Below are 144,179 nucleotides of genomic sequence, written 5' to 3'. Positions count from 1 at the left end.
ATATAGGGTCATCATTACCATCTTTTGAAATTCCATATATATGCATTAGTAAACTGTATTGGTGTTTTTCTTTCTGACTTACTTCACTCTGTATAATAGGCTCCAGTTTCATCCACCTCATTTGAACTGATCCAAATGCATTCTTTTTAATGGCTGAGTAATATTCCATTGTGTATATGTACCACAGCTTTCTTATCCATTCGTCTACTGATGGACATCTAGGTTGCTTCCATGTCCTGGCTATTGTAAACAGTGCTGTGATGAACATTGGGGTACGTGTGTCTCTTTCAATTCTAGTTTCCTCAGTGTGTATGCCCAGCAGTTGGATTGCTGGGTCATATGGCAGTTCTATTTCCAGTTTTTTGAGGAATCTCCACTCTGTTCTCCATAGTGGCTGTACTAGTTTGCATTCCCACCAACAGTGTAAGAGGTTTTTACACTGTGTAAGAAAAGTTTTACACTTTTCTCCACACCCTCTCCAGCATTTATTGTTTGTAGCCTTTTGGTAGCAGCAATTCTGACTGGTGTGAGATGGTACTCCATTGTGGTTTTGATTTGCACTTCTCTGATAATAAGTCATGTTGAGCATCTTTTCATGTGTTTGTTAGCCATATGTATGTCTTCTTTGGTGAAATGTCTGTTTAGTTCTTCGGCCCATTTTTTGATTGGGTCATTTATTTTTCTGGAATTGAGCTTCAGGAGCTGCTTGTATATTTTTGAGATTAATTCTTTATCAGTTGATTCATTTGCTGTTATTTTCTCCCATTCTGAAGGCTGTCTTTTCACCTTGCTTATAGTTTCCTTCGTTGTGCAAAAGCTTTTAAGTTTAATTAGGTCCCATTTGTTTATTTTTGCTTTTATTTCCATTACTCTGGGAGGTGGGTCAGACAGGATCCTGCTGTGATTTAGGTCAGAGAGTGTTTTGCCTATGTTTTCCTCTAGGAGTTTTATAATTTCTGTTCTTATGTTTAGATCTTTAATCCATTTTGAGTTTATTTTTGTGTATGGTGTTAGAAAGTGTTCTAGTTTCATTCTTTTACAAGTGGTTGACCAGTTTTTCCAGCACCATTTATTGAAGAGGCTGTCTTTGCCCTATTGTATATTCTTCCCTCCTCTGTTAAAAATAAGGTATCCATAGGTGCATGGGTTTATTTTTGGGCTTTCTATCTTGTTCCATTGATCTATATTTCTGTTTTTGTGCCAGTACCATACTGTCTTGAACTGTAGCTTTGTAGTATACTCTGAAGTCAGGAAGGTTGATTCCTCCAGTTCATTCTTGTTTCTCAAGATTGCTTTGGCTATTCGAGGTTTTTTTGTATTTCCATACAAATTGTGAAATTATTTGTTCTAGTTCTGCAAATTGTGTTTTATCTGCAAAATGTGTTCACTATCATTAAGGGGAGAATGGCAGGGTTTCAGTGAGATAATGGATGAGAATGTACAGACTGGAATGTTCTCCAATCATGTGAGCCCCATTCTTTTGTCTCTTCTCTCCCAGATCCTGCACCCCTTCCCCAGATCCTGGTCAAATCTGCATCTGTCACACCAGGCTGCTGCGATGCCACCCTGGAGTGCACAGCCTCAGGGGACACAGAAGACCTGAAGGTGACCTGGGAGATCATGGGCCTTCCCAGGGAGCTGGAGCAGAGGGTGACATCAGAACTACCCACCAACTCCTGGAACCTGACTCTGAGCCTGCCCCTGAGCCAGCCCAGTGCCAGCTTGACCTGTATGGTCAGCAACCAGGTGGACCAGAAAACTTCCACCTTAGACCTTGGGAAAGTCTGTGTTTCTGGTGAGTGCACCTGCCAGAGGGGAGGGGCACTGTCAGAGCTCAGGGGTGAGGGTCATTGGCTTTTCTCCCTACCATGTTATTAGCCCCACCTTTTAATGGTCACCCCATAAAGGAGTCTGATAGGTACAGCCACAGTATGTCTGCTTTTAACTGTCTCTCATGACCTTGCCTGCCAGTACAACTCCATCCCCATATTTCCCTCAAGAAACAGGGATTTGTTTTTAATGAAAATCTTCTCCACCCAGCTCAAGATGATCTATTCCCTGTCCTAGCTGGCCCTGGAGGCAGAGCAGGGGTGGTGAAGAGAACTAGGGCTGCAGCAGCAAAAGCATTCACTAGAGATATATTTCTCTGCAGGCTCACCCCTCTCCTGACCCATGCTCCCTGCTGCCTGCACCTGCCTGCCTGTTGCCCTCTCAGGAGCTCCTTCCCTCCCAGCTGCTGCAGGGCAGTGTCAGAGCTGGTCCAGGGCACTAGCTTTCCAGCACTTCTCCTACCTTATACATTATCCATAGTGTGTCATCCACTGTAGTCTTTTGAAAAGCAACTGGATTTTGTGATTGGTCTGTATCATCTATAGGAGTCTAACCCAGGGACTCCCTGCAGGATTCAGGGCTCTGAATCTCCTCTGCCCATGTTCCTTACCTCACACACTTAACAGTGAATTGTTTGCTTGGCTTCCCTGAATGTGTCCTGCAATTGCAAGTTTCTGAGCATCTGGAAATGCTGTTTCCTCTACCATCAAACCTCCCAAGTCAAGAGTTTTTTACTTCCTTACTTATTCCTATTGAAGGATTTTCCTCAGGTCACGGGCATGTAACCAATGTCCCGCACTTGGTTATAGTAGCATTATGAATCAAGTTTGAACAAAGGGTGCCCCAATCTCATGTTGCACAAGGCACTGCAGCTGCTGTAACTGTCCTGCTTCAGGCATCACCCCCTTTAAGGAGCAGTCCATGGCCACCCCACACTGAATAGCAATGCTATTGACAGGTTTGTCTTCTCCATAGCCTGGAACACCTTGAGGGCAGAGGACTTGTCCTGTTCTCTTTTTAATTCTTATACCAAACAAAGCTTCTAGCACTGCTCAGTTAATATTTTACTGAATGAATGACCTGGTATCTTGTGTGCAGTCTAGCACCTCTAACCATCTCCCATGAGCTGCTGGTGGGAGCTGATATGTCAGCATCACTTAAAATCTCATACATTTCCCTTGGTCCCATTCTGGAATCTCAGATAAAGTTCAACATTCAGCATGACTCACAAGACCCTCTGGAAAGAGCCTCTTCCTCCCTCTGATCCTCCTTTCCCAGCTTGCCCTTGCCCTACCCTCTCCTGCCTGCTGATCTAGGGTGATTGCACCCCTAGGGCTGGAGATTTGTTATGGAACAAACAAATGGAAGTGGAAACAGCCATTTCCACTCCTTCCTGGAAAGCTGTGCCCAGTCTGAATGTCTGGCAAACTCCTATTCCTCCCTCAAGGCTCAGTTTTTGCATCAAATGGAAGTGGAAACAGCCATTTCCACTCCTTCATGGAAAGCTGTGCCCAGTCTGAATGTCTGGCAAACTCCTATTCCTCCCTCAAGGCTCAGTTTTTGCATCACCTCCTCTGGGAGGCCCTCCTTGAAGACCAGTGTACAAGGTATAAACTTCTATGGCACTGCCATCTCTCTGGCTGGAAGACTTTGGTATTTTCAGTCTTTCCCCTGTGTGACTCCAGCTTGCTCCTCTCAGCATCCCTGGCATCAAGCAGGAGCTCAGGACCTGGGTGAATGAAAGATACTGCCTCACTCCTTCCTTTTTCACTCAGACTTCACCATCTCTTCTTTCCATATCTCCCCTTGGCAATGGGTATTACAAGTTCTGTCTTTCCTTAACTTTCTTCATTCCCTCTGTGTGAGGAAAACAGATTCACATGGACAGGTCAGTGCTGACTCCCTGCCATGCATCATAAAGGCTGTTGTGGTTATGCTGTTGATCCCTGCATTTGGACTGTTCCTTTGGAAGACACGTGGGAAGAAGAGGAAGATAGAGACTGGAAGAGGCATGTTTCAATTCTCCTTCCTGCCCCACATCCCACCCCTGCCCCACTGAACCCTTGGCTGCCTTCCTCCTGCATTTTGCTGCTCAAGGATTATCTCTGGGGAAGGGGAAGGTGGGTGTGGGCTTGGCCTTGGGGTTCATTGCCATGGGGGAAGGTATATGTTTTCAAGGCCAAGGTTCAAGCTTCACTCTGTGTATGACTCAGGTATAGAATTCCAGGAGAATGAGAGGGATAATGATGGTGGAGACCAATATGCAGAGCTGAGCCAGCAGGCATCTGGAGAGGCCACATACAAGGTGAGAATTGGGAGCTGTGCCCAGCCTGGCCTCTCAAAGGTCTTTCTCCTAGGTCTGTCAACCCAGTCATTTGCTGTTCTTGGCCCTGCTGTCTCTCAGCATGTGGTCAGAGGTATTTACAAAGAAAATTTAAAACTTGGGGCCAATGTAGAGCTGGTCACTTTGGGGAAATTCACATGCAGTTCATATCAGCAGCATTGGTTCCATGTGGACCACTCTGGGGCCTCTCTCAGCTTTTTTGAAACCCTCTGTCTTTCATTCATAGGTAATTGGTGAACATATTTAAAGAAAAGGAGCCTCTTAGAGTGTGCAGTGAGGTCCACAAGCCAGAAAGTGAGCCCATGAAGATAATTTAATTGGAGGAAGCAGGAGACTCGGCACTCCTAGGACACCTCCACTCAGAGCCTGATTCCTGCAGACACCTGCCTCTCCCAGCTCTGGTTCAGCTCCAGCTGCCCCTGGTCTGTGTTACTCTGACTTTCCTGCTGCCAACTCTCTGAATACACAGAGAATGTCCTTCTGACATCCTCTGACACCTCCCCAAGCTGCCCTCCCGCTCAGGATCCTCACCCTACCGGATGAATCCTCTTCTTCCGTCATTGACTCAGTGCCTAGCCCCTCTTGTCCTGAAGCTTTCCAAAGAGGACCTTCCTACACATAACAATCCCCACAGCGTCTCCTGTGTGGTGGTGTATATCTTTCTGAGGACATAAGCACAGGCATGGGGACTATATGGAAGATATTTACCAGACCACAGAGGAAGAGGTTAGGATCTTGTTGCTGGGTGCTGATTTGGGAGTCTATGGAAGCCACATGGGTAGGTGGGAGTCCATAAAGGACTGTCCTGAGTTTTGCTTTGCACCCTGTGTAGGGCAAAAGTTGTGTGTTGGGCATTGTGTGTGTGTGTCTGTATGTACATTGGGGGAATATCCAGTGTACATTATTCCCTGTGCCCCATCCCTTGTTCCTGATCACTAGCACTAACCTCAGCTTCAGTTCATGGACCTCCAATCTGCCTCCTGTGGAGTGGGAAGAGGAATCTGTACTGTTTCTAGCCTTTCCAAACTTTCTGTGTCTCAGAGAAGGACCCAGGCTGGATTTATATTCTTAGGAAAGCAGCTTCAGACCTTTCCTGTCTAGGGTGGGGGTCATTAGAATGGAAGTGCAGGGTGTTCCCTCCGACACACACACTCTGATGAAGCTGCTGTAAGGAGTCAAGTTTAAGGAAGATCTGAACCAGCCCTCTCCTGCCTCTTCTGACCCTCAGCCCCCACAACCCGCTGGCCTCAGATCCTAGTCAGCCTCCTCTTTGCTCACTCACATCCTTCTGCCTGAAACGGTGATGCCTGCCCTGTCCCTTCCTCTCATCCCTGTTTGAATTCTACCATCCAACCCAAAGCCCCCTTCCACGTCACATGTTCTATATGTTCCTTAAAATTTGGAAATGGTCTCTTCCACATGTGACGTTTTCAGACACATTGAACAAAACCAAGTCCCCTACCATAATTTGCCTTGGGTTGTTCATCACTCTTCTCTGCTAACCTCACCTGTAGCTCCCTCAGAAGGGTGCTGTGTCTTTAGGAGGCCAGTGCCAAGAGATAAGCACCTCTCTCTGTGAAGGGTGTAAGCAACCCTCCACCAGCTCCCACAGGGACTCAGCAGACTGAGACCCAGAGCACAGTCTATAGAATTCTTTTCATAATAAGTCTGCAAGGAACCAAGATTAACCTGATGACCTTCAACCACTCTGCCTGGTTTCCCTACCCACCTCCAGCCTCCTGATGACCTGAGGCAGCCTGCACTGAATTGTGTGGGAGCTTATCCTCTTCCTGAGGGTCCTCACCTCATTAAAGCCTTTGCTTCCTGCCTTGAGTTCCACCTCTTAAGTCAGAGATAGACTCACTGTAGTTCTACGATTTGTGCTCCCTTGTCTGCTGATCTAGATGTCTGGGTCTCTTGATTCCAATTCCACCTCAGCAAGCTTAGCTTCTTCCTTTCTGACCACAGAAAGCAAGACTCTGACTTAAAAGCTTGAGCATTATGAAGCAATGCTAGTATCCTGCTGGGTGGTACATGGATAATGAAAAAATAGAATTTCCATAATAAGGCTGTTTTTAGCCTGTTTAGCTCAGACTGAACAGAAGACTAAGAGAGAAGATGACCTCTCTCACTAGCATCCCAGGTGATCAGTCATGGCTGGGATCAGTGCCATCAGTCCAGAAGCAGTGTGAGATGTGATGACCCATTGATCCCCTCCCACCCGCCTCGCTTCTCAAAGCATAAGACAAAAAAGAAAAAGAAAAGGGACTCAGAAGCGATGGAAGATGGCTGAGGAAAAGGACAGGGAGACCACTCTCTCCCCCACAAATTTATTGAAAGAACATCTGAACGCTGAACAAACTTTACAAAACAACTTCTAAACGCTGGCAGAGGACATCTGCTGCTAAGTCGCTTCAGTTGTGTCCGACTCTGTGTGACCCCATAGACGGCGGCCCACCAGGCTCCCCGGTCCCTGAGATTCTCCAGGCAAGAACACTGGAGTGGGTTGCCATTTCCTTCTCCAGTGCATGAAAGGGAAAAGTCAAAGTGAAGTCACTCAGTCGTGTCCGACTCTTCGCAACCCCATGGACTGCAGCCTACCAGGCTCCTCTGTCCATGGAATTTTCCAGGCAAGAGTACTGGAGTGGGCTGCCTTTGCCTTCTCCCGGCAGAGGACATCAGGCATCCAGAAAAACAACCCATTGTCTTTGAAAGGAAGTAGGACAAAATATAAAAGATAAAAAGTGAGACAAAAGAGTTAGGGACGGAGACCAGTCCTGGGGTGGGAGCTGAAAAAGAGGAGAAATTTCCAAACACCAGGAAACCCTCTCACCAGTGGGTTTGGGAGAAGTTTTCGAATCTCGGAGGGCAACACAACCATGAGGAAAAATAAATAAATAAAACCCACAGATTACGTGATTAAAGGCAACTCCCAGCAAAGTCCCCCAGACGCTCGCATCCGCCACCAGCAAGTGAGGGCTGAACGGAAAAGAGCGGGTGGCACTGCTTAGGGTAAGGATCAGGCCCAAATGCCCTGAGGGCAATCTGAGGGAGCTAACCTGAGACAGCAACCTAAACTGTGGGATAGCCAAAGAGAGAGAAAGAAAACTATCATGTGAAAAGCCCAAATCTAAGGCACTGCCAGCCCGCTCACAGGATAAAGGACTGAGCAATATCACAGGAGAGCTAGCCGGCTGTGGACCGCCCCGTCCCCCCCCCCTCCCCGGACGCAGTGGGCAGGCGGGGCCAGCCAGAGACGGAAAGGGGCAAACTCGGCCCCAGAGAGGGCATCCCCTACCAAACTGCAAACAGGCTTCCAGTTTCTAAGCAAAGACTGCCTGAGATCCCGGAGGGTTGACATCCGCCGGGAGGGTTGCAGCCAGAGACCAGCTCCCCAGAACTGACACAAGGCACACCGGAGCCGGGGGCACCCAGAAACCGAGGTGGGGACCAGGGAGGTGATAAGCTGCACAGCCCCAACAGGGGAGAGTGCGCTCGCCAAAAACCTGGCTGCCTGAGCTGCTCCGACCGGGATCGGTACAAACCAAGGGCCCAACCGAGTCTGCGTCTTTGTGGAGGACCCGAGAACCTGAACCTGAGCGGCGTAGACGTGGAAGTGCACGCATTTCAGGGCCCACTCCCCGGCAGAGTAACCTGAAGCCTGAGCAGGGCAGACGGGGAAAGCACACGTGCCGTGAGCGGGGGCAAACCCAGTGTGGCCGAGACACTGCAAGCTCTCCACACACATGCCAGTGATATTGGTTTGCAGTGTTCCTCCCTCCCCACAGCACGACTGAACAAGGGAACCTAAAGAGACCACCTCCTCCCCCTTGTGTCAGGGCGGAAATTAGACACTGAAGAGACCTTCAAACAGAGCCAAATAAACAGAGGGAACGGCTTTGGAAGTGACAGGTCAACAGATTAAAATTCCTGTAGTTAACACCAACTACATTGAAAGGGGCCTATAGATCTTGAAAAGTATAAGCAGGAACAAGGATCTATCTCAAACTGAACTGACCCCACGCTGCTCGCAACAGCTTCAGAGAGAGTCCTGGATATATTTTTACTATTATCATTTTTTTTTTAAATTTTTAAACTTTTTTTCTTTTTTCTTTAAGTCCTCTATTACACTTTTAACTTTCATTTTTGTAACCCACTATTACCTTGCAAAAAAAAAAAAAAAGACCCTATTTTTAAAGCAAACTGCATACATATATCTTACACATTTTGTGATTTTTATTTAATATTGTATTTTTTTAAAGAGTCTAACCTCTACTCTAGATTTTTAATCTTTGTTTTATATATTTGATATCAATTTTGTACATTTAAGAACCCAATGTTTTGTACCCATTTTTACTCAGGAGTGTGATTACTGGCTTGATTACTCTCTCCCTCTACTGACGCTCTTTCTTCTCCCCCAGGGAACCTCTATCTCCCCTCATCCTCCTCTTCTCAACTCAATTCTGTGAATGTCTGTGGGTGTTCTGGACACTGGAAAACACTTCGGGAACAGAATACTGCCAAGATCTCTCTCTCTCCTCTTGAGTCCACCCTTTTTACTCATGCCCACCTCTATCTCCTTCCTCCCTCCTTTCTATGTATCTCTGTGAACCTCTCTGAGGGTTCCAGACTGTGGAGAGCACACAGGGAAGTGCTTACTGGCTAGACTGCTCTCTCCACATTTGAGTCCCCCTCTTCTCCTCCTGGTCACCACTATTTCCCTCCTCCCTCTTCACCTCTCCATGTAACTTGGTGAACCTCTCTGGGTATCCCTCACTGTGGAGAATCTTTTCACCATTAACCTAGAAGTTCTATTATCAGTGCTGTATGGATGGAGAAGTCTTGAGGCTACTGCAAGAATAAGACTGAAAACTAGAGGCAGGAGGGTTAAGCCCAAAACCTGAGAACACCAGAGAACTCCTGACTCCAGGAAACATTAATTAATAAGAGATCATCCAAAAGCCTCCACACATACACTGAAACCAAGCTCCACCCAAGAGCCAATAAATACCAGAGCAAGACATACCACGCAAATTCTCCAGCAACATAGGAACGTAGCCCTGAGCATCAATATACAGGCTGCCCAGAGTCACACCAAACTCATAGACATCTCAAAACTCAATACTGGACATTCCATTGCATTCCAGAGAGAAGAAATCCAGGTCCACCAACCAGAACACCGACACAAGCTCCCCCAACCAGGAAACCTTGACAAGCCACACGTCCAACCCCACCCACAGTGAGGAAACTTCACAATAAAGAAGAACTTCAAACTACCAGAATACAGAAAGGCCACCCCAAACACAGCAATCTAAACAAGATGAAAAGGCAGAGAAATACTCAGCAAGTAAAGGAAAATGAGAAATGCCCACCAAACCAAACAAAAGAGGAGGAGATAGGGAATCTATCTGAAAGAGAATTTAGAATAATGACAATAAAAATGATCCAAAATCTTGAAAACAAAATGGAGTTACAGATAAATAGCCTGGAGACGAGGATTGAGAAGATGCAAGAAATGTTTATCAAGGACCTAGAAGAAATAAAAAAGAGTCAATATATACTGAATAATGAAATGAAGGAGATAAAAGACACTCTGGAGGGAACCAACAGTAGAATAACGGAGGCAGAAGATAGAATAAGTGAGGTAGAAGATAGAATGGTGGAAATAAATGAAGCAGAGAGGAAAAAAGAAAAAAGAATCAAAAGAAATGAGGAAAACCTCAGGGACCTCTGGGACAATATGAAACGCCCCAACATTCGAATCATAGGAGTCCCAGAAGAAGAAGATAAAAGGAAAGGCCATGAAAAAAATACTCGAGAAGATAATAGTTGAAAATTTCCCTAAAATGGGGAAGGAAATAGTCACCCAACTCCAAGAAACCCAAAGAGTCCCAAACAGGATAAACCCAAGGCGAAACACCCCAAGACACATAATAATCACATTAACAAAGATCAAACACAAAGAACAAATATTAAAAGCAGCAAGGGAAAAACAACAAATAACACACAAGGGGATCCCCATAAGGATAACAGCTGATCTTTCAATAGAAACTCTTCAGGCTAGAAGGGAATGGCAGGACATACTTAAAGTAATGAAAGAGAATAATCTACAACCCAGATTACTGTACCCAGCAAGGATCTCATTCAGATATGAAGGGGAATTCAAAAGCTTTACAGACAAGCAAGAGCTGAGTGAATTGAGCACCACCAAACCAGCTCTCCAACAAATGCTAAAGGATCTTCTCTAGACAGGAAACACAGAAAGGATGTTTAAACACGATCTCAAAACAACAAAGTAAATGGCAACGGGACCATACTTATCAATAATTACCTTAAATGTAAATGGGTTGAATGCCCCAACCAAAAGACAAAGACTGGCTGAATGGATACAAACACAAGACCCCTATATATGCTGTCTACAAGAGACCCACCTCAAAACAAGGGACACATACAGACTGAAAGTGAATGGCTGGAAAAAGATATTTCATGCAAACGGAGTCCAAAAGAAAGCAAGAGTCACAATACCCATTTCAGATAAAATTGACTTTAAAATAAAGGCTGAGAAAAATGACAAAGAAGAACACTACATAATGATCAAAGGATCTATCCAAGAAGAAGATATAACAATTATAAATATATATGCACCCAACATAGGAGCACCAGAATATGTAAGGCAAATGCTTACAAACATGAAAGGGAAAATTAACAAAAACACAATAATAGTGGGAGACTTTAATACCCCACTCACATCTATGGACAGATCAACTAAACAGAAAATTAACAAGGAAACACAAACTTTAAATGATACAATAGACAAGTTAGATTTAATTTATACTTACAGGACATTTCACCCAAAAACAATGAATTTCACCTTTTTCTCAAGCGCACACGGAACCTTCTCCAGAATAGATCACATCCTGAGCCATAAATCTAGTCTTGGTAAATTGAAAAAAATTGAAATCATTCCAAGCATCTTTTCTGACCACAGTTCAGTAAGATTAGATGTCAATACAGGAGAAAAACAATTAAAAACTCCAACATATGGAGGCTGAACAACACACTGCTGAATGACCAACAAATCACAGAAGAAATCAAAAAAGAAATCAAAATATGCATAGAAACCAATGAAAATGAAAACACAACAACCCAAAACCTATGAGACACGGTAAAAGCAGTGCTAAGGGAAAGATTCATAGCAATACAGGCTCACCTCAAGAAACAAGAAAAAAGCCAAATAAATAACCTAACTCTACACCTAAAGCAACTTGAAAAGGAAGAAATGAAGAACCCCAGGGTTAGTAGAAGGAAAGAAATCTTAAAAATTAGGGCAGAAATAAATGTAAAAGAAACCAAAGTGACCATAGCAAAAATCAACAAAGCCAAAAGCTGGTTCTTTGAGAAGATAAATAAAATTGACAAGCCATTAGCCTGACTCATCAAGAAACAAAGGGAGAAGAAACAAATCAACAAAATTAGAAATGAAAACGGAGAGATCACAACAGACAACACAGAAATACAAAGGATCATAAGTGACTATTACCAGCAACTATATACAAATAAAATGGACAACTTGGAACAAATGGATAAATTCTTAGAAAAGTACGACTTCCCAAAACTGAACCAGGAAGAAATAGAAAATCTCAACAGACCCATCACAAGCATGGGAATTGAAACTGTAATCAGAAATCTTCCAGCAAACAAAAGCCTGGGACCAGACGGCTTCACAGCTGAACTCTACCAAAAATTTAGAGAAGAGCTATCACCTATCCTACTCAAACTCTTCCAGAAAATTGCAGAGGAAGGTAAACTTCCAAACTCATTCTATGAGGTCACCATCACCCTAATTCCAAAACCTGACAAAGATGCTACAAAAAAAGAAAACTAGAGGCCAATATCACTGATGAACATAGATGCAAAAATCCTTAACAAAATCCTAGCAAACAGAATCCAACATCATATTAAAAAGATCATACATCATGGCCAAGTGGGCTTTATCCCAGGGATGCAAACATTCTTCAATATCTGCAAATCAATCAATGTAATACACCACATAAACAAATTGAAAGATAAAAACCATATGATTATTTCAACAGATGCAGAGAAAGCCTTTGACAAAATTGAACATTCATTTATGATAAAAACCCTCCAAAAAACAGAAATAGAAGGAACATACCTCAGCATAATAAAAGCTATATATATGACAAACCCACAGCAAACATTATCCTAAATGGGGAAAAACTGAAAGCATTTCCCCTAAAATCAGGAACAAGACAAGGGTGCCCCCTCTCACCACTACTATTCAACATAGTTTTGGAAGTTTTGGCCACAGAAATCAGAGCAGAAAAAGAAATAAAAGGAATCCAGATTAGAAAAGAAGAAGTAAATCTCTCACTGTTTGCAGATGACATGATCCTCTACATAGAAAACTTTAAAGACTCCACCAGAAAATTGCTAGAGCTAATCAACAAATCTAGTAAAATTGCAGGATATAAAATTAACACACAGAAATCCCTTGCATTCCTATACACTGAGAAAACAGAAAGAGAAATTAAGGAAACAATTCCATTCACTATCGCAATGAAAAGAATAAATACTTAGGAATATATCTACCTAAGAAACAAAAGACCTATATATAGAAAACTATAAAACACTGGGGAAAGAAATCAAAGAGGACACAAATAGATGGAGAAATATACCGTGTTCATGGATCAGAAGAATCAATATACGGAAAGTGAGTATACTACCCAAAGCAATCTATAGATTCAATGCAATCCCTATCAAGCTTCCAACGGTGTTCTTCAGAGAACTAGAACAAATAATTTCACGATTTGTATGGAGATACAAAAAACCTCGAATAGCCAAAGCAATCTTGAGAAAGAAGAATGGAACTGGGGGAATCAACCTGCCTGATCTCAGGCTCTACTACAAAGCCACAGTCATCAAGACAATATGGTACTGGCACAAGGACAGAAATATAGATCAATGGAACAAAATAGAAAGCCCAGAGATAAATCCACACACCTATGGACACCTTAACTTCGACAAAGGAGGGAAGAATATACAATGGAGAAAAGACAATCTCTTTAACAAGTGGTGCTGGGAAAACTGGTCAACCACTTGTAAAAGAATGAAACCAGAACACTTTCTCACACCATACACAAAAATGAACTCAAAATGGATTAAAGATCTAAACATAAGACCAGAAACTATAAAACTCCTAGAGGAAAACATAGGCAAAACACTCTCTGACATAAACCACAGCAGGATCCTCTATGACAAACCTCCCAGAATATTGGAAATAAAAGCAAAAATAAACAAATGGGACCTAATTAAAATTAAAAGCTTTTGCACAACAAAGGAAACTATAAGCAAGGTGAAAAGACAGCCCTCAGAATGTGAGAAAATAATAGCAAATGAAGCAACGGACAAACAGTTAATCTCAAAAATATACAAGCAACTCCTGCAGCTGAATTCCAGAAAAATAAATGACTCAATCAAAAGTGGACCAAAGAACTAAACAGACACTTCTCCAAAGAAGACATACAGATGGCTAACAAACACGTGAAAAGATGCTCAACATCACTCATTATCAGAGAAACGCAAATCAAAACCACAAGGAGGTACCATTTCACGCCCGTCAGAATGGCTGCTATCCAAAAGACTACAAGCAATAAATGCTGGAGAGGGTGTGGAGAAAAGGGAACCCTCTTACACTGTTGGTGGGAATGCAAACTAGTACAGCCACTTTGGAGAACAGTGTGGAGATTCCTCAAAAAACTGGAAATAGAACTGCCATATGACCCAGCAATCCCACTGCTGGGCATACACACTGAGGAAACAAGAATTGAAAGAGACACGTGTACCCCAATGTTCATTGCAGCACTGTTTATAATAGCCAGGACATGGAAGCAGCCTAGATGCCCATCAGCAGATGAATGGATAAGGAAGCTGTGGTACATATGCACAATGGAATATTACTCAGCCATTAAAAAGAATACATTCAAATCAGTTCTAATGAGGTGGATGAAACTGGAGCCTATTATACAGAGTGAGGTAAGCCAGAAAAAAAAACACCAATACCGTATACTAACACATATATATGGTATTTAGTCAATTGATAAAGATAACCCTGTATGCGAGACATCAAAAAAGACATAGATAAATAGAACAGTGTTATAGACTCTATGGGAGAGGGCGAGGGCAGGATGATATGGGAGAATGGCATTGAAGCATGTAAATTATCATATGTGAAACGAATCACCAGTCCAGGTTCAATGCATGATACAGGGTGCTCGGGGCTGGTGTACCAGGATGACCTGGAGGGATGGGATGGGGAGGGAGGTGGAAGGGGGGTTCTGGAAGGGGAACACATGTACACCCATGGTGGATTCATGTCAGTGTATGGCAAAACAAATATAATATTGTAAAGTTAAAAAATAGAAAATAAACTGTTTAAAATAAAAAAAAAGAAGAAGATCCAACCAGTCAATCTTAAAGGAAATCAGTCCTGAATATTCATTGGAAGGACTGATGCTGAAACTAAAGCTCCAGTACTTTGACTACCTGATGCGAAGAACTAACTCATTGGAAAAGACCCTGATGCTGAGAAAGATTGAAGGCAGGAGGAGAATGGGGAGACAGAAGATAAGATGGTTGGATGGCATCACTGACTTGATAGACATGAGACTGAGCAATCTCTGGGAGTTCGTGATGGACATGGAAGCCTGGCATGCTGCCGTCCATGGGGTCGCAAAGAGTCAGACACGACTGAGAGACTGAACTGAATTGATAGAGGTATAGACTCAAGGGTTGGGTTTCTTCAGGGCAGGAGTGCAACCCCACCCATCATCAGATAATTGAATTAAAGTTTTACTCAGCAAGGTGCTGCCCACCAGACCAGTCCCTCCCATCAGGAACTTTACACAAGCCTCTTAACCTCATCCATCAGAGGGCAGACAGAAAAAGCAAGAAGAACCACAATCCCACTGTGACTAAAACAAAACCACATTACAGAAAGTTAATCAGTATGGAAAAGCAGAAAGTTAAGTCCCAAATGAAGGGACAAGATAAATCCCCAGAAAAACAACTAAATGAAGCAGAGATAGGCAGCTTCCCAGAAAAAGAATTCAGGACAATGATAGTGAATACAATTCAGGATCTTGGATAAAGAATGGAGGCAAAGATTGAGAAGATACAAGAAATGTTTACCAAATACCCAGAAGAACTAAAGAATAAGTAAACAGAGATGAATAATACGCTAGAAGGAATCCATAGCAGAATAATGAGGCAGAAGTATAAATAAATGACCTGGACAGAATGGTGGAGATCACTGCCATAGAACAGAATACAGAAAAAAGAAATGAAGAGACTCTAAGAGGCCTAAGGGACAACATTAAATGCATGAACATTTGCGTTATAGGGGTTCCAGAAGGAAAAGAGAGAGAGAAAGGATCTAAGAAAATATTTGAAGAGATAATAGCTGAAAACTTCCCTAACATGGAAAAGGAAATAGTCAACCAAGTCCTGGAAGCATAGAGAGTCCCAGGCAGGGTAAGACCAAGCAGGAACACAGTGAGACACATAGTAATCAGAATGACAAAAAATAAAGACAGATAAAATATTAAAAGCAACTTGGGAAAAACAGCAAATAACATACAAAGAAACTGCAATCAGGCTATCAGCTGATGTCTCAATAGAAACTAGAAGCCAAAAGGGAATGGCATGACATATTTAAGGATGAAGGGAAAGAACTTACAATCATGGATACTCTTCTCAGCATGACTCTTATTCATATTTGTTGGTGAAACCAAAAGCTATCCAGAGAAGCAATAGTTAAGAGAATTTAGCACCACCAAACAAGCTTTACAACAAATGCTAAAGGAATTTCTCTAGGCAAGAAGAAAGAGAAGGAAAAGACATACCTACAGAAAATAAACCCAAAACAATCAAGAAAATGGTAATAGGATCATACATCTCAATTATTACCTTCAGTGTAAATTGATTAAATGCACCAACCAAAAGACATAGACTGGCAGAGCAGATGAAAATATGTACATGTATGCACTTACCACATCACTCTGTTTGATCCCCCAAATTGTATGTAATTATTTTATATTGTTAGGTTAATTATGTTTCCATGACGGCTTGCAACTGTAATTGTCTGTTATTTTTTGTCTGGCTATCGATTGTTAAAACTGATAAACATCTTTTACTATTGTGATTATGTAACTATTACTTAATACCATTGTATCATGATGGGTAAACAGAAAAATAATAGAATTCTATATCATCAAAGGGCTTCCCTGTTAGCTCAGCTGGTAAAGAACCTGCTTGCAATGCAGGAGACCCAAATTTGATTCCTGGAACTGGAAGTTCCCCTGGAGAAGGGATAGGCTATCTGCTCCAGTATTCTTGGGCTTCCCTGGTGGCTCAGACAATAAAGAATCCACCTGCAATGTGGGAGACATGGGTTTGATCCCTGGGTTGAGAAGATTGCTTGGAGGAGGGCAAAGCAACCCACTTCAGTATTCTTGCCTGAAGAATCCCCATGGACAAAGGAACCTGGTGGGTTACACTCCATGGGCTCACAGAGTCAGATGCAACTAAGTGACTAAATACAGCACAGCACATATCATCAAAACTACCAATTAATAGAAAAACCTGTTATCACTTTTTAAAATGCAGATGCATATCAGATTATCTTGGAATTTTTTTGAAAAATACAAATGCCTGGTATTCCTTTTTTTTTTTTTTGCCAAAGCTTCAGATATGTTTCCAATGAACAGACATGTTTAAAAACAACTGGACTATATGAGAATCTTTTACTTTTATCTAGTTTGTTTCATTTTTCCTAGTCCATATTCAGTACTCTCATTTCATTTAGTTTATGTCTTCCAGTTTTTCCATCTCTCGTTTTTTAAAAAATGTTCTTTCTCAAGATTTTATCAAGCATAGTAGAAAGGTTTTTGTATGCATATATATATATATATAAATAATATATATTATATATTTAGAAAACATGAATTTTTGCATAACAAAAAAATTTATGACATTTTGATCCCATATGTTTGATTCAGTATGAATAGAACACTAGATTTCTAAATTAAAAATAATATATGAAACAAGCAACAGAGGTTTACTGTATAGCACAGAGAATTGTAGTCAATATCTTATAATAACCTATAATGGAAAATAATTTGCAAAATAATATATGTGTATATGTATAACTGAATCACACACACACAAAAAGAATTCTACTTTTTGAAATTTAGTAATGTTTATCTTGTTGCCAGCTTTTCTAAATGCCCTATGGATATTTAATAGCAATCTATGAAATACAAAATTTTAAATATATTGTATAGGATAAGATTAATATAAATTAATTGAATGTAAATCTATTATATTAAAAAAGAAAACCGCTTGTGTGGTGTTACCTAAACTTACTGTTGTAATCATTTCACAATATATATGTGTATCAAATCACACTAAACACCTTAAACTTTCAATATGTTTCATGTCAACTGTATCTCAATAAAGCTGAAATTTTAATATAAAAAAAGCAACAAGTAATATGCAAGGGAAACCCCATACAATTAATAGCTGATCTTTCAGCAGAAACTATGCAGATCAGTAGGATATATTTAAAGTACTGCAAAGGAAAAATCTACAACCAAGGTTACACTACCTGGCAAGAATCTCATTCAAAATTAACGGAGAAACCAAAACTTTACAGATAAGGAAAAGTTAAGAGTATTTAGCACCACCAAACTAGTTTTATCAGGGCTTCTCTGATAGCTCAGTTGGTAAAAAATCCAGCTTCAATCCAGGAGACCTTGGTTCGATTCCTGGGTCGGGAAGATCTCCTGGGGAAGGAAACGGCTACCTTCCCAGTATTCTGGCCTGGAGAATTCCGTGGACTGCGAGAAGTCCACGGGGTGGCAAAGAATCGGACAACTGAGTGACTTCCACTTTAAACTAGCTTTACAACAAATATTAAAGGGGCTTCTATAGACAGGAAGCACAAGTGAAGCAAAAGACCTATCAAAACAAACAAAACAAGAAAATTCCAGTAGGAACATGTATATAGATAATTACTTTAAATGTAAATGGACTTAACACTCCAACCAAAAGACACAGACTGGCTGAATGGATACAAAAAACAAGACCCATGTATATGCTGTCTACAAGAGACCCTCTTCAGACTGAGAGACACATACAGGCTGAAAGTGAGAGGATGGAAAAAGATGTTCCATTCAAATGGAAATCAAAACAAAGCCAGACTAGCAATTCTCATATCAGACAAAATATACCTTAAAATAATGAACATTGGAAGAGATAACGAAGGACATTACATAATGATCAAAGAATCAATCCAAGAAGACGCTATAACAGTTGTAAATATTTATGCACCCAGCATAGGAGTATCTCAACACACACGCAAACACTAACAGACATAAAATGAGAAACTGACAGAAACACAATATTAGTAAAGAACTTTAACTCCCCACTTACACCAATGGACAGATCATCAAAACAGAAAATTAATAAGGAAACACAGCCTTAAGTGACACATTAGACCAGATGACCTGCCTCTTGAGAAACCTGTATGCAGGTCAGGAAGCAACAGTTAGAACTGGATGTGGAACAACAGACTGGTTCTAAATAGGAAAAGGAATACATCAAGACTGTATATTGTCACCCTGCCTATTTAACTTATATGCAGAGTACATCATGAGAAACGCTGGGCTGGAAGAAGAACAAACTGGAATCAAGATTGCCAGGAGAAATATCAATAACCTCAGATATGCAGATGACACCACCCTTATGGCAGAAAGTGAAGAAGAACTAAAGAGTCTCTTGATGAAAGTGAAAGAGGAGAGTGAAAAAGTTGGCTTAAAGCTCAACATTCAGAAAACTAAGATCATGGCATCCAGTCCCATCACTTCATGGGAAATAGATGGGCAAACAGTGGAAACAGTGGCAGACTTTATTTTTTTGGGCTCCAAAATCACTGCAGATGGTGACTGCAGCCATGAAATTAAAAGATGCTTACTCCTTGGAAGGAAAGTTATGACCAACCTAGATAGCATATTAAAAAGCAGAGGCATTACTTTGTCAACAAAGGTTTGTCTAGTCAAGGCTATGATTTTTCCAGTAGTCACGTATGGATGTGAGAGTTGGACTGTAAAGAACGCTGAGCACTGAAGAATTGATGCTTTTGAACTGTGGTGTTGGGAAAGACTCTTGAGAGTCCCTTGGACTGCAAGGAGATCCAACCAGTCCATCCTAAAGGAGATCAGTCCTGGGTGTTCATCGGAAGGACTGATGTTGAAGCTGAAACTCAACTACTTTGGCCACCTGATACAAACAGCTGACTCGTTTGAAAATGAGTTATTCCTGATGCTGGGAAAGATTGAGGGCAGGAGGAGAAGGAGACGACAGAGGATGAGATAGTTGGATGGCATCACCGACTCAATGGACATGAGTTTGGGTAAGCTCCAGGAGTTGGTGATGGACAGGGAGGCCTGGCGTGCTGCGGTTCATGGGGTCGCAAAGAGTCGGACACGACTGAGTGACTGAACTGGAACTGAACTGGAATAAACCGATGGGTTCACAATATTCCCAACAATTTCACAAGATGTATCTTTGATGATACAGTTGCACATTGTCCTAATTTAATAGAATTATCTAAAAAGGAGAGGAGAAAAATAATAAAAAGGAAAGGAGAATCATTTTTTATAGACTTATCACATATTTGATAGTATTCCATTGATTCAAAGTTGTGGAACAGAAGCAGAGCACTTGGTCCACATTTAATTAAGGGTGTGTGTGTGTGTGTGTGTGTGTGTGCATAAAAGCAAATACTTAACTTCAAGTGCATTTTATATTGTATGTCACCCTTGAGCATCCTGCACCCTACAACTGAAAGAAGGCATTGAAGAAACCTTGGAAAAGTTATGTCTCAGGACTCACAATTAATCTATTAGTACTTAGAACCTTAAATGGGTTGAAAAGCGTTTCCCAAAGTTTTGGCATAGATTTTCTCCCTTGCTCTTTAGGCATTTGAAAACATACTATGCAGTTAAGAGATTATTTTCATGTAAAGACACACCTATTTTAAAACTTTAATTTTGAACTCTAAATACATAAATTTACCTATGGAAAATTACTTTCTAGCGATTTAACTTTCATCATTTTGGATGCATAAGGTCTCCAAAGGGAGACCTCTGTCATGTATCTCAGAGCTCTTACCTGCATATTTGACTATTTCTGACAACACTGAAGACATCTATCAGAGAGAGAACAGCACACTGCAGCCAGCATCTGCCCCTGGATAAGTCAAAATTCTGACTGTCCATAGACGGTTCTGTCCATAGACAGTTCTGTCCATAGCATGTTCAAACTCATTGTGTACAAAAGCAGGGAATGACTGTACAGAAGTAGCAAGCTGCTATGCATTCTGTGCACAATCCTTTTGTTCTGGAGAAACCTAAATTATTTGCCTTACATTATAAGAAAAAAATGACATAATGCTACAGAAGAGAAACCAGGACATAAAATAAAGGAGAAACCAGAAGAGAGTTAAAGCCAATTTTTTCCTCTTCATTGAAGTTTTGTTGAATTACAACATTAGGTGAGTTTCAAAAGTACAACATGATGATTTGATATGTTTATAGATTACACTCCAAGATTATTAGAAATACTGACTGTATTTGCTGTGCTGTACATCTCATCCTTGTAGCTTATAAAATAATATGCCTAGTAGTTTGTGCCTTTAATCCTCTTCCCCATTTCGTTCTTATCTTACCCCCTTCCCTCTCATAATCACTAGTCTGTTCTCTATATCTGTGAGTCAGCTTCTCTTCTGTCATATTTGATTTAAGACTGAGCAGATGGCATTGCAGATAGCCACACTTTTCCATATGAATCAATTTCCTTGAAAATCTAACCAATATTTGTTCATATGCTGTGTTGGTAGGAAGACACACTGAAATGGCCGAAACCCAAAGGCTAATATTATTTTGGCCAGAATAATGGAACAATTATTGTCCTAGCTATCAATGAAGCAAACAGAGCCATCTGTCAGGCAAAGCAAACACACACCTAAATTACAGAAAGTGCAGTTGTCATGACAGGATTTGGACTGAACTACTAACTAGGACGGTGAAATATGGTTTGATCTTGTATATAACGGATGCTTCTGAGGCATTCCCTAATTAGCATTAATCTTCTTAAACTATATACTCACATTTCTTCTTCAGTAGCTCATTAAACTATATTCTGCACAAACCAGATGAATGTGGGCACTGGGGAAGAACAGTGTTTTTTCCAGTTTGATACAGTATTGACATGGTGATACATCAGTTTCAAAAATGGATATTCTTGATACTAGGTCCCAAACATCTCAATACTAACCTTAAACTCTATTAAGGGCTATTATAAAATGAGACATTTCAACAAAATACAAGAATACTAATATTGAGCTGACAATAGCCTAGTTTCTATCAGTTGATTTGCTAAAGTGCCCATGAAATAGAATTACTCTATATACTACGGATAAAAGCTTCCATGTTCTTCAAAGAGGAGTTAGTGGACGCTTATTTGGATTCACTAGAGTAAATTGTCATATTGGTCAATGTTTCTTCTCCTCCTGCAACCTTCCCAAATGCAAAATATTTATTATTTACCAACTTTTTTCTTTATTTAACTATTAGCCAGCAAATTCGCTAACAGCCAAAAGATTCAAACTGCTCTAGATAAACCTTTCAGTTCAGTTCAGTCACTCAGTTGTGTCTGACTCTTTGTGACCCCATGGACTACAGCATGCCAGGCTTCCCTGTTCATCACCAACTCCCAGAGCTTGCTTAAACTCATGTCCATCGTGTCAGTGATGCCTTCCAACCATCTCATCCTTTGTCATCCCCTTCTCCTCCTACCCTCAATCTTTCCAAGCATCAGGGTCTTTTCCAATGAGTCAGTTCTTCACATCAGGTGGCCAAAGTGTTGGAGTTTCAGCTTCAGCATCAGTCCTTCCAATGAATATTCGGGACTGATTTCCTTTAGGATAGACTGTTTGGATCTCCTTGCTGTCCAAGGGACTCTCAAGAGTCTTCTCCAACACCACTGTTCAAAAGCATCAATTCTTCGGCTTTTGAAGACTTCAGCTTTCTGAAGTCTTTTTGAAGTCAAAACTCAGCTTTCTTTACAGTCCAACTCTCACATCCATTCATGACTACTAAAGAAACCATAGCTTTGACTAGACGGACCTTTGTTGGCAAAGTAATGTTTCTGCTTTTAATATGCTGTCTAGATTGGGCATAGCTTTTCTTCCAAGGAAAAATCATCTTTTAATTTCATGGCTGCAGTCACCATCTGCAGTGATCTTGAGCCCCCAAAACTAAAGTCTCTCATTGTTTCCATTGTTTCCCCATCTATTTGCCATGAAGTGATGGATTGGATGCCATGATCTTAGTTTTTTGAAGGTTGAGTTTTAAGCCAGCTGTTTCACTCTCCTCTTACACTTTCATCAGGAGACTCTTTAGTTCTTCTCCAATTTCTGCCAGTGAGGGTGGTGTCATCTGCATATCTGAGGTTATTGATATTTCTCCCAGCAATCTTGATTCCAGCTTGTGGTTCATCCAGCCCAGCATTTCACATGATGTACTCCGCATATAAGTTAAATAAGCAGGGTGACAATATACAGCCTTGACGTACTCCTTTCTCAATTTGGAACCAGTCTGTTGTTCCATGTCCAGTTCTAATTGTTGCTTCTTGACCTGAACACAGATTTCTCAGGAGGCAGGTCAGGTGGTCTGGTATTGTGATCTCTTTAAGAATTTTCCACCGATTGTTGTGATCCACACAGTCGAAAGCTTTGGCGTAGTCAATATAGCAGAAGTAGATGTTTTTCTGGAACTCTCTTGCCTTTTTGATGATCCAGCAGATATTGGCAATTTGACCTCTGGTTCCTCTGCCTTTTCTAAATCCAGCTTGAACATCGGAAGTTCACAGCTCACGTACTGTTGAAGCCTGACTTGGAGTATTTTGAGCATTACTTTGCTAGTGTGTGAGATGTGTGCAATTGTGCAGTAGTTTGAACATTCTTTGGCATTGCCTTTCTTTGGGATTGGAATGAAAACTGACTGTTTCCAGTCCTGTGGCCATTGCTGAGTTTTCCAAATTTGCTGGCATATTGAGTGCAGCACTTTCACAGCAACATCTTTTCGGATTTGAAATAGCTCAACTGGAGTTCCATCACCTCCACTAGCTTGTTTGTAGTGATGTTTCCTAAGGCCCACTTGACTTTGCATTCCAGGATGTCTGGCTCTGTGTGAGTGATCACACCATCGTGGTTATCTGGGTCGTGAAGATCTTTTTTGTACAGTTCTTCTGTGTATTCTTGCCACCTCTTCTTACTATCTTCTGCTTCTGTTAGGTACATATCATTTCTCTCTTTTATTGTGCCTATTTTTGCATGAAATGTACCCTTGGTATGTCTAATTTTCTTGAGACGATCTCTAGTCTTTCCCATTCTATTGTTTTCCTCTATTTCTTTTGTACTGATCACTGAGGAATGCTTTCTTTTCTCTCCTTGCTATTCTTTGGAACTCTGCATTCAAAAGGGTATATCTTTCCTTTTCTCCTTTGCCTTTCATTTCTCTTCCTTTCTCAGCTATTTGTAAGGCCTCCTCAGGCAACCATTTTGCCCTTTTGCATTTCTTTTTCTTGAGGATTGTCTTGATCACTGCCTCCTGTACAATGTCACCAACCTCCGTCCATAGCTCTTCAGGCACTCTGTCTATCGAATCTAATGAGCCTGTTGTGCTAACTGTGTGAGAGTGGTGGTAGAGAAGCCTACTGGTAGGTTCTATGTGACCATCAGTCTAGTGGCAGTGGCCCTCAATAGCAGTAGAGAGGCACAGAGGGCACCTTGCTGACATTTCTCTGAAATGATGATGTTACTTCAAGGCTGAGGTCAGAGGCAGGTGCTGGGTAAGTCACAGGTTAACCATACCTTTGTAAATAGAGTTGCATTGTCAGGGATTAAGAAGAGTGGGTGGTAGAATATATTATATACTACATACATATTTTATGTATATGTTTTATATGTATCCTTACATATTTTATATGTATATATAAAACATATATGTGTATATATATGTATAAAATGCATATATTTTTACACACACACACATATATATATATATAGATGTCCACACTTTTCTGTTTTCACTTACTGTTATATTCTACAAATCTTTTCAATGCGTATCTATAGTGCTTCCTGATATCTTCCTGATATTCTCATAGGAGTGCAGTATCCAACCATGGGAACATTCCATAGTACAATTAAGGTGTCTCTACTGACAAATCTTTAGATCATGTTCTATCATTTGATCTCATAAACAATTCAACAAAATAATCTTGCATGAATGCCAACCACAGAAAACCATTTTTTTAAAAAAAATTTTATAATTTTTTTATTTTTACTTTACAATATTGTATTCATTTTGCCATACATTGTCATGAATCAGCCATATGTGTACATGTGTTCTCCATCCTGAACCCCCCTCCCACCTCCCTCCCCATCCCACCCCACCGGGTCATCTCAGTGCACCAGGCCCGAGCACCCTGTATCATGCATTGAACCTGGACTGGCGATACGTTTCACATATGATAATATACATGTTTCAATGCCATTCTCCTAAATCATCCCACCCTCGCCCTCTCCCACAGAGTCCAAAAGACTGTTCTATACATCTGTGTCTCTTTTGCTGTCTCACATACAGGGTTATCGTTACCATCTTTCTAAATTCCATATATATGCGTTAGTATACTGTATTGGTGTTTTTCTTTCTGGCTTACTTCACTCTGTATAATGGGCTCCAGTTTCATCCACCACATTAAAGCTGATTCAAATGTATTGTTTTTACCATTTTAGAGATAGGATTGCAGAGCAGATGTAGCCAGAGTTTTGACTCTTTGGTTGTTGCCAAATTGTGTCCTGTATGGGTTCTACCATTTGCATCTCTACTAGCAATGTATGAGTGCCTGTCTTTCTACACCTTATTTATTTTTTTTAACTTTTGGAAATTTGAACTTTTGGAATTTCAAGTCAAATGGTCTGAGTCCAGAAGCCACACTTTTTTTTTTTTCAGAAGCCACACTTTTAACCATTAGGCTATTCCACCTCTGAAGAATATTTACAAGATGTCTATTATTTTTCTCAGTGCTAGGGATACAGAAGAGAGTAAGACGAATAAATTCCTGGCCCTCAAGAATTCCCATCCTAAGGGAGATAGTGGTAATCAACAAATGACAAAATAGATATGCAGGGTCAGGTGATGGCAAGTGTATGAAGACAGAGCAAGCAGAGGAAGGCAGAAGGGCTTCTATTTTAGATGGGGCTCTAAGGGAAGACCTCTTTGGGGAAACGGGATTTTGACAGAGCACTGAGTGTGTGTGAGAGCCATTTCAGTAGGTGGTAGGACAATCTTGGCAGAGAATATGACATGTGCCAATGTCCTGAGCTGGGAGTCTGCCCAAAGCACTGGAGGAAAGTTCACAAGGCTTGTGATGCTGGAGAGGAATGACTGATGGACCCTAAAGAACTGAGGTGGGAAAGGTGGCCTAGGGAACAATGGCATGGAGCCTAGAAAGACAAGATCAGGGCTTGAGTTTCTTTCTAAGTGGAATGAGTAACAACAGAGTGTTTGGAGCAGCAGCAGGACAGGATATGACAATGGTTTAAAGGTCCACTTTGGCTGTACATGTGGTACAGCAAGGGTAGGGTCTGGGCATGAGTTGGGAGGCACCAGCAGGCGTCCAGCTTACAGTGGAAGAGGAGGAAGTGATGAGAAGGGGTTGGAGTCATGAAATATTATGGAGAGGTAGCAGGATTTGCTGATGGGTCAGACGTGGAATCTGAGTGAAAACCAGGAATTTGGCATGAGCACTATGGTGATTGACAGTGCCATTTCCTGAGATAATGACCACCAGGAAAGAAGCAGTCTGGGAACTCAGGCATGCAATTGGAGTTTGTGATGTATAGGACCTTCACATTGAGTTTTCAAGTTGGCAATTGTACACATGGGTCTGGAGTTCAGGCAAAAGATTTGTATAGACAGGGAAGTGGTCCAGGGAACAAGTTTTGGACCTCAGAAGGTCAAAGTCAGAGAGGGGAGGCTGAGAAGGAGTGGCCAATGAGGCAGAGTGAAAATCAGGAGACTCTGGTGTCCAGAAAGCCACGTAAAGAAGGTTTCTTGAGAAAAGGAGTGATGAACTGTGCCAAAAGTCAGTAAAGTGAAGACAAGGATTGGCTCAATGGAATTGACCTTCATGGAGCTCATGGCCACCAGAATCTATAGGCCTCAGCTTAGTCATCCTTCCTCAGAGGGGTCTCCCTGTCCCTTCAGTGCCTTCCTGCCCTCACAGCATCTTGTACTTTCTCTTCTCTGTAGCTGCCATGATAGCTAGATAAGGCATTTCCTTGTTTAATATCTGTTCCTCCACTGTACTGTGGCCTTTGTCCAGACAAGGAATTGGGAAGCAGTGTTTACTGTGCATTATAAGCATCTAGCACATGACAGATATCCAGGAAGGGCTCAATAAACATCTACTGAATAAATGTTGTATAAGCATCTGTGAGCCAGGCCTGGGAACAGAAACTAAATGGGGTTTTTAATTCTGCTTTTATGGGGTCAGCAGTGGGAACAGGGCTTATTCGAAAACTAATCCTGTATATATAGAGGAAGAGAGTCACACATAGATCTTGCTGGCGTTTGTGGAAATGGTGAGGAACATGCCTTTCTTGAGCAGTTGTAACCAGAAAGGATATGAGCTCAGGAAGATAGCAGTCTTTGTTTTAGTAAAATTTATTTTTTAGAAATTTGTTAGATTAACAGAAAAATTTGGGATATTGTACTGAGAGTTCCCATATACCCTATATACAGTTTCCCCTATTATTGTTAGATGAAACACTGAAACTGCCAGCCCTGACCATGCACCACAGTAACCATTTGCATGAGTTACTTTATGACAGGAGATAAGGAACATGGAACTAACAAGCCACCACCAACTTGAAGAATTTGGGAAAGATCAAAAGGAGAGAGGATACATTAGCTCATTTGTCCTACCAACCTCCCAGAGTCCTCCTCATTGGAATCCATAGTGACTGAGTGATGTAGATGCCCCCAGGATGGGCCCAGAGTCAGAATGATTAGCCAGAAACAACCTAGAAACTAATCTTGTCACCATAAAACTGCAAGCAATGTGGCAGAGAAGTTCTCTGGGTTCCCTTACCCTGCTGTTCTCCACTCAGGTGCCCCTTCCCAAATAAAGTCTCTTGCTTTGTCAGCATATGTCTCATTGGACAATTCTTTTCCGAGTGTTAGATGAGAGCCACTTCAGACTCTGGGATCCCCCTTCCTGCAACATTATCAGCACCTTATACTCCTAACATTTGTTTCTATTAATAAACTAATATTGATATGTTTTAAAGAAAAGTTCATACTTTACTCAGATGTTCTTCATTTTTATCCAATGTCCTCTTTTGTTTCAGGATCTCAGTTAGGACACCATCTTGTATTTAGTCACCGTGTCTCCTTGGGCTCCTCTGGGCTGTGACTGTTTCTCAGCTGTTCCTTTTTCTCATGACAGTTTTGAGGAGCCCTGATTGGGTGTTTGGTGGAGTATCCCTCAATTAGGAAGTTTCCAATGTTTCTCTTATAATTAGACTAGGGGGGTTGGGATTTGGGGAGGAGGACCACAGAAGAAAGTGCTATTTTCATTGCATCATATCAAGGGTACATACAATCCCCGTGATATACCAGAGTGTATACTGACCTTCATCATCTGGCTGAATTCAGGGACTGTTCTTCAGGCTTATCCACTGTGAAACTACTCTTTCCTTTTTTCCACACTGTTCTCATTAAAAGGATTGGGGTCACAGCAATCTGCCCACAGAAAAGTGTTTTTAGTTGGATCAGGAAGTTTCAAAATGAGGGAGAAAGTACCCCCTACCATGAACATTGTGGGATCTGTGCCCAGCAAACCTCCTTATTGCTGGGGAGAGAGCCTGTTCATGGGAAGGGAACTTGGCCCCAGATTTTTATTACAATAACTTGGCATTCCACTTTATAGATCACCATTGTCTTAATTTTGTCAACATGAGTGTGTCTCCAAGAGTTTGATGGTTCTTGTAAGAATTTAGTTTTCATACTTGAATTTCTGAGGATAGCACTGTGAAATTACAGATTATCCTCATGAGGAGTGGATGTTCTTGGGATGAATTTTTAGCACCGCTAGAACAGCTCTGTGAAAATATGACCATGGAGGAGCTCGCCTTCATTTTTCTCACAGAACACAGCACCCAGAGTCCTCGGGGGCCAAGTGTCTGTCAGAAGGAAGGTGCTAGGTGAGGTCACGCTGCCTGTAAAGCCATCTCAGGGCCCAGGGACCACAGCAGATGGTGACTTGGACAGAAAGAGGACTGTGGCAGTGCTGAGAGACACAGGTGTGCTTAGTAAATATTTGCTTACTAGAAACCTGTCACAGGTGCCATGGGAGGATTAGCTGAAAGCTGTCTGTCTTGTTCAAGAGCATATATGACCCCCAGGGTCCTCATAGGAGGGCTGGGATCAGGGTGAGTCAATAGGGCACCTGCTCTCATGTGCTGATTCATCCTTTGCACCAGACTGAGAGTAGGATCTCCTTGCTGCCTCTATTCACAGGAACTGCATTCTGTATCACAAGGAGAAGGCAACAACAAGTGTTGTCTGGTTATATCACAAGTACCAATGTCCTGCTGAACTGCTGTGGGAGCCCAGAGGCAAGAGGACCTAATTTCATCTGGGGCAGGATGGGGAGACTCCCAGGACACCATCCAAGCTGCATCTGGAGTGATCAGGAGACATTTGCTAGTAAGTGGGAGGGAAGGGTCTTACTCCATGGAGTGGGAGTGGGTGTGCAGGCTGGAGGCTGATGAGTTCTTACTTATGCCTGTAAAGGATGAGGTTTGACCCCTAATGGGGAGATTTTTCCCAGTTATCTGCACCTGCTGGAACTCTCCCTCCCTCTGTGGGTCTCAAAATCCTGTGGGCATGTTCTCAGGGACTCTGAGTGGGGATCTGAGGAGCCCACCCCTTCCCTGTGGGTTAGATTAATGTGGTCTGAATGCCTGTTGTGGGAAGATGGTTGTGCTGAGTGCCGTGGTCTGTCCTCTCCTACTGGACACAAGAGAGATGCTGGCAACCAGTCCAGCCAAGAATCGCTAGGGAATCTTAGAGGTAAGGGAAGCCCAGCAGAAAGAAGCTGAATGTTGTGGCTGGGGTGAGAGTCATGGACACACAGGTTGGATGGCAGCCCTCCCAGGAGCTGGGCACAAGCGCAGGGTGAAAGCAACCTCTCCACCGGGTGGGTGGGTGGGGCTTCTTCAGGTTTAAAACGTACTGTACTTGGTGTGACTGATAGAAAGGGTGTTGAGACTGTCTCTCTGTATCTCACTGTTCGCTGAACCCAGGGTAGGCAAGGCACAAGTGGGGAAGTTGGAAGAAAACTCAGAGTCATAGTAACTGCAGACACATTTATTCTCTCCTGACTGGCATAGCAGCCATAGCAGCAGACATGCTATATTCTTTCCTCTCGTGGTTGACCCGGTGGACATAGCATAAACTTATGGATCAAAAGTGGCCTGTAGCCAAGTGGGTACATCATGATGGGCATGCACAGTGCTGTAAGTGATCTCAACTGTTACATAACCATGTATTTACAAAATGTGGGGCAAGAGGCTGTGTGGCAAGAGAGCCTGACCTCTGCCATATTGGCTAATTTCTCTACAAAGGTGAAAACACCTTGTGAAATCTGGACCATGAGGCAACCTAGGAGGACAGGGTTCACTGCCCTGGGAAGTAGGGCAGGTTCCACTAGCCTGCAGGTCACAGACAATGAGGGTCAGATCTGGGAGACTGACCAACTGCGGTTTCTCAGACCACCAGCCTTTGCAGGTTTGGCTTGGGCTGTTTGTGACACATTGAGGGCAAGCGGAGGTAACAGTGATTGGTCAAGGGCTGCCTTGATCTCAGAGGCTGCTGAGATGCAGCCATTCGTCTTAGTTTTTCTGCCTGAAATGATGCAAGGAAGGTGAGGGTCTGCCCTGGGCCAGGCTAGGCTTCCCTCCCCTTCATGTGACTTCTCAAGGGCTGAAACCATCTTGCGTATGAGATTCATTGCACTGAGAGGCACTTGAGTCTCTAAACACCAGTGGACTGAAAGTGCAGGGACCTAGTCCCAGGCCACGCTGTACTACGTGTTGACATTCCAACCTTGGGTTTATTCATTAAATTTGTTGGATCCTGTTTCCACATGTGTCAAATGGGAGGATAATTGTAATGATACCCGTCTTTCATAAATCTATAAATTTGGAATTTGTAATAAGACCTAAACAAGTTGGATGTGTTGATAAAGATTTAGCTTTCCAGCTGCGCAGGATAGCTGACATGTTGAATTGACCTTAGATATTTGGATTTCCAAAAAGTCCCTGGTGTTCTGCCAGCATGGAATGTTGAAATATTTGTTGTTTGGCTCTCTCCCAGTGACTCCGGCCTGTAGCTGCATTGCTGTTTCTCCAGGCTCCTCCTCCTTCCCCAACTCTGGAGCAGACCCACACAGTCCTCACAGTACTTCCAAGAGTAGAGGAAAAATATGGGACTTGCTCTCCTTATCACCCCGAAGGTGACCAGAGGGAGAGTTGCCTGGATTTTGACTCCTTATAGAAGTTTCTGACCAAAGGATTCATTCCCCCCTAACTAGATGGGGTTGGAGGGAATAAAGCAGTATTGGATATTCTCTCGTCTGAGATGCAGCAGAGCAGGTTCCAGAAGCACAGAGTGGACTCAGGTGACTTGCTTGAGGCCACACAGTGGAATGGGACAGTGGCTGTTATGTTGGGAAATTTTTTTCCAGAGTTTATCCAAGCTGATATCACCACTGGGTTGGGGTATCTGCAATACAATGGAGTTGTTTATACATTTACTCTGGAATTGCTATCTAGAATATGTTAGTCCCGCCCTAAGGGTGGAGAGTAACATAAGTGCCCTTTGAGTGACGCTCCCTCCTCTCTTTCTGCTCCTCTTAGATGCTTCCTCGCGGCCTCACAGGCTGGCAGGCAGCCTGTGATGGGGCCCTGCTCAGAAGACCCCCACCTCTGCTGGGCCTCCAGGCTCCTGGGATTCACCAGCCTCCTCCTCAGTGAGTGACCCAAGATCCTGGGAGGGAGGGCCTCTGGGTGAAGCAGGGAGGCAGGGTGCCCTTTCCATGTCCAATGTCCTTGGTGAACAAAAAGACAAAACAGCTCTGCAATTATTTAGCAAATGCAGAGCCTTTGGTTTAGAGACCTCAGGTGAAAAGAAGAACAAAATGATCTTGTTGTGGTGAGTCTGAGACCCCTGAGCTCAGGCAGCTTTCACTACATTAAGGAAAACATTTCCAGGAAGGTAAGTCTGTCTCTGCAGCAGAAATGTGAAGCTGGGTGAGCGGGGAGCGGCCTGCAGAGAGGGGGAGAGACTAAGAAGCTGGCTCCTTGACTTGGATGGGCTGGGGACACAAGGCTCCCTGGTCTCAACTAGAGGGAATGTGACAGTCTGTGCAGCTGTCTCGTAGAGAAGAAGGTTGACTAGAACCCTGTGTCTGAGATGGAGGAAGCAATTGTAGCCTTGATTTCTTGGGCAAGATGCAGGATGTTAAATACAATTAAATGAAATTCTGCTTTTGTAAGAGGAACAGCAGCCTTTGAGTTTTCTTTTTAAATTTAAGGGTTTCTGTATACCACCTGTTGTAAGAATATGGAGAAACTAAGAACAAAAGTGTAGACCGGTATTTTGAGCTCTTGAAGTGGGTGAACTAGAGGAGGAAAGAAGGGAAAGAGATGTAGAAAACTATGGGGAGTTAAGTAAAAAGTGAGCTAAAGACTGGACAAAACCCAAATTATATACATGACTTCCTGGAGACTATCCAATTATGTATAAGAAAAGTAAAAACTAATGAGTAAACACTAATACCCAAGGAATTATGAATTCTGGAGAAAGTTGGAAAGCTTTTATTGTTTAAGCTTTTATTTTTAATTAAAATTTTAAAAATTTTAATTATTTTTTCAGTATTCCAGCCACTAAATAAACTTTCAGGAACTATATGAAATTTAATGAGTTATAGACTGTTTATAAACAGATGTCTTGAACTAAGAATGAGCTTTGTAAAACCTTACCTCCTTTTCAGTAATGTAACTCTATAAGGTAATAGTAAAATATAGAGCTTCTCTTCTCTTCAATTTTATGTAACTTGAAAATAAGTTCTGTTATTTAGAGTTTTCTCCACAGGCACTGGGGTTGGAAGATTACATAAAAGAAAGAGAGGGAAAATGGACAAAATTGTAAATTGATTTGCAACTATTAAATTTTATATTATTTAAATAAACTCTATCTTGTTTGTAACCACACTCTCCCTGGCTTTATTTTCTTCTTCAGGATTAGATCTTTTGTAGATCACATCTCTCATCCCCTTCTTTCTCTTTCCAAGTCTTCTTCTACCTTCCTCATAGCTCAGCTCACCATAACCCCTGGGTGGGTTCTCCCCTCACCCTCAGGGCTGAGCTTCCTCTCTCTGGTTCCTGTTTTTCTGGCAAGTATGGAATCTGGACAGCTGCTGGTTAACCCTCAGCTGGCCAGAAATCCTTGCCCTACTAAACCCCTCTAAGTGTTTACTTTCCCTTTCTCAGGAGAGGAAAGTTGGAGGATGAGCCTCCAGAAGCTCCTCAGATCCTGGTGATGAAAGAGCAGTGCTGGGAGGGGAGCCCGTGGGGAGGACAGGGACAGGGTGGGGAGCTGGTGGGAGCTCCTGCAGGGGAGAAGCACTGGGCTGGAAGAGGGGAGTCCTGGTGCCAGGTGTGGCTCTGCCCTATGTGACCCAGGACAGGCTCACCTCCTGGGGAGCCTCCTCCTCTGTTACAGGAGGGGCCTGGATAGATGCCCCCTAAAGCCTGACCTGGAGGAGATGACTGATTAAATGAGTTAGTGATTAAATGAATACAAAGAAATATCTGAAATCCTTAGGCATATGAACACTGGCATGAGCTATTCTCTGCTTCCAGTGAGAGCCGGGAATGAGAATAAGTACAGCAGGAGGGAGACAGGTCTGAAATGGTGAGAATTTATTGAATTGGAAAGAGGATTTGGGCTGTGGAAGGCTGAGACCAACCCCTGCAGGTGCAGCTTGGCTTGCTGGAAGAAGCAGATTGATCATCCTTTTAGGATAAGGGACTTTCCCTCATCCTATTCTGTCCTACTTGGTCCCCAGAAAGGGTATCAGGTCCCTTGGGCCTATGTCTGAAGAGGGATGCTGGGCTCAGGAGGTGGTGGCCCTGCAGCAAATGTGCCCACTGGTCACAGCTCTCCAGAAAAGAGTCTGAGGAAGGCCCACTGTGACCTGACAGACACTGACTGGGAAGTGTTGTCTTGGTGGCAGGGACAATAGAGCTCATTAAATGATCACTTGCTCTCCCTCTCATATTCTAGTCCTTGGCAGTTAGCCAGGGCCTTGTCACGAGTGCTGGTCGAAAAACATGAGCAGAGAGCACACTATTTGCGGAAGTTGCAGTGAAAACCCTGTGTGATTCTCCTCTCTCCCCTCCTGCTGTGGGACTGGGAGCCTATGAGGACGCTGTGAGTTCCATGGGTGCAGCTACAAGGAGGTGAAGTTTCCTCCAGGTATGACAGGGCCTCTCCCTCACTCTCTCATGGGACCTGTGGTGGGGACTATGGACTCCCCTTATTCTAAGACCCTGAGGTATTGTAACAGTTATGTTTGTTACACAGCACAGCCTGTAGTTTTCTGACTACTGCACTGCCTAGAAAGAGCAGGAAGGGTAGCAGCCTTCATATTTGTGTTAGGTATCTATTGCTGTGTAACAAGTCACCACAAAACATAGTAACTTAAACACCACCACGTATAGTCTCAGTCTCACAGTTTCTGCGGGTCAGGGCTTAGGATTGGATCAGCTAGGTCCTCTGACTCAAGGTCTCCCAAACTGAAGTTAGAGTCTTAGCTGAGGCTGGGGCTGCATCAGCCTATGGTCCACTGGGGAAGCTATGATTCCAAGATCTCTTGAGAGATTGCTGCTGGGAGGCAGTTCCTGTGGCTGTTGGGCTGAAGGTCCCAGTTCTTCTCTAGATGTTGGCCAGAGGCTCCCTCAGTTTCTTGTCATTAGGGCCCCTCATTAGGCAGCTGACAACATGACAGCTGGATTCCTCAGAGTGAGCAAGAGAGAGAGAGTGAAAGAGAGTATGTGTGTGTAAGCAAGAGGGAAGTCACAGTCTTGTATAACCTAGTATCACTGAGTGACATCCATCATGTCTTCTTTAGTCTATTCTTTGGAAGCCAGTCACTAGATGTAACCTACTCACCAGGGAGGACATTACAAAAGGATGTGAACACAAGGGGACAACAGTTAAGAAGCTAATCCTACAGTTATGCATTTGGCATTGACAGAAAATCTGCTAGGTGCTTTTGATACATGAAAGTGAAAGTGAAAGTCGTTCAGTTGTGTTCGACTCTTTGCGACCCCATGGACTATACAGTCTATGGAATTCTCCAGACCAGAATACTGGAATGGGGAGCCTTTCCCTTCTCCAGGGGGTCTTCCCAACCCAGGGATCGAACCCAGGTCTCTTGCATTTCAGGCAGATTCTTTACCAACTGAGCTATCAGGGAAACCCCAGGATCCCATTCAATTTATGAAGTAGGGAGGGAAACTCCAGATTAGAAAATTTAAGTTGCTTCCTCAAGGTAACAATTCACTAGAACCAGGATTTAATTCTAAAATTGCTTAAATTCATTTTACTAGGCTGCCTCCTAAGAATCAAGGGAGTGTATTGGATGAATTTCATTTAAAATATAGGTTATGTAGTTTTCTCCTTTATTGTTACTGAAAAAAAAAACATGGTTCCTGTGTCCCATGCCCTAGGTGTCTGCAGCACTGGGGTCAAGAGTTCTGGAGCACGTGGTCCTGGAGGTCAGGATTCGGGATCCCATGTTCCCATGCAGGGGATCCAAGGAGGTTCTGTGTTGTTTCATCTGACCAAGAATCAAGAAGATGAACCAGAGGAGGTCTCATGGGGCTTTGGTCCTGAGTCAAGCTACAGAGTCATGCTGCAAGTCCATCGTGGGGCAGACACTCTTACCTGGGTCAGCCTCCAGGACAAGTACCAGCACAGGGTCCATGTCCCCAATGTGACGTCCCTGAGGATTGAGAACCTGACCCCAGAGGACAGTGGGCAGTACCGGGCTCGAGCCAGCTTCACTGGAGCAATAGAACTTACCCAGGTTTTCCACCTCACTGTCTATGGTAAGTGACACCTCCTCACCATGACTTCCCTCCTTTTTTTGAACTAGGAGTGTCAGGTAGGCCCCATTTTTTAGGATCTCTTCCAGACACCAGTGTTCAGACACCAGCATTCTCTCTTAAATTAGGGTAAGTGGTTTTACTGCAGATGGTGAGAGGAGTTGAGATTCATTCCAGGGATAAAACCACTTTAGAATTTTGAGAGAGGAGAATGGAAATTTGGGGAAGTGATATTGCCATAGCAATTATTATTCTTTATATGTCTAGGTTTACTTAATGTGTGTATTGTTTATCTGTTGCTGCTATAATGCTGCTTTAATTTGAAGGCTGAACACAGCATAAATTTTTTATCTTACTAGGCTCTAGGTCAGAAGTCAGACATAGGTCTCATTGGGCCAAAGTCGAGTTGTTGGCAGGACTGTGTTCCTCTATAGAGGTTCCAGAAGGAAATTCATTTACTTGTATTTTCCACTTCTAGTGATTGCTTACGTCACTTGGCTATGACCACCTTCCTCTACCTTCAAAGCTGATAATAGTGGGACCAATTCTTCTCATATTCTAATCCCTCTGACCCCCTTCCTCTTCTTTCTTCCATTTCTAAGGACCCCTGTGATTGCATTGGCCCCATCCAGGTAATCAGAACAATCTCTTTATTTTGAAGTCAGCTGATTAGCACCTTAATTTTTTTACCTTAATTCCACCTTGCCCTGTAACCTATCATAGTCATAGGTTCTGAGGATTGGACATGGAAGTATTTGGGGCCCATTATTCACCTACCATAATTCAGAAATCCATGTGTAGTCAGTGCCTCTTCTCCTTTTACTCAGTGCCAGTCCAAGGCCAGCCTCACTCACAAAGACTCCAGCAATCCAGCTCTAGATGCAGGTAGAGGTGGGAAAATGGCTACACGGTAGCATTTCCAGAGAGCCTCACTTAGCCAACACTTTCTTTCCCGAAGTCCCTGCCTGAATAGGAAAATATCTGCTGTGAGAGAGTGACTGTTGCTGCTTTAGGTCTCCCTGTGATCTTTTTTTTCCTTTTTATTTATTTTTTTCAGTTTTTTTTTTTAAATAAATTTATTTTAGTTGGGGGCTAATTACTTTACAATATTGTAGTGGTTTTTGCCATACATTGACATGAATCAGCCATGGGTTTACATGTGTTCCCCATCCTGAACCTCCCTCCAACCTCTGTCCCCATCCCATCCCTCTGGGTCATCCCATTGCCCCCAGCCCTGAGCATTTGTCTCATGCATCGAACCTGGAATGGTGTTCTGTTTCACATATGATAATATACATGTTTCAATGCTATTCTCCCAGAACGTCCCACCCTCACCTTCTCCCTCAGAGTCCATAAGACTGTTCTATGCATCTGTGTCTCTTATTCTGTCTCGCATATAGAGTTATCGTTACCATCTTCCCTGTGATTTCTATGACCAACTTATCACTATGTCACCTCTCAAGTTCAGTGGCATGTTCTAACCAGACTCAGACTTATCATTCCTAGTTGCTACTATCGATTTAAAAAAATGTTTGAGTTATGAATTAAGTTATTTATCTGGGGCAAAAAGAGGATGGCAGCCTAGGAGACAATACCCCAGATAGCTCTGAGAAACTCCTCCAGTGACAGGGAAATGTGAGTGCATATGTGACTTTGGTGAAGGAGGAATACAAGCCATAAGAACATTTTTTCCCAGAAGTTTTCTTCTAGTCTCCAGAAGCTTTTTCTAGTCACCAGGAACAGTCATCACCATGAAGGATTTTAGTGCTTTTCTAGATATGATGAGATACCAGAATTGGGCTAATAAAATAGGCTTCTGAAAATATCTAGCTATCTGAAGACCTGTCCTGTCAGTCCCCCCTCTCCCGCACCAGCACAGAGTGCCTCATCGTTTCTCTCCACCCTGAACACCTTCAGCGGGGTGTGAAGGTCAGCAGCTACAGCAGCACATGATTTGACCCTTGTAGAGGGAGATGGCAAGTGCCAATCTGTAGTTGACACTGCCACTGCATCTCCCACACATCTCCACTATTGGGAGCACAGAACCTTTCTCTGGGCTCCCAGCTCTGACCAGGCATCCTTCTTCTCTACAGGCTATAAAATTCCAGGCATTATCTGAGCAGAAGAAGAAGCCAAGTTCCTGATCTGTGATTAGCCCTTCCATCTGAGACTTCCTCCACGTCTAGGAGGAGCCCCATTTTCTTAGAAATAATTGGTCTTGGGGAGGTGGGATCAGGCTTTATTTTCTTGTTGGAGATGTTTAACGTTTCCTCAACATGCACACAATCTAGTGAAATCACATATGGCTTAATTCAGTGGCTCCCCTCTTCATTGCCACTTGCTATGTGTTAAGTACTGGGCAAATTCTGTTTATCTATATAATGCATTCACTATCATTAAAGGGAGAATGCCAGGGTTTCAGTGAGACAATGAATGAGAATGTACAGACTGAAATTTTCTCCAATCCTGTGAGCTCCATTCTTTTGTCCCTCCTCTCCAAGGACCTGTACCTCTTCCTCAGATCCTTGTCAAGTCAGCATCCATCACACCAGGCTGGTGCAATGCCACTCTGGAGTGCACAACCCCAGGGGCTACAGAGGACCTGAAGGTGACCTGGGAGAGTAAGGGCCTTCCCAGGGAGCTGGAGCAGAGAGTGACATCAGAACTACTCTCCAACTCCTGGAACCTGACTCTGAGCTTGCCCCTGAGCCAGGCCAGTGCCAGCTTGACCTGTGTGGTCAGCAACCAGGTGGACCAGAAAACTGCCACATTACACCTTGGGAAAGTCTGTGTCTCTGGTGAGTGCACCTGCCAGAGGGGAGGGGCACTCTGAGAGCTAGGGGCTCTGGGCTTTTCTCCCCACCATGTTATTAGCACCACCTTTCCACCAGGTCACCCCTTTCAGGAGCCTGGGAGGTATAGTCAGCTCATGTCTGCATTAACTGTCTCCCAAGTCCATGCCTGCCTCTCCACCCCTTTCCACCCCCACCCCCCAAGAAAAAAGGAATTTGTTTTTGATGCAAATCAAGTCGGTTCACCTTCAGATGAGAAACTGTCAGTCTCAGCTGGCCCTGGAGGCAGAGCAGGTGTGGTGTGGGGGAGGTGAAGAGAACTGGGGCTGCAGCAGCAAAAGCATTCCCTAGAAATGTATTTCTCTGAGGGCTCACCCCTCCCCTGACCCATGCTCCCTGCTGCATGCACCTGCCTGCCTATTGCCCTCTGGTCATTCCTTCCCTCCCAGCTGCTGCAGGGCAGTGTCAGAGCTGGTCCAGGGCAATAGTTTTCCAGCACTTCTACCTCATCCATTATCCATAGTGCATCATTCACTTTAGTCTTTTGAAAAGCAAGTGGATTTTGTGATTGGTCTGTATCATCTGTAGGAGTCTGACCCAGGGACACCCTGCAGGATTCAGGGCTGCAAAGCTCCTCTGCCCATGTTCCTTATCTCACACACTTCACACTGAATTGTTTGCTTGGCTTCCCTGAATGTGTCCTGAAGTTGCAAGCTTCTGAGCCTCTGGAAATGCTGTTTCCTCTACCATCAAACCTCCCAAATCAAGAGTTCTTTGCTTATTCCTATTGAAGGGTTTCCCTCAAGTCACGGGCATATAACCAATGTCCTGCACTTGGTTATAGTTCTGTTATGAATCAAGTTTGAACAAAAGATGCCTCAGTCTCATGTTGCACAAGGCACTGCAGCTGCTGTAACTGTCCTGCCTCAGGCATCATCCCCTTTAAGGAGCAGTCCATGGCCACCTCACTCTGAGTAGCAATGCTATTGATGGGTTTGTCTTCTCCATAGCCTGGAACACCTTGAGGGCAGAGAACATGTCTTGTTCTCCTTTGAATTCTTATACCAAGCAAAGCTTCTGGCACTATTCACACTCAGTATTTCACTGAGTGAATAAATGACCTGGTATCCTGTGTGCAGTCTAGCCCCTCTAACCCATCCCCCATGAGCTGCTGGTGGGAGCTGTTATGTCAGCATCACTTCAAATCTCATGATATCTTTCCCTTGGTCCCATTCTGGAGTCTCAGATAAAGTTCAACACTCAGCATGACCCACAAGATCCTCTGGAAATAGACTCTTCTCTCTGATCATCCTCACCCTGCTTGTCCCTGCCCTGTCCCTCTCCTGTCTGTTGATCAGGAATGATTGCAACCCCCAGGGCTGCAGATTTGACATAGCCGTGTCTCCTCCTTCCTGGAAAGCTGAGCCCAGTCTGAATATCTGGTAAACTCCTACTCCTCCCTCAGAGGTGAAGTTTATGCATCACCTCCTCTGGGAGGCCCTCCATGAAGACCAGTGTACAAGGTGCTAACTTCTACTGCCCTGCCGTCTCTCTGGCTGGAAGACTTTGGTATTTTCTCCATCTTCCCCAGGGTGACTTGTATTGTTTATCTCAGTGTCCCTGGCATCAAGCAGAAGCTCAGGACCTTGAGTGAATGATACTGCCTTGCCCCTTCCTCTTTAGCTTCAGACCTCTCCACTTGCTCTTCTGTTATCTTTCCTTGGCAATGAGTGTCTCAAGTTCTGTTTGCCTTAACTTTCTTTATTTTTTCTGTGTGAGGAAAACAGATTCACCTAGAAACGACAGTGCTAAGACCCTGCCAGGCATCATAGGGGCTGTCGTGATTATGCTGTTGATCCTCGTAATTGGACTGTTCCTTTGGAAGACCTATGGGAAGAAGAGGAAGATAGAGACTGGAAGAGGCAGGTTGCATTTCTGCTTTTTGCCCCAGGTCCCACCCCTCCCCCACTGAATCCTTGGCTGTCTTCCTCCTGCATTTTGCTGCTCAAGGAATATCAGTGCAGAAGGGAAGCTGGGTGTGGGCTTGGCCTTGGGTTCATTGCCATGGGGGAAGGTATATGCTTTCAAGGCTGAGGTTCAAGCTCCACTCTGTGTATGACACAGGTGTAGAATCTCAGGAGAATCAGAGGGACAATGATGGTGACATCCAGTATGCGGAGCTGAGCCAGCAGGGGTCTGGAGAGGTCACACCCAAGGTGAGAATGGGAGCTGAGCCCAGTCTGGGATCTGGTGGGTCTATCTCCTGGGTCTGTCAACTCAGTCATCTGCTGTTCCTGGCCCTGCTGTCTCTTTGACTCTCTCCAGGTGGTCAGTGGTATTTACTAAGAAAATTTAAATTTGGGGCCAATGTAGTGCTGGTCGCTTTGGGGGAATTCACATGCATTTCTTGTCAGCAGCACTGCTTCCTTCTGGGTCACTCTAGGGCCTCTCTCAGCTTTTTTAGAAACTCTCTAACTTTAATTCCTAGGGAGTTGGTAAACATTTCGAAGAAAAGGAGTCTAGTACTCTCTACAGTGAGGTCCACAAGCCAGAAAGGGAGGCCATGAAGATAATTTAATTGGAGGAAACAGAAGAATCAGAACTACTAGGACACCTGCACTTGGAGCTTTATTCCTGCAGACACTTGCATCTCCCAGCTCTGGTCCAGTTCCAGCTGCTCCTGTGACCCTCTCGCCCTCAAGTCCCTGCGCACATGTAGCCTTCTCACAACCTCTGTCAACTTCCCCAGCTGTCTTCCCACTCAAGATCCTCACCCTGCAGGATGAGAGCTCTTCTTCCATCATTGACCCAGTGCCTAGCCCCTCTTCTGAAACTTCCCAAAGAGGACCTTCCTGCACATGATAAACCCCACAGTCTCTGCTGTGTGACTGGTGTGTATCTTTCTGAGCACTCAAGCCCAGGTGTGGAGACAGTGTAAAGGTGTTGACCAGACTACAGAGGACAAGGTTAGGCTTTTGTGCTGGGTGCTGAGTTGGGTGTCTGTGGAGGCAGAATGGGTAGGTGGGAGCTCATAAAAGATTGGCCTGAGGTTTCCTTTGCCCCTTATGTAGGGCAAAAGTTGTATGTCGGGCGGTGTGTTTGTGTGTGTTTGTCTATTTGTTGGTATGTGTGCTGGGGGAATAGCCAGTGCACATTTTACAGTGGTCCAGCCCTTGTTCCTGATCACTAACACTAATTAACCTCAGCTTCAGCTCCTGGACCTCAAATCCACCTCCTGTGGGGTAGGTAGAGGAATTTGTACTGTTTCTGGCCCTTCAAAACCTTCTGTGTCTCAGAAGGACCCACGTTGGGATTTGTATTCTTAGAAAAGCAGCTTCAGGGCATTCCTGTCTGGGGTGGGGGATCATTAGAATGGAAGTGCAGTGTGCTACCCCCACCTCCCCACACACGCTCTAATGAAGCTGCTGTGAGAAGTGAAGCTTGTGGGAAGGTGTGAACCAGCCCTCTCCTGCCTCTTCTACTGACCCTCATCCCCCGAAACCTGCTGGCCTCAGATCCGAGTCAGCCTCCTGTTTGCTCACTCACATACTTCTGCCTGAAATGATGGCTCCCTCCCTGCCCCTTACTCCTGTCCCTGTCTGTTGGAATCCTAGCATTCCACCCAATCCTAGACCCCCTTCCAGGTCACATGGTCTACATGTATCCAAAGATTTGGAAATGGCCTCTCCCACATCTAACTTTTTTGGACACAACTGACATAACCAATTTGGCTGCCATAGTTTGACTTGGGTTGGTCATCAGTTTTCCCTGCCTGCATCATCTGGAGCTCCCTCAGGAGGGTGTCATGGCTTTAGGAGGCCAGTGCCAAAAAGACAAGCACCTCTCTTTGTGAATTGTCTGAGCTATTCTTCCTCTCAACTCCCACAGAAACTCAGCAGATCGATCTCAGAGCACAGCATCTACCGAAGGTGTTTCTGGTAGTAAGTCCACAAGGAAGCAAAGATGGACATGATGAACCCCAACAGTCCTGCCTGATTCCCCACCCTACCTCCACCCTCACATTGCTTGAGGACCTGATGTCACCTGCACTGTATTGTGTGCGATCTTCTCCTCTTCCTGGGGGTCTTCCTCTCCTCAAAGCCTCTGTCTCCCGCCTTCAGTCCCAGCTCTTGAGTTGGAGATGAACTCACTCTGGTACTATGATCTGTGTTCTTTTGTCTGCTGGCCTGCATTCTTGAATCTCTTGGTTTTCCACCCAGCTCAGAAATCTCAGCTTCTTCATTTTTGACCTCAGAAAGAGAAGTTCTAAACTAAAATATTCAGCAATAAGAAGAAATGCTAGGATCCAGCTGGATAAGGGAGAAGCCGAGTTTCCTTAATAAGGCCGTTTCTAGCCTGTTTATTGTCAGGCTGAACAGAAGGCTGAGAGCGAAGAAGATGACCTCTCTCACTGGCATCCTAGGTGACTGATCGGTCATGGCTCGTATCACTGCCATCAGGCCAGAAGCAGGGTGAGATGTGACGACCTATTGACCCCCTCCCACCCACCTCGATTCCCAAAGCATAAGACAAAAAAGAAAAAAGAAGGGAACTCAACTTTCCAAGCCTATACTGAACCAGCTTTTGTACCATGAATTCTATAAATATTATTTCTTCTTATTCTTATAAGAACTCTTTTAGAGTAAGTATTACTATTCCTGAACTTCCCTGTGGCTCAGACGGTAAAGAGTCTGCCTACAATGCAGGAGATCTGGGTTCAATCCCTGGGTCGGGAAGACCCTCTGGAGAAGGAAATGGCAACCCCCTCCAGCATTCTAGCCTGGAAAATATCACGGACGGAGGAGCCTGGTAGGCTATAGTCCATGGGGTCACAACTACTATTCCTATTTTTGTAGGACAAGCAACTAATATCCCAAAATCGTTGATGGCAGAGCAAATTGTTAAATTCAAAGCTAGGTAACTCCAGTACTCATATTTTTTCCTTTGCCACATGGTCAGTGAAGTTTTTGGAATCCTGGAGTATTCAGAAAAGAGTATCTTCCATTTGTTCCTCTTCCAAGGTTCCTGGTTCTTACTCAAGTGCCTCAACTTGAATGAATTCATCCTGATGATGAATGGAGCAGTTGGTGGCTGAAAGGGGAATTGTTCCTTAAGAGGAACATTGTTCCTTAAGAGGACAATGGAGTGGGAGATGTGGGTGGGAGACATGCAATGACAGCTCCTATGCTCTGGTTCAGAGGAGACATTTGAAGCAGAGATGCTTCATCTTGGGTCTTATAGGAGTTCCTTCCTCTTATAAAATGTGTGTTGTGGATTTCAGCATCCTTATTCTCAAGTCAGCTTCTCTTTCCATTATTATTCATAATTTCATTCAAGAATTATGTCATGCTGAAATCCCCAGTGTACAAATGAAAAACTAAAATCCAGAGATATTAAGTATTCTACAGAAGTTCTCATGAGTGTAAGTTATATAGGCATGATCACAGGAGATAATAATTTCACTCATTTTGATTCCTTTCTCTGTCATTCTGGACACCCAATCCGTTACCAACTTCCACTGTGCTATCCTTCATAAATCTTCCTGTACTCCATTCTCCTCCACTTCTTTCATTCCCATCTTCCACTAACATTTTTTCAGTTCTACCAGCAATGTGTGAGAATTTCTCCACATTACCTCCAACTCTTATTATTTTTGGATTGTATCCATCCTATTGCTGATGAAGTGGTATCTCATTGTGGTTCTGAACTGCATTTCTCAAATGATTCACGCTGAACATGTTTTCGTGAGCATTTTGACCTTACTTGAAGAAATTTCTTTCTCTCTTGAATTCTTTCTTGCTATGCATTGTCCCTACGTCTCCACTGAGTCTGCTTTTTTCCCAGTCACCAGGGAACTCCACATTGCTAAATTTAGTAGTCCATTCTCAATCCTCATTTCCCATAATTTCTCAGCCACAGTAGATATATATTTCCTGGAAACATTATTTTCACTTTGCTATTTTCTACCTACTAGGTGGTTGCTCTGTAGTTTCTTTTATCAGTATCTTTCCAACCTCTAAATTTTGGAATAACCAAGGTTCATACCCAGACCACCCAGACCACCTTGCTTCACTCTCTACACTCATTTCTGTTTGATGCTCTGGCCATGCAGTAATCTTGTGACTGTATGACCTCATGTGGTAAAAAGGACTTAAAGATGTGATCTGTCCCCTGAACTCCACAGTGTGAATATCCAACTGTTTACTTGACATTTCCACTTGCATGTATAACAGGTATCTCTATCTTGACATGTTTAAACTCAGACTCCCCAAACATGCTTCCTATACAGTTTCCTATCCCTCCAAATGTCACCTCAATCCTTCCCTTTTTTCTGGTCATAAAACCTTGGTGCCATCCTTGACTTCCTTCTTTTTTCTTCATTTTCACTTTCTATCAGAAAATACTGAAAGCTCAACATTCTATATAAAGTTGAATACTTATTTTTGTATATCTATATGAAAAAATATGTTTATAACAAAATGCCTCTTACCACCTCCCTGGTCCAATTTCATCATCATTTCTCACTTGGATTATTCCAGTTGCCTCAGAGTCTACCACTTTTATTCTTAATCCTTTAATGTCTATTTTCTTTTTTTTTATAAATTTATTTATTTTAGTTGGGGGCTAATTACTTTACAATATTGTAATAGTTTTTTGCCATACATTGACATGAATCAGCCATGGGTTTACATGTGTTCCCCTTTCTGGACCCCCCACCCACCTCCCTCCCCATCCCATCCTTCTGGATCATCCCATTGCCCCGGCCCTGAGCCCTTGTCACATATCACCCAGGTGAATCTTTTCAAAACCTAAGTTGCATCACATTTCTTGTTGCTCAAAACTACCCCATCATATTCCTTGTTGCTCAAAACTTCCACTTATCTGGAGGATTCTGTATCAGTTGGCCTCCCATACACCCCTCCGTCCTTAATCCACTATAGGACACTGGGCTTCCTGCCAGTCCTTCAGTAGTCCATGCACGCTCCTTCCTCTCTAGAATTCTCTCCTTCTAGGTATCCATGTCTCATTCTCTGACCTCCTTCAAGTCTTTTTATAGATGTGAACTTCTCAGTAAGACCTACACTGACCTCCCTATATAAAACTGCAGACTCTTTCTGGTGGCCTCCTCCCTCTCCCATGTGCTATTTTTCTCCATAGCTAGTATGACAGGGTATAGTTAGTTATTCTGTGCTGTAGACAGTACATATTGAGGCCTCAAAGTATAAACTGCCATCCTGTAATGCAAATACCATTATTATTCCCAGGAAATGGCTACATTGGTAAATCAATGAATTTACTCAAGTCACATAACTAATAGGTGGCAGATCTGGAACTGAAATCTTGGAGTTGGATTCTGAAGCTCTTGACCACTATACACTGGTGAAATAAAGTATATTTTCTCCATATGATGGAATACTATTTGTGTACTAAGAAGAGTTAATTATATCCTTATATATTTGAATGGAAAGTTTCCCATGAAATATTAAATTAGTTATGGAATATTCCTAGTTTTAGCCTATATTGTAAATATATACAAATATGTTTATATGGACATGAAATATTCCAACAGTTAGTAGGTCAAGAATTTAACAGTAGCTAACTTCTGTGGTCTGTCTCCTTTTCTGTATCATTAGTTTCTTTACAGCACTAACTAAAAAACTTATCTATTATAATTTTTGAACAGTGAAGTGACATGATAAGAACTGTGCTTCAGATAGATAAAGCCACATATGTGCCAACAAGAACTTTATCTTCTAAACCAGCTAACGAACTTATGCTTATTTCTACCTTCTGTTTTATTGATTTATGGCTTCAGGATCTTTACTGAAATAAGCCTTAACGGGTCTACATCAGTCTATATAGTTCAGGCAAAGCAAAAATTTTGATCCAATTTTTTATACAAATGAACACTCCCCATGTATTGCTCACAACCCAGGCTGTTCATTAGATCAACTAGAGAACTTTTATGAACAGATGCTTGGACTGTATCCTGAAACTGGGCACCACTTATATTTTAAAATACTCATGAGATGTTTGATCAGGCTTGAGAACTGAAACCTTGAGCCTACATGAAGTCTTCATGAAATTCAGATGGGAATGTCCATGGCAAATAAAGTCTGTGAATGTGTTTTCCAAGTTGTTTCTCAATGTGTCTTTTGTTTCTAATAGATTGAGTTAAAGAATGAATGAATGACAAAAGCCTACAGTTTGTCATTACAGTTGACTCTTGAGCAACATAGGGGGCTCCCACTCCCTGAACCGTCAAAAATTTACCATATAACTTTATAGTCACCCCTCTGTATTCACAGTTCCACATCCACTGGTTCAAGCAACCACAGATCATGTGTACTGTTGTACACATTTATTGAAGAAAATCACCTTGTACATATGGACCTAGCAGTTCAAACCCATCTGATTCAAGGATCAACTGTACTTCAATGTGTTCACCAAGGTTCAGAGTCTGACATGTAGGTCCTGAGCCAAAACCCAGAATCTCCTTTTCACCCTTTTGCCTTGGGGGTGCAAAATCTTGATAACAAATGTGAAATGATCCTGGTAAACAAAACAAGAATGTTTATTTGCTAATTTACAGTGGGAAGGATACTTGCTAACTCGGATGGATATTCCTGTTAGCCTGACCAAGTCATCCTCTTCCCAAAGATAGGCCACATTGGAAGCTGAGGTACCACTGGACTACTTGGGGAGCACTGAATTGGGGCAGGTGAGCAGATGCTGCTGGTGTGGATTCCAAAGTCCTTCTCATCTGAGCTCTTCATCTTCATGGTAGGACTTAACTGCCCAAGGCATGGAATTCTCCTGCCAGCCTGGTGGAGCATTTTGTTTGCCTCTGTCATTCATCTCTCTTTATGCCCCATTTCTTATTAACCATCCTTATTGACATCCTTTTGGATATGGGCATATGTAGAATAAGACTTGCCTTGATATCAATAGGAATTGCTATATCTGTCCTGCCATCCAGAGATACAGTGTTTTATTTAATCTCTAAAAGTAAAAAATAATCCCTCTAAAATATCCATCCTATTTCTCTCATTTCCAAATTGTAGTTGAGGATGTGGAGAGTGAAGATACTCCCTCAATACACCATTTGTCACCAGCTGAGCCACAAAATTACTTTTGCTTTTCACCCAGAGAGAAAAGCTACATACTGGTTAATGGGATCCTGTGGCTCTCAGGGCTGGAAGTGTCACCTAATTTATCACTTACCCTTTCAGCAAGATCTTCTCACATTTAAAACAGCAAAGCAACAATAATAACTAGAGAAACTCTTAAGAGAATGTAGGTCTTAATTAATGTCTATTCAATTTTAAATCTTCATTAAATGCATGATTTCTAGAAAAATATGAATTGATAAAATTAATCTACGTGTGGACACACTCACTTTGCTGGGCATGCTCTTGATCCCAGACAGAGCTCCCCAAGGTCTATGGTGGCAGTTTTCTGGTCCACATGGTTGTTGACCACACAGGTGAGACTGGAGTTGGGCTGGCTCAGGGGCAGACTCAGAGCTTGGCCCCAGGTTTCTTCTGCTCCAGCTCCCTGGGGGGCCCTTAATTATCCAAGTCATCTTCAGGTCCTTTGTGGCCCTGTGGTCCAGGGTGACATTGCACCAGCCTGGTGTGATGGACTGTTACTCAGCCAGGATCTGGGAAAGGGGCAAGAGGGCACAAAAGCTTATTATTATATTTGGAGAGACTGTTACTCACCCAATATCATGCCATTCTGAGCAGTCAACTGGGAAGACGGGGCATTTCACAGCTAAAGAAACTGAGGCCTAGAGAAGTGAAATCGTTTTCAAAATTATCTAATGAGAAAGCAGTACCAAATCTCAGTTTAGAGACGGGCGGACAGCCAGTCTGTCAACTCTTTTTCATCTGTGGTGCCCCCCAACTGTCACCACACGCAGCTGAAATCACATCTGTTTGCCCTCCACATGCATTTTCAGAAACTTCGTGGGACTTCCCTGGTGGTCTAGTTGCTTAGACTCCGCACTCCCAATGCAAGGGGTCCAGGTTTGACCCTGCTCAGGGAACTGGATCCCACACGCTGCAACTAAAGAGCCCACATGCTGTAAGCAGGACCTGGCATAGCCAAATAAGTAAATATTTTTAAAAAATTAATAAAATAACATATGGGGAGATTTGTTGTTGTTGTTCAGTCACCAAGTCATGTCTGATTCTTTGCGACCCCATGGACTGACTACAGCACTCCAGGCTTTCCTGTCCCCCGCCATCTCCTGGAGTTTGCCCAAGTTCATGTCCATTGAATCGGTGATGCTATCCAACCAATGGGGAAAATACATCTATATTAACAAATAAAAGAACCTTCACAATCTCTCTAGCACTTGGACAGTGTAATGAAACTTCTTAGGCATGTACTTTTTTCATTTGTAGAATTTTTAAAGAAGGTTCTGAAAACTCATTTAAAATTCTTAACCCTCTCTCACCCAAACTGAAGACTTAAGGTTAGGATTTGGAGATAAAGGGGAAGAGAATGGCTTTGGAGAGAGCTGTGCTGCATAAATCCCCTTCTAATCTGAGGGGTACCTGCCTCTCACCTCAACATGGTGACAGAGGCTTCAGTGAGATGATTCTGAGAGCTGGATATGTGTTCCGTGCAGCTTGGGGATGCACTGGACAGGTGTCTGATTTAAACCTGAGAAAATGAAGGGATGAGATGTTATAGAGACAGCCTGCAGTATTCAGGTGTTGGCTTCTAATTGGGAAGAAACTGCAAACGCATTGATGAGCTAAATGAACATGCTTTTAATCAACTAGAAGTAGGGTCTTAAAAGAACTTTGACAAGAAGGGCATCTGGAGAGGCAATAGGTTCCCAACAAAGAGAGCCTATGGAAACAGACCAGCCAACACAAGAACCAAAGAGAACGATATAGGTGGCTGTCCTGAGAGTGTCATCTATGACAGGGTAGGTGAGATCCCCAGCATGGGAGAGGAGAGTCATCCAAGGAACTTATGAAAATGCCCTGTGAGAGGAACAACCAGCAGCCTAAATGCTGTCACACCCAGAGAGCCCAAGTGCTTGATCACCACAATAGGAAGACTCAACCACCATCCTCGTTACTGCTCCTCACTCCTTCCCTGTGCCTGGGGAGTCGGGGAGAGTGCTCAGTTTATTTGGCTGTTCTCTCCGATCCTTGTGGGCCTTTGCCAAGGAACTTTGCTCTGGTCTGGGTCTCTACCTTTGCTGCATCTTCTGTGGATGCGGCTATTACTGCTTGTCTGGGGCAAGTGTGGGTAACAGTGGTGATGACCTTGGTGCCTGCCACAGTCTCCTCTGGAGTGAGGTCCCTGTACTCTGACCTTTCTTATTCTGAACTCAGGCACTCTCTGGCCTATGGACCCTCTCAGCACCTCATCTCCCTTATAGGAACCGATGAGAACAACTGAACCTCCCCAACATGGAACACAAGCTAAAGGGAACTTGTGGCGCTTCTAGAGAAGCCCTTTATTGTCCAAACACATGTGGCTCAATTTACTAAACATGACTCCCTAGGAGTAGGTACTATCCTATCAAAGAAGTGGGACCTATGCTGCTTCTGATTTGCATTCTTGCTCATCTTATCTGGAATTCCTATCACCTGGCTTGCTCCTCACCCCTGCCACAGAGACCTTTTCTGTTGAGCCCCTAGGGAATGGCATACCACATTCCTTTTAATTTTTGATTACAGTCTAACCCTTAATGCATTTTTAATGATTACTTACTTCCAGATATATGTATAAAACCACTCTGATGTCTTACCTGGTATCTTTTAAGTTTGTGACTTGCCATATGAATTCTCTTTTCTTAGTCTACAGTCTGATTTTGGAGCACACAAGTCTCTTTTATTCTATCAATAAAATATGGCTCTTGCCTATTTTGGAAGTCAAAGGATGAACACAGATTTGCATCCTCAGTAGGGTTCTGGCCTCTGCCTGAAGCAATGGCTGTCTCAGCCCCCTGTTGGAGGGTGTGAGGAACAATGATTAAACTTTGGAATTCTCCAGAGAATAACAAACATTTACTCAGGAGCTTCTTCTTAAAATCTAACTACACAGCCAAACTTGATTGAAAAGTGAAAGTAGCTCAGTTGTGTCTGACACTTTGCGACCCCATGGACTATATAGTTCCTGGAATTCTCTAGGCCAGAAAACTGGAGTGCGTAGCCTTTTCCTTCTCCAGGGGATCTTCCCAACCCAGGGATCAAACCCAGCTCTCCCGCATTGCACATGGATTCTTTACGAGCTGAACCACAAGGAAAGCCCCAGACTTGATTAAACGTAATTAAAATGTTTAAATTACACTACTTAAGTTCGGAAACAAAAGGGAATTCAGTGTTGAAGAGCTGAGTGAAATTTGAAATTCTTGTGTCCCAAGGGGTTATCAGAACCAGAAATATACCTTAGAGGCCAATGTTATACATCTGTAAGTGGGGATGAAATATTAGTGTGGCCTTGAACTTATAGGGATGCTGTGAAAAGTTAGATGAGAGTTTGGGAGAATTACTGTGAGAGTGTCTGTCTTTTGTTCTGTGAGACCAGTATGCGAGCTGAAACTTGCCCTGTTCCATGAGAGTAATGTGAGAATTCGGAATCCAGGCCTGCAGTATGCATGGGGGTGGATGTGAATTCTTACAACCAGAGACAAGAAACTACCTTAAAAATAGGCGAAACTTATAAAGACTCAAGCCGGGGAAAATACTAAACTGATTTATGGGGAGACTTTCTCATCAGGGGATATGTGTGAACTACCTGTTCAAAGAGATTAAGAAAGGAATCAAGCCTATAGTACAAAATAAACATTTTGAAGAATTAACAGACATAAGGGAGAGAGAGGAAGTGGAAATATTGTACAAAAAACAGATAAAAGACATTAGTAAAATTAATGTATTTAACAGATATTTAGAAAGTAAAATTGAGAAGACTCACTGATCAGTTGGCTATGGAGTTGATGTAGAAAAAGATGTCAAGGGTGATAGTAAGGATACATCATTTGCTAGGGTAGGAGACACTCAGGGAAGATCAGGCTTAGGTGCTCAACTTTGAACTGATTGAGTGTGAGATGACTTTGAGACATACAAAGGGAGCAGTCAGTACAGTTGGGCTTAAAAATTTAGATCTGAAAGGTCTCTAGACCTGAGGCTCAAAAAACACTGGGGAACCATGCCCTAGGGAATCACATTCACACTGATGGGTAGAGATCTAATATGGAGCTATACCTTTATAAACTAAAATATATGAAACTTTTATGTAAGAAAAAAGATACAAAGAAGTTCAGAAGAGGGAGAGGTCACTTCTGGCTGGTTCAATCAGCAAAGACTTCATGAGGGAGGTGTCTTGTGGCCTGCTTCTTCAGGTTGAAGCATTTTAGTCCCTTCAGATCCTCTTGATATGACCCAAAGGGGTCACCTTCAAGACCTACATCAGTGGGGTCAGCATAGCGCCCTTTTCTACCTGGACTATCCAGGTCAGCCTCATCCCAAATTCAAGGCTCTTGCTTAATGTCTGTTCTCGTACACATCCCACATCTTCCTGCTGCTTGTCTAGCCTAGGAGGCAGTTTTATCTGTGCTTTCATCATACTCCGCACAGAGCATGCCCTCAATATGAGGTGAACAGCCTGACATAGGTCCTTGAGGGATAGACTGAGAAGAGATAGATGAGATTTGCTGTATGGGAAGGGCCCTTCCACACTAGTCATGACACAACTGGACCAACTGGTCTCAGGACACAGTGCTCACATATCAGTAACAGGAAGGGACAGAAGTCCACACTAACCCTCTCTGAGCTTCAACTCCCTCCATTATGTATCCACGGGATTCTGAGTTTATTAGGATCTCTGATGTCTTGAGGAGAAGAAATCCAAGTCAGCCTGTCCCAGTTCCATGTGTTGACATTCCAGGTGAGGCATTCTGTCTGCTGAGGGACTCCTTCTAGTGTGCAGAAACCAGAGTAAGGTGCAGGTTCTGTTGCAGCCATGAGTGAGTCTGAGTCATGAGAAGTGGCTGCCCTTCTCAAGGCACTTGTGTGCCCTCCTTCTCGTACAAATCACAGCAGGGCCCTCCAAGTGAAAGCTCTTCCTGCCCGCACTGCTCCCCAGCCCTTGTCCCAACATGGCAGATGTGGGAAAGCAGCAGGCTTAAAGCAGAGGCGGTTCCGGCTGTGGTAGGCAGTGTCACAGCAACCCCAGTCAGTGACTACAGGGTCACGTGGGCTAGAAGTCTAGGTCTCACTGTCAAGGACAGGAGTAGGAAGGTGAAGCGGCAAAGGTGGTCTGAAGGTGCTCATGATTTTCTCACGGTCTGTGGGGGAGGGTAGGATGACAAGCCTGTCCCTAAATGCCAAGGATGGGGCATAGGGGTGGAAGCAGAGGCTCCTGGGCAGCTGCTCCAGAGCGCTTCTCTGCAGTGGGGGAAAAACCAATCCCGTGGACACACTCACTGGCAACGCCCTAAGAAGTCATTGCTATAGCCATTCCCAGATGTCTGAGAGACCACCGTCCACATATGATCACTTTCCAAGCCCACTCATGCATCTACCACCACAGACCCCGGTTTTGTCCCACCTCTCAGCAACTAACTTTTGCCTTTTTTCAAGCAGGGGAAAAGCACCTTTCTGATTAATCTAAGTCCTGAAGGACCCTGTTGACACTGCATTTACATGACTGAGGAAGGGTACATACATGACCTCTAGCTGGAAATTTTCTGTCAGAGCCCACACTGGGGAGCAGCAAGAGCCTTCTTTGGGTTAAGAAAGGGCAGAAGGTTTTAAGCTTCCATGTGATAAAGAATATGATTCCATTTTTGATGTTTGACTCCTCACTCCAGCTTTGCTAAGTCACTTCAGTCGTGTCTGACTCTGTGCGACCCCATAGACGGCAGCCCACCAGGCTCTGCAGTCCCTGGGATTCTCCAGGCAAGAATACTGGAGTGGGTTGCCATTTCCTTCTCCACACTCCAGCTTTACTGATGTATAACTGATATGAGAAACTATATGTGATTAATAAATACAAATAGGTGAGTTTGAACACATGTATACACTTTTGTTATCTTCATCACAGTCCAGGTAATAAACATTTTCATCATTCCCCCAAGTTTTCTTGTGTCCTTTTAGGTGTGCATATATGTATATGTGTGCATAATAATGTTTAACATGAGATGTTTACCCTCTTAACAAAATTTACTTTATTGTTAACTATAGGCACTCGTTTTACAACAGGTCTCTGGAACATATTCATCTTGTGCAACTCTAATTTTATGTGAAAGTGTTACTTGCTCAGTCGTGTCTGACTCTTTGTGGAGTGTAGCCCACTAGGCTCCTTTGTCCATGGAATTTTTCAGGCAAGAATATTGGAGTGGGTAGCCATTCCCTTCTCCAGGGGATCTTCCCAACCCAGAGACTGAACCTGAGTCTCCTGCATTGCAGGTGGATTCTTTACCATCTGAAGCCACCAGGGAAGCCCAAAACATTCATTATTTGTCATTCTGTGCCTGGCTGATTTCATTGAGTATAATGCCTTACAGGTGCATCCATGTTATTCCAAATAGTAGGATTTCGTCCTTTTTTAAGGCTTAATAATACTCCAGCTTTAAAAATAAGTATTCACATTGCCTTTATTTATTTACCTATTGATGGATATTTACCTGTTGATGGATATGGATATTTGGATATAGCATGGATATTTGGATATTTACCTATTGATGGATATGGCAAGGATTTTCGCATTTTGGTTATTGTGAATAATGCTGCAACAATTATGGGAGTTCAGATATCTCTTTGAGATTCTGATTCCAATGCTTTTAGATATATGCCCAGAAGGGAGAATACTAACTCATTTGACACAGTCATTCAGGACCTACAGATCCTCACATAGGAGCTCACAAAGAGTTGGACCATTGTTCCACACACAGTGTAAGACCCTTCCACTTTGGTTAAGTTTCTCAAAGTTATATAGGAAGTCAAGGGTTGTTCTCTCCCTGACACAATCAGGAAACAAAAATTGACCCTTTCAGCACTCATGACGTTAAAAAAAGCCCAACATCTTTTAGGCATTTTTGGTTCTGAAAGCAATGTATAATGTCTTCACAAATTTTACCAAAGCCCATTTCTGCTCTTACTCACAAAACAGCCAACTCTGTAAGTGGCCCCTTACAAGAAATGGCAAATCACAATACAACAGGCACTCCTACTAGTGTCCCCAGACTCTCCTTCACTGTAGAGACTTTAGCAAACTTCCCGCAGGTCTCTAAGAGTCTCTGGACCCCCATGGCCAAAAGTTGCCCATGGATTATTGATGCAAATTGTCTTCTGCTGACCTCATGCTATATGCCATTAGAGCAACATATAGCAATTGCTGCTTGCATTCCAGGCCTTCCTGGAAAAATAGACTCTCACAGGCTCCAGGCCTATCACACCTAGCTGTTTATCATTCCTTATGTCATGTAAACAGCACCTGCATGTTTGGCATGGCCGCTGAGGCTTCCTTTCTAAAATAAAAGCCTTTATAAAGCTTTGAGCACAGAATCTGGTCCAAACAATACTCAATAAAGCTATTACTGTTATTATTACTTGACCAAAGCCATAGACATAACCAGTATTCCCCAGCCAGTGCCCTTTTCTCCACGAAGCACCCCTATCCGGGACTCCTCCCCAGAGACCATGGGACAACCTCAGGTAGAGTGTTCAAATCCAGAGAGTCATGCATCTGTATATTCCGCTGCACAGGAGGAAGTTGTGGTCCCATCAGAACCTTTATGTTCAACACATTACTGACTTTAAGAAGACATTCATTACATCGTGCTGAGAGCAGCTGGATTCCTCAGTCACCATCAGGTACCAAGTACCTGAGCACATCTGTGCAACTGGGAGGAGAGTGGCAGAGGGAAGACCGGAAGGATAGTCTATATATTTTGTAGTTCTGTGTAGAAAAAAGTTGAATATTTAACATAACATAAAATACAAATAGAAATATAAATCATATATATACATATCTATCTCTTAATTGGCTCCCACGACTTCTCACTCTAATTTCAGAGCTGTGAACATGATCAATTATACTTCTTGATTAGATTATGTAGTTTTAAGGAAGGAAGATAATTGAGAGGGCCTACTATAATTACAAGAGTTTCTCAAAAACAGTTTTCTCCAGATGGTGGAAAAAGAGGTACAGAGAGATTAAAGCGTGAGAGGTTCTACACTTCTGTGATGGAGGGGGCTCTGGGGGAAGTACCTGGCTGTGGCCTCCAGGAGTTGGATGTTGCCTCCAGGAGTTGGATGTTGTCTGCAGTTAACAGGTAGCAAGACCTGTAACTACAAGAAACTGAATCTTGCAATAGTAAGAATGAGCTTAGAGAAGGACCCCAAGCTCCAGATGAGAATACTATCCACTGAAACACCGATTTCAGCTTTGTGAGACCCAGATCGGAGAACTCACCCAGATGTGTCAAATTTCTCACCTACAGAACTGAGAGATATTAAATGGGTGCTACTTTAAGTCACAGAGTTTGTGGTATTCTTATGAATCTACTACATGTTTAAGTAAACAATATTTTTTATGAAAAACTATTTTCCAAAGCAAAAATGTGGGTGCAATAGACTTGCTTTATGAGATATATAAGTATTTCTCCAGTTTTGTGGCAGCCTGATTGCAGATTCTTTTCTAAGATAGAAGCTCATTTCTCCCTTAAATTTTAGATCTGAAGCAGGACCAGGATCCCACCATAGGCTTTGGGGGAGTTTTTTCAGAAAGGCTGAATAACGGAGTGGATTCAGAGCTTTGTTTACAGAGCAATAGCTATTCCCCAAGAGCAGGAAAAAAAGGGATACTCCCTTCGTTTGCCAGCTTTCCAAGACTAATGCTAGGAAGTGAGTGAGTCTTTTGGAACACAGGATGAGAATCAGAGTAACTGAGCTGAAGTTCAGTGGGTGCAATAGTGAGGATTCGAGTGGCTCATACTGTCTGAGCTGCCCTCAGTGGCTCAGCTTCCCAGGCCTTGGCAACTTAAACAGCCCTCCAGATGGTCAGGATCCATCTATATTCTGGCACCACTTTGTTGCCATGCAAGTCCCAGGAAACTTGAACCATAACCCTAAACCTGCAGGAGGCAAATGCAGCCCAGAAGCTGGGAGGCCCAGCAGGGACCCATGTCAGGCTACCTGCTCAGCTGCAGATGACAGAGAAGAACAACGCTATCCAACTAAGCCTAGAGGTACAGAAACTGTAGTCACAGTTTATATTTGCTTACCACTGGCCAAGAAATTAGTTCTTGGAAGATGACCCTGAGAGAAAACCAGGCTGATAGGCTAAAATGAAGCCAAAACTCTTTCCAAAGGATGTTAGCTTCTAGTAACAGAGAATTCCTCTGCCATCTTAAACATTCTGAGCTCTTTGTCCTTCTGTGTCACCATGTGCTATCTTCTTCCCAAGCACACATTCTTCAAACCGGTTCTCAGTCGGCAAGCTTGCAGTGCTGCCTTCACCTTCTTTACCTCTGAGAACATCATGGAGCATTCAGGCCAGTGGAGGGTGTTTCTATGCTCACAACTCTGTTGTGGCTATAACTACAGTATAGTGATTTTCTTTTTCTATTATGGTTGTTCAAGTTTCTCCCTGGACTGTCAGCCCCTTGAAGGTTGTGATTGAACTTGATCATCTCTGCACTCCCAATATCTTCTTTGCTGAATCATAATAAACACTGAAACCCCAGCAACACAGCAAGCAGTCAACAAATAATGCTAGACTATAGGAACAAACAGCATCACTTTGGGACCTGCCTGGAATTGTGTTGGGGAGTCCCCACATGCATCATCCATCCACACTTTGCTGCTTTCTTGGGTCAAAAGCTCTACCCCAGCAGCTTTGATCACCAATGCCAACCTATGGTGAGGCACAGAAGTCATGCTTTTATAGCAAGTTTGGGCTAAGCTTTCCTGGATATGGTGGTTGTCTTCTGTTCCTACCCTCATCAGTGTGAGTCAAGTTTCCTTTCTCATTTTCAATAAATGTCAACTGTCAGTTGCCCAGCTACAAAGCTCTGAATGGTAAGTGTCAACTCCCCACATCCCCAATGCAAATATTGGTATTCACCTTGTCCTTGGAACCAGTATTCAAGGCTTTATAGCCTGTAGGTTTGGTTTCACTCCCACACACTCAAGAAAGTCAGGTCACTGCATTTAAAACTGTACTACAGATGTGAAACATGAGTCCTACAGGGGTTATGTGACCTGTAAAAGTCATGCAGCTAATCAACAGATAGAGATAGGGACTTATGAAATAAATTCAGGAATTACTCCCCAACATCACAGCCCCTCTCCCATCCCACTGTGTGGCCTCAAGCAAGTCACCTACAGTCTAGCCTCTTCCCTCCCCCAAATTGCTCTGAAGCATCCCAGACAAGAGACTATTCAGCACAGGCTTTATTTCCCCTCTACTCTGCATAGTAATGTGAAAATATCTTACAAAGGCTATCTGTGCAGCCTGTGGTCAGAAGCTTCTTATTTTGGAGTCAAAATAGAAACAGTTCATCCCCTGGTCACCTGAATAATAATGCAGAGCCAGTCTCATCTGCCACCACTCCCTCATATGTCCTCTATTTCTCTCCTGAAAGGACTCCTTCTTTGGTAACTGTTTGATTATGAAATTATCTCTGTGGAAGAGGGTGGAGAAGACGGGTCTGGAGATGGGGACCAGTCATGTGGCTGGAGGCCAGTGACATTGGAAAGGAGTCAGACAAAACACACTCCAGGCTGATAAAATGCCAAGGACATTTTAAGGAAGTCTAATCTTAATGTTCCATCCATCCTGTGTCAAGGCATAAACAAGCACACGCATACCAGCCACAGAGCATTTTGGTAAGTTAAGAGTTTACTATACGCAATGGTCTTGTGCTGGCAATGTTTGTGAAATAAAAGGAAAGCGGACTTTGATCTGCAACAGCAGATCATGCATGTGTGTGGGGGATGGGGGGAGTGGGGTCAGGTGCCATATGGGAGAGAAATATGGAGTCTAGCGAGATGAGGAATCCAGGAAGAACAAAAGATCTGAGATGCAAGCCCCGCAGAAATTGTAGGGAAGTCTCTGGACCTCTACAGGACTTGTCCTTTCTCCCCCACCCCCAACTCTGGCCACAACCAATCTTTTTTTCTGTTTCTATGAAGTTTTTTTTTTTGTTTTTATTTAAGGTTCCACATATGAGTAAAATTATAGAGTGTTTGTCTTTCTTCGTCTGACTTATTTCATTTAACATAAGCCCTCAACTTTCATCCATGTTGTTTCAAATGACAGGATTTCCTCCTTTTATATGGCTGCATATATTTCATTGCAATATAAATATACATCATATCTTCTTTATCCACTCATCTGTCAATAGACACAGGTTGTTTTCATGTCTTGGCTATTGTAAATAATGCTACAATAAAAATGAGGGTGCAGACATCTCTTTGAAATGATGATTTCATTTCCTTAGGATACTCAGAAGTAGAACTGATGACTATATGGTAATTTTCTTTTTAACTTTTGGGGAAACATTTGTGCTCTTTTCCATTGTGACTGCACCAATTTACAATTTTATCAGCAGTGCATAAGTGTTCTCTTTTCTCCATCTCCTCAGCTGCACTTGCTATCACTTGTCTTTTTGGTAATAGTCATTTTAACAGATGTGAGGTGATATCTCACTCTGATTTTGATTTGAATTTCCCTGATGATTAGTAATTGAGGCACTTTTCACATACCAATAATCGTTTGAATATCTTCTTTGGAAAAATGTCTATTAAGTTCCTTTGTACTTTTGAAAAATGTATCATTTGTGTATTGTTTCTACTGGGTTGTATGAGTTCCTTGTTTGTATTTTAGACATTAACCCTTTATCTGATATATGATTTGCAAATATTTTTCCCATTCCCTACGTTTCCTATTCCTTTTGTTGATCATTTCTTTTTCTGTGAAGAAGTCTTTTAGTTTAATGTCATAGTAGTATAATATTATATTACACAATGAGGGGATAAGAGATTGAAGAAAATAGATATTTAAGATGTTATATATAACATAAATATATACACTGCACACACAAATGTCCTCATAACAAAATGAGAAAGTAATGTGACAATTACAGTCCTTGCTTCTGATTTCTATAACTTGAATATGGTAGCTGGTATTTATAACTACATAACCCATTTTGTATTTCCTTTGCTTTCAGCATGATAGTTTGGTGGTCTGTGGTTAAGCATCAATCTCTACTAAGGCCCAGTAGCAGGCCAAATGCTGTTTCTTAGAAGGAGAATAATTATCCAGAATGACAGGGCTGTGCTTCAAAATCCTGAGGGCCTTCACTGGTATTCACTTATAGGGAGCTGCTAAGTCTCCAATCAGCACTCCCTTCAAGCACCATTGGATCTGTTGGATCATATGACTTGAGCACAAAGAAGCTAGCTCAGCAGCCTGGACCTATCGCACAGCCTTCTCTTATTCTGGGCCCTACTTGAAACTCATAGCTTTTCAGGTCATCTGGTAATGGGCTGGAGTAGCACATACAAATGAGGAGCAAGTTATTTCCAAAATCCAAAGAGACTTCCAGGCATTGTGCCTAGGTTGATTTTTTTTTGGGGGGGGGGGGTTGTAGGAGGGACCAGATGTACAGCAATGTATCCTCTACCTTAGAAAGGATATTTCAACTTGCCCTGTACCATCAAACCCCTAGAGGTTACACTGAAGTAGAAAGTCCTTGAGTTTTTGCTAAATTTATTTCCCACTCTCTAATATACATATGTTTTAACCAATAAGTCTAGAGTAGTTGCAACTACTCACTCATTAGGTCCAATCAGCACAATATCATCAATGTAATGAACAAATGTGATATATTGTGGAAAGGAGAGGTGACCAAGATCCTTGCAAGTTATGTTGCATTGGAAAAGACCCTGATGTTGGGAAAAATTGAGGGCAGGAGAAGAAGGGGATGACAGAGGATGAGATGGTTGGATGGCATCATAGACTCAATGGACATGAGTTTGAGCAAACTCTGGACCTAGAAGCATGGCATACTGCAGTTCATGGAGTCACAAAGCACTGGACATGACTTAACGACTGAACAGCAACAATACAGGTGAGAATTGATATAACCTTCAAATAGAACAATGAAAGTTTAATTATTGCTCTTGCCAGCTGAAAGAAAACTGCTTCCAATGATTTTTCTGAACAGTGATGGAGAAACAAGGATTTGCCAGATCATTAGCTATGTACCAGGTACCAGGGGATGAGTTAATCTGGTCAGGCAATGAAACCACATCTGGTACAGCAGCTGTAGTTCAAGTCACCACCTAAGTCCTCTGTAAGCAAGCCAGACTCTTAGAATCCACTGTGATTCTCCAAGACCCATCTGTCTTCTGCACAGTTAAAATAGGCAAGTTGGTTGGAAATGGGAATCAATACCTCTGCATCTTTTAATTTCTTGGCACTAATCTGTGAGGTTTCTCTGCAAACACAGAATTACCCATGGTTTACTTTTTTTTAGGTACAGTTGGTTCTAGTGGCTTTCACCTTACCTTTCATACCAGAATAGCTCTCACTTAACAAGTCAGGGAACCAGTGTGAGGATTCTGCCAGTTGCTGAGTATGTCTATTCCAAACATACATTCCAATTATAAGTTTGTATATTCATTTACTGACTTAAAGATATATATATATACATACATATATATATATATATATATATGTATGTATATACATATATTTACTTTAAGGAATTGGCTCATGTGACTGTGGAAGATTGGTGCTTCCAAAAGCTCATGGGGCAGGCCAGAAGGCTGAAGCCTCAGAAAAGATTTGCAGCTTAAGTTGAAAAGCAGTCTGCTGGAAGAATTTCTTTGTGCTCAGAGGAGATCAGTCCTTGTTGTATTAAGGCTTTCAACTGATTAGAAGATGCCCACCCACACTAAAGGAAAGCCCATGAAGGGTAATAAGCTTTACTCAAACTCTATAGATTAAAATGTTAATCTCATCCTAAAAACACCTTCATGAAGATATCAAGAATAATTTTTGACCAAATAAGTGGGTGCATGGCCCAGCCAATTTGACATATAAAAAATGGTAATCCACTCTAATATTCTTGCTTGGGAAATCTCATGGACAGAGGAGACTGGGGGGCTACAGTCCATGAGGTGGCAAAGAGTCAGACATGACTGAGCACGCATATACATGTGAGTACGGAAATAGAAGATGTGAACAATACTCTCTAAAACAAACTCACCCTAACAGAAACACATAGACTACTTCACCCAACAACAATAGAATATATTTGTTCTCAGGTGTGCATGAACAATTCTTCAGAAAGAAGAATTATTATTATCTTATTTTAGGCCACAAAATAAATCTCAGTAAATTTAATTAGAATCAAATCATACAAGGTATCTTCTCTGACCACCCTTGAATGAAGCTAGAACTTAGTAATAGAAGGAAGACTAGAAACATCACCAATACACGGAATTTAAATAACATACAATAAAACAACCTGTGGATCAAAGGCAAAAACACAAGGAGGGAGGGACAGTGGGAGGCTTTCAGTCTAAGATGGCAGTATTGGAAGACCCTGTAGTCACCTCCTCTCATGCAGATACTGGATCTACACGTATGTATAGAGCAATTCCTCCTAAAGAAGAACTAAAGGCTGATTGAACAGCTTCTGTACAACAAACGATAGAGTGACCACCTAGAGGTGGGTAGGAAAAATGAAGACTTGGTATGAACAGGAAACCCATTTCTGATGTGGAAAAATGCAATAAGAAGGAATATCACTGAGGGGCTCATGCACAGATTAGCCTACTCTGGGGGGCACAATAATAAAACAGTGGTTTAAAAATCACCTAGGCTATACATAAAGGAAATCCATTTACTAACTGTTGAACATCTGACAAATGGGTGGGGCACAGCTGGAATTTTCTCCAGGGCTGGATGCATGAGAGAGTACTATTTTTGTTCTCCTTCCCCTTGATAGCATGGGTGGGAATATGTCCAGACACTCTAGCTGGCCTGCCAAGGTCACCCCGCACATCCCAAGCACTTGACCCCAACCAACTAGAGCTTCCCCTAAGTTGGCCCAGCACCATACACCTTGGTGTTCCTAACCTGTGCCTGCCCCAGCATCAGCCGTCTTTCTAAGGTGGTCCCAATATGGTGTGCCCCAGGACCATCCCTTCCCCTCAGGCTTGCACTTACTCCAGCTCTGGTGGCGCTAGTGGTAAGAACTCAGCTGCCAATGCAGGTGACGTAAGAGATGCAGGTTCGATCCCTGGGTCGGGAAGATCCCCTGGAAAAGGGAATGGCAACCCACTCCAGTATTCTTGCCTGGAGAATCCTATGGACAGAGGGGCCTGGTAGGCTACAGTCCATGGGGTCGCAAAGAGTTGGACATGAATGAGGCAACTCAGCATGCATGAATGTAGCAGCTCTACTGAAACGGTCCCAGCTCAGTGCATGCTGGGAACCCTGGTGTGTGCTTACTCCTGTTACAGCCCTCCTGCTTTGGGACCCCACCCCCAATCCATGTCTGCTCCAACTCCAGCCATCCTGGAGAGCAATACTGACATGGCACACTACAGGAATGACCTACCCTGTGCCCCCTCCAGCCCCGGCCATCCTGCGAAGACAGCTCCAGTATGGTGCAACCCGGGATATTCCACGCTGGCATCTACTTCAGCTTCAGATAACCTGTCAAAGCCTCTTAGCACTCATAGTCTACAAATGGGACATACCTCCAAGACCAGGAGAGGTAGTGGTCTGGCCTAATTCATAGACATAAAGACAGGAAGTCAAACTAAATGAAGAGACAGAAATACATGTTTCAAATAAAAGAACAAGATAAAATTTCAGCAATAAAAACCCCAATAAAATGGAGATAAGTGATTTACCTGATGAAGAGTTCAAAATAATGGTCATAAGGAGGCTAACTGAACTTGGTAGAAGAATGTAGGAACACAGTAAGAACTTCACAAAGATTTAGGAAAAGTAAGAAAGAACCAGTCAGAGCTAAAGAATGCAACAACTGAAATTAAAAATACTCTGCTGCTGCTGCTGCTGCTACTAAGTCGCTTCAGTCGTGTCCGACTCTGTGCGACCCCATAGACGGTAGCCCACCAGGCTCCCCCGTCCCCGGGATTCTCCAGGCAAGAACACTGGAGTGGGTTGCCATTTCCTTCTCCAATGCATGAAAGGGAAAATTGAAAGTGAAGTCGCTCAGTCACGTCCGACCCTTAGCGACCTTGTGGACTGCAGCCTACCAGGCTCCTCCGTCCATGGCCAAAGCAATGTTTGTGTTGCTCCCCAGAAGCATTAGTGGGAGAGCTCACCACCTGTGATCTGCAAGAAAGTAGCTAAATTTTCTGCTAAACTAACAGGAACTGATAAACCTTGGGGAGAATTATTAGTTAGCTGCTTCTAAGTGGCCCAGCCTGTAGCATATTTTCCTGAGGGTGGTTTGTAGACCAAGTTTTCACACACTGTGCAATGGAGGTGATATCCTTTAGCAGGTGGTCTGAGGACACTGGGTCCCAAGACCCCTCTTAGGAGCAGAGGCAGAGAAAACAGAGGGCCAGGCTGGATTCCCAAGGGGATGCTTAAAGAGGAGCACCCCTCTCTCCTCGAAAGCTGAGAAATGACCACAGGATGGTCAGGGTCTTCTCTTTGAAGGTGCCCTAAACAGGTTCACCAGTTGTCAGTCCCTGTCAGGACACAGGAATAGAACAGGACAGGGTGTAGAGACAGAGCAGAGGCCTTGAAGTCCCCACAAGAGAGGCCTGTCTGGGAGAGGCACCAATTCCCAGAACATGACAACTCTGAGGGGTCTTAGAGGGGACATTCCCAGGCCCCTCCTGTCACAGAGCAGGAGGCCCCCCAGGGGGTGAACCTGCCCTGGGTCACACAGGGCAGAGCCACACCTGGCACGAGGGCTCCCCTCTCCCAGCCCAGCGCTTCTCCCCTGCAGGAGCTCCCACCAGCTCCCCACCCTGTCCCTGTCCTCCCCACGGGCTCCCCTCCCTTCACTGATGTCCCATCACCAGGATCTGAGGAGCTTCTGGAGGCTCATCCTCCAACTTTCCTATCCTGGGAAAAGGGAAGGAAAGAACTTACAGGGGTTTAGCAGAACAGGGACTCTGGCCAGCTGACAGTTAAACAGCAGTTCAGCCAGACTCCCCACTTGCTGAAAAGGAGGGAAGCAGGGAGAGAGGAGGCTTGGTCCTCAGGCTTCAGGGAGACCTACCCAGGTGCTGACAGTGAACACCAGCTGCGGTGAAGTTTAAAGAAGACTTAGAGAAGGAAGGCAAAGCGCTCAGATCTACAAAGATGTTAATCTTTAAAGAGGAAAAAAAAAAGGTACTAGACGAAGGTGTGGTAGTAAACAAGATTGAATTTAACATGTATTTAAATAATATAAAACTAGAAACTTTCATACGTGTTAACACAAAATTTTATTAACTGTCCTTACCCTAATACCACACTGTGCAACCCACAGGAACCTCTGAACTCATGCTTCAAATCCAACCTCCATTTCTTTGTGTGTGGAGCCCATAATGGCAAACGGCTTTCTTACCTCCCTCCTTGCCAACAGACACAGAGACACTCCAGATTCTAGTGACTTCTCTGCTAATGCAACAAAATAGCTTGAACTACCTGGTAAATGGTACCCTCATTGCAGCCTTGTCAACACTGTATGGCCGTTTTGCTTTTTCTGTTCATCCCAGAGCTCTAAACCAAATACACACTCACAAATTACAAGACAGTGTTTTTCTTCTTTTGTACACCAAGGACATCAGAATCCAAGGAGCCCTCCTAGAAGTCAGCCACTCCCCTCCCTGGCTCTACACTATTCCCTCCCTTCCCAGGAGCCCAGGCCACTCACTGAGGAGGAGGCTGTTATATCCCAGGGTCAAGGAGGACCAGTAGAGGTGGGGGTCTTCTGAGCAGGGCCTCACTGCAGGCTGCCTGCCACCTGTGCAGCTACAGAGAAAACATCAGAATGGACAGAGGCAAGAGAAAAGTAAAAGCTTGAGCTCTAGGGGCCTTTTACATGATTCTTCCAGGGTGGAGCTAGCAAACCAGTTCTTATTTGACCTCTGACCAACAAGTTTATTCTGAGGAGACAGCCTCACCACTGAAGAGAAAAGCCTTTCATCTCATCTCCAGTACCTACAGTGTGAACTCAGTAAATAATTATAGAATAAATGTGGAAATAACCACGGTCTATGATTTGTCTGGTATTATGTTAGATAGGTCTCGTCCCCTGCAGTTATGACTACCTTGGTGTTTTCACACACTCCACCCTCATGTCCCCTACTTACTATGCTTAGCTGTTTCCTTGGGTTAACAGTCCTGCCTCAGGCAGACCTGACCACCAGTGTCAACCTTTAGTCAGACACAGAAGTCAGGCTGTACAGAAAGGCTAAACTAGGCTTGGATTCTGTCCCAGCCGCAATTAATGAGCCAATTTCCTTTCTGACCTTCCGTAAGCTTCAACTTGTTGATTGCCTACATAAGATGGTATGAGCAAAGCAATTTCTTATTCAAAGTGTGAACTCTCCACATCCCCAGTGCAGATATTGGCATTTAACTTTTGCTGGGAATCAGTATTATGGCCCTATAGCCTCCAGGTTTGTCAATATTTGCTAATATTATGTGGCTTTACATGCATTGTTTCAATTAATCCACAATACATTGAATTGAACCCTCAGAATAACCATGTTATCTAAGAATTACACATAGTTTATTAATAAGCATCCTGGATGTCCAGAGGATTAAATAACTTGCCCACCTTACCCGTGCATGATGCTAAGTCACTTCAGTGTGTCTAACTCTTTGCAACCCCATGGACTGTAGCCCGCCAGGCTCCTCTATCCATGGGATTCTCTAGGCAAAAATACTGGAGGGGTTACCATGCCCTTCTCCAGCAGGATCTTCCCGACCCAGGGATTGAACTTGCATCTCTTTTGTCTCCTGCATTGGCAGACGGGTTCTTTACCACTAGTGCTACCTGGGAAGCCCTGGCAAGGTGTTCACAAGCTGTCAGCACCAACTCAAACATGGACATACCCAGGAGGTGAAGGAGAGTGTTGATTCTGAGAAACTCCAGTCAGGATTGTTAGAAGCCTGAGGAGAAAGAGGATGGCTGTTTCCTGATGTGGGGAGGATACTGCAAGCCCGAAGGATAAGGGATAGGGTAAGGGGAAAACTTGGAGTAGATGCCCTGAGCTACTGTCTTTTTCATGACCACTGCACCCAAGACAACCACACCGGGCTAGGTTATAGGGAGGAGCAAGCAGCTCTAGGAGCAGGCTCACAGGAGGCTTATCTCTGAATACCTGTTTCCCTGTCCCTCATCTTATAGACCTATTTACTGTTAAAAATATTTTTAATTAAAAAAACAAAATTTCATAAAATAATAACAGGATAACGGGTGGTTTCAATGGGTTGTTAAAGCTGAACAACTTTAGCTTTAAGAAGAGAAAGAATATAATTCAACATGCATGTTAAAGTATAAAGTATAGAAAATGTTGGGGTAAAAGCCTTCAAAATTCTCTTTTCCATAAAAGCACTGAGAAAACCTGTTATTTTTATTTTTATTTGTTGGTATTTTTGTTTTTTAGTACGTAAGGGTAAGGAACTTCTGGGGTTACAATCAGATAGGAAAAAACAAAAGCATCTCATGAAAGAGATATAATTATAGCTGATACAAAAATAAGAAATATAGCCTCTTGATACAGCCAAATTATTGTATTAAAAACACAAATTGCAGTTCTAGGGGTAGAGATAGGGAAGACATTTAATAGCTTCCTTTCAGTTTACCATGAGGATGAATTTTGAAAAGACAAAAGTGATTTATGAATCTATGGAAATATCACTAGGGAAGAAAAACTAGTAATGAATTTTGTAAGTTTAATTAGAAACATATCTAACCTGGAAAAAAAATCTTGGTTTCAACTAAGGAAAAACTGTTAACATTAGAGTACTTTTTCAGAACTCTGAAAAGTAACCAATGGCTTGCAGCAACCCAAGGGGAATATATTCCAGAAAAACAGCTTAGTCTCAGTAAGAACAAAGAGCTTTGTGGTGTTTTAATTTGCCTCAGCCCCACCTTTTACTCTGTACCTCCACTGTAGTTTTGAAAAATAACAGCCTGAATTCATGGTGAGACTAGCAGTCTAGCAGCCACTTGAAAGAGCAAAACAGGGCTGGAGCTCTTTTTAAAGATTCTTATGCAAAGAACTGTCATTGTTTGCCTCTTTGGCGGCTCCCTGGAAGACCCACCCCATTTCCAATGATGTCTGTATTTCACCTAATTGAGTACTCTCCTTTTACTTGGAGGTGGGTATTTGTTGAAAGTGATACTGAGCAGGGCCCCATGCAGCTTCTGGGCACATAGCCCTTCTGTGTCCGGTTTCTTTGACTGCAAGAATCAACCTTCATTCAGCTTCCATGACCTTCCCTGAGATTCCAGCAGTTGTTAATTAGGGAAAGGATAGGATGTGAGACCAGGAGGAAACAAACAGTAAGAGAAACAATAGTGTAGCCTTGGGACAAGGTCCTAGTTCCCCATCTACAGATACACACAAAAATATTGTTTGACATTTTACAAATTTATTTTTAATTGGGGGATAATTGCTTTACATTGTTGTATTGGTTTATGCCATACAACAATGTGAATCAGTCATATGTATACATATGTCCCTTCCCTCCTAGACCTCCCTCCCCCTTCTACCCCATCCTACTCCTATAGGTTGTCACAGAGCACCCAACTGAGCTCCCTGTGTTATACAGCAAATTCCCACTATCTATTTTACATAATATTTTTTAGCGGTTTTGCAGATATTGAAACCCTCCCCAGATGGGAGAAGTTAAATGATTAATGATGTTGTGCTGCCCACAAGCATGCAGACCCCAGTTGGAACCTGAAGGTTGACAATGGAGACTCCTACTTACCTCATCACCAATTCATCTGAAGCAATTCCAAGAGCTGATCACATGCTCTTTGAACCATTATTATAAAGCTTCTCACTGTCCTCTCCAAGTTGGGACACATAGTTTTCAGAGGCAGGAGTATGCTACATACCCCTTTTCCTGGCAAAGAAATAAAGCTATCTTCTTCTACTTCACCCAAAACTCTCTCTGAGATTTGATTCGGCACCAGTGTACAGAAAGGTTAAGCTTTTGGCATCATAAACAACTACAGGCAAGTGTTTTAACTTTGTGGCAATGTGCAGTAGTGGGTAATAGTTGATGCAAACAATAAGCTCACCAAAAAGTTTAAAAGGGAAAAAATGGAGAATTAGATGTACACAGGGACTTTTGAGAGCTCTGACATATTCCCTGGAATCCATTAAAAGAAGGCCCTTGCATGTATAGGCCCAAACTCTCATTTCTTCCTGATGTTGAGAATCTGCACAAATAAGCTTTCCTGGTTGACATACTGTGTGTATTGTTACACATTGATGCTGGAAACAGTAATGCTATCCTGACTCTGTGGTGAGATGCTACATTTTTCTGAAATTTGCCCTCTGTATTTTTCCTTTGGCTAATTTTAATCTGTCTCTTTCCTTGTAATAAACTGTAATCTTCGGGCTTCCCTGGTGGCTCAGGTGGTAAAGAATCTGTCTGCAATGCAGGAGACCTGGGTTCGATCCCTGGGTTGAGAAGATCCCCTGGAGAAGGGAATAGCTACTCACTCCAGTATTCTTGCCTGGAGAATTCCATGGACAGAGGAGGCTGGTGGGCTACAGTCTATGGGGTCGCAAAGAGCGGACACGACTAAGCGACTAACACAACAGTTGAATATAATAGACTTCAGTGAGTCTGTGAGTCCTGCTGATGAAAAAAAAATCAACCTAAGAAAGAAATAGAATTCTTTTATTACATAGAAGTATAGTTGATTCACAATGTTTTGCCAATTTCTGCTGTACAGAAATGTATATATTCTTTTTCATATTCTTTTCCATTATGGTTTATCACAGGATATTGAATACAGTCTCCTGTGTAGAAAATTTTATTCGAGCCATATTGAGAGTTATAACCCAGGAACAGCTTCTCATAAAGCTCCAAGAACTGTGCCACCCATTAGACATTAAAACACAGTTATACAGGCTTCTGAGGCAGAGGGCTGTGCGTTAAATGATATCAATAGTTTGCAAAATCCAGATCTTTAAGTACAAAGGTGATGGGTCATTGTGACCACTTATAAGATCAAGAAGCAATGTTAGATGGACCAATGGGAACCCCTGCTGGTCCCACAACTGTTAAAGACCTCCAAAAATCTGCTTTATTCACTCTAGTTTGGAGAAATTTAGAAATCTAGGCAGCAAAGTTGAGAATGAGAAATTTGACCTCAAAGCACCTGGGGCATCCTACTGTCTAGTCAAGAGAAGAACTGACCAAAGGAGACCCATGGGCATATGCACATGTGCTGGTAACATGGTCAGGGAGGAGAGAAATGCTATTTCTGAAACTCTGACTGGGATTCCCGTGAACTGTCATTCCAAAACCGATTGACAAAATCCTAATAGGGGCTACAGTTCACTTGGGGGATATAGTAATGTAACAGGTAATGAGATTATGGTGAAAGTTTGGATGAAAATTAGAATGCTTGAACAGATACAATGAAAACATGTTTTGACTCCTTTGCTTGGATATATTATGGGGATGAATATCACATCTGAGTTGGAAATGATTCCCCTATGAATACTGTAAAATAGAAGATATGTATATATACCATTCAGTTAATATTGAGAGAACATGCTAAGTGAGAAACTATAAGATTGTCTGGGTCCACAAATCATCATTTGAAACAGCATAGACTATCTGGGGGTTTAAAAGAGATTAGTACTTTAATACTCAATTGGTATCTAGCTGGTGACGCCTTAAAAAAATACACAATGTGTAAAAGAATGAAACTAGAACACTTCCTAACACCATACACAAAAATAAACTCAAAATGGATTAAAGATCTAAACATAAGACCAGAAACTATAAAACTCCTAGAGGAAAACATAGGCAAAACACTTTCCGACATAAATCACAGCAGGATCCTCCATGACCCACCTCCCAGAATATTGGAAATAAAAGCAAAAATAAACAAATGGGACCTAATTAAAATTAAAAGCTTTTGCACAACAAAGGAAACTATAAGCAAGGTGAAAAGACAGCCTTCAGAATGGGAGAAAATAATAGCAAACGAAGCAACAGACAAACAATTAATCTCAAAAATACACAAGCAACTCCTGCAGCTCAATTCCAGAAAAATAAACGACCCAATCAAAAAATGGGCCAAAGAACTAAACAGACATTTCTCCAAAGAAGACATACAGATGGCTAACAAACACATGAAAAGATGCTCAGCATCACTCATTATTAGAGAAATGCAAATCAAAACCACAATGAGGTACCATTTCACACCAGTCAGAATGGCTGCTATCCAAAAGTCTACAAGCAATAAATGCAGGAGAGGGTGTGGAGAAAAGGGAACCCTCTTACACTGTTGGTGGGAATGCAAACTAGTACAGCCACTATGGAGAACAGTGTGGAGATTCCTTAAAAAACTGGGAATAGAATTGTCATATGACCCAGCAATCCCACTGCTGGGCATACACACCGAGGAAACCAGAATTGAAAGAGATGCGTGTACCCCAATGTTCATCGCAGCACTGTTTACAATAGCCAGGACATGGAAGCAACCTAGATGTCCATCAGCAGACGAATGATAAGGAAGCTGTGGTACATATACACAATGGAATATTACTCAGCCATTAAAAAAATACATTTGAATCAGTTCTATTGAGATAGATGAAACTGGAGCCCATTATACAGAGTGAAGTAAGCCAGAAAGAAAAATACCAATACAGTATACTAATGCATATATATATGGAATTTGAAAGATGGTAACGATAACCCTATATGAGAGTCAGAATAAGAGACACAGATGCATAGAACAGTCTCATGGACTCTGAGGGAGAAGGTGAGGGTGGGACGTTCTGGGACAATAGCATTGAAACATGTATATTATCATATGTGAAACAGAACACCATTCCAGGATCGATGCATGAGACAAATGCTCAGGGCCGGGGCAATGGGATGACCCAGAGGGATGGGATGGGGAGGGAGGTGGGAAGGGGGTTCAGGATGGGGAACACATGTAAACCCATGGCTGATTCATGTCAATGTATGGCAAAAACTACTACAATATTGTAAAGTAATTAGCTCCCAACTAAAATAAATAAATTTATTAAAAAAAAAATACACAGTGTGAAAGCTGTGAGTTAAGTTTTATTTGGGGCCAAATGAGGACTATAGCCAGGGAGATAGTATCTCACATAGGTCTGAGAAACTGCTCCAAAGATGGCAGGGGTGGGGACAGGTGGGGAAGGGAGAAATCAGTATATTTTGGTGAAGGGGGAGTGCATGCAATCAAGCACATATTTTTTTGCAAAGGGTTTCTGCTATCATTAGGAGCAGTCATCACCATGAAGGAATTTAGTGCTTTACTGCTGCTGCTGCTAAGTCGCTTCAGTCGTGTCTGACTCTGTGCGACCCCATAGACGGCAGCCCACCAGGCTCCCCTGTCCCTGGGATTCTCCAGGCAAGAACACTGGAGTGGGTTGCCATTTGCTTCTCCGATGCATGAAACTGAAAAGTGAAAGTGAAGCCGCTCAGTCGTGCTGACTGTTAGCGACCCCATGGACTGCAGCCTACCGGGCTCCTCCGTCCATGGGACTTTCCAGGCAAGAGTACTGGAGTGGGTTGCCATTACCTTCTCCACAGACTCCCTTTAATGCATTTTCATTATCTCTCTAGGATAGCTACTCTGTGGGCTCCAAATATCACTCATATGCTGCTTCTGTCCAAGTCTGTATCTCCACCCCACATCCTCTGCTTAGCATCAGACCCTGCATCCAACTCTCTACTAGGCATCTCCACTAGGGGTCATGTACAGCATGGCCAATGCCCCGTTCATTGTCTTCAATCTCCAAACTATTGTTAGGTTCCTACTCTCAGTCAATGACCTATTCCAGAAACCTGGGCCTTTGCCTTGACTTTTTCCTCTCCTACTCCCTAGGGTGGTTGACCAAGTGCTTATAAGATGTCAATTCCTATGCTAAGCACCTCACATGCAGTAATTTTATTTTATTGTCATAACCTTCAGAGGTAAGAAAAGAATAATCAAATATTCACTGTTTCTAATCCTTATTGCTAAGGAAACTGAAGAGTTCTCCAAACCACCATACTTTTTCTCAGTTTCTTACCCCACCCCTCTTTTTTTGAATGTCTGGAACAGTGCCCCCATCCTCAGACCTCTCTCTGGCTTCAGACCAGAGGACGTGCTCCTTGTATGTCCTCTAGAGCTCTCTTGCCACTCTATTAATATAGTGCAACATATCAAGTTCCTTTTTTACAACATAGAGCTTGATGGGAAAGGGATGAATTATTTTTTCCCATAGGAAATGAAAGCCGAAGTTATTACTACCTCTGTAATCTGGCAATAAATGTGTTTTGTTTCATGGGAAAGGCTAGAATAATTTTATCTAGTTTACCTGGGCCCATGGATAATATTGTAAGGTTATCTTTTATGGTACGATATTTTCTCTCTCCTTTTTTCTATTACCATCATTATCCCCATATAAACAAAGCAGCCTCCTATTTGCCTAAATTACTAATTCAAACAGGGCACAGTGTATCTCAGATCTCACTCACTTTAAATTTCCCCAGGTTGGCCAGAAAGATCAACCTGCAGCAGTTAGAATTCCAGAGACTAGAGGAAACTAACTTTACTAAAACCTTAGCTTCTGAAAAGAAACACACACACATGCATGCACATACACACACCCACACATACACACAAACACCAGTGTACAGCCATGCCATTGTGTGAATTATAACTAAGTCTACTCCAAAAACATGCAGATTGTAGTTTCAAGGAGGATTCTAAGGATCTGAGAACATTTTCTTCCAGATGAGTAGGAGAGCAGAGTGGTCTTTCTGAACTGTGCAGTTACTGATCTGAGCTAAGCTCCTTTCCCTACAGGGTAATGTAACATTGGCTCCTCCCTGTGTCTTTCCCCCTGGTAGTCTTTGAATTTGAACCACAGCAGCAGATCTTCCCTGGTTCTCCAGCCTGGATCATTCACTCTAAAGATTTTTAGACTTGCCAGTCTTTATAATAATGTGAGCCAATTCCTTAAAATAAATCTCTCTATATACAGTCTTTTGATTCTATTTCTCTGGGGAATCCTGACTAATATACATGACATCTTTTTCTGTCTTTCTACTTTTCCCTTATCTATATCAAGCCAGGCAGAGAACTGTGATTACAGAGTGACCAGAGCACTTCAGTCCTGTGGCCAGTTCCCTGTTCCTTTAGCTGAGATGTCCTTTGACCATGCTCTGCTCTCTTCCTGTTCCTCCTCTACCCTGTGTCTATGTTGAAAAGCTTCATGCATTTTTTAATCACCCTAGTATCCATACAAGGACTTTGGTTTTCCTGACTGACAATTTTCCTGAGATACTCTCTTACAATTATCTTTTCTTTCTAGCTTTTCTCTCATTCTCACTCTCTCAGTGAATATTATGTTTTTCTTGTTGTCACAGGGATCCACTCAGCTCAAGGTAACTTCCAGAGGACCACCTACTTCAGTCATTCTGCTCTGGTGGAACTCTGGCCAGTGTATGAAAATAAAAGTTCCAGAACTAGACCCAACAGGGTGCAGAGATGTGGGGAAGGAACCATGGAGTGATGATTGGGCAGACTGCCTTATCCCTCCAGCCCCTACTGAGGTTCTTGGGACAACAATAACGGTAACAAAAATATTAATGCTGCTCATCAGAGCTGATTCTCCTTTTTTACAAATTTTTTATTTTTTTAATATAAATTTATTAATTTTAATTGGAGGATAATTACTTTACAATATTGTAGTGGTTTTGCCATACACTGACATGAATCCGCCACGGGTGTACATGCGTTCCCCATCCTGAACCCCCCTCCCACCTCCCTCCCCATCCCATCCCTCTGGGTCATCCCCAGTGCACCAGCCCCGAGCATTCTGTCTCATGCGTCGGATCTGGACTGGCGATTCATTTCACATATAATAATATACATGTTTCAGTGCCATTCTCCCCAGTCATCCCACCCTCGCCCTCTCCCACAGAGTCCAAAAGACTGTTCTATACGTCTGTGTCTCTTTTGCTGTCTCTCATATAGGGTCATCGTTACCATCTTTCTGAATTCCATATATATGCATTAGTATACTGTATTGGTATTTTTCTTTCTTGCTTACTTCACTCTGTATAATAGGCTCCAGTTTCATCCACCTCATTAGAACTGATTCAAATGTATTCTTTTTAATGGCTGAGTAATATTCCATTGTGTATATGTACCACAACTTTCTTATCTATTCGTCTGCTGATGGACATCTAGGTTGCTTCCATGTCCTGGCTATTATAAATAGTGCTGTAATGAACATTGGGGTACACGTGTCTCTTTCAATTCTGGTTTCCTCGGTGTGTATGCCCAGCAGTGGGATTGCTGGGTCATATGGCAGTTCTAGTTCCAGTTTTTTAAGGAATCTCCACACTGTTCTCCATAGTGGCTGTACTAGTTTGCATTCTCACCAACAGTGTAAGAGGATTCCCTTTTCTCTACACCCTCTCCAGCATTTATTGCTTGTAGATTTTCCTTTCATAATGTTTTTTAAATGCTATTTAAAAAAGTAAAAGGAGTAGGGGAGTGGTGAAAGCAGAAAAAGATTGACAAATATGGACAAGTATCTACCCAAAAGTCATGGTCCATAAATAGAAAGATTGTTCATTTGCCCCACAGCCAAAAGCAGATGGGAAAGGCTTACGAACACTAGAGGTGCAAACTCTCTGAAAAGGCATTGAACATGTGGTGTGGAAGAGAAACTGTACGGTTCCATGATAGAGAAGAGAAGATGTGATCTGGATGGATGATACCTGATGAGTTCCATAAATCTCTCTACTGATGACATTCTCATCTACCACATACCCATTCAGGGTGAAATGGGGAGACCCGGGTGCCTTTGCCACCTCAACTCCCTCTGCCTATCACAATGTTCCCTTCCAGCTTCCACATTCACTGTCTTCTGTGGTACAGACCAGAATCTGGGTCCTGGATGGCTCTCCTCCAGAACTCATCAAGACTGTAAAACACTTGCTTTCCTTATTTCTTTTCCAAAAAGTGAACAGATGAAGCTTGTATGAAGGACCTTCTCTCTTCTTTTAACTTCCCTTTCATTCTTGATCCCTGATCCTGTCCATAAATGCTAGTTGCGCCTACCAGCATCCTTAGTTTTAGCATTATTTCTTCCTCACTAGAATATAGGCAATTTGAGGGCAGAGGTGTTTGCTCTCTGCTCCATCACCTATATAAATAGGTCAAGAGTTATTTCATCACAGCTGTTCATTAATTGTTGTTGGAAGATATAAAACATTTGCTCAAAATAATTTGCTCCTTCCCTTATCTCTGGGCTGCATTTGGAGCCCACTCAAGCACACAGATCACTTAAAGTTGAATGTTATTGTCCCTGCAGATGATCTGCTCAGAGCTGCCCACTCAGTTCTGCCAAAGAGAAGATGCCAGGGCGTCCTATGAATGGACTTGCTCAGTTTGCATCCAGCCACAGGAATTAACCTGTTTTGCATCTAAGCTGTTCTACTGATCATATCTCATTTCATCTGCCATTGTGCTCCTCTACCATAGGTATTCCATCCTGCTGACGTAGTAAGAAGGAAGTAGAAGTTACCATAGATGCCTTCATACAACAGAAAAGCACAAGAAAAATAGATTATAAATCTCATAAAAATTGATGATTCTGAAAAAGTTTCCAGGAGTCTAATCATTCAGGGAATATCCACATATCCCGTCAAAGTGACAAGCAATTTTGTCTTACCTTAATGGTCTGTCATGAGGAAACGGACACCACAATTTCTAAGTCTTTTTGCATTTGTAGGTAAATGCATCATAACTGGGTATAATATGTTCTAACATTTGTTGAACTTAGGACAAAAGGACAAATGAAGATGCATATAGCATATATCTATGTATGATTAAATGTTAAATAAGATACATTTGATTCTCCCACATTGAAATATTGTCCTATGAGCATAACTGAGTGAGTAAATTCTAACAAATTACTCCTGAATCTGTAATCTGGAAGTTAGTGTTCATCCAGTAGAATCACAATTCCTAAGAAACTGGAAACTTTCCTGGAAGGGAAAGGAGGCCTGTGACCAACACTGGGCTAACATGGGCTGCCTACCTGTTTCATCTAATGAAAAAGAGTTTCCTGAAGCTGATTCTTACAACTAAGGGAACAACTGTCAGGTGGGCTGTTAACAGAAATAAGAAACATTAGCAAGAAATGTAGTGCCTGTGACTGAAGGCATTCCACAGTATGGCTTTGGAGACATAGAATTGACAGAGATTAAAGAAAGTCTGTAGTACTTAGCATTATAGACCATGCTGCTGCTACTGCTAAGTCGCTTCAGTCGTGTCCGACTCTGTGCGACCCCATAGACGGCAGCCCACCAGGCTCTCCCGTCCCTGGGATTCTCCAGGCAAGAACACTGGAGTGGGTTGCCATTTCCTTCTCCAATGCATGAAAGGGAAAATTGAAAGTGACGTAGCTCGGTCGTGTCCGACTCTTCGTGACCCCATGGACTGCAGCCTACCAGGCTCCTCCATCCATGGGATTTTCCAGGCAAGAGTGCTGGAGTGGGGTGCCATTGCCTTCTCCGTATAGACCATACCTGGGTTTAAAGCTGCAAATGCCTCTTTCTCTGTGAAGTCAATGTCTGAAAGGATTTTCACAGATGTTTGGTAATGTTGACAGTTAGAAACACTTGCATATTAGGTTTCTGACCACATATTGCACAAGAAGAAGAAGAGGCCTCTACACGTGTGTTGAGATTAGAGAGATTTACTTAGTAAGAGGATGAAAGTGATGAGGGAATCGCATAGACCACAGCATTGCAGGAGAATTTATAATGAAATCTTACAGGCCAGACAACGCCTGGACTTTACCAGATGGACCTCCAGATTATTTTTCTGGATGGAGCTGTTTGAGAAGGAAGAAGGGATGGTAACAATATTATAATATATTGGGTTGGATGGGAGGCTGACGACATCAATTCAGCTGGAGACCAATGGAAGTATGTTGAACCTCTAAAGCTAGATTTCTACAAAGCAATCTTTCATGTAGGGGAAGAAAGAGCTCCCACCTCTAACCACAGAGGAGACCTCAGATCAATTTTGTAAGAGGCATTGACATATATAGTATCCACTAATTAATTTTTGTGTTTGTGGGATGAAGGCAAGAAGTTATCGTAGAATGACACCTTCCCTTAGTACCTAGAAGCCCTAGTATATATGGTATAGATTTGGGTAATCAAAGTACTGCCTAGATCCTGGGAGGCAAAAAAATTCTACTCACTTGTTTCACCTAAGGCAGGAGAGGGTATTGTGCTTCAGACTGCACCAGAAGCAAACCCCACCTTGGGAGTCCAGAGATTAAGATCAAGAAATGAGGGGAGTCAGAGTGATGAGTAGTTTTAGATCTACAGTTGAAATGCTTTGTAGACAAACTACTCTGCTCCTCTTGTAAGAGAGAGCACACGCACCAAAGAACTACTCTCTTCCAGTGAGCAGGAGCATGATACCAGGCTGGTTCCTGACTCTGAACAGGCAGGATAAGTGGCAGAAGATCTTCTCTCAACCTGAATGCTGCCAGATTCAATCAAACAAGAGTTGCATATTTCCCAGTTTGAACCAAACATTCTACTGATGCAGTGGGACTTGTACCTGGGTTGGATAGAGAAATCCATATTTGATGAATTCATGCACCCAAGAAAAGGGCCAGAGACATAAAAGACCAAAAAGTTACAGAATTATTGAAAGTGTTCCCACAGAAGAGTTCTTCTCTAATCATTACAAAAAGCAGGGAGTGTGATATTACATACGACAGAGCAGCCCAGATCCACAAGTAAATACTGTGATTTGTTTTCTCTTTCTCAACTTGTAGGAGGAAATTTGCAAGGGGCTACAAATATTTTTCTAAGAAGTTGTAATGAGATGGAGAAAATCTTCTTCATCAAAATTCCAAGGATTGATAAAGGCATCTTGAGGACATGAGACAGGCAATTGGAGTGAAAAGGCTGGTAACCTCTCTTCAAGGGAAGAGTCACTTGTCAGGAGAACTTGGCTTTGAAAGGAGATAGACAGTGAGGGGAGTGCCAACAAGATGGTAGAGGCTATGCAGTGTAATTCCTTGTATGACAACCTCCAGAAGTTCAGTGAAGTTATTAGGCCAATAAGATGATTAGTTCAAATGGATCATTTCAGTGGAATGCAAATAGGGAAGATCTGAAATATCTGAAGGGATTTAGCAATTGAGAAAGCCCCAGGAAGGGACTATGAGGATGTAGAGGTCAAATATTACTGAAGACCAAGGAGAGCTTTTGACCATTCTAGGATATAAAAGTGAGTTTCAGAGCATGTTTAATAAGTTGACAAATGAGTTATGCAAGCGTGCATTTCAAGAGGTGCCAGACCAGATGAACTTTGTATCTTTGGGTTATTCAGTGACAAGTGACAGGGTGTCATTAATTGGTAGTGCATGTGGGGGTTTTATGTTGGGTAGAAAATCCAAAAAAAAAAGTGTCTCCCTATTCAGGCTGGATGAGTCTGTAACACTATAAGTCAACCATGCCTTTGGCAGGAGCTGAGCTGATTTCTTCCTCTTCTCAGATGTTTCTACTGCTTTCACCCCGGGAATAACCCCAGATAGAGACCTCATTGTGAGCCAAGTATGGGAACTGAATCAACAACTTCCCAGAACATCCTAAACAATCACTTCTCTGTCTCTCTCTTCACCAGACCTTATGACTCTGATTAACAAGCATCTCCCTTGGCCTTTTCTTCCTCCTTAGAATTTCACTCAGTCCAGAATAACACTCAATTTCCCTTTCAGATACTATATCATAGAACTTATTTGTATTGGCTCAATCAACTTTCTATGCATCTCTAGCTCTGAATACTCTTTACAAACCTAGTCTTGCTTTGGGTAGTTTGGATGAGGGGGTGAAGGGTGACTTAGTTGGAAGAGTATTTTGCCTAGACAAACCCCAATTTGTAAAAGTCAATAAGTTAACTTGTAAAAAGATGCTCAAATTCACCAGTTATCAGGGAAATAAAAAGTGAAAAATATACCAATTTTCATTTATCAAATTGACAATCAAGCTAATAATGGCCAGTGTTGGCAAGGCTACAGAAAAAATGGGAACTCTCATACACTGTGGGAATGTAAACATGCACAGCATTTTGGGGAAACAATTTGACAATATATCAGTGTTGTAAATGCACAATGCATTTTCATTTTGAAATTCTACTTCTAGGGAACTATCTTAACAGGAGCAAAGCCATAAATGCTCAAAGAATCATGTCTAAGGGTGTTATGGCTGAAACTGCTAGTTGCCTACCTACTCTCTGTCCTTTCTGTTTCTAACTATATATTTTGTGGTAGTGATGTGCTTAACTAAAATTTGACATTTCTCAGACTCCTTAATAAGACAGGGCAAGACAATGAGATACAAGCAGAAATCATTGGGTTGGACTTGAGAAAAAGCCTCTTACCTGTCCCTTCTTCTCTTTTTTGTGATGTGCAGAACTTGTACATGATGGTTAGGGCTCCAGCAGCCATCCTGTGACCTCAAGAATGGAAATCACACATCAAGGAATAGAAAAATATAAGGAGTTTGGGAACTTGGTGCTTCATAGAATTACTGTGGCTGCTCTGCACTGATTCTTACAGAGTTTATCTGAAAACAAGAGAAAAACAAGCTCACAATTTATTTAGGTCATCATGATTAGATCTCTCTCAATAGCAGCCAAATGTATTTCTAACACAGAAGTTTGCTGTAACACTGCTTTAAAATAGAGGGAATAATGTAAGCAGTAGAAATGCCTCTGGCTCCCACTTTCCTGAGATTTTCTAGATTGAACTCTAGTTTTAGTACAAGAAAATCCTGACATTGAACCCCCTTTTTTTCTTAAAATAACTTGATCTTGGCCCCACTTCAGCGTATTACTCTCAAACTGCTAGAGAAGCAAACTTGTAAATATTTTTAAAGTTTTGGAAAAAAGAAGACATAAAGTAAACAAGATTCAATAACTGTATAAACTGTATGTGTGCTGTACTTACTAAGTCATTTCAGTCATGTCTGACTCTTTGAAACCCTATGGACTGTAGCCTGCCAGTCTCCTCTGTCCATGGGATTCTCCAGGTGAGAATACTGGAGTGGGTTGTCATACCCTCCTCCAGGGGATCTTCCCAACCCAGGGATCAAACCTGCATCTCTTATGTCTCCTGCATTGGCAGGCAGGTTCTTCACTACTAACGCCATGTGGGAAACCCATATAAATTGTGTATAAAACCTCAAATTGTATCAACCAAAACTGAGAATTGGGAGAAAGAGAGGAAATATACTCAGTTCTCATTGAACATGGGAAAGGAAATAGCATTCTATGCATAGCATTGATGATAAGAGGAAAAAACAGGTTCAAACTCATTTTTATTTATTTATAGAAAACTACTAATAAAATTGAAAATAGGATGGTTATCAAAACCATTAAAAAGTAGAGAAGGTAAAGAAATAGAGTCTATATGAGTGGTCTGCAGACTTTTTATGGCAGGGTTGTGAAAGACAAAAGATTTTAAGCAGGCAAGCCCACCATATGTACACGTATTAATTGTGAATTGCATTTTTAAAATCATACACTAGAAACTAAAATCTATTTAAAAATCTCTAAAAATATGAGATACCCATATCCATGAAATAAACAGTATTTTAATACTTGCAGTTCATGATGGTTCATACAACCTTAGCTTATACTTCAAGACTCAATATGCATTTATAGTAAGGTTTATTATTAATGGTAGTGGAGACAAATCCATATTTCATAGGGTATTCTTGAATTTTTGTGTTTGAATTTTTTACTTCAAAAATTGAAGCAAGGACATTTAGACTATTTACATTATTCTTCTATTTTAAAGCAACATTACAACAAACATCTGTGTCTGTTAGAAATATACTTGGCAACTAGTAAGAGATCTCTTCATGACCTAAACACTTTGATTTTTTTTCCCAATATTTTCCCTCCATCTCCAAATGTCAAATTTTACCAATATATACACTATTTCTAATTTGATGCTAAGATGTAAATTTCCTCCTCCAAGATTCTTTTCTAGGTTTATACTTGGAAATATCCAAACATGTTATTTGTATTTAAATTTTTGGTGAGTTTCTTGTCCAGCTTAATTCAGTCACCAATTTTACCTCATAATGTGTTGACAACTTAATCAGGTGTATGGGAGGGTCAGCTGTCTTCTTCTTGTTCTTTCCCTTACATGTGTTTTCTCTGGTTCACACATGTCAGGAGAGCTTCTTACCTTAACCACTCTATTCTGGTTAATTCAGTGATGTTCATGTCTCCTCAAGAGCAATCATCTGAAATTTACCCAGCAAATGAGAGTACCACTCTCGACCTTGGCATTTCTCTTGAGGTAATTCACTCACCTGTTACTGACAAACAGACCAAGTCGGGGTGTCAGGGAAATTCTATTACACGCTATGAGTGGGTTTTTCTTTCTTATTGTAAATAAAAATATAGATAGAAAATTCTTCTATTTTATTCTTCTATTTCAGTGGATCATCTCAGGTAACACACTTTGGAGACTACTACTTTATCTAAAAAGTTAATCTTTTTTTCTCATTATATTTTAAAATGCATAGACAACCATACCCAGGGGGAATATAGAAGAGTGCTTATGATCAATTAAAAAAATGGACAGAGGAACTGAATAGACATTTTAAAAAGAAGACATACAAATGGCCAACGGGTACATGAAAGACGTTCAACATCTCTAATCATCAGGGTAATGCAATCAAAATTACAATAAGAAACCATTTCACATCTGTTAGAATGGCTATTGTCAAAAACACAGGAGACAATAAGTATTGGTGAGGCTCTGGAGAAAAGGAAATCCTTGTCCACTGTTGTTGTTTAGTTGCTAAGTTGTGTCTGACTCTTTTGCAACCCCATACATAGACTGCCAGGCTCCTCTGTCTATGGGATTCCTCAGGCAAGAATACTGGAGTGGGTTGCCATTCCCTTCTCTAGGGGGGTCTTTTCTGACCCAAGGATCAAATCTGAGTCTTCTGCATTGCAGGTGGATTTTTTTTTTTTTTACCACTGAGCCACCAAGGAAGTTCTAGTCACTGTTAGTGGGGATGTAAATTGGTACAGCCTTTGTGTATAACAGTATAGAACTTTCTCAAAAAATTTAAAATAGAACTACTATATGACCCAGCAATTTCACTTCTGGGTATATATCTGAAGGAAATGAAATCAGGATCTCAAAGATATGTTTGCCCCATCCCCCAACTCCATGTTCATTTCAGTCAAGACATGGAAACACCTAAATGTCCATTGGTGGATGAACAGATAAAGGAAATATTCTTCCATAAAAAGAAGGAAGTTTTGTCTTTTGTGAGAACTTGGTGGACCTTGAGGGTCATATGATAGGGGAAATAAATAAGACAGAGAAAGGCAAGTACTATATGATCTCACTTACATGTAGGATCTAAAAAGCTGAACTCATAGTAATAGAGAGTAGAATGGTCATTGTCTGGGCTGGTAGATGGGGAGATGTTGGTCAAAAAGTACAAACTTTAGATAATTAAGACGAATAAACTCTGGGGATCTACTGCATGGCAAGGTGACTGTAATTAATGATACTGCCTTATATACTTGAAACTTGTCAAAAGAATAAATCAATCCTAAATGTTATCATCACACACACACACAGTCATTATGTGAGGGGTGAGAGATGCTAGCTATCCTCATTGTGGTAATTATTTTGCAACCATACATGTATCTCATGATCATGCTGTGTACTTTTAAACTTACATGTACTACATGTCAATAATATCATGATAACCTGGAAAAATAGAATGTTTATGATGGTTAGATTTATAAGGTGTGATAACAAGTGATTCTTTATTCTTCTGTACAGTTTTCTATATTTTCCAAATTTTAAATAATCAACATGGATAATTTTTATCAGGAAAAAGCCCTCTAATTTTTTACTTTCTGCTTTGACTCATTAGGCAAGGAGAGACTCTAGTGCTCAGCGGATCAGAGTGGAGAGGGGCGGGGAGCAAGCAGAGGAGGAGCCAGAGGTCTGATGCTCTCACCAGGCAGTCATGGACTCCTTATGCAGCAGCTGGCTCCCCACCCAGCCACTGATTCTCCAAATCAGCCTCATTTTTGGTGAGTGACAGGATGGGGGGGGGGGTGCAGGTGGAGCTGCTCCTGGGACAGGGTGGTGAGAGGCTGAGGAGTCAGGTGTGAGGAAGACTGGTGGGCAGCTAGGGCTTGCCTGGTATCAACATCCTGTTTCTCAAGCTTCTTTGAGGGTTGAAGGGGAGGAAAGAGAAACAAGGGCCTTTCTGGAATGTCTGCAAGTTCCTCAGAATGGGAAAATCACCATCAAACCCTTACTCCAAAAGGCAGTTATTAGCCCTGCTTTGTGGGGCTGCTGCTGCTGAAATGATTAGAGCAGTGTCTCATTTTTCAGATTCTGGTTTGGTTAAACTATCTTCACAATCTCAGGCCCTTCTCTCCATCCCCTCCCCCTCCCCCAACCCTCAGACTTCCTTCTTCTCCTTACAACCTGAGAGGGACAAGTGGGGTGAGTGAGGGACCTGGACAAGCTCCCATTGCCCCATATTCAGGGACATCTGAGCTGTGGGGACATCTGCAGAGGTGGGAGGTAGTGGGGTTGCGGGGAGGTGGGGGAAGTGGAATCCTGACCTATCATATACTGATGACCTTTATGTGTGGTTACAGTTGTTTTCAACTCTGTGGAGGCTGGGATAAGGCTGCAGATGCTGTCTTGTGTGTGGGTTGTAACCTGGCCCCCTGACTTTGTACCCAAACCTTTTTATGGTACAAAGTAAGGCTGAACTCTGCAGTCAGACCCAGTGGGTCACAAATTCTGGTCCTGCCCCATATTGGCCATAAAATCTTCGGCCAGCGTATATACCCTGGGACAAGTGGGCTTTACCTGTCTGAGCTTCAACTTCCTCACTTGTAAAATGGATAGAATAACACCTAACTTCATGTGTCATTTGGGAAATTAAATGAAACAGAGCACATTCTGACCAGTGTCTGACGTAGGGACACAAAATACTCATGTATGTCATGTTATACTTTTCTATCTTGATGAAAGATTTGCAAAGAGACATTTAAAAGAAAAAAAGTATTGTTTCACTGTTTCATAATTGATGGCTTTCTCATAATCCAACAGTTTAAAAAGAGAAAAGATTTTCCTTTTGAAATCAAGGGGATTGTGGTAACACAGAGATGGCACACTTTCCTAAACTCCTCACCCACCTCCACCTCCAGGACCATGTTTTGTCTCAGACTGCAGAGAGGCTGCGGAGAAGGCAATGGCACCCCACTCCAGTACTCTTGCCTGGAAAATCCCATGGATGGAGGAGCCTTGGTAGGCTACAGTCCATGGGGTCGCTAAGAGTCGGACACGACTGAGCGACTTCACTTTCACTTTTCCCTTTCATGCACTGGAGAAGGAAATGGCAACCCACTCCAGTATTCTTGCCTGGAGAATCCCAGGGACGGCGGAGCCTGGTGGGGTGCCGTCTATGGGGTCGCACAGAGTCGGACACGACTGAAGCGACTTAGCAGCAGCAGCAGAGAGGCTGAGGAGGGCTGCATGGCCCTCACTGTCCTAACCCTCCTCACCCCCTACTCCCCACATAGAACTCTGACCTCTTAATTCAGGGATAGGGGAACCTCTGCTTTTTAAAAGAAATTACTCTCCTCTCACTCCTTCTGACCCTTTCTTCCCTCCCCAACCTCTAGGAAAATGACCCCATTTACATTTCTCAGCAAGGAAACAACTGCTCCCTTAGTGCCTTCCATCGTCTGAATTCTCTTTCCTTTTTCCAGTCAGCAAATGCTAAAATTCCCTCATTAAGGTCATGGAGTTTGTGTGACCAGTAAGCAGTTTAGGTTGTCCTGATTCTTGGTTTGTTTGTTTTTGAGGTGTAGTTACATCTAGGCTGGCCCCTCTGTGCTTCCAGAGCTCTTCCACTGTTCTGCCATTATAGCACCTCTCAATGTTTTGAGAGCTGTGTAGGTGGGAGGGCAAGGGCTACACAGGAAGCCATCTGCCCATCTGCTCTCTGTCTGTGCACTTTAGTTGCCAAACAACCACTGAGGGCTGGAAGTCCCCCAGTGAAAGTGCAGCTGTTTCCGCCTTGCCCAAACAGGCATCAGCAGATTGAGAGCGACAATAACAAGGCTGTGTGTATGCAAGTCCCACTTGAGAGGGGAGGGCAGGTAGCTGGATGGGTCCAGTGGCTCTAGCCACAGTGTCCTTTACATCCCTTAAACAGTGACAAAACAAGAACTCTTTCCTGTAAATGCATCCTGGATTACAGCTGATTCAGGCAGTACTGGTTTCATATTTTTAAGAATTGATGTTAATTGAACTAGTGAGTGCTTCTCCTTCATTTAAAATTATAATCTCAAGTCATTTAAAGGATATGGCGTCATATCATATCGTATCTAATTTCAGCTCCTTGAAAATTTGCAAAAGAAAGTTTTATGGGTGTATTTTTTCATGTGTCCTTAAGGCAGGGCACACAGGATGTTTTGGTATATGTGAGAGATGGAAACGACCTCATTTACATTGTTCTTACCAGCCTCTCAGTCATTGTTGGATTTGGTCTTTTTCTGTCTGTTCTAATGGATTCCAGAAGTTGCACTAGAAAAAGAATTGGAAATCAGGAATTGGGATCTAGGGATAGTGGCACCAGCTTTTCTCCAGTCTTTTTTCTCAGTTTTCTTGTAAATTGTAACTTTATCTCCCTGATCATGTAAAAGATATTTTCTGTAGCCTGAGAGAAATAACTTGATAAATTTCTTTAAATATAAGAGAGAGAGAACAAACAAAAAGCCAGAAAAAAACAAACAAACAAAAAAAAACCTCAAAACCCAAGAGTCAGGCAGCTTGCAACCACACAAATATACACATCTAAGCTTTACAGCTGTATGGAGCTCTTGCAAACTCTCTTCATTAAATTGCTAGTCTCTGGAAATTCTCTCATTCCTATCTTTTCCTGAATTCTGACTATTTGCTTTCTCTATAGTGATTTAGTTCCCGCTTCGAAAACACCAAACATTGCTTTGCAGTGTTTTGTCTGAAAGAAAATGAAACCGATGAATTACCACCACCAGAACACCCGCACGATCTGGTGTCTCTACTCTTTCAAAACCCTTCCTTGAAAATCTAAATACCCCAAAAAAGAAATTAAAAGCATGAAATAACCATGTATACAAAGAAAGTTAAACAAAACTCTTTTCCGCTTAACTTTATGCAAATATATTGAAAACTGAGATGCAGTGGCTCTAGAAAAATATAATTTACCAATACTGAGTCCAGAAGAGAAAAAAATCTAAGCAGATAAATTACCTGCTATGGAAACACACTCCTGTGTTTCTCCTCTACTCTCATACTGCTAGCACACTATTTCTGATGCTAGATGTAAGAGTTCTTATCCCCACACCAAGTAATTTTGTCATTTACCAGTTACCACCTAGGCTTTCTACAATTTGACTCAGTTATAACACTACCTCTCTGTCAGATCAGCTTGTCTGATCCCACAGATTAAAGGTTCAATCCCTTATTCTGTCCCAACTTCAGATACTTGTAACAAGTCCAGGTTAGCTGTGCTTCTGACACACTGGCTATAAATTAGAGGTTCCCATGATCTTTTTGTCAGGTTTGGTTAATTTGCTAGAGCAGTTCACAGAACAACAGGAGATCAGTTTACTTACTAGATCACTGGTTTATTATTTGAAAATGTAACTTCTGAACAGCCAGATGAGCAAGATGGATCAGGCCAACTGTGTGGGAAGAGGTGCTGAGCTTGCATGCCCTCTCTTGGTGTGCCACTCTCCAAGCACCCACTTGTGTCCACCAACCCAGAAGCTCTCCTAGCCCCATCCTTTTGGGATTTTATGGGGACTTCATTACACAGGCAGAATTGGTTGAATCACTGGCCACTGATGGTTAAACTCAGTTGCTAGCCCTTCTCCCCTGTCAGGGTAACAGAGTGTGGGACTGAAAGTTTCAACTTGCTAACAGGGTTGGTTCCCCTGAAAACCAGCTCCCATCCCAAGGAGCTTTCCAAAGTCACCTAAGGAACATAAATTTCAGTTGTGGTATAAAAGGGATTTGTTAGGAATAACAAAAGACACCCATTTCACCTTTGTTGCTCTGGAGCTAATTCAGGAACTGGGAACAATATTCAGTTCAGTCATTCAGTAGTGTCCACTCCTTGTGACCCCATGGACTGCAGCACATCAGACCTCCCTGTCCATCACCAACTCCCGGAGCTTACTCAAACTCATGTCCATCAAATCAGTGATGCCATACAACCATCTCATCCTCTGTCATCCCCTTCTCCTCCTGCCTTTAATCTTTCCCAGCATCAGGGTCTTTTCCAATGAGTCACCTCTTCACATCAGGTGGCCAAATATTGGAGTTTCAGCTTCAGCATCAATCCTTCCACTTCAGGACTGATTTCCTTTAGGATGGACTGGTTGGATCTCCTTGCAGTCCAAGGGACTCTCAAGAGTCCTCCAACACCACAGTTCAAAAGCATCAGTTCTTCAATGCTCAGCTTTCTTTATAGTCCAACTCTCACATCCATTCATGACTATTGGAAAAACTACAGCTTTGACTAGGCGGACCTTTTTTGGCAAAGTAATGACTCTGCTTTTTAATATGCTGTCTAGGTTGGTCATAACTTACCCTGGGATGCTTATGTAGGAAGCTGCAAAGACTTTAGGAGCTATGTCCCAGGAGTAATAGACAAATACATATGTTTTTCATATAAATCATAATAACACATTACCTTATTTTAAAAATAGGCTAAATTGTCTAAGACCTACTCTTTAAAAGGTAACAGGCACAGTAGTTTCATAGATTAATTATAACTAAAGTTTACAGAACAGATGATTCTACCTTCACCACTATAATTTAATAGTATTATAACATACTAGTTAATACAGTTAGACCTGTGTTAAATATGATTAACAAAGGCAACTTAGGTGATCAACTTTATTTAATACTTCATGAAGTGGCCATTCTCCATTTCCAAGGGTCCAGAAAACTGCAAAATAGGATGAGTTGCAGAAAGCTTATATAAGACAAAGAATAATGAATAAGGAAGGGAAAAATAGAAAATAAATAAGGAACAAGAAAATAAATGCTGAGCCCACAGTTGGTCTGGTGTGTAGGGATTGGCTGACTGAACATTTCATTTTCTTGTCAAGTGGAACATTTATAAGAATATGAAAGTTACTTAAGTTTGAGTTTGCTGACATGGCACCCCAGACAGGAGTGGCTCAATCATGGGCCTAGAAATTTATTTCAACAGACCAGAGAAAGAAATGAGATATAAAATTTCAAAGAAGAGCATTCTATTATCATAATATATCATATTATTATCATAATATGATTTAATTTTTTACTTGAAAAATCCAAAAGAATCCATAGAAAAATTATTACAAATAATAGAATTCAGGAAAAGAGTTGTATAAAAAATTAAATAAAGAAATAAATGAACATATTACACGATACTAATAACCAGAAAGACATGACATCAGGAAAACAAAATGCCTAATGTGTAAACATAACAAGAAATGTGTCAAAGATACATGACAAAAATATAAAATGCTATAGAAGCACACAGAATAATTACTGAACAAATAGAAAGAAGTGAAAGTGAAAGTGTTAGTCACTCAGTCATGTCCCACTTTTTTGTGACCCTATGGACTGTAGCTTGCCAGGCTCCTCTGTCCATGGAATTCTCCAGGCAAGAATACTGGAGCAGGTAGCCATTCCGTTTTCCAGGGGATCTTCCCGACCCAGGGATCAAACCCAGGCAGACAGATTCTTTACCCTCTGGGCCACCAGCGAAGCCTGAACAAATAGGAAAACATATCATATTACCCAATAGAAAGATTAAATTGTAAAGAAATTGGTTATCCTGAAATTAATCTATAGATTAAATGTAATCCTAGTGAAAAAATTAACAACGAAGTTTTTCTTTTTAAATCCAGATTGTTTATATGGGAAATTATGAGGGAAGAACACTCAGAAACATTCTGAAAAATAAGCATAATTGAGGGAATAGGTCTACCAGACGTTATAACATATCATAAAACTACAGATGTTAAAGCAGCAGAATGTCAGCACATGAATAGACATAAGTTCAGAAAAGACACAATAAATTATTTTGAGGCAGTTCGCTAGCCATAAGGGAAAAAACATTATATTCATACCACATATCTCATATCAAAATAAATTCTACAAGGACCAAAGATTTAAATATATCTGGAAATTTCCTCTGGAAATGGATAATAGTGATAGTTACACAGTATTGTAAATATACTTAAGACAGTGATGTGTACACTTCAAAATGTTTAAAATGGTAAATTTTATGTTATGTATATTTTTAAAATTTTTAAATTGAAGAATAATTGCTTTACAGAATTTTGTTGTTTTCTGTCAAACTTCAACATGAATCAGCCATAGGTATACATATATCGCCTTCCTTTTGAACCTCCCTCCCATCTCCCTCCCCACCCCACTCCTTTAGGTTGATGCAGAGTCCCTGTTTGAGTTTTTGGAGCCATACAGCAAATTCCCCTTGGCTATCTATTTTACATATGGTAATGTAAGTTTTCATACTACTCTTTCCATACATCTCACCCTCTCCTCCCCTCTCCGCATGTCCATAAGTCTATTCTCTATGTCTGTTTCTCTCTCCATTGAAGCCCTGTAAGTAAATTCTTCAGTGCCATTTTTCTAGATTCCATATATATGCTTTAGAATATATTTATCTTTCTCTTTCTGACTTACTTCACTCCATATAATAGGTTCTAGGTTCACCCACCTCATTAGAACTGACTCAAAGGTGTTCCTTTTTATGGCTGAGTAATATTTTTTGTGTATATGCACCACAAATTCTTTATACGTTTATCTGTCAATGGACACCTAGGTTGCTTCCATGTTCTAGCTATTGTAAATAGTGCTTCAATGAACAGTGGGATACATGTGTCTTTTTCAATTTTGGTTTCCTCAGGGTATATGCCTAGGAGTGGGATTGCTGGGTCATATGGTGGTTTCATTCCAAGGTTTTTAAGGAATCTCCATACCATCTTCCATAGTGGCTGTATCATTTACATTCCCACCAACAGTACAAGAGCATTTCCTTTGCTCTACACCCTCTCCAGCATTTATTATTTGTAGACTTTTGGATGACGGTCATTCTGACTGGTATGAGGTGATATCTCATTGTGGTTTTGATTTGCATTTCTCTAATAATGAGCCATGTTGAACATCTTTTCAGGTGTTTGTTAGCCATCTGTATGTCTTCTTTGGAGAAATGTCTGTTTAGATCTTTTCCCCACTTTTTGATTGGGTTGGTTGTTTTTCTGGCATTGAGTTGTAGGAGCTGCTGATGTATTTTGGAAATTAATCCTTTTTCAGCTGTTTCATTTGCTATTATTTTCTCCCATTCTGAGGGTTATCTTTTCACCTTGCTTGTAGTTTCCTTTGCTGTGCAAAACTTTTAAGTTTAATCAGGTCCCACTTATTTATTTTTGTTTTTATTTCCATTACTCTAGGAGGCGGATCATAGAGGATCTTGCTTTGATTTATGTCAAGTGTTCTGCCTATGTTTTCCTCTAAGAGTTTTATAGTTTCTGGCCTTACATTATGTCTTAATCCATTTTGAGTTTATCTTTGTGTATGGTGTTAGGAAGTGTTCTAATTTTATTCATTTACATATAGCTGTCCAGTTTTCCCAGCACCATTTATTGAAGAGGCTGTCTTTGCCCCATTGTATATTCTTGCCTCCTTTGTTAAAAATAAGGTACCCATAAGGTGCATGGATTTATTTCTGGGCTTTCTATCTTGTTCCATTCGTCTATATTTCTGTTTTTATGCCAGTACCATAGTGTCTTGAACTGTAGCTTTGTAGTATACTCTGAAGTCAGGAAGTTTGATTCCTCCAGCTCCAATCTTCTTTCTCAAGACTGCTTTGGCTATTCGGGATATTTGTGTTTCCGTATGAATTGTGAAATTTTTTGTTCTAGTTCTGTGAAAAATGCCTTTGGTAATTTGATAGAGATCACACTGAATCTGTAGATTGCGTTTGGTAGTATAGTCACTTTCACAATATTGATTCTTCCTACTCAGGAACATGGAATATCTCTCCATATGTTTATGTCATCTTTGATTTCTTTTTTGTTAGTGTCCTATAATTTTCTGTGTATAGTTCTTTTGCCTCCTTAGGTAAGTTTATTCCTAGATATTTAATTCTTTTTGTTGCAATGGTGAATGGGATTGATTCCTTACTTACTGTTTCTGATTTTTCACTGTTAGTATATAGAAATGCAAGTGATTTCTTGCCGGAGTCCAGCTCCAGCAGCCAGGGAATCGCCCTGAAGGGATGAACGGGGTCGGTGAATGATGCAGCCTCTCACTCATTTGGACTCTATCTCGGCGGAGAAAATGATGCAGTCTCTCGCTCAAAGCACTGGGCTGCATGTTTATTTTAAGCATCAGGTTTTCTTTTATACTTTTACAAAAACATTAGGTCAGAAGTGTGACATCTTCGGTTTCCCCTCACCCAGATTTACTGTCTCCATTAATCATTGTTGTCCTTCAGAGTTCCCTCTTAAGTGTCCTTGTGATAACATTGTAACTCAAGTTTGTCTCTGGGCTGTATATCACATTTCTCAGTTTATTTCTTATCTCTAAATCCTGTTATCCCCTAGTAACTTAAGCTCATCATCTCCTAAAAAGCCTTTTAGCTATTAGTATCTCTAAAATACCTAGTTTCCATAAGCTATAGTAAATTACGCCAACACTACAACATACCTTAAACTTTTAGCCTCTAACTATTCTTAATTATTCCTAACCCCTATACTCAGCAAACTTCTTTTGCCATAAACATTCCCCTTACAGGCAGGTTTCAGATAACAATGTTTCCCATGGTCTCAAGCTGCAGCCTATGTGCTCATCCTGGGGCATTCTTTGTAAAGATCCTTGAACAAATGTCAATAGTTAACTTTATGGATTATAACATTCTTTCCAGCCAACTCAACCGGAGGAAGGAAAGGACAAGTCAGAATCACAAGACCTGACTCCTTCATCCCGAGACCGTGCCTGTGGGATGAGGAGAGGGGGTTGGGGCCGTGCCTCCATTTTGTCAGTAATGCCTATGGCGGCTCCCGACAATTTCTGTGTATTGATTTTGTATCCTGCAACTTGGCTAAGTTCATTGATTAGCTCTAGTAATTTTCTGATACTATCTTTAGGGGTTTTCTATGTACAATATCATGTCTTCTGCAAACAGTGAGAGCTTTACTTCTTCTTTTCTGATCTGGATTCCTTTTATTTCTTTTTCTTCTCTGATTGCTCTAGCTAGGACTTCCAGATATTATTATTAATTATATAGTTAATATAATTAAGTGGAATAATATTAATTATATAATTAAGTGGAATAATATTATTCCACTATTGAATAATAGTGGTGAAAGTGAACACCTTTGTCTTGCTCCTGATCCTAGGGGGAATGCTTTCAGTTTTTCACCATTGAGAATAATGTTTGCTGTAGGCTTATCATATATGGCCTTTACTGAGGTAGATTTCTTCTATGCCCATTTTTTGAAGAGTTTTAATCATAAATGGATGCTAAATTTTGTCAAAGGCTTTTTCTGCATCTATTGAGATTATTATATGGATTTTAATCTTTCAATTTGTTAATATGATATATCACATTGATTGATTTCCATATATTAAAGAATCCTTGCACCCCTGGAATAGACCCAATTTGATCATGGTGTATGAGTTTTTTGATGTGTTGCAGCATTCTGTTTGCTAAAATTCTGTTGAGGATTTTTGCATCTATATTCATCGATGAAATTGGCCTGTAGTTTTCTTTTTTGTGTGTTGTTTTTGTCTGGTTTTGGTATCAGGGTGATGGTGGCCTTGTAGAATGAGTTTAGAAGTGTTCCTTCCTCTGCAAGATTTTGAAAGAATTTTAGACGGATAGGCATTAGCTCTTCTCTAAATGTTTGATAGAATTCTCCTGTGAAGTCATCTGGTCCTGGGCTTTTGTTTGGGAAATTTTTGATCACAGCTTCAATTTTAGTGCTTGTAATTGAGTTGTTCATAATTTCTATTTTTTCCTTCTTCAGTCTTAGCAGGTTGAACTTTTCTAAGAATCTGTCCATTTCTTCCAGATTATCCATTTTATTGCCATATAGTTGTTCATAATAGTCTCTTATAATCCTTTGCATTTCTGCACTGTCTGTTGTAACCTCTCCTTTTTCATTTCTAATTTTGTTGATTTGAGTCTTCTCTCTTTTTTCTTGATGAGTCTGGCTAAAGATTTGTCAATTTTGTTTATCTTCTCGAAGAACCAACTTTTAGTTTTATTAATCTTTACTATTGTTTCTTTCATTTCTTTTTCATTTATTTCTGCTCTGATCGTCATGATTTCTTTACTTCTACAAAGTTTGGGGTCTTCCTTTTTTTTCAGTTGTTTTAGGTGTAAAGTTAGGTTGTTTGTTTGGTGTTTTTTCTTGTTTCTTGAGGTAGGATTGTATTGCTATAAACTTCCATCTTAGAACTGTTTTTGCTGCACCCTATAGGTTTTGAGTTGCTGTGTTTTCATTGTCATTTTTTTTTTAGAAATTTTTTAATTTCCCTTTTGATTTCTTCAGTAACATGTTGGTTATTTTTAAAATGTATTGTTTAATCTCCACAGTTTTTTCTTCTAATTGATATCTAGTCTCATGGCACTGTGGTCGGAGAAGATGCTTGACATGATTTCAATTTTCTTAAATCTACTGAGGTTTGATTTATGACCCAAGATGTGGTCTATCCTGGAGAATGTTCCATGTGCACTTGAGAAGAAGGTGTATTCTTCTGCATTTGGATGGAATGTCCTGAAGATATCAGTGAGACCCATCTCATCTAATGTATCATTTAAGACTTGTGTTTCCTTATTAATTTTCTGTTTTGGTGATCTGTCCATTGGTGTGAGTGGCGTGTTAAAGTCTCCTACTATTATTGTGTTACTGTCAGTTTCTCCCTTTATGTCTGTTGGTGTTTGTCCTATGTTTTGAGGTTCTCCTATATTGGGTACATAGATATGTACAATTGTTATGTCTTCCTCTTGGATTGATTCCTTGATCATATGTAGTGTCTTTCCTTATCTCTTGCAATATTCTTTATCTTAAGGTCTCTTTTGTCTGGTATGAGGATTGCTACTCCAGCTTTCTTTTGCTTCCCATCTGTGTGGAATATATTTTCCCATCCTCTCACTTTCAGTCTATATGTGTCTTGAGGTCTGAAGTGGGTTTCTTGTAGACAGAATATATATGGGTCTTGTTTTTGTATCCATTTAGCCAGCCTGTGTCTTTTGGTTGGAACATTTAATCCATTTACATTTAAAGTAATTATTGATATATATATGTTCCTATTGTCATTTTCTTAATTGTTTGGGGTTGATTTTGTAGATCTTTTTTCTTCTGTTGTATTTCTTGACTATATAAAGTTGCTTTAACATTTGTTGTAAAGTTGGTCTGGTGGTACTGAATTCTCTTAACTTTTGCTTGTCTGAAAGGCTTTTTATTTCTCCATCAATTTTGAGTGAGATCCTTTCTGGGTACAGTAATCTTGGTTGTAGATTTTTCCCTTTCAGAACTTTAAATATATCCTGCCATTCCTTTTTGGCCTGCAGAGTTTCTGCTGAAAGATCAGCTGTTAAACATATGGGGTTTCCTTTGTATGTTACTTGTTGCTTTTCCCTTGCTGCCTTTAATGTTCTTTCTTTGTGTTTAGCCTTTGTTAGTTTGATTAGTATATATCTTGGCATGTTTCTCCTTGGGTTTATCTTGTATGGGACTCTTTGTGCCTCTTGGACTTGACTGACTATTTCCTTTTCCATGTTGGGGAAATTTTCAACTATGATCTCTTCAAAAATTTTCTCATATCGTTTCGTTTTCTCTTCTTCTTCTGGGACCCCTATAATTCGAACATTGCTGCGTGTGATATTGTCCCAGAGGTCTCTGAGACTATCCTCAGTTCTTTTCATTCTTTTTACTTTATTCTGCTCTTCAGAAGTTATCTCCATCTTTACAGCTCACTGATTCATTCTTCTGCTTCAGATATTCTGCTATTGATTCCTTCCAGAGCATTTTTAATTTCATTAATTGTGTTGTTTGTTTCTGTATGCTTATTCTTTAATTCTCCTAGGTCTTTGTTACTTGTTTCTTGTATTTTCTCCATTTTGTTTTCAAGATTTTTTTATCATCTTTGCTATCATTATTCTAAATTCTTTTTTAAGTAGTTTGCCTATTTCCTCTTCATTTATTTGTACTTCTGTGTTTCTAATTTATTCCTTCATTTGTGTAGTATATCTCTGCCTTTTCATTATTTTTTTTAACTTATTGTGTTTGAGGTCTCCTTTTCCCAGGCTTCAGTGTTGAATTCTTTCTTCCTCTTGGTTTCTGCAAGGAAACCAAAGGAAAGAGGAAAGAGAGGAAAGGAAAAAAAAGCAAAGAAAGAAAGAATAGATATGCAAAGTTAAACAGAGATAGATAAAGAAGATTTATATACATTAGAGATTAACTGCAAGGGAATTAGAACAGTAGGAAACGCAAAAAAAAGGACAAATGTAGAAAAAATGATAATAGGTTTAAAAACTTAAACATTAAAATTTAAAAAAGAGAAAAGAAAGAGAGAAAAAAAGTCCACCAAAAATAATGTACAATAGATTGACCTGGTGAATAAAGGAAACCAAAAATTTTATCTACCATTTAAGAAGAAAACTAACTAAAGGACAAATGGGAAAACAAACTAAAGCAAAGTGCCAATTGGGGGAAGCAATGAAAATAAAACTAACATATATGTTGAGAGTAAACGAAAGAAAGAAAAGAAGGAAATAATAGATATACCAAATTAAATGGAAGTAGATAAAGAAGATTTATATACATTAAAGATTAACTGCAAGGGGGAAAGAACAGTAGGAAAAGCAAACAAATGAATAAATGTAGAAAAATAATAGTAGTTTTAAAAAATTAAAAACAGAAATTCAAAAAGGAGAGAAAAAAAAGAAAAACTCCACAGAACTGCAAAATCCCAATATAGAGGCAGAGGTTTATAACAACAATAAAAAATGTTACTGAGGGGGAAAAAAGCTCAAAAGCTTAACTAGATTTCATAGTGCCAATAAAATTGACAACTACAACAGAGGGGGGAAAAGGGGGGGGAGGAAAAAAAATCCAAAAAAATCTACATATCAAGTCAAAACATAAGAATAATAAATGTTTTTCTTGAGTCACTGGTGTCAGAGTCCTTTCCCTCACTGGGAGTCACAGTCCATCTCACCTCCCTAGAATGCCCTCCAACACTGTGTTGACCTCTGAACCTCTTGTGGTCGCAGCTCAGATTCTAATCTTGTCTTAGTACTGTGTGTTCTTGCCTCCAACGTCCACAGCTATCAGAACAATTGTGTTTTCTTTTGTGGGAGCTCTCAATGTCCTTTTATGTATTCCATAGACATAGAGTCTGCCTAGCTGATCATGTGGATTTAATCTGCAGCTTGTACAGGTGGTGGAATGGTTTTGGGTCTTCTTCCTTATCCACACTGCCCCTGGGTTTCACTTGTGGTTTTACTTCCACCTCTGCATATGGGTCGTCCACTGGGATTTGCTCCTGAGGCTGTCCTGGAGGACTTGAGCCTGCCCCAGTGAGGGCCAGGTATGGAGGTGGTGCAGCTGCTTGGGTCGCAGGGGTTCTGGCAGCACCAGGTATTCAGGGGAGTTGATGGCTAGGGCAGCAGGAAATACAGTGCTCTAGAAGAGTATGGCAACCAGTATTGGCCAATATGCTCCAGTATTCTTGCCTGGAGAACCCTGGCCCCCCTCCCCCCCAACAGAGAAGCCTGGCAGGCCATAGTCTACAGGGTCATGAAGAGTTGGACATGGCCAAGGTGATCCTGCAGGCATAGACACAAGACTTTTTTGCCTGTGGCAGCTCTGCCCCAGTGAGAGTTGAGCGTGAAGGTGACACAGCTGCTTGGGTTGTAGGGACTCTGGCGGCGCCAAGTGTGCAGGGACACTGCCTCCACCGCAGGAGTTATGGCCCTATCAGAGTCTTTTTTCGAGCCTCCTGTAGCTGGAGATCAAAAGACCTCTTTGGCCAGTCTTTCTCTGTAGCTCTGTCCGTTCAGGCACTTAGAGGGCTCCTTTGCCTGGGGTCCTTCTCTATTGTTTGGAGTGTCAGACACATACAGGGCACCACCTCCCCCCTGGCTGGGGTCCTACTTTGTAGTTCAGTGCATCATTCTCTTAAAGGAGAACCCTGGGTGGGGTCTTACTCTGTAGTTCAGTGCTTCAAGCATTTGATGGTCCAGCCTCTCTATTGTTCAGCTGCTGGTGCTGGTATGTGGGGTGAGAGAGGCTATGGTGATGGCTCCACCCCCTACATGTGACTCAGCAGTATCACCTTGCTTCCATGGCTACCCGGCTTTCCTCCACAGGCATTTCCCACCACAGTCTCCTCCTTCACAACCCCTCCATCCGTCTCTCCGCAGTCAACAGCAGCCCTGGCCCTGGAATTGCTCCACATTCCCCAAACTTCAGCTTCCAGCCTCTGCACTTTCCAGGGCACCTGCATACCTATCCAGGATATGTATGGCTGCAGCAAGGACTGTCTGATTCTCATTCCATTTAGGCTGCCACAGATCACTTGTTTCCCTCTCAGCCTTAAATGTTTCTCGTCTGACTCAGACAATTGCTCCGATATGAGAATCAGGTCCCTGCTTCAGTTCCCCCACCCGCCGAGGGCAGGTCCACTCCTACTAACACTCCTGTTTTTCCCCTTAGTTCCTTCGTCCTACCGAGCTTTGTGTGGTTCTATATATTCTTTTCCACTGGTCAGGTACTCCTATCTGCTCTCAGCTGGTGTCCTGCATACACTTCTGTGTCTGAAGGTGTATTCCTGATGTATCTGTGGAGAGAGATGTACTCTATATCCACCTATTCCTCTGCCATCTTGTTCTCTGTGTTAGGTATATTTTTATCACAATAAAAAACACATCAAGATTTAAATTAAAAAAATGTAACTATTATTCACTTAATACCATTGTATCATGATTAGTCAACAGAAAAATAAGGGACTTCTATATCACCAAAGCTACCATTTAGTAGAAAAACCTGTAATCATTTTTTAAAATCCAGATGCATATCAGAATTATCTTTGAAGTTTTTGAAAAATACAAATTCCAAAGTATTGCTTTTTTCTCCAGAGCTCCAGATACATTTCTAATGAACAGCCATTTTTAAAACAACTGGACTATATGATGATCTTTTACTTTTATTTAGTTTGTTTCAATTTTTCCATTTCAAATTCAGTGCCCCCGTTTTATTTAGTTTATGTTTTCCAATTTTTCCATCTCTTCTTTTTTTTGATGTTCTGCCTCAAGTCTTTATCAAGCATAGTAGAAAAGCTTTTGCATGCATATATATAACTAGTACGTATAATATATATTTTAGAAAATTTATGAATTTTTGCCTAACTATAAAATTTATGACATTTTGATTTCACTTGTTTGACTTAGTATGAATAGACTAGTAGATTTCTAATTTAAAAAACTAGATATGCAAAAAGCAACAAAGGTTTACTGTATAGCACAGGGAACCCTAGTCAATATCTTGTAATAATCTACATGGAAACTAATCTGACAAATAATATGTGTGTATAGTGAAAGTCACTCAGTCATGTCTGACTCCTTGTGACCCCATGGACTGTAGCCTGCCATGCTCCTCCATGGGATTCCAGGCAAGAAAACTGGAGTGGGTTGTCATTCCCCTTCTCCAGAGGATCTTCCCAACCCAAGGTTTGAACCTGGATCTCCTGCATTGCAGGCAGACTCTTTACCAACTGAGCCATCAGGGAAACTAATATATATGTGTATATGTACAACTGAATCATCTTGCTGTGCACCTGAAATGTTATAAGTCCACTATGCTTCAATAAATAAATAAATAAATATATAAACACAAATGAATTTTAAAAATGAATCTGCCTGCCAATGCAGGACATGCAAGAAGTGAAGATTCAACCTCTGGGTTGGGAAGATTCATAGAGTAGGAAATGGCAACCTGGTCCAGTATTCTTGCCTGGAAAATTCCATGGACAGAGGAGCTGGCAGGCTACATACAGTCCATGGGGCCACAGAGGGTTGGACATGACTGAGTGACTGAGCATACATTAGGCAGACTGAGAATTTCTATTATTTTAATAGAAAGATGTATAAGAATTTTTAGGATTTTTTCCTATGTTGCTCACCAGGGTTTACAAGTTTAAAAAGGATGCAATAACTTAGGGGATAAATCTTCCCAGACATAAAGGCCACATTTAGCTGAAGTAACCTTGTCTTGCATTCTTTGGAACATGAATATAATATGTGGGAAAAAATAATCTCATTGAAATTACTGTTATAATTGCTGATAGGAAGATATAGAATAGCAACATAATACCTTAAAAGTCTGTATCATTGTACTCGGACCTAAAGAGTTTCTTCACTTGTCTCCAGAATTCTCTCCAATCAAACTGATGCTCAGCACTAGGATTAGACCAATTGTAGAGGTTATCTTCTTGAGAAATCTCAGTTGCTTCCATTACTTAAATTTTTTCAAAAATCCCTTGGTTTTTGGCAATGTTTGTACTTAATACTTTTCAATAAAACCAAATTAATTTCCCACAATATGCTAGTACATGACATTTACTTACACTCTGAAAGTGAAAGTCACTTAGTCATGTCTGACTCTTTGCAACCCTGTGAACTATACAGTCCATGGAATTCTCCAGGCCAGAATACTGGAGTGGGTAACCATTCCCTTCTCCAGAGGATCTTCCCAACCCAGGGACTGAATCCAGGTCTCCTGCATTGCAGGAGTATTCTTTACCACCTGAGCCACCATTTGAGTGAGACTAATTACAGTTATCTTGCTTTATTCTGCATTCAAGCCTCCACTTATAATATTTATTTCCTTATTGCAAATATTCTCTGTCTTCCTTCACATTCTGAACTCTCATCTAGCCAGTGATAGCTTATTTAACTTCCACTCTTCATTTAAATAATTTCTCCATCTACAGCAGTCGAATTCTTTTTTCTGAGCAGCTATATACACCAGTCGAATTCTTTCTTCTGAGCAGCTATATCCAGATCCAGAAGATTGACACAAAATAATTCTCAATGTGTTAGAAAAACTTCCTAAAGACATGGAAATTTTGTGCCTCTCCCACTTTTTTTCTAGGCACTTATGAAATACTTTCTAATGATAGACAATTAGTGGAATTCATAATAACCCATTAAAATCAATTGCTATTATTATTGGTAATTGGCTAGAAATAGAAAAAGATTCTTGTGTAGGACTAATGTTTATTAAAAACACACACACTCTCTCTCTCTCTCAAGCTAAAATCTCTATTTATTAGGCAAGGAAGAAATATGTTTAGTTGTCCCATCACTATCTCAGTCATGTTAATAGAGAATACTTTAAGGATATTTTTGTTCAAAACTAAATTTTTACCATTCCAAGAAAAATGAAACAATCATGGGATGATTTATTTAATGGCCAAGAGTAAGAAAGGCTTGAGTATGACAAAGACAAGGGCACAATCAAAAGCTTCTGAAAAACAGAAAAGGTTGATAGATTTGACCCCGTGCTCAGTTGCTTCAGTCATGTCTGACTTTTTGTGACCCTCTGGACTGTAGCTCGCCAGGCTTCTCTGCCCATGGCGCTCTCGAGGCAAGAATAATGAAGTGGGTTGCCGTGCCCTCCTCCAGGGAATCTTCCCAACCGAGGGATCGAACCAGTTTCTCTTGCTTCTCCTGAATTGCAGGCAGATTCTTTATCCACTGAGCCACCTGGGAAGCCCACATGGTTAGAAAAAATGTCACAAATTGGAGAAAATAGTATAACTCATATATTAAAAGTCAAAAAAGGGGGAAATATTTAAATGTTCTTCCTTTGGAAAAAAAGAGGATCAATAACAATTCAGGAGAATTCTACGTGACTATGCAAAAGATTAACTCAGTTATTTATGTGTATAAAATAATTACTAACCTACATCATCAAGGGGAAAAAAAGCACTGTTCAGAGCAGATTACATAATTTGTTATTCGTGTAAAAAAGAAGGGGAATTATGTATGTGTTTTCTATCTATAGAGATAGAATATCTTTGAAAAGTTATAGGGAAAAGGAAAAAGGCATGAGAGTCTTTTCATAGTTTATCATTCTATATCTTTAAAACTTTTAGCCATGTGACTTTATTGGCTATTCAAAAGCTTAATAAAGTTGAAAAAATTAAACTGCCCTGACTCACTATAGACATAAATACACAAATATGATGAAAGGGAAAGAATGGGGAAAAAAATCTACATAAGTCATAATGAAAAGAGAGCTAGGGTAACTATTCTGATATCAGAAAAATAGATTTTAGGTAAAATAAAAAGTTATGAGACAAAAATGGGACATTTTATACCTATAAAGGGTCAATTCATCAAGAAGATATAACAAGTATGCAATATGCATGGCAAACAACAGTCTGCAAATTATGAAAGAAATATTGACAGAACTAAAGGGAAAATAATTTTACAAAAATAATTGGAAACTTCAATGCCTTATTTACAGATAAAACATCTAAAATAATATCAGTAGATCATGGAAAACTTGGGCAATATTATAAACCGACTAAATTTATAAAGTACATGTATAGAACACTCTACCCGAAACAGAAGAATGCGTATTTTTCTTAATTGCACATGGACATTCTCTAAGGTAAATCATGTTAGGCCATGAAATAAAAATTCATAAATTTTAAAAGTTCAAAATTATAGAAACTATCTTCTTGGACCATAATGTGTCCAAGGTAGATATCGATAACCAAAGGTAGAAATCAATAACCAAAAGAAAGCTGGAAAATTTGTAATTACATGAAAATTGAACAACATACTCTTATTTAACCAATAGGCCAAAGAAGAAATCAGAAGAGAAATGAAAAAATACTTTGTGATGAATGAAAATGAAGCAAAACATACAAAAATTTATAAAGGTATTAAAAGCACTGCTCATTACATTACATTGTGGTTGTAAATCCCTACATTAAAAAATTAAAAAAGATGTCAAATCAACAACCTAAATATATAGCTTATGGAACCATCAAAAGAACAAACTAAACCCAAAACCAGCAGAATAAAAGAAAATAATAATAAAGATTAGTGCAGAAATAAATGAAATAGAATGTAGAAAAGTAATTGAATCAGTGAAATCAATGAAACCACAGGTTAGTTTTTTGAAAAGATCAACAAAATTGAGAGAGGTAATAGTTTCACAACATTGGGAATACACGAAATGCCACTGAATCATACACTTTATAGTGTTAATTGTATGAGAATTTCACCTCAAAAAAAGACAGGTACCTAAGAGTGAGTGCATGTGTACTAAGCTGCTTTGTCATGTCTGACTCTTTGTCACCCTATGGACCATAGCACACCAGAAATACTGGAGTGGTTGCCATGCTCTCCTCCAGGGGATCTTCCAGACTCAGGGATCGAACCCAGGTCTCCTGCATTTCCTGCATCGGCAGGCAGGTTCTTTGCCACTGGCACCACCTGGGAAACCTGTACCTAAGAGTATGCTGGTACAATTCTTGAAATAGAACAAAAAGAGCAAAAAGTTCCCAAAGGGAAAATATTTTAAAGAGAAAAAGATAATCAGACTTTTCATCTGCAAACTGGAAGCTTGATGACAGTGAAAAGGCATCTGTGTGCTACTCAGAGGATAGGAGAGCAATCTTTGCCATTCAGCCTCAATGCCATCCTGGCTGGCTCAGCAGTAAAGAACCCACCTGCAATGCAGGAGACTCAGGTTCAATCCCTGAGTCGAGGAGATTCCCTTGGAGAAGGAAATGGCAACCCACTCCAGTATTCTTGCTTGAGAAATCCCATGGAGAAAGGAGCCTGTTGGGCTACAGTCTATAGTGTCACAAAAGAGTTGGATATGACTTAGTGAATAAACAAGAGAAGACATTAGCACTTAAGTAAGGATTCAGTGAGTATATCACTCACAGAGCCTAGTTGAGAAAAATCCTCAAAAAAGTTGTCCATCAAATAAGAAGCTAATCTTAACAGTAGGTGGGCTTCTCAGGTGGTGCTAGTGGTAAAGAACCCACCTGCCAATGCAGGAGACGTAAGAGACACGAGTTCAATCCCTGGGTTGGGAAGATTCCTTGGAGGAGGAAGAATAATGGCAAGCCACTCCAATATCTTGCCTGGAGAATCCCAGGACAGAGGGCTACAGTCTATAGGGTCTCAAAGAGCTGGACACAACTGAAGCAACTTAGAACCCACATGGAACAGTAGGAAAAGATAAAGAATAAACAGTGGTAAGCAAAAAACCACACAACAATTGTAATTAAGCTGCATGGATGATGATAATGTAAGATCAAGAAGAGGTAGAAAGAATACACAGAAGAAATGTACAAAAAAGATCTTAATGACCCAAATAACCATGATAGTGTGGTCACTTACCCAGAGCCAGACATTCTGGAGTGTGAAGTCAAGTGGGCCTTGGGAAGCACTGCTGTCAATAAAGCTAGTGGAGGTGATGGTATTCCAGCAGGGCTATTTAAAATCCTAGAAGTTAGTGCTTAACATGTCAGCAAATTTGGAAAACTTAGCAGTGGCCACAGGACTGGAAAAGGTCAAGCCTCATCCCAATTTCCAAGAAGGGCAATACTAAAGAATGTTCAAAGCACTGGACAATTGCACTCATCTTCCACGCTAGTAAGGTTATGCTCAAAATCCTCCAAGCTAGACTTCAGCATTATGCCAACCAAGAAATTTCAGATATTCAGGCTGGGTTTAGAAAAGGCAGAGGAATCAGAGATCAAATTGCCACATTCACTTTCTTGTTTTCATAAAGAAAGCAAGAGAATTTCAGAAAAAATATCTACCTCTGTTTCATTGACTATGCTAAAGCCTTTGACTGTGTGGATCATAACAAATTGTGGAAAACTCTTAAAGAGATGGGAATACCAGACCGTCTTACCTGTCTCCTGTGAAACCTGTATGCATTTCAAGAAGCAACAGTTAGAACCTTGTATGGAACAACTGACTGGTTCAGGATTGAGAAAAGACTATGCCAAGGCTGTTTATTGTCACCTCATTTATTTAACTTATACGCATAGCACGTTATGCGAAATGCCAGGCTGGATGAGTTACAAGCTGGAATCAATATTGCCGGGAAAAATACCTACAATCTCAGATATGCAGATGATGTCACTCTAATGGCAGAAACTGAAGAGGAACTAAAGAGCCTCTTGATGAGGGTGAAGGAGGAGAGTGAAAAAGCCAACTTAAAATTCATTATGAAAAAAACTAAGATCATGGCATCTGGTCCCATCACTTCATGGCAAATAGAAGGGGAAAAGGCAGGAGCAGTAACAGATTTCCTATTCTTGGGCTCTAAAATCACTGTGGATGGTGACTGCAGCCATGAAATTAGAAGACAATTGCTTCTTGGCAGAAAAGCTATGAAAAACCTAGGCAGTGTGTTAAAAAGTAAAGACATAACTTTGCTGACAAATGTCCATACAGTCAAGGCTATGGTCTTTCCAGTAGTCATGTGTGGATGAGAGAGTTGAACCATAAAGAAGGCAGAGCACCAAAGAATTGATGCTTTTCAACTGTGGTGCTGGAGAAGACTTTTGAGAGTCCCTTGGACAGCAAGGAGATCAAACCAGTCAATCTTAAAGAAAATCAACACTGAATACTCATTGGAAGAACTGATGCTGAAGCTCTAATACTTTGGTCACCTGATGTGAAGAGCCAACTCATTGAAAAAGACCCTGATGCTGGGGAAGATTGAAGACAGGAGGAGAAGGGATTGACAGAGGATGAAATTGTTGAGTGGCATCACTGATTCAATGGACATGAACTTGGGCAAACTCTGGGAGATGGTGAGGAACAGGGAATCCTGGTAAGCTGCAGTCCACGGGGTCTCAAAAAGTCAGAAATAATTTGACTACTGAACAACAACAAAGATTCTTGAAATAAAGGAGTCATATTTTCAGAGAAAATCTAATAAATGTCTAGAAACAGAACACTTGACTAAGTCAGTGAAACCTTCGAATTGGAAGAATGTTGCAGGGGGAGGTGTAAGAATAGTACAAGACCGAGAAGGGAATGTGGGCTAGTGAATGTTCTGCATTTTCATTCTAGTTGTGACGGTGGTGAGCAACGGGAAATAAAGAGCAGGATGAGTATTATTTGACTATTTTAATATAATAGTGAAGAAGTATATGTATTAAGGAGGTTAAGTACTAACGGAATGAGAAGTACAAAGGCATTTTGGAAGTACTAAGGAATAGACAAAGAAAAGAATGAAAGGAAATCTGACCTCAGCTTTCAGTAGTGCTGCCCTAGTTGTCCACCCCTCCTTCTTGAAACACTTTCCTGCTTTGGCTTTTCTGACCCTGCACTTACCTGGTCTTCCCCACTGACTGTTTCTTCTCCACCTCTCCCAACAGATCTGAATCCTCTGGTGGTCAGTGCTATGCCCTCTTTCCTTCCCTAGCTATAGTTACCTAATCCCTAGGTGGTTTTAGCTAATCCCATGGCTGTAAGTAGCATGACTGCACTGAGGGGACATTTCCAGCCTGGACATCTCCCCCAAGGCTTAACCCATCTGTGTGGCCCATTTAACATCTGTTCTTGGAAGCCAAAGTTAACAGTCTAAAACTGAATTCTTGTGTTATGTCTACCTTCACCCCAAACCTGCTCCTCCCCAGACTTTAATGATATTTACAGCTCAATAAATGTCACTCATCTACTCAGTTGTTTAAGCCCAAAACCCAGAAATTATCTTTGATTCTTCTTTTCTTTCTCTCTGACATCCAGTCCATCAGCACTCTCTATAACTCTACCTCCAAAATTTTCTGAATCTCCCCATTTCTCCTCATCCCCTACCACCATCCTTCTCTCACTTAACCTATTGCAAAAGCTTCTGAACTGGAATCCCTTTCCCTCTTCTTGCCTTCCTATAAACCATTATGCACACAGTATGTATTCTAAAGTGATCAATAAAGATGTAAACCACATATTACTCTGCTGAAAACCATTTGGCAGATTCCTGTGGCAATCAGAATCCATCCCAATCACCTACAAACCCTACAAAGCCTTTCCTGCCTCAGTCTGTCTTCAGATCTCTTCTTCACTCAGTCCGCTCCAGGCACAGTCCTCCGTTCATCCCACATGGAGACCAAGAACTTTTGTGCACTGAAAACTTTGTACATGCATTTTCTGTGCCTGGAAGAATTCATTCTGTCCTGTAGTCATTCAGAATTCACTTTAGCTGTCACACCTTTTAGGGGACTTTCTTAATAAACCATCCACACCTCACACTTCCATTAAACCACCAGTATCTTATCACATTATCTCTAATTGTCAATCAGCATTCTTGGTTACAAGCAACAGATATCAACTGACTGTGGATGAACATAGAGCCTGTTAAACAGTGAAGTAAACCAGAAAGAGAAAAGTAAATGTTGATATATGGAAATACATACACGTATATATGGAATCTAAGAAAATTGGTACTGATGAGCTTATTTGCAGGGTAGGTAGAGATACAGACATAGAGAACAGACTTATGGACACAGTGGGGGAAGGAGAGGGTGGGACAAATTGAGAGAGTAGCATTGACATATATACACTACCATGTGTAAAATAGCAAGTGGGAAGCAGCTGTATAGCACAGGGAACTCAGCTCAGTGCTTTGTGATGATCTAGAGGGCTGGGGTGGGGGGTGGGGTGGGAGGGAGGCTCAAGAGGAAGGGAACACGTGTATACCTGTGGCTGATTCACATTGTTGTACAGCAGAAACCAACACACCATCGTGTTGACTTCCTCTAACACATTTCCTCCAAGCATTATCCTCCAATTAAAAATAAATTTAAAAAGCATTTAATACATTTACATTTAAAGTAATTATTGATATAAATGTTCCTGTTGCCATTTTCTAATTGTGTGGAGTTGATTTTGTAGATCTTTTTCTTCTCTTTTATTTCTTGACTATATAAGTCCAAAGAGCATGCGTCTGGAAAGGTGACAGACATGTGCTTGAATCAAAACTATCAACTTCTAGGCAAGACCAATGCCTAAGCAAGTTACCTCTGCAGTTTTGTTTCCTTGTCTGTAAAAATGGAGATAATCTTTTCATAAATGTAAAATTAGTGTGATGTGAAAACAGCAGATATAGCATAACGTTTGCTCTGCTTCTTTCTTCCTGCAGGCTTAGCTAGTCCTTCACTAGATTCTCAGGCTGTCAAATACTCCAGCTCTTCCTGCACACTGAAAAGCACTGTGGGGGCATCTGTCCAGCTGTCACTGATGACCTCTTTGGATACTAGCATCCGAGAAATTGAGTGGAATTTGCAAACTGAGGATGAGAAAACACAGCTTCTAGTGACCTGGAAGCCTCATCCCTCTACTCCTGAGTGGTATGATCTTGAAGAAATGTACAAGCACAGACTCAGTCTAACAGAGATGGCTTTCTTGAGCATCAGGAATCTCACCATGGAAATGAGTGGAGTATATACAGCAAAAATCAAATTCCGCTCAGGAAAACTGAAGGAGGAAGAATTTAGACTCTGTTTATATGGTAAGGTGTGGGACCATGCCCCAAACAGGTATTCCAACAACCACTTTATTTAAAGTAAGTTAGCCTAAACTCGGGGGGGAGGTTTTAAGTCTTTTTTTTTTTAATAGAAATTCTTACATCTCTTCTGATGCTCTAAAGGTAAAACTAAATTTTAAAAATTACATCTTAGAAAAAACTAGCTACAATTTATTTTTGTTTGTTTAAAAGTATTTATTTAGAACAAGAACAAAGAAGGGCTTAAGCTTTGTCACCTTCCAGTTAATCCACCTCTAGCAGAACCAAGGTAAGGCCTGACCACCTGACCTCCCCTCCCCGGCTTGACCCTCATCTGAACTCCACCCCCCACTCTAGGGACCCACACACAGCTGGTGGAGGGAAGCTACAGGATACAGGATGGGCTCCAATGCTACATGTCTCATGAGAAACAACCAATGAAAGTTTTAAAGCAGAGTGATCACTTGAGAGGCTTCCCAGGAGTGTGAAAGTATGAAAGTAAGACTCTTTGGAACCCCATGGCCCGCCAGGCCGCTGTGTCCATGGAGTTCTCCAGGCAAGAATGCTGGAGTGGATTGCCATAGAGGCCCACTCAAAAGTATACCAAAAAAAAAAAAAAACTTTCAATAAAATACTGCAAAAATTGATTATTAGAAATATATAGTTTTATCAGAAATGTCCTTATTGGTTGGTTCAAAAACTGATTTAAAAGTTCTTAAGTGACAAAAAGATATTGGCAAAACTGAAACAACAAAGCTGGGAGGAAAAAACACCAAGTAGGAGTTTTGAGTGACCAAATTAGTTATTACGTAAAATGCTTTTAAACTAGTTGAACTGAAGTCCAGTTAGAGAGATTTCAGGACAAACTTTGTCCTAGATGCAAGTCAGATATACAGGAGAAGACCCAACGCCTGTTCCCTGGAGCTCCCAGGCCAGTAAGGAGTCCAACACCTGCCCTCCTGGGCAGACAGTACAATGGAGAACACAGGAAAAAATGAGAAGAAAGTGCAGAGAAGGAGTATCCAACCTACCAGAGCTCTCTCCCACCAGTCGTCTTTGCCTCCATCACCTCTGCTTGGGTTATCACATCAGCCTCCTGACTGGCTTCTCTTCTGCCTTTCAAATCACCCTCCATGCAGCTGATATTTTGATCTTCTTTAAAATGTAGTGCTCTTCCTGTTGTTTACCTGTTTAACATCAAACAGTCCCCATTCCCATTCTGCACAGAATAAATGGCACTCAGAAAAAGAAGTCCAACTCTGCACAGGATCTGGTCCCTGGCTGCCTCTTCAGCCTTGCTTCCCAACACTTTCCTCCATGTGCCCTGCTCCGAATTTTCTACCCTTCTCCTTGTCATCTGGCCCTTTCCTTCTTGACATACACTGGTGGCCCTCCAGTGGATATCCATCTCAAAGACATTCCCAGCACACCTCACCTAGGGGGAGCCAGGGAGGAGTGGGGGGATTGGAAATCTTATGAGAAGAGGCTAAGTTGACTGGGTTGACGATCCAAACTGGGTTTTTCTGTTGATAAGAGACGGAAAGCATATTAGCTGCTCCCTGGCCTCCAGCTTCTGATTCCTGAACTTGTCTTTCTCTCCTCCTTGGCTGATAAATTCTTGGCATAGCTTTCTCAGTGACATCATACCAATAGAGTTTCATCCTATCTCTTTTGGCATCAAGAAATGGAAGCCTACTTAAATTAGTCAATAGAGTGTTTTCATGATAAAAATGTTTAGATCTCTAGGACCAAGATCAGTAAAGAAGTTCCTCTGGCCCTCATGCTCACAGGAACTGAAAAAGTGACAGGTGCTCACTTCTGTATTCAGGGACCACGTACTCTCTAATCTTCTTTTTCAGTGTCTCTCTCTCTCTCCTCCTTTCCTATCAGCTTTCTTCTCCTGGGCCTCTCCAAGTGGTTGGGAGTGTGGCTTTGTGCAGTTATGCATCCCACTCAACCAGAGAGCAAAGGGAGTTTGTTGGCTCACTTCACATGGGAAATTCTAGGGAGAGGCTCTTACTAGTTGGGTTAGGTTCTCAAGATTACCCCTAGATGGGTCACTGACCAGGGAAATAACATATTCTGATTGTCAAGGCCTGGGGCTTGTGCTGTCACGTGTAACCAGGGTCAGAGGGCTTTGACTAACAAGTCCTATAAAAACCACAATGGTGGAGCAAAAGAAGAGTTGCTTGAAAAAGTAGAAGTGCTACTAGCTGGTTTCCCTTTGTCTTACTTCCAACTTATCTGATAATTCACCAGTACCCTTATTAAATCTTACAATAATACTTGCTTACTTACCATTGCTGTGGAACTAAGTACTCATCACAGCATGAGAGAGTCTCCATCAGTTAATGCCAGTGTTCTAGCCTTGTTTCTAGCCAAACACATTGTTCTTCAAGTACAGCCTTTCTCTCTCTTTCTCTCCCTTTCACCTCATGGGCTTTCAGCATTGTCCTGTCCTATAAATAAAGGCTTTTCTCATCCTTATTAAATGAGTATGTCCATTTTGAAGTCTGCAAGTTCTTTTTCCTAATTCTTTTAGGGATCATATTTCTCTCTGCCTTGCACTCCAGTTATTTGTGAGTGGTCTGCTGTCTACTTGGGAGCAGGGGCTCTGCCCTACTCTTCTTGCATCTCTCTGATGTTTTATATGGGTCCTAGGAGGCATTCAAGAAGTATTCCTTTAAACAAATAGATGTAAACAATTTTTAAAGAAAATGATAGAAATGCACCTAATTTTTCTAGGATTTTTATGTTATTCAATCTTGATTAATATTCCTTTACCTATTGAAAAAAGCTTAACAAAAGTTCACAAAAACCACACTCCGAGTGAATACTTTAAATGCCTAAGAGCATACTCTGCCTTAACACCTATCTATGCTTCATGACACTTTGTAATAGACATTCCATTTGATTTTACATTTAAATTATCTGTTCATTAAATCAGACCTTTTAAAGTGATGTAAAAATATCATTTTCCCCAGATGTATGTTCAGTGAGTCTTGGGAAGAGCCCATAAATTTGTATTTTTAACAATTGCCCCAGATCAAGGGTTGGAAACTATAGCCATTGATAAATCGAGCCCAATGTCTGACTTTATAAATAAAATTTTATTGGAACACAGCCACACACCCATTTGTTTAGATGTTTTATTTGGCTGCTTTCTCCCTATAATGGCAAAGTTGAGTAGTTGTTTCAAGAGACCATACAGCCTATGAAATCTAAAATATTTACTATCCAGTCTTTTACCCTTTGCTTACCCCTTGCCTAGATGACTCTGCTGACACAGCTAATCCGCGTAACTTTATAGGGTTATTATGAGGATTAGATGAGCTTATGTGAAGCCTTTGGAGCTAAGTCTGGAAATACATACCTGCTCAATAAATGCTAGGTGTTGTGTTTTCTTTTCATCTGCTAATGGCATAAACTGCATTAGTAAATTTCCTAATTATATTCTTTTCATTTCTATAATAAATCCAACTTGATCATAGTGTATTGTGTGATTATATTTGCTAATATTTAATTTAGGAATTTTAAATTCTCTGTTTGAAACTGACATTAACCCATGATTTGTGTGTTTTGTCTTGTTTTGGTTTTGGTATTCTTGTCTGATGTGAGTATTAAAGTTAAACTGTACTTTCAGAATGACCTGGAGATATTCTGCATTTTTAAGCTCTGAGACAGAGTATATAACACAAGAATTTTCTTTCTTTGGTCATTTGGTCACATTCACCCCTGAAACCAAATACTCTTCATGACCTTTATAAGGACAGATTTTTGGCCATGTTTCTAATCTATTTTAAGACAATGGGTCTATTATTCAGGTTTGCTGCTGCTTCTTGGTAAGATTTTGATCATTAACACTTTCTTAGAAAAGCATTATTTCACTTATATTTTCAAATCTATCGATATTCAGTTCTACACAGTGTTTTCTTATAATTTTTCATCTTCTCTTATCTCTAGTGGTAGTAATGTTAGTTGATCAGTTGTGTCCGACTCTTTGCGACTCCATGGACTGTAGCTCACCAGTCTCCTCTGTCGATGGAATTCTCCAGCCAAGAATACTGCGGTGGGTAGCCATTCCCAGCTCAGGGGATCTTCCTGACCCAGGGATCAAACTTGCATTTCCTGCATTGCAGGCAGATTATTTACCATTTGAGCCACCAGGGAAGCCCTTCTCTTATCTGTAGTTATGTCCAATTCTCATTCTAAGTGACATTTACTTATAACTTTAAGTTTTTAGTTAGCAATATTTTTTCTTTTGATTGATCTCTTTTTTTAATCAGTTTGATTTTGCTGATCAAATCTTTTTATTATTGTCTATGCACATAAGTTAGGAATATGTTTGACTTCAATTAGCATTAGGCTTGATTTTTAAAGGCTTAAGAAAATGGGGGTTTACTTTTCGCATATAACCAGAAGTCAAGAGGTAACTTTCTCTGGCATCCAAGCGTCTGTTCAACATTGACCCCTGAGATGGAGGCTCACTCTGTCTTTCTGCTCTGCCATCATTGGCACATGGGTTTTGTTCTCGTGCTTGTTGCTTTGAAACAGGATGGCTGTTTCTCTAGGTATCATTCTAGAAAAAGAATGGCAAAAAAAGAAAGACAGGGGGAATAATCTTTTTTGTGTTGAAGCTTTCTCTTTTCAGGAGTGAAGACTTTTCCTCTCATGCAGCTAATTTCCCCTACTTCACTGCTCAGAACAAGTGCAAGTGTAAGAAAGACAGAAATGGAGAATTTTGCTTTCTAGATTCTTCAATAGACAAAGTCAAGGACAGTGAGGAAAGAGGGACTGAGCATAGAGTGAGTTACCTACCAGACTGGCCACCTGGCCATTAACATCTGTGTTTACCTGTTACATCCTGTCCTCTAATCCATTTATATCTGCCATAGTAAAACATCTATTTGTAATATTAGTGGATTTGATTTATGCATTTCCAAATCATGTTTCTAGGTACATAGTAATCTAAAATATCTCTGGCCTGCTTAATGATTTTCATCTCAGATGAAAGCAGTCTATAGTGACTGTTGCCACACTGACAATCATTTGATTGACATCTTCCTCATCTATTATTTTTTATCTCTCTTTTTGATCTTTCTGTATCATTAAATAATATAAATAACATACAGCTGGTTTTACCTAATTTGAGTCTTGATTTTTTAATAGGGGGCTATAATGCATTCAGATGTATTTTAATTTCTTACATGTATGGACCTACTCCAGACATCTTATTTAATGTTTCTTATCAGTTTTTTCTTGCCTTTTGTTTTATTAATACAGTTTTCTTTTATCCAAACTTCTCTAGCAGTTTGGAAATTATACAACATTGCACTTTTATTTCACTGGTTACTAAACTTGCATTTTTACTTTAACATTTGAAGATAATCAACATTTTTTAATTCTCTAAACAAAGCAAGAATGTAAACATGTCTTTACAGTGTATTCTCAGTGTTTCCCATGTTTCATTTATTGTATATACAATAATATATATGGTTACCATATACTGATATATCATGTATTTACTTATAATTATATAATTATCAGATTGTTGTTGTTGTTCAGTCACTAAGTCATAGCCAACTCTTTGTGACCCCATGTACTGTAGCACTCCAGGCTTCCATGGTAATTTAGCTGTCTAGACTTAGCTGAGCATGGAAGGTTAAGCTGTCAGTGGGCTGGGAATCAGAACCTCTTAGGCCAGGGAGAGTAGGTTCCTTCCCCAGGCCTACAGTTAGAAATCTCATGCAGATGTATCATGTGCTGAGAGAGGTGATACATTCAGATTGGCCTCCAATCCTGAAGCTCAGCTCCTCTCTCATCCCCTCTCACCCCAGATCCCATCCCCCACCCCCAGATCCAGATTCATTCATCATCTAACACATCAGGCTGGTGCAATATCAGTCTAGAGTGTGAGATCCCAGGAAACACAGGGAACCTGACAGTGACCTGGCTAAGCCAGGGCCTCACCAGGCACCTGGAGCAGAGAGGGATACCCCCCAACTCCAGGAACCTAAGCCTGAGCCTGCCTATCAGCCACGTCAACAGCCACCTCACCTGTGTGGTCAGCAACCCTGCAGAAGAGAAGAATGCAACCTTACATCTGGAGGACATCTGTACCTGGAGGGGTGAGTGTGATCTGCTAGGAAGGTGATGAAAATGAGCCAGCAGAGACTAGGGGAGGACAAGGCTGGTAAGTCTCAAAGAAAATGGGGGGGGGGGTACTGAGGAACATTTTAAGGCAGTTTATGTGATGCAACCAAAACATCCCCACCTCAGTGAATGGCCACAGCCTCATTACAGTCTTGAAACCTGCAAATCCAGAAACTGGACCAATTACGGAGACTAATGCTTCACCCAGAACATAAATGTGAGACTAACATGTGTGCACTCCCTTTCCCAACATCAATGAGCCTGGGAGGCTGAATTAGACATCAGATCTGAGCAGGGGAGGAGAATGATCTGAAGAGTAAAGACTGAGGAACTCAGGGCACCCTGCTCCCAACCGTGGAATACTCCTATCACCCAGACTCTGGCCCTTACCCTGGGTGGGCGGGACTCACATAGCACATTCAGGCTGATAGATGCCCAGTTTTTGCTGCATTCCAGACTTGCCCTTTCAAAGGATGGTTACCGCCTCTGAGTACATAACCACAGTTCAACCCTCCTCTGAGCAGTGTGAGAACCTGCGGTCACTACAACCCATTACTATACTCTCCCCATCAGCCTGGAGCAACACCTTAGTTGCATAAAGGGACTAGGTAGGGTGGGTTATGGGGTGTGAACCCTTACAAAGGAGCCTCAGACTGTGGCATTGTAAAATGCCTAGGGAAAGAAGTCCCCTACTTTCCCTAGGAATATAATGCAGGAACAACTGATGTTAAAAAGGAGGTATAATTAGTTCAGCTGCCCCATCCCACCAGTGCCCTCCTGACCTCTACTTGCTCATGTGAGGCTCTTGTCTGAACAGTCTCTTTCATCTCATTTCCTCACTCACTCAGATTTCAACCTTCACACTGAGTGCCTATTGGGTGCTGATGATGGGGGAAACACTCAATTAAAAATAAGATAAATCCCTGTCCTTAAGGAACTTACAGGGCAGTGGAGGCTTCACCACATGCTGGCTGTGAGACTTGAACAGGTTACTTAATTTTTATAGCTTTTCCATAATATGGATAATAATTGTATCTACTTCACAAGGCTCTTGTGAGAATGAAAAGAAGTAATCTGCGAAGAGATATCAGCACAATATCAGATATCAGTAATATCAGATATCAGATATCTGATATTACTGCATATCAGAGATATGCAGTAATCTGTAAAGAGATATCAGATATCAGTTATGTGTGTGACACATAACATGTCAGTAATTATCAGAAGATAGTTCAAAGAAGGGGAAGAGTAAATTTCAAAATATAAAAACAGAAAACAGCAAAATTCTGCAAAGCAAGTATCCTTCAATTGAAAAATAAATTAATTAAAAAAACAGATGTTAAACAATAAAGTTGGAGAAAATACAAAGTATATGGTTTGGGTATGAAAGAAAGGCAGGAAGAGAGCAAGGGAGGTAAGGTGGGAGGAAAGAAGGAAGAAAGGAAAAGAAAGAGGGATGGAGAAATGGAAAGAGGCAGGAAGGAAGAAAGAAAAAGTTGAACAACTGCTGCCTGAGTTGGGAAAGGCATCACAGATAACAGAACACATGAGATGGGCCTTGAAGGATGAATAGGAGTTTTCTTGTAGGGTTATAGAAAAGACAGCCCAAACAGAGAAAAGAACAAGCCTAAGGTCTGTCCTAGAGTCCTTTATCCCTTCTTCCTCTTAGAACGTATTTTTCTTCTGGGAGTCTGAGAAAAGAGGCAGGTGGAGGGGATGAACAATGTCACACACAACTAGTGGAAGCCTCTGAGGGTCTTGTTCAGAGATCGGACAGAAAGTCTGGTGATGAAACATTATAGTGATAGTGGTTAGTGTGTAGAGAGACTGGAAAGGAAGAAACTTGTCAGAGTTGCATCAAGCATGTACACTCAGGATACAGGCTCTGAGCCAGGGGGGCTCCACCTGCTCCCCATTGCCTACAGACCTGACCAAAGCAGATCTGACACCAGCCTTTGACTCTAGGTTCTCTTCGGAGCAAATGGCTTTGGAATGGCATCCTTCTCATGGTTCTGATGGTGAGCCTAGGGGCTGGAGTGTGGATCTGGATAAGAAAGAAGAGGCAGACCAGGAGAGGCAGGTGCTGGGTAGACCCTGAGGGGAGGGCTGGGATGAGGGGGGTCTGGAGGAAGGGAGTGGATCAAGACCCCAGGGAGGGGGGCAGAGCAATGGGCAGGTAGAGGCTCGTTGACGTCTTCTGTGAATCATTACTGATAGAAGCCTGGGGTAGAGCAATGCTGGGGGGGGGCAGGGGGGGAGAGCTACGTGCATGTCTAGAAAGGAAGAGTTGAGGAAGGCAGGGACAAGACAGCAGTCTGGGTCCTGATCCATGACCCAGAGAGCAATGACTGCCCTCACTCAAGGGCTTACGAGGGGTCACCTCCAATTCCATTCATTCTCATTGAGCATCTGCTGTACATAGGTGGGTCCACTCTCTTGCCAGTGGCTCCAGGCTTGAAAGCTACTCCCCAGGCCCTTCCCACAGAGGAATCTAGTAACCTTCAGACTGGTGTAACCAACAGCTTAGACTCTCCCTATGAAGAGATCAGCTTCCTGAGACACTTTAAGGTGGGTTCAAGGGAATAAAATCATACTAGTTCCGCTATGTGCTCAGAGGCAGCAAGTCTGGGGAAATCCAGAGTATTCTATTCCCTATCACATTCTGGGTCCATTTCTTGCTTTGGACAATATGGTTGCTGTGCTTGGCTACCCATAGCATGCTGGGAGCTGAGGTGCCAAGTTAGGAAACCACTGATGGGCAGCATACTCCACTCATACGTCCACAGCCTCATCAGATCCTCACCAATACCCAAGGAGGATGGTTGGCAGAGCAGAGAAATGTAAATGACCAGGTGTCTGGTACACCCCATCACCTATATAAGACCCAAGGAAGAAAAAGGAGGATACACTAGCAGGTCCAGGGTTGAGAGCAGACCTAAGAAGCTGAGGAGCATCAGGAAAAGCTCATTTCCTCTTCTTCCTCAAGTCTTTCTCTGTCCTACCTACCTGAGATCCTACCACTAATACCACATCTTTAGGTAAATGTTTTGATGCCCTCCCATTGATGAGGTGTTCCTAGGAGGGCATCTCATGTTGGCTACTGACCCTTGGTTGAAAATTAGTGCTACAGTCACAGATGGAGTGATTTCACCAGCGGGGAAGAATTGAAGACAGCAATTACAGGAGGAAAAGAGGATATCTAAGGGACTTCCCAGAGCAATGATTCTCAAATAGAGCTTGCATCAGGAACTCCTGAAGAGCTTGGTAAAAATGAAGTTTTCTGGGCTCACTCCAGGAGTTTTTGATTCAGTTGGTCTAAGGCAGCCCTGAGAACTTATATTTCTAACAATTTCCCAAGTGATCCTGGTCCCACATGTTGAGAACCACTGGACTAAAAGAGTGAGCAGAAGAGAAGCAGGGATGCCCAGGAGTAGCCAATGGCCAGATCTTCTCCTCTCTCATCCCTTGACTTCCCCCAAAGAGGGGACAATGCTAGATGATTGAGTCATAAAGCATCAGGATCTGGTCCAGTCCCAGCAGGTTATAGTAGGGGAAAGTGAGACATAGAGGGAATACTTGGACTTACCAGAGAACCATGGCAAACGAGGCAGAATAGGGGTGTCTTCGTTCCCAGCCTAGTGTTCCATGCACTGTCCCCAACTGCCTCAGTGCCCTCCACATTGTGACTTCCCATGGCAGTCCCTCCGGGTTATGTCCCTACCTAGCCTGGGCCTCGGGGAACTTAGGAAATTGTTCATTGTGATCCAAACCCTAATACTCTTGCAGAGAAACACAGGAGGGGAACAATAAGTGACTTTGGGATAGAGAAGCAGATGAGGCAACATCCGACCCAGACATGCAGCCCCATGCTGAAGCCCCTGACATCTCAGTTTCTGTCCTTGGGGAGCTCCCAGTCTGGTGGAGAAAATAAACTCCCTTCAAGGAGACAGGAAGCTAAGTGCAAAAAAAGATGAGGGTGGCATAAACAAGAGTCTGAAGAAATGGATATGAGGCTCTGACACAGATTCTTTTTTTTTTTTTAATGAAGTATAGTTGACTTGTGATGTTGGGTTAGTTTCTGGTGAACAGTAAAGTGATTCAGTTTTAGATAGATAGACGTATACTTTTTCATATTCTTTTCCATTATGGTTTGTTACAGGGTATTGAATATAGTTCCCTATACTGTATAGTAGAACCTTGTTGTTCATACCATTCTATATATAGTATTTTGTGTCTACTAATCTCAAACTCCTAATTTATCTCTCCTCACCCCCCCTTCCCCCTTAGTAACCATACATTCATTTTCTATGTCTGTGAGTCTGTTTTCGTTTCATGAAAATGAGTTTGTGACACAGACTTTGTGATCAACTCTAAAAAATCACTTCCCTCCCTCTGCCTCAGTTTATTCTTTTATAAAATGAGGATTACAATAATAATAGCTTACATTTATCTGACACTTTTCAGCTTTTCACAGCAACTTTTGCAATGAGAGCAAAGTGATTTACAAATTAAAGTTCATCAAATATCTGTTGAGCACATACTGTGTTCCCTGAATTGTTTTTATCTGAGCTATGAAAGTCTATAAAGCAAGAAAAGTCCTTGGCCTCATAGAATATTCTAGGTTGAGGGGATGGAGCGTGACAAATCAATAAGCAAATCATCAAGTTCTGGGTGATGATAAGTGTTAGGAGAAAATAGAGCAGAAAAGAGAGGTAGGGTAGGTAGTGTGCGATTTTAACTAAGGCTGTCAGGGGAAAACTCACCAAGAAGAGAGACCCTGAAAGAAATGAGGGAGTGAGCAAAATGAAGGTCTTGGAGTGGGGAGAGAGAGGTAGTATCTTGGGTAGAAGACAGAGCAAGTGCAAAGATCTTACAATGTTCAAGAGAGAGTCTGTGCTGAAGCTGTATTTGGGGGAGTTATCAGGCTTGAGAGCCAGAACTAGCTGGTTGAAGACAAGAAGCTCATAAAGAGATGTAGCTTGATTGATCCTTCTATCTGATGCTTAGAAATTGATCAAGACCACTCCTAAACTCTGCTTGAATTGTAGAAAGACTTGGAGAAGGGCAACTTCCACTCACATAACCCTGAGTGTACTTTGGCCGTCCACACTGTCTACGAGAAAATCCGGACAAGTCCAGAACCCCAGGATGATGCTTAGACCACGATAAAACTGGAGCATGGAGGGGGACTTTGGCAAGATCTGCTCCATCCCTTTACCCCTTTACCCTTGGGCCCCCAAGGATCCCTCCTTAAGGTGGAGCTGGGACTAGAGCCTAGATCTTCCTGACCAATCTCACTGAGATCACCAAGCAGCATGAGCTGCTCCCCCAAGTTCCCACCAAAATTTTCTCGCATCACAGATGGTAGGTGGTGACTCTGCCAGTTAAATAGCCACATATGAGAAGCAAAGCCTTTAGCTTTCAGCCACACTTTGGACCTGTGAACCTCTTAACCCTATTAGGGTATACTCATGGTCAGGCAGGACCTGCACAGGGATAGTGGGGGGAAAGAGATGATTTCTCTGAACTGAGAGAAACCTGGGGTCTCTGAGAAGGATGAGCCTTGTGGGGAGGACCTTCGGGGTTTCACAGTCAGCTCACCACTATAAATAGTGAAAAGAATGGCCCTTGACTATTATAAAAAAGAGGCCTGTAGATACAAGATTCAGGGTCAGCTGTATTGTAGAGGGGAGTGTTGGAAAGAGAGGTTAACGGTTAACTGTTTTTTTTTTTTGAACTCTGTCATATACTAGAATTAATTATAGACACAGGAAATGTACTATCTAGGTTCTCAAAGTTCAAGTAATTAACACACTCTTATATTTTCATTAAATTATACATGTTTGCACAAAAACCAAAAGGCATATCTTATTGAAATAATAATTACTCATAATTTTGTTGTTATTGAAAATAGGGTCTTGTTCCCCCTGTATATTCTAATTTTATTAAGATAATACATATGAATCATGTATTAAGCCATGTTACTCATTTTCTCTACTCTTTGTAACAGTTTTTCATTTGATCCCTTTGAATTTATGGATAAATAAAAATGTTAACAAATGATTATAACTTTTGCTTCCTTCTTTCCAATGTTTACGCTTCATTCCCTTTTCTTATCTAATTGAATCAGCTAATTCTTCCAAAACCATGTTAAATAATCATGATGATACAGAATATCCTTATATTGTTCCTAACTTTAATATAAATGCTTCTAGTGTTTCTCCATTAAGCATGATGTTGTGTTTTGGGTAAGGCATGTCTGCTGTATCATGTTAAGGAAGTATGTATTCATTCCTATTTTATCTCACATATTTTATCAAGAATTTTACCAAGAATAAAGTATTAAATTTTATTGTTTCCCACTTATCACCTGTGAAGATAGCATATGGTTTTCTTTTTTATCCATTAATAATAAATTAATAGATGTCTTAAGATTGAACTATTTCATTGTTAGAATAATCTCAGTTAATGTGTATTATTTTTTAATGTGATAGTGTTTGACAGTATCTTTATTTAGGATTTTTGCATCCTTATTTATTTCTATTTTTTATTTTATTTTTTTTGCATCCTGATTTATAAATGAACTTCTCTTGTACTTTAATGCTTTACTTGGTCAGTTTGGTATTTGTGTTATGCTTATTAAAGACCCCTTTATCCTCATTTTGTGTAATAATTTAAAATTTGCTTTATACTTAAAAAAAGATTTTTTTTTAAGAAAATGGTTCCAGGGGCGGTCCTAAGATGGTGGAGGAATAGGACGGGGAGACGACTTTCTCTCCTGCAAATTCACCGAAAGAACATTTAGACGCTGAGAAAATTCCACAAAACAACTTGTGAATGCTGGCAGAGGACATCAGACACACAGAAAAGCAGCTCATAGTCTTCAAAAGGAGGTAGGACAAAATATAAAAGATAAAAAGAGAGGCAAAAGAGGTAGGGACGGAGATCCGACCTGGGAAGGGAGTCTTAAAAAAGAGAGAAGTTTTCAAACACCAGGAAACACTCTCTCCAGCAGGTCTGTGGTGAGCCTTGGAATCACAGAGGGCAAAATAACCAGGAGGAAAAATAAATAAATAATTAAAACCCACGGTTTACATACTTAACAGCAATTCCCAGTGGGCGCGCAGCGCGTCTCCAACTAGCAAGCAGGGGCTGGGCAGGGAGGGGCGGGCTGCATTGCTTTGGGTAAGGACTGGGCCTGAATGCCCTGAGGGCAATCTGAGGGAACTAGATTGAGACAGCAACCTAGACCGTGGGATAGCTTTCCCGCAAAAAGCCTTAACCTAAAACACCGCCAAGCCCGCTCACAGAACAAGGGACTGAGCAGAGTAAACCTGCCATGGACCAGCCCATCCCCCGCAGGAGACAGGCAGGGGAGGGCAGCCAGAGCCAGAAGGGTAGAATCGCGGCCCCAGAGAGCCATTCTATACCAAACTGCAAACAGACCTCGCTGCTAACCAGGACTTCTTGGGACTCTGTAGGGTCGACCCCGCCGAGAGGGTCGCAGCCAGAGATCAGCTCCCCAGGGGAGAGCACAGCACACCTGGGAAGCTGCGCCCGTTGTACACCCAGAAAACCGAGCGGCTGGGACGGAGGAAGGGAAAAAGGCCCAGCCCCTGACTGTGCTAGCCAAAACCTGGTCACTGGAGCTGCTTGGACCTGGGAAGGGCACAAAACCCAGGCTCAACCAAATCTGTGCCTTTGTGAAGTACCCAGGAACCAGAACCTGAGCGGCTTAGACCTGGGAAGTACAGGCAACCCCAGGGGCTGCTTCAGACAGTTCCCGTCAGTGCAACCTAGAGCCTGAGCAGTGTAGACTGGGAAAGCACACACGCCATGAGTGGGGCAAACCCAGTGTGGCCGAACCATTGTGAGCACACGCCAGTGAGATTTGTTTGCCGTGTTTGTCCTTCCCCACAGCACGACTGAACAAATGAGACTAAAAAAAACATGTGACCACCACCTCCTCCCTTGTGCCAGGGCAGAAATTAGACACTGAAGAGACCAGCAAACAGAAGAAGCTAAAAGAAACAGAGGGAATCACTTTGGAAGTGACAGATGCAACAGATTCAAACCCTGGAATTAGCACTGACTACATAGGAAGGGGCCTAGAGACCTTGAGAAGTACAAGCTGGAACAAGAAACTATCTGAAAATGAACTGACCCCACACAGTCCATAACAGCTCCAGAGAAAGTCCGAGATATATTTTTACTAGTATCATTTTTTAAATTTTTAAAACTTTTTATTATTATTTTTTAAAATTTTAATTTATTTTATTTTCTTATTTTATTTTTAAGTCCCTACTACTCCTTCAATTTTCATTTTTATAACCTACTATTACCTTGCAAAAAAAAAACCCTATTTTTATTTGTTTTTTATTTATTTATTTATTTTCTTTCTTTAAGACCTTATTTTAAAGTAAACTTCATATATATATTATAATTTTTGTGACTTTGGTGGTTTTTTTCTTTCTTTCTTTTTTTAATATGGTATTTTGGGGAACTTAACATCTACTCTAGATTTTTAATCTTTGCTTCTTAGTATTTGTTATCAACTTTGTATCTTCAAGAACCCAATCTTCAGCACCCATTTTTACTTGGGAGCGAGATCACTGGCTTGATTGCTCTCTCCTCCTTTTAATTCTCCTTTTTCTCCACCAGGTCGCCTCCATCTCCCCACCTCCCCCTTTTCTTCTATACCCAACTCTGTGAATATCTTTGTGTGTTCCGGGCTGTGGAGAACACTTAGAGAACTGATTACTGGCTGGATCTGTCTCTTCCCTTTTGATTCCCCCTTTTCTCCTCCTCGCCATCTCTGTCTCCTTCCTCCCTCATCTCTTCCCTGTGTAACTCCTTGAACATCTCTGAGAGATCCAGACGGTGGACAACACATAGGGAAGTGATTACTGGCTAGCTTGCTCTCTCCCCTTTTGATTCCCCTCTTCTCCTCTGGGCCTCCTCTATCTCCCTCCTCCCTCCTCTCTTCTCTATGTAACTCTGTGAACCTCTCCAGGTGTCCCTCACTGTGGAGAAACTTTTCATCATTAACCTAGATGTTTGATCATTGGTGCTATATAGATGGAGAAGTCTTGAGGCTACTGTAAGAATAAGACTGAAAACCAGAGACAGGAGACTTAAGTCCAATCTTGAGAACACCAGAGAACTCCTGAATCCAGGAAGCATTAAACGATAGGAGCTCATCAAACGCCTCCATACCTACACTGAAACCAAGCACCACCCAAGGGCCAACAAGTCCCAGAGTAAGATATACCATGCAAAATCTCCAGCAACACAGGAACATAGCCCTGAGCTTCAATATAGAGGCTGCTCAAAGTCACACCAAACCCATTGACATCTCAAAACTCATTACTGGACACTTCATTGCACTCCAGAGAGAAGAAATCCAGCTCCACCCACCAGAACACTGACACAGGCTTCCCCAACCAGGAAACCTTGACAAGCCACCTGTCTAACCCCACCCACAGCAAGGAACCTCCACAATGAAGAGGAACCACACACTGCCAGAAAACAGAAAGGCCACCTCAAACACAGCAATATAAACAAGATGAAAAGGCAGAGAAATACCAAGCAGGTAAAGGAACAGGATAAATGTCCTCCAAATCAAACAAAAGAGGAAGAGATAGGGAATCTACCAGATAAAGAATTCCGAATAATGATAGTGAAAATGATCCAAAATCTGGAAAACAAATTGGAGTTACAGATAAATAACAGGGAGACAAGGATCAAAAAGATGCAAGAAAGGTTTAACAAGGACTTAGAAGAAATAAAAAAGAGTCATTATATAACGAATAATGCAATAAATGAGATCGAAAACACTCTGGAAGGAACCAACAGTAGAACAACGGAGGCAGAAGATAGGATAAGTGAGGTAGAAGATAGAATAATAGAAATAAATGAAACAGAGAGGCAAAAAGAAAAACGAATTAAAAGAAATGAGGACAACCTCAGAGACCTCTGGGACAAGGTTAAACGCACCAACATACGAATCATAGGAGTCCCAGAAGAAGAAGATAAAAGGAAAGGCCATGAAAAAATACTCGAGGAGATAATAGTTCAAAACTTCCCTAAAATGGGGAAGGAAATAATCATCCAAGTCCAAGAAACCCAGAGAGTCCCAAATAGGATAAACCCAAGGCGAAACACCCCAAGACACATAATAATAAAATTAACAAAGATCAAACACAGAGAACAAATATTAAAAGCAGCAAGGGAAAAACAACAAATAACACACAAGGGGATTCTCATAAGGATAACAGCTGATCTTTCAATAGAAACTCTTCAGGACCGGAGGGAATGGCAGGACATAGTTAAAGTGATGAAAGAAAATAATCTACAGCCCAGATTACTGTATCCTGCAAGAATCTCATTCAAATATGAAGGAGAAACCAAAAGCTTTACAGACAAGCAAAAGCTCAGAGAATTCAGCACCACCAAACCAGCTCTCCAACAAATGCTAAAGGATCTTCTCTAGACAGGAAACACAGAAAGGGTGTATAATCTCGAACCCAAAACAATAAAGTAAATGGCAATGGGATCATACTTATCAATAATTACCTTAAATATAAATGGGTTGAATGCCCCAACCAAAAGACAAAGGCTGGCTCAATGGATGCAAAAACAAGACCCCTATATATGTTGTCAAAGCCTTTGACTGTGTGGATCACAAGAAACTGTGGAAAATTCTGAAAGAGATGGGAATACCAGACCATCTGACCTGTCTCTTGAGAAACCTGTATGCAGGTCAGGAAGCAACAGTTAGAACTGGACATGGAACAACAGACTGGTTCCAAATAGGAAAAGGAGTACGTCAAAGCTGTATATTGTCACCCTGCTTATTTAACTTATATGCAGAGTACATCATGAGAAACGCTGGGCTGGAAGAAACACAAGCTGGAATCAAGATTGCTGGGAGAAATATGAATAACCTCAGATATGCAGATGACACCATCCTTATGGCAGAAAGCAAAGAAGAACTAAAGAGCCTCTTGATGAAAGTGAAAGAGGAGAGTGAAAAAGTTGACTTAAAGCTCAACATTCAGAAAACTAAGATCATGGCATCTGGTCCCATCACTTCATGGGAAACAGATGGGGAAACAGTGGAAACAGTGTCAGACTTTATTTTGGAGGGCTCCAAAATCACTGCTGATGGTGACTGCAGCCATGAAATTAAAAGACGCTTACTCCTTGGAAGGAAGGTTATGGCCAACCTAGCTAGCATATTTAAAAGCAGAGACTACTTTGCCAACAAAAGTCCGTCTAGTCAAGGCTATGGTTTTTCCAGTAGTCATGTATGGATGTGAGTGTTGGATGGTGAAGAAAGCTCAGCATCGAAGAATTGATGCTTTTGAACTGTGGTGTTGGAGAAGACTCTTGAGAGTCCCTTGGACTGCAAGCAGATCCAACCAGTCCATTCTAAAGGAGATCAGTCCTTGGTGTTCATTGGAAAGACTGATGTTGAAGCTGAAACTCCAATACTTTGGCCACCTCATGCGAAGAGTTGATCATTTGAAAAGACCCTAATGCTGGGAAGGATTGGGGGCATGAGGAGAAGGGGACGACAGAGGATGAGATGGTTGGATGGCATCATCGACTCGATGGACATGGGTTTGGGTAAACTCCAGGAGTTGGTGATGGACAGGGAGGCCTGGTGTGCTGTGATTCATGGGGTCGCAAAGAGCCAGACACGACTGAGCGACTGAACTGAACTGACTGAGATACACACACACACACACACACACACACACACACACACATAGACTTCCTGGGTGGCTCAGCTGGTAAAGAATCTGCTTGCAATGCAGGAGACCCCCGTTTGATCCCTGGGTTGGGAAGATCCCCTAGAGAAGTGATAGGTTACCCACTCCAGTATTCTTGGGCTTCCCTGGTGTCTCAGATGAAAGAACTCACCTGCAACGTGAGAGACCTAGGTTTGATCCCTGGTTTGGGAAGATCCCCTGCAGTAGGGCAACCCACTCCAGTATTCTTGCCTTGAGAATCCCCATGAACTGAGGTGCCTGGCGGGCTATTGTCCATGGGGTTGCAAAGAGTCGGACATGACTGAGCGACTGAACACAGAGCGCGCGCACACACACACACACTAAATGCATATATACATATAGTGTAGCTCCTTATGCTATATAATAGGTTCTTATTGTTGCCAAAACTCAGCCTCTGTTCATTGGTGCCAAATAGAAACATGGAGACAGAGTTTTGAGTGAAGTGGAAAAGAATAGCTTTAATTACTTTTGCAGGCAAAAGGGGCCACAGGCGCTAATACCCTGAAGCCCATGTGACCCACCTTGGAAGGGGTAGTGAGGAGTTTTGTAGTGTTCAAGGAGTAGGGCATGATCAGATCCTGGACAGTTCTTGGATTGGTTGGCATTAAGACGAAGTTTCAAGCATCATCAACCTTCTGGTTTCAACTCTAGAGTCTACGTTCTTGGGGTCAGCAGTTTTCATCTGGAGAGAGTCTGCTTCCTATGAAAAACAACTTGGAAATGTGTGTCAGGCCTTTATCTATATCTTTTGGGGAATTGGGAGTTCGGTGATTCTGTTTTGTGGAAGTTCAGTTCAGTTCAGTCACTCAGTCATGTCCAATTCTTTGTGACCCCATGAACCACAGCACTCCAGGCCTCCTTGTCCATCACCAACTCCCGGAGCTTACTCAAACTCATGTCCACTGAGTCAGTGATGCCATCCACCATCTCATCTTCTGTTGTCCCCTTCTCCTCATTCCTTCAATCTTTCCCAGCATCAGAGTCTTTTGAAATGAGTCACTTCTTTGCATCAGGTGGCCAAAGCATTGGAGTTTCATCTTCAGCATCAATCTTTTCAATGAATATTCAGGACTGATTTCCTTTAAGATGGACTGGTTGGATCTCTTTGCAGTCCAAGGGACTCTCAAGAGTCTTCTCCAACAGCATAGTTCAAAAGCATCAATTCTTCGGCACTCAGCTTTCTTTAGAGTCCAACTCTCACATCCATACATGACTACTGGAAAAACCGTAGCTTTGACAAGACAGACCTTTCTTTGTCAGCAAAGTAATGTCTCTGGTTTTTAACATGCTTTCTAGATTGGTCGTAACTTTCCTTCCAAGCAGTAAGCGTCTTTTAATTTCATGGCTGCAGTCACCATCTGCACTGATTTTGGAGCCCCGCCAAAATAAAGTCTGTCACTCTTTCCACTGTTTCCCCATCTATTTCCCTTGAAATGATGGGACCAGATGCCATGATCTTAGTTTTTTGAATGTTGAGTTTTAAGCCAACTTTTTCGCTCGTTTCTTTCACTTTCATCAAGAGGCTTTTTAGCTCTTTTTTGCTTTCTGTCATAAGGATGGTGTCATCTGCATATCTAAAGTTGTTGATATTTCTCCCAGCAATCTTGATTCCAGCTTGTGCTTCACCCAGCCCAGTGTTTCTCATGATGTACTCTGCATATGAGTTAAATAAGCAGAAGAGTTGTAATCTAAATTGTTACCAGTTCCTTAGCCCAACCATTCTTTGTTTTTGTGACCGGATACCACATCTTCACATTTTCCAATCATTAACTCTCGAGTCAGCATTTTACTTTAAAAGACAGGGGCACAATGACCTGTACACAGTTTCATTATTAGTTATCTATTTCATATACAGTAATATGTATATGTTAATCCCAACCTCCTAATTTATCCCCTCTCTTTCCCCTTTGGTAATCATACTTTGTTTTTTTATGTTTCTGTTTTGTAAATAGTGCATTTGCCTTTTATTTTTTAGATTCCACTTACAAACAATATCATATAATATTTGTCTTTGGCTTACTTCACTTAGTGTGATAATCTCTAAGTCCACTCATGTTGCTGCAAATGGCATTATTTCATACTTTTTTATGACTGAGTAGTATTCCATTGTATATACATATACCACACCTTCTTTATCCATTCCTCTGTTGACTGACATTTAGGTTGCTTTCTTGCCTTGACTAATGCTGCTGAAGATTGGAATTCATGTATCTTTTCAAATTATAGTTTTAGCCAGATATATACCCAGGAGGGGGATTGCCTATAATAGCTCTATTTTTAGTTTTTCAAGGACCCTCCATACTGTTCTCTATACTGGCAGTAGAAATTCACAATTCCCACCAACAAAGTAGGAGGGTTCCCTCTTCTCTGCACCCTCTCCAGCATTTATTGTTTGTAGACTTTTAAATGATGGCCATTCTGACTGAGATGAAATGATACCTCATTGTAGTTTTGATTTGCATTTCTGTAATAATTAGCAATGTTGAGCATCTTTTCATGCGTATCTTGGCCATCTGTATGCCTTCTTTGGAGAAATATCTGTTTAGATCTTCTGACCTTTTTTTGTTGTTGCATTATTTGTGGTTTTGATATTAAGCTGTATAAGCTGTTTGTATGTTTTGGAGATTAACCCCTTGTCAGTTGTATCATTTGCAACAATATTTCAATAATACTTGGATTTTTTTGTGATACACTCATGCTGACAAAGTTATGTCAAAGATGACATACAGAATAAAATGACAAGTTTTTTATTTGTTATAGAAGACCCCTCAATCTGGGAACAAGTGTCAAATCAGGGACCTTAGACATCCCTGTCTCATTAGCAAGGTCTTTCCCCAACAACAAGGAGGCTTGCTGGGCACTGACTCTGTGATGGTCAGTGTGGAGACTCTTTCTCCCACATTCAGAATCTTCCTGAAACTTCCTGACCCGACTAGAAGCATGTTGCTGGCAGGTGGATTGTTTTGACGCTTATTCCAAGGACACACAGTGACCAGCATTTTTGAAGTGCTGACCAGTGTCCTTGAGGTTATAAATCCTCCCTGAGTGCCTCTCCCAGTGCCACATCTTTCTTATTTACTTTTTATGTCTGAATCTCATCCCATTTACTTATTACCTGAGTGTTCTGGACAAATATCTGAACTTATCTGAGCCTGTGAGCTGTCACAGAATTGAGGATGTGTTCCTGTTTCAGGAGTCTCTGGGTTTAGTAAGTGAAGCCCTTTGGATGTACCCAGTGAGGCCACAAATGCTCAACAAACACACCTGTTCTCCAGAATCCATTCTCCAGGAGATGCTTCTCTTATGAATACTTGGCTCTACCACTGGACCAGGTTTCCAGGAGTGCACCTTCATGGCACCACATTTTCCTAATTTTCTTTTTAAAAAGTAAGACTGTTCTTGGGGCTAGAAAATAACTGAGGATAGATACTCACTAAGTTTGTCACAAGCTCATTTCTATATTTTAAATTTGAGCCACAGAAACTTGCTTACAATGAAATAAAAATGCATCAGTAGATATACATCAATAACTCACTTGCTCTCACAAACACTGGATTTTTCTTTCACCAGAAAGAAAAGCCATTAAATCAAAGCAAATGGATAAGGAAAGTAAATCATAGAGACATACCTTGGAGATATTGTGGGCTGGGTACCAGACCGCTGCAACAAAGCAAACATCACTATAAAGCAAGTCACACAGTAATTTTTTGTTTCCCAATGCATATAAAAGTTATACTTACACTATACTATAGCTATTAAAAGTTCAATAGCATTATATCTTTAAAAACCATGTACATACATTAATTTAAAAATAATGCTATTGGGAAAACAACTCTGAGTTGGACGGTGAAGAAAGCTGAGCGCTGAAGAATTGATGCTTTTGAACTGTGGTGTTGGAGAAGACTCTTGAGAGTCCCTTGGACTGCAAGCAGATCCAACCAGTCCATCCTAAAGGGGATCAGTCCTGGGTGTTCATTGGAAGGACTGATGTTGAAGCTGAAACTCCAATACCTTGGCCACCTCATGCGAAGGGTTGACTCATTGGAAAAGACCCTAATGCTGGGAAGGACTGGGGGCAGGAGGAGAAGGGGACAACAGAGGATGAGATGGTTGGATGGCATCACCGACTCGATGGACATGGGTTTGGGTAGACTCTGGGAGTTGGTGATGGACAGGGAGGCCTGGTGTGCTACGATTCATGGGGTCGCAAAGAGTCAGACATGACCGAGTGACTGAACTGAAGCCAGAGAGGAGAGAACACAAACTCTGTGCATTCACTTTTGTGAACTCTCCAAACAGGGGAAGTAATTCACCATGTTCATGGATGCCTACTGAGGTGGTCAAACTCTGGAGTAAAGCAAGGAAGTGCTATCTCTAGGGATGGGAACCTTGTGATTTGTAAGGACACAGAGATTGCTGGGGTGCAGGGGTGTTCTATCTAGTGACCCATGGTGCTTATGTAGATGTTTCTTTATAATTCATTAAGCTATACATCAATTGTTATGTTCTTCCGATATTGTTTTTCACAACTAGAAAGGTCTTTAACAAAGAATACTGCAAACAGCTTTGGAGCATAAAATGTTTCCAGTATGTTTGGGTTTTTCCCTTAGGATTTATTCCCAAATATGAGTAATGGAGCAGATGGCATGAACATTTTATAGTTCCTGATACACATTACATTTGCATTTCTACCACTACAAGTAAGTTTAAACATGTGCCCAAATGACCATTAAGTGCTTGTATTTTTACTGTTTGAACTTTTTATACATATCTTTGAAAATTATTCACTAGAGAAATCCAGTCATGTTTAGGATCCTGACTGCTAGCAGTTTGAAGGTAGAGAGGTGTCCATGGAGATGAAGCTACTAAAGACACCAAGTGGAGAGGGTGTAACTGGAGGGAGCGGCTGGTGTCCTTTCCCCAGGCTGCAGATGCAGAGCTGTCAGAATCCTTTCTGTTTGGCTCCACCCATGGGAGAAATCTTGTTCACACTTCAGAAGCAGGAGACCAAGCCTCTAACTTGTTTCTGACCTGTCTGGACACTGCCTGGATTCTGTGCCTTCCTGCAAGCACAGCAAGTCAGGTGGCACTTTAGATAAGAAAGGGAGTGGTCTTGGAATTCTTTAGCCCCTGGAGGTCTGAACAACCCTGAGGAGTCTAACAGAATCCTATGGTTCACAATGTGAAACAAACAGCATTGTAAAAAGATTAAGGTAAAACCAGAGCTACATTTTTGCTTGCAAACTGATAATGGTATCAGTTTTCAGCCTGGGATTATAAGCTGAGCCCCCGAAACTGCAATTTGTAGTCTTGCCCATTGGATGGATGCGTCACCTGGGACCTTTTCCCAATTGGGACTCCAGATTGTTGTTAATGAGGGACTTCCCAGAGCTAAGTCTGCATGTCGGTTGGCCCAATTTTGTGATATATGTGCTTTTACTTTTCTCTGTTGTTTCTATTTCTCTTCTTTCATTGACTGCATATTGAAATTAAGTCCATTAATCCTCTATTATATATTGAAATTGTTTATTGTGTGTGACAAGCAGTTTGTTTTGTTAATGAATCCTTCAAACCTAAAACAAAAGTAAAAGTTTTGGTAAAGCACCAATGTTCACTGAAGCAGCTCATGGGACAAGACTTGGGATGCAGCGTGAGCATACTTCATATCTGCCTGAGAGGAGCAGGTCTAGAGGGGCTCAGACAAAACAAAACAAGGCAACTGAGACACAGGGCTGGATGGAACACGCGCAGTGGTGGAGGGTGGACAACACACACAGGCAGAATGTGGAAAGGAGCACTTGAGCTGGGCCAAATTATTATTATTGGCAAATTCGGACTTAAATTGAAGAAAGTAGGGAAAACCACTAGACCAATACAGGTATGACCTAAATCAAATCCCTAACAATTATACAGTGGAAGTCAGAAATAGGTTTAAGGGACTAGATAAGTGCCTGATGAACTATACATGGAGGTTCGTGACATTGTACAGAAGACAGGGAGTAAGACCATCCCCAAGAAAAAGAAATGCAAAAAAAGCAAAATGGCTGTCTAATGAGGCCTTACAAATAGCTGTGAAAAGAAGAGAAACCAAAGGCAAAGGAGAAAAGGAAAGATATACCCATTTGAATGCAGAGTTCCAAAGAATACCAAGGAGAAATAAGAAAGCCTTCCTCAGTGATCAGTGCAAAGAAATTGTGCAAAGAAAACAATAGAATGGCAAAGTGTAGAGATCTCTTCAAGAAAATTAGAGATACTAAGGGAACATTTCATGCAAAGATGGGCTCAATAAAGGACAGAAATGATATGGACCTAACAGAAGCAGAAGATATTAAGAAGAGGTGGCAAGAATACACAGAAGAACTGTACAAAAAAGATCTTCATGACCCAGATAATCACGATGGTGTGATCACTCACCTAGAGCCAGACATCCCGGAATGTGAAGTCAAGTGGGCCTAGGAAGCATCACTACGAACAAAGCTAGTGGAGGTGATGGAATTCCAGTTGAACTATTTCAAATCCTAGAAGATGATGCTGTGAAGCACTGCACTCGATATGCCAGCAAATTTGGAAAAGTCAGCAGTGGCCACAGACCTAGAAAAGGTCAGTTTTCATTCCAATCCTTAAGAAAGGCAATCCCAAAGAATGCTCAAACTACTGCACAGTTGCACTCATCTCACATGCTAGTAAAGTAATGCTCAAAATTCTCCAAGCCAGGCTTCAGCAATACGTGAACTGTGAACTTCCAGATGTTCAAGCTTGTTTTAGAAAAGGCAGAGGAACCAGAGATCAAATTGCCAACATCTGCTGGATCATGAAAAAAGCAAGAGAGTTCCAGAAAAACATCTATTTCTGTTTTATTGACTATGCCAAAGCCTTTGACTGTGTGGATCACAAGAAACTGTGGAAAATTCTGAAAGAGATGGGAATACCAGACCACCTGACCTGCCTCTTGAGAAATCTGTATGCAGGTCAGGAAGCAGCAGTTAGAACTGGGCATGGAACAGCAGACTGGTTCCAAATAGGAAAAGGAGTACATTAAGACTGTATATTGTTACCTGCTTATTTAATTTATATGCATCATGAGAAACACTGGGCTGGATGAAGCACAAGCTGGAATTAAGATTGCTGGGAGATACTTTAATAACCTCAGATATGCAGATGACACCACCCTTATGGCAGAAAGTGAAGAAGAACTAAAAAGCCTCTTGATGAAAGTGAGAGAGGAGAGTGAAAAAAGTTGGCTTAAAGCTCTACATTCAGAAAACAAAGATCATGGCATCTGGTCCCATCACTTCACACCAAATAGATGGAGAAACAGTGGTAATAGTGGCAGGCTTAATTTTTGGTGGTTCCAAAATCACTGCAGATGGTGACTGCAGCCATGAAATTAAAGGGTGTTTACTCCTTGGAAAGAAAGTTATGACCAATTTAGAAAGCATATTAAAAAGCAGAGACATTACTTTGCCAACAAAGGTACATCTCACCAAGGCGATGGTTTTTCCAGTAGTCATGTATTGATGTGAGAGTTGGACAATAAAGAAAGCTGAGCACTGAAGAATTGATGCTTTTGGACTGTGGTGTTGGAGAAAACTCTTGAGTGTCGCTTGGACTGCAAGGAGATCCAACTGGTCCATCCTAAAGGAAATCAGTCCTGAATGTTCATTGGAAGGACTGATGTTGAAGCTGAAACTCCAATGCTTTGGCCACCTGATGCGAAGAGCTGATTCATTTGAAAAGACCCTGATGCTGGGAAAGATTGAAGGCAGGTGGAGAAGGGGACAACAGAGGATAAGATGGTCCAAACTCAATGGACATGAGTTTGATGGACAGAGAGTCCTGGCATGCTGCAGTCCATGGGGTCGCAAACAGTTGGACATGACTGAGCGACTGAACTGAACTGAACTGAAAGATACTGGCTCCTTGGAAGAAAATGTGTGACAAACCTAGACTGTGTATTAAAAACAGAGACTTCACTTTGCAAACAAAGGTCTGTATAGATGAAGCTATGGTTTTTCCAGTAGTCATGTATGGATGTGAGAGTTGGATCATAAAGGAGGTTGAGTGCTGAAGAACTGCGGTGGTGAAGAAGATTCTTGAGAGTTCCTTGGACAGCAAAGAGATCAAACCAGTCAATCCTAAGGAAATCAACTCTGAATATTGGTTGGAAGGACTGATACTGAAGCTGAAGCTCCAATACTTTGGCTACCTGATGAGAAGAGCTGACTCACTGGAAAAGACCTTTATGCTGGGAAAGATGGAGAGCAGAAGGAGAAGGGTGCAACAGAGGAAGAGATGGTTTGATGGCATCACTGATTCAGTGGACATGAGTTTGAGCAAATTCCGGAAGATAGTGAAGGACAGGTAAGCCTGGCGTGCCGCAGTCCATAAGGTCACAAAGAGTCGGCCACTACTTAGTGACTGAACAACAACAGCAACAAGAAGTTTAGACATGGGGAGTGGGATGGGAGGAGAAGCTAAAAGAGCTATTAGCAAATAGGGAACTGCATGGAATGGGTGAAATGTCGGGCATGTTTGAGATTAGACTTGGATGTCATGCTCAGAGTTAAACTTTACCTTGTAAGTTGGCATTTTCCAAAGTATGTTATAACTTGAGTCAGACACTAATTTAGTAAAGCTCAGGAAGGCTTTTGCTTGAAAAAATAAGGAGGAATGTGAATCCCATGGTTATGTATGTTGTGACATACCAGATTAAAGAATTTAAACTGATGCTCCCACAGGAGTAGGGATTGTGAATATCTCAGAAGGGACCAGTCTGTACATTTCCCAAATTTTTCTGAATTTGTGCCCCATCTCCTTTCTTGGGAAGTATTTCTTAGAACTGATGGTCTGGAGCCCACTGGGAACTGGTGATGTAGGTAAACTGGATGCCAGCTTGTGGTACAATGTGTGCAGGAGATAAGCTATGTTTGTTCTTCCCATGAGCCCTCACCTTCCTCTCCACTTCCCACCTACGGTAGCTCATCAGAAATGTGATCCTTTCAACGAAACCCCATTTTATTGTCAGTAGCACAACCACATCTCTGCATGAACTGTGAGCTGTTTGAGGTAGATTTGTCTGCCCCCACCACACACCCCCTTCCATGGCACACTGGTTCCTTCTACATGTATTAATGAGCCCCTGTGTGCTGTGCTGTACTCAGTGGCTCAGTGATGTCAGACTCTGTGACCCCATGGACTGTAGCCCACCAGGCTCCTCTGTCCATGGGATTTTCCAGACAAGAATACAGAGTGGGTTGCCATTTCCTCCTCCAGGGGATCTTCCTGATTCAAGGGTGGAACTCGCATCTCCTGCATCTTCTGCATTACAGGCAGATTCTCTACAACTGAGCCACTGGGAAAGTCCTAATGAGCCCCTACGGTATATCAGTGCTCCAGGTGCTTAGGATACATCCACGAATGAATCCAAAAACCCCTCTATCTTCATCACTCCAATAGAAGGAGAAGGACACTACAGAACAGTCATGATAAATAAGGAAATTGTATAGTATGTTAGGGGATAAGGCTCAGGAGAGTGGTTTCAATTTTACATCAGGAGGTCAGAACAGGCTTCGTCAAAGAGAAGACCTCTGAGAAAAGACTGGGAGGAGGTGATGGAGTGGACATCTTAAGGAATAGTTTTCCTGGCAGAGGTGACAACTCTTGTAATGGCCCTTGGGGGGACTGTTCCTGGTGTGTTACAGGAACAGGAGGCCACTGTGGCTGAGGCAGATGTGAGTGTAGGCAACAGCGGTAAGAGAGTCTGAGACCAGAGCAGAAACAGGGAGCCAGATAAGGTCCATCTAGATCTTGAATCTCGCGATGCCCATGCCAGCAGGGGCCTCGAAGTTTGCATGATGATCCACTACTTGATTGTCAGATGAGAAAATGAGGTGGACAGGGTTGACGGGCACTGGAATAGACCCTGGTCCCTGTGCAGTTTCTCAAACTCAGCTCTTGCTAGTGAGGACCCTGCTTGGGTCCTGTGCAGGGCTGTGCCCTCCACTTTGTCCAAACGTCCAGGAAAGACCAACCTGGTGACCACAACAGCGGGTCAGACTGAGTGGCTGCCGTTGCAGCTCTGTCCACCAGGGGGCGCCGGCCCAGCGCGCGGCTCCTCCCTTCATACCTGGAAACTCCCGATCTCGGCTCCTCAGGACTGCCCCCACCTGACTCTGACCCCAGCTCCAGCCCACGCGGTGGTCCCTTCCCACCCAGGCTTGCCTGCTTTGTCTCAATTTACCTGCGGGTCACTCCTCTCTCTCCGCCTTCCCCTACCCCTCTTACCTCTGCCCGAGCTGTGGGGTGAGACAGCCCAGCCTGAAGAAGAGCTCTGAAAAGGGGACGCCCTGCCTGGGTTTTGAGGGGCGGAGGAGTGGGAGACAAAGGAGGGGGCGGCTGAGGGCGGGAGTGGGGCTGTGTGGAATGTGCACAGTCACCCGTGTTGTCTACGTGCTCCCCCGGGGCTGGCTCTTGCTCTTTCCCTGTTGTGTTTGCTGCTGAGGGGCCCCCGAGGGCTCATTTGGAGCCAGGGAACAGGGCAACCTGGGAATAAGGGCTGAAGAGAGATTCGGAGAAGAGAGGGGGGCCTCTGCCCGCCAGAGCCCCTGGGAGAGGAGGCGGCAGCCTCTCCCCCTAACCTCACTCGCAGGGTTTATCCCCTTTCATCAGCCACAGCCCGGGGAGGGGAGACTGAGGCACCAGAGAAAGGCTTCCAGGCACCTCCTTTCCTGCTCTGGTTCCTGGAAGCGTCAGGACCAGGACAAGCTGCGGGTGGGCTCTGCCCGCACACTGCTCCGCTCCAGGCCACCCAGGATCCCACAGGGCTGGGGCGGAGGGGCTGCTGCAGCCCGGAGAGGAGAGACGTCCAGAGAGCCCCCTCCCCCACTGCTCCGCAGGCTGGAGGACCGAATCCAGGTTGGGGTGATGCAGGTCTCCCCCGACCGCCCTCCAGTGCCTCCGTCCTGTCCCCGCCGTGACCTGGGGTTGCTCTGGGCCTCTGAGGCCTGAACCCCGAACCTGAAGAGTAGAGATCAGCGGGAGTCCCCAGGCGCCTCCCTGAACTTTGGTCTGGCTTAATAGCTGGCCTGAGGCCAAGAGCAAGGTTCCCCTCTCCAAGGGCAGACTTCCTGCTGGCCAGAGGCCGGGGAAATCCCAGAAACCCAGCTTCCCCTGCCCCACAGGGGCTCACAGCAGCCAGGCCAGGGCAGGGAGCTGCTGGGCCCTCCCACAGCAGAGGGAGTGCCAGGCAGGGAGAGAGCTGGGGGCACTCAGCGGGGCAGGGCTGGGGCGGAGGCCTGCCAAGGAGGGAGGAGGGGGTGAGAGAGGAGCTGGGGAGACCGAGGAGCAGAGCCAGAAGCCCAAGAGGGAGGGAAAGAGGCCTCCTTCATCCTTCACTTCTGGGAATTGGGCTGTATCACTGTTTTCCCTCTCAGGGGAGAGGGTGAGGGCTGGGCGCACAGTGGAGGAGGGCAGCCAGGAGACACGGAGAGGTGGGTGCCCAGTTTGCCTGTCAGGACTAGGAGGAGGGGATCTCATTGTGTTGTCTGAGGGGTGGGAAACAGCTGGCAAGACCCATTTTCCCCCATGGGCTGGAACGTGGTGGTCCTGCCTGCCCCCACCCCTACCCTCACCACACACAGTCTGCTGCAGTGAGGAAAATAGGAGAGGGAGGAAGGACAGTGTGAGGGTGAGGGTGTCCACGTGGCAGAAAGCAAAGTCCCACCTCAACCTCCCATCCCCCACCCAGGCACACACACACACACACACACACACACACACACACACACACACCCCACATCCCACCTCCTGCAGGAGAGAAGGCAGCACACAGGGGCTGGTGCTGGGCATTTCAGTGGTTATTCTTGTCCTGTTTCCCTAGAGATCTCACCCCCTCACAACAGCTGTGATGGGTTCCTCCTCCAGCTCATCCCTGCATTCCAGGGCTCTTCATCCCCACCACAATGGCCAGAAACCCTTTTCTGGGCTCTGATAGGTGGCTGCATAACTGCTCTAAACACTGTGGTCTCCTGGGTGTGCCTCAGGTCTCCCCTTAATAACAAGTCCAGGGCAGGGACCTTGACATCAGATCACAAGCCAGTCCATGTGGAGAGGGGGTGGGGGGCCACCCGTGGATTTTTACAGCTCCAAATCCTAATTAAAGGGTCCCTTTCTCTCCATCACAACCTGCTCAAACCTAAACTTATATCTCTCCTTTCCCCACTTTCTTCTCAAATCCAAGCCATCAGCTTCTCCCAACTTCCGGGTCTTGGCCAACTGATCCACTCTTCTCCCACTCACTGAGGCTGAAAACCTGAAGTCATCTTCATTCCTTCCTCCAACAGCACACATACAGGCTCACATCCAGCCCTGCCTTTTTCAGGACTCCAATCCAGGTCATAAAAGATGAGTAAGGCAATGGCCTTGCCCTCATGGGCATCACCATGGTGTTAGTTGCACTGTAATAAGTTCTATACTGGAATCCCTGAGAGCTTTGGAGTTGGAGAGCTGCATTTCCACTGGGGACATGAGGAAGGCAGCCTGGACTGTTTCTGTGCTTTCTTCATGGAAAGGACGAAGTTCTGCACACCAGTGACTGGCTGTGGGGCTTGGACAAGTTACTTCACCTCTGAGCCTTTGTTTCCACAACAACAATATGGGGATGATAAACTCTTGCAGGATTTGGGAGGATTAGCTGTAATGATAGCTAACATTTACTAACCCTTATTAGGTAACAAGCCCTCTCCTAAGAGTTCTATAGGGACTTTTCCCTCTGTGTTGACAGCTGCCTAACTGGGGGTCTGAATGCTTCGAACTCTTCAGAGCCTCAGACCAAGACTCTGGGGCTGGGCTGATAGTTGCAGAAACTGTGAAAGAGTTGTTAATCAAAACTTTAGAAATGGAGATCTGATTGAAATAAAAAGGTATTTATTGGGGATTTGTTAAGACTGCAGCCCAGGAGGCACAGACTCAAGAAGTACTTGAAGCTGTTGTGCCCTTAACCTCTAGCCCAGAAAGTAGGACTTGGAGGAGGAAAGGGCAAGGAATGGATGAGGGGGAGGAAGAGGTGGAAAGATAGGGAAAATAAGAAGAGGAAGTAGCAAGTAAAGCAGAAAGAGAAAATGGGTATTATAACTACATACCTGCACACACCCTTATGTTCACAGCAGCACTATCCACAAAAGCTAAAACATGGAAACAACCTAAATGTCCATCAACAGATGAGTGGATAAAAAATCTGGTGTATATATATACTACTTAGCCATAATAAAGGATGAAATAATGCTACTTACAGCATCCACTTACATGGATGGACCTAGAGATTATCATACTAAGTGAAGTAAGTCAGAAAGATAACGATAAATACTATATGATATCTTTTATATATGGAATCTAAAATATGACACAAATAAACTTATCTACAAACTGAAACAAGCAAACATAGAGAACAAATTTGTGGTTGCCAAAGGGGAGGGGCTGAGGGGAGGGATGGATTGGGAGTTTGGGACCAGCAGAAGCAAGCTATTGTATAGAGAATGGATAAACAACAAGATCCTATCACAGGGAACTATATTCAATATCCTGTAATAAACCATAATGTAAAACAAAAAAGTTATTTAAAGAACTACACACAAAAAAAGAAGCACTTGAATTGTGTTCCATGAGACAACTAATGGGGGAGGTTTATGAAGTCAAAACCTTCAAGGTTATAGTTAATTACAAGACTTCTCAAGAATTATAATCAAAGTTGGCAAGAAGTAAGGGTGCTGGTTAGGTAAGGATTGGTTGAGGTCTGAAAAGTGTGCATAGTTACAAGGGGAGATCTTAAGACCATAAGGTTGCAGCTGGCAGATATTCTGAATGCCCTAGTGGTGTCCTTGGGTCTGGTACAGTTCGAAGAAAGTTCAGGTTCTTAATAGTGCAGAAACATGTCTGAGACCAGATCCTCAAATGCCACCTAATTCCATTTTTGTGTGAATTGTGATTACCTCATTATAATTTCAGCTTGTCATCAGAGTGGGGAGAAGTGCTCCCAAAGGTACTGCCACACAACCCCCCAGCCCCATTCCCCAGTTATGGTTATGGAACACAACATTGAGAAACCGCAGTCCTTCCAGCTAAAGGTACCAGAGATCAGAGTTCAGGGCTGTCAGCACCTGGAAGTTTAAAGGGGAAAAAATCTGGAAGCATGACAATCTAAAAGGCATGAGATCCAAGTTACAAAATAAATTGTCTAAATCCCTGGGTAGTAGCTAGACATATAAGAGGGAGACCATAGAAAAGTAGGTATATAGCAGAGAAAAATCTGTTACTGGCAGATAAAGATACAAAAAAATCAGACCTGTGAATCTTTTAAAAAAAAACTGAATTCATACCCCAATGTTGTATAGCTTTTTGGTAAAAAGCTGAAGCCAGATAGGCTTGAAGAACCGAGTCCAAATCTGGCAGAACAACTGACAAAAATGAGGGATTACTGACAAGCAAGGAAGCCATTGATGAACAACTTCTGAAAATGAATGAATAATTTGAAAGACACTTCACTGAAGGGCAAATTGCAAAGAAGCACATGAAAGGTGGAAAAAGTGCTTAACATCATTAATTATTAGAGAAATGCAAATTAAAATCACACATTATGCAACTCTACCATGGCTAACACAAGAAGACCAAAAATGCCAACTGTTGGAGAGGATTTGGAGCAACTAGAATTTTTACACATTGCTGGAGGTACTGAAAATGGCACACCCACTCTGGGAATTTGGCAATTTCTTATCATTTTAAATGTACACTTATCATATAACTCACTGTTCTACTCAAATATTGACTCAAGAGTCCTAAAGAAATGAAAAACAAGGGTGAGATTGCATAACACAACATAGGTACCCAGAAAGCAAAATTTAATTCCCAGGGTTGACTTGGAGGACCTGAGAGTTGGTATCGCCTTAAATTTTGTAGTTTAGGTGTTTTTCTTGCCTCACCCTAGTCCTAGTTTTGAGAAAACACGTCTACACAAAGATAGGCATCTTCTTAGTGTCTTTCTTGTGTTAGTTGTATTAGCTGCTCAGTCATGTCTGATTCTTTGTGACCCCATGGACTGCAGCACGCTAAGCTCCTCTGCCCATGGGATTTCCCAATCAAGAATACTGGAGTGGGTTGCCATTTCCTCTTCCAGGGAATCTTCCCGACCTAGGGATTGAATCTGGGTCTCCTCCATTGCAGGCAGGTGCTTTACCCTCTGAGCCACCAGGGAAGCCATAGTGTCTTTATTGCTAACAGTCAAAATCTGGAAGCAACCCACGTGTCTATCAATTGGTAAACTGATAATCACATTGTGGTGCATTCATACTATGGAATCCTGCTGCTGCTGCTGCTGCTGCTGCTGCTAAGTCGCTTCAGTCGTGTCCGACTCTGTGCGACCCCATAGACGGCAGCCCGCCAGGCTCCGCCATCCCTGGGATTCTCCAGGCAAGAATACTGGAGTGGGTTGCCATTTCCTTCTCCAGTGCATGAAAGGGAAAAGTGAAAGTGAAGTTGCTCAGTCGTGTCCGACCCCATGGACTGTAGCCCACCAGGCTCCTCCGTCCATGGGATTTTTGCCATTGCCTTCTCCGCAATGGAATACTACACAGCAACAAAAAGAAATGAACAACCAATACACACAAAAACATGGTGGACTCTTCCAATGCTTTATGCCAAATGAAAGAAGTCAGACACAAAAGACTACATACTGTAAGATTCCATTTACATAAACTCTAAGAAAGGACAAAATTAGAGTGTCAGAAAGTAGATCAGTGTGGCCTAGATCAAACGGGATCCAGAGGAAGGGGATCGCAAAGGGATACAAGAAGTTTTGAAGTGACTGAAACAGCTTTATTGATTGTGGTAGTGACTACCTCATTGTATACATTTGAGTAAAAGTGTGAATGAATACATACTTGGAAGGCAAACAGAATTTGTTGAATTCCCAAAGCAGGCTTAGAAGCCCTGAGTCTCAAGGACAAATACAGACTGTACTGGGAACTGACCCAAATGCCAGACCAGTGTTTATTCAGAGTCCTCTTCTTTTCACCTTCTAAGGACAGAGTGAGAGGTAGCATCCTGGGCTCATCAGTGATGAACAAGCAATTATCCATGGAGCATATACCTGAAAGGAGAACCTCCTGGTAAAGAAAGACACACACCCCTCCTTAATTATAAATAATACATGCTTCAAAGGCAAAGTAAAGGATGCCAGTGACCAGATCTAGTAGGACAATGCTGGGATTTGGAAGAAAATGGAGGCTTAAGGGTAAGAAGGAGCAAGGTTCATTTTTTCAGGGCTGACCCAGTCTTTATTGAGATGTAATTTACATACAGTGAAAGTCACTGACTTTAAACATACAAGATTTTCTTGTGTGTCATAAAGTATTAACTTTTCTGCAACTGTGTGTTAGATCCATTTAGGTTTTTACCTCTTGGGTTGGAGTGGGGACATTTGGGTCTGGTATTTGCCTCCATATATTATGAGTAAGGCTGTGTCCCCCTTCTGTTTGGATCGTCCCCTTCGAACCTAAATGTTAGGGCCAAGTGGTGTTGTCCACATAGCTACTCAGTTGCTGAATCAGGTGGGGTTAGACATGGGAGCCATTCTGAGAGCTTAGTCTCTGGCTTTTCTCTGAATTTGCTAGAAACACTTGCATTTCAGGCCAGTACCCTGGGCTTTTATGTGCTAAGTCGTTTCAGCCGTGTCTGACTCTTTGTGACCCTGTGTACTGTAGCCCTCCAGGCTCCTCTGTCCATGGGATTCTCCAGGCAAGCATGCTGGAGTGGGTTGCCATGTCCTCCTCCAGGGAATCTTCCTGACCCAGGGGTCTAACATGTAGGGTCGAACATGTCTCTTATGTCTCCTGTACTGGCAGGCAGGTTCTTTACCACCAGTGCCACCTGGGTTTATGAGCTAGTTCTATTTCCTGATGAGAGAAGTGCCCCTTTGAGTTTATTTTGTGTGTGTGTTTCCATTTCCACATGACCCAACCACTCTGGTAGCCATCATTACTAATATCATTATCTCTAGGAGCCAAGCTTGGAGAAAACAGTATGCTGGCAAACATTGCTCATTGAAAACCCCCTTTGGGAGAAATTCTTGGGTGAGAATGAAGAGCTTTGCAAAAGTTACAAAGTTTTTTTTTTCTTTACGGGATACAGCAGGCTATTTTGTCTGTTGCAGGACTGATATTTGGGTTCACTTGGAATTAAGCAGTTTCTCACTTGAGAAGTTTGTCTGTGTTGGTGCAGATGAATTCCCAATGCAAAAGTTTGGCAAGAATGTTGAAGCTACAACGGGAAGTTGGGAAATTTTTTTCAACAGATGCTTGGACACATCCTCACATGTCTGATTACGTACAGTAGCACCACAGAAAAGAACTAATAGCTCAGGTGAGCTGATGGGTCTACTCTCCTTATCCTTTAATTTTCAGAGACTGCGAGTAAGTGGATCCCTCTCATATATTCCTAGCTTTTCAGTTGATTTCCCAGCATTTGATCCAGTGCTGCCCAGTCCCCTTTCAGATCCTGCCTCTAAAGGCACAGAACTAAGGCTGTTGAGCCGAGTTGAGTCAAGCTAGGAGAGAAACCCCGATACTTGGCCTCATAGATGAGACCAGCTGCAGAGGCTCGTAGCTCTGGAGTCAGTGGTGTTTGAAGCAAAAGCTGGTGGAGACAGCTATGGTGAGGCCTTGAGGCTAGAAGGACGTCCAGAGTAGGGGTGAATTAGCTATGCATCTGCACATCGTGGGGCTATCAGGAAGGATGGAGGGAATCAGGTAGTTTTTGCTGCCCAGGGTCTGACCAGCTCTCATTGGCTGAGAAGCACAAGGAAAATGTTAATAGTAACTGTATTTATATATAACTCTTTAAGGAGGATATTTCAAAAATAATTAGCATTATA

General features: G+C 42.0%; 3 protein-coding genes and 1 long non-coding RNA gene across 18 annotated transcripts in view; 3 read left to right on the top strand and 1 right to left on the bottom strand.

The window, feature by feature from the left end:
- LOC145507499 (SLAM family member 9-like) overlaps positions 1–6,013 on the top strand; it is a 12,770-nt gene extending 6,757 nt beyond the window's left edge. For 10 of the 12 annotated variants that reach the window (XM_081494077.1, XM_081494074.1, XM_081494072.1 and 7 more), the window contains 4 exons: positions 1,499–1,795; positions 3,705–3,839; positions 4,044–4,135; positions 4,401–6,013. In XM_081494077.1, the coding sequence (XP_081350203.1) occupies positions 1,499–1,795; positions 3,705–3,839; positions 4,044–4,135; positions 4,401–4,421 (545 nt within the window). In that variant the 3' untranslated portion in view covers positions 4,422–6,013. Of the gene's footprint in view, positions 1–1,498; positions 3,283–3,387; positions 3,840–4,043; positions 4,136–4,400 lie in introns of all 12 variants that reach the window. The other 2 variants (XR_014054904.1, XR_014054903.1) reach the window with 1 other exon arrangement.
- A 23,726-nt stretch (positions 6,014–29,739) lies between these two features.
- LOC145507506 (uncharacterized) lies at positions 29,740–65,372 on the bottom strand. 2 transcript variants are annotated; one of them, XR_014054906.1, is made up of 5 exons: positions 65,253–65,372; positions 48,930–49,027; positions 47,754–48,017; positions 36,339–36,526; positions 29,740–31,170 (listed from the first exon to the last, which is right to left on the bottom strand). It is a non-coding gene; the product is annotated as an uncharacterized LOC145507506 (long non-coding RNA). The 2 variants fall into 2 exon arrangements; XR_014054905.1 differs by lacking the exons at positions 29,740–31,170; positions 36,339–36,526 and having other exon boundaries at positions 46,905–48,017.
- On the top strand, positions 31,296–41,234 carry LOC145507503 (SLAM family member 9-like). Of its 3 annotated transcripts, XM_081494083.1 has the most exons (7): positions 31,296–31,417; positions 33,736–33,927; positions 35,184–35,564; positions 38,063–38,359; positions 40,141–40,275; positions 40,478–40,569; positions 40,842–41,234. In XM_081494083.1, exons 3-7 carry the CDS (start codon positions 35,258–35,260, stop codon positions 40,929–40,931), a joined length of 921 nt encoding a protein of 306 aa, XP_081350209.1. In that variant the 5' UTR covers positions 31,296–31,417; positions 33,736–33,927; positions 35,184–35,257; the 3' UTR covers positions 40,932–41,234. The 3 variants fall into 3 exon arrangements, with proteins under 3 accessions (XP_081350209.1, XP_081350207.1, XP_081350210.1); XM_081494081.1 differs by lacking the exon at positions 33,736–33,927; XM_081494084.1 differs by lacking the exon at positions 33,736–33,927 and having other exon boundaries at positions 31,317–31,662.
- An 18,262-nt stretch (positions 65,373–83,634) lies between the features above and the next one.
- On the top strand, positions 83,635–120,530 carry LOC145507502 (CD48 antigen-like). Its single transcript, XM_081494080.1, has 6 exons — positions 83,635–83,735; positions 107,946–108,314; positions 114,146–114,436; positions 116,427–116,537; positions 116,884–117,029; positions 119,510–120,530. Exons 1-6 carry the CDS (start codon positions 83,669–83,671, stop codon positions 119,618–119,620), a joined length of 1,095 nt encoding a protein of 364 aa, XP_081350206.1. The 5' UTR covers positions 83,635–83,668; the 3' UTR covers positions 119,621–120,530.
- Positions 120,531–144,179: the final 23,649 nt, after the last annotated feature.

This window comes from Giraffa tippelskirchi, chromosome 5 (genome assembly GCF_054371585.1).
Source record: "Giraffa tippelskirchi isolate mGirTip1 chromosome 5, T2T-mGirTip1v1.2.pri, whole genome shotgun sequence".
Classification (NCBI taxonomy): domain Eukaryota; kingdom Metazoa; phylum Chordata; class Mammalia; order Artiodactyla; family Giraffidae; genus Giraffa; species Giraffa tippelskirchi.
This window is presented reverse-complemented; position numbering and strand designations above follow the sequence as displayed.

Excerpts from the sequence above, each read along its gene's own strand:
- LOC145507502 (XM_081494080.1), top strand. The coding sequence starts at position 83,669 with ATGGACTCCTTATGCAGCAGCTGGCTCCCCACCCAGCCACTGATTCTC. Across the intron at positions 108,315-114,145 it reads ATTTAGACTCTGTTTATATG|ATCCCATCCCCCACCCCCAG; the intron begins GTAAGGTGTGGG and ends CTCTCACCCCAG. Across the intron at positions 116,538-116,883 it reads GAAGAGGCAGACCAGGAGAG|GTGGGTCCACTCTCTTGCCA; the intron begins GCAGGTGCTGGG and ends TGCTGTACATAG.
- LOC145507503 (XM_081494081.1), top strand. The coding sequence starts at position 31,345 with ATGGGGCCCTGCTCAGAAGACCCCCACCTCTGCTGGGCCTCCAGGCTC. Across the intron at positions 31,418-35,183 it reads ATTCACCAGCCTCCTCCTCA|GTGTCTGCAGCACTGGGGTC; the intron begins GTGAGTGACCCA and ends CCCATGCCCTAG. Across the intron at positions 40,570-40,841 it reads CTGGAGAGGTCACACCCAAG|GGAGTTGGTAAACATTTCGA; the intron begins GTGAGAATGGGA and ends TTTAATTCCTAG.